Source organism: Gopherus flavomarginatus, chromosome 8 (assembly GCF_025201925.1).
Source record: "Gopherus flavomarginatus isolate rGopFla2 chromosome 8, rGopFla2.mat.asm, whole genome shotgun sequence".
In the NCBI taxonomy this organism is placed as follows: domain Eukaryota; kingdom Metazoa; phylum Chordata; order Testudines; family Testudinidae; genus Gopherus; species Gopherus flavomarginatus.
The window spans coordinates 41680410-41822175 of NC_066624.1; the positions used below are offsets into that span (position 1 = coordinate 41680410).

At 52.1% G+C, this 141766-nt stretch overlaps 1 protein-coding gene across 9 annotated transcripts; it reads left to right on the forward strand.

Moving 5' to 3' along the window:
• Positions 1-5982: 5982 nt before the first annotated feature.
• On the forward strand, positions 5983-105024 carry KLF8 (KLF transcription factor 8). 9 transcript variants are annotated; one of them, XM_050964372.1, is made up of 7 exons: positions 5984-6830; positions 15660-15744; positions 16097-16147; positions 88497-89049; positions 91987-92089; positions 92607-92749; positions 97849-105024. In XM_050964372.1, exons 3-7 carry the CDS (start codon positions 16097-16099, stop codon positions 98028-98030), a joined length of 1032 nt encoding a protein of 343 aa, XP_050820329.1. In that variant the 5' UTR covers positions 5984-6830; positions 15660-15744; the 3' UTR covers positions 98031-105024. The 9 variants fall into 9 exon arrangements, with proteins under 9 accessions (XP_050820327.1, XP_050820329.1, XP_050820330.1 ...); XM_050964370.1 differs by lacking the exon at positions 15660-15744 and having other exon boundaries at positions 5983-6830; XM_050964374.1 differs by lacking the exon at positions 16097-16147 and having other exon boundaries at positions 5987-6830.
• The last annotated feature ends 36742 nt before the right edge of the window (positions 105025-141766 follow it).

Here is a 141766-nt window from a genome sequence, read left to right on the forward strand (position 1 = left end):
TGAGGCAAGGGTGTTCAGTTTTCTGCAAATAGAAAGTTGACAACCCTACTTGGGGGAAGAGGCTCAGTACGGGCAGGGCAGAGCATGAATAGGGCCTTAGGGGGAAGACGCTGATCAGGGGCAGAGTGGGGGCAGGGACTCGGGAGGAAGAGGCTGAACAGGTGCAGGGTGGAGCGCGAGTGGGGCCTTGGGGGAAAGACACTGTGGATGTAGGTTCAGGACAGAGTGCAGGCGGGGCCTCGGGAAGGAGAAGGCTGAGCAGGGCTGCGTCCTCATTGCAGAGGGGGGGCAGGGCCATGGTCCATGCACCAAGGCTTGCAAAAGATTAAGCTGGCCCTGCAGGTGCTGAGCACCCCCTATTTTTTTTCGGTGTGTGCATGAGCCCCAAAGTACCCACAGAGTCGGTGCCTATGCTAGGTGGTACATTCCAATAGGGTGAGGTAAGGACCAATCTTACAACATTCCACAGCAGATCAATGGTCCAATTCGCCAGGTTTCCTGGCTCTGCCACTGAGCAGCACTGGAGGGTTCATGGTCAGGTTTATTGTTTGTATTTCCACAGTGCTGAGCAGCCCTAGTCATGGGGCAACTTTCCCTTGTGTTAGGCGCTGCACAGACATAGAATAAAAAGACAGCCCCCACCCCCAAAGAGCTTGCAAGCTGCGTATAGGATAAGCGACAAGAGATGGATCCAGATAGACCGACTGGAGAGCACAAGACAACCCTGAGACACTCTTGGTCAGCTTGATGGGCAGTGAGCTCAGCATGCCTGCAGCCTCGCTGTTGTCAAGTTTTCTCTAGCTGTCACGGCATAGGCGAGTTCTAAGGAGGGGTTTGAAGGGATGCTGAGGCAGCTTTGCAGAAGTGTATGGGGTGCTCCTCCCACACACAAAGAGGCCTGTTTGGATATTTAACAAGCGGGCAATGGAGGCTGCCATCATGGGCCCACCAGAGGTGAGCGTTGAGTGCACGTAACCCCCTTCCCACTGCACCTGAGTGCAATGCTTTCCCCGGGGTGCCTCCCTCCTGACCCACAGCTGAGATCGCTACCATTGGCACTTGCCCTAGAGCACGAGGAGTGGGTCTCTGAGCTCAGCTGACCATGAATGCAGATGTTGCTCTTGAAAGTGACAGGTCCTTTCTGGAATCAGCCCAAGCTATTGGTAGCAGCAGGAAGTGCCCCAGGTGAATGCTGTGCTCCTGAATGTGTCCCAGGGAGCTGACTCTGCCCACCAGGATGAGTGTGGGTCTTTTCACATTCTCACTGAACAACCCCTCCCCAGTGTCCGCAGCCCCTGTTGTTGGGACATGGAAAAACCTGGAGAGAAGCGCAGGTCCCCTGCAAAGTGGTGCTGAGCACACAGCTGCACAGTTACTGGGGACTTTCACAGGCCATGATGTTGAAGATACGGTGTCCTAGGCTTTGTGAGAACTACACGAATCTGTGACTTGAGTCATGAGCTTTATTAATCATGGCTATCCCCACAGCATGGACCCTCCCTCAAATCCCATCTCATCCTACACCAGGCTCAGTGTAAAACCTGGGATGGCTTCACAAAGGGCCAAGATCTTCTTTGGTTGTTCCCAGTCAGGAATCTGGATGTGACATCTCCAAGTCTGGCTCATCCCACTGCTGCTGCGAGGATACTGCCCTCACAAACACGGCTGGATCAGCAGGCCAAGAACACAAGATAGCTGAGGTCTGAGGGGACAGGCTGGAAGGAAATGGGAGTCTCTCACTCCAGACCCATGTTCGATCAACCTGTAAATATCACACACTCTACTTACTGTTATGGCTGCATGGGGGGATTTGGAAGGTAGCACAGATTACAGAGACCCACCCAAGAGCAGTAGAGGGACTTTCCTCCTTCAAAGCTATTTCAGTCCACTTGTTACTCTGCCCGTTGCAGGTCTCTGTAGGCCCATCCTGAGCTGGCCTGCCTTTGTCAGACATGCATGCTCAAAGAGGGGAGCCATCAGATGAGCAGGCAACAGATGAACACAGGGTACCCCACAATCAGGGAGTGTGCTAAATGGAACCTCCCAACTAAGGCCTTCAACCATGCTTCCTGTGACTGTGATCTCAAGAGACCCCAGGGCACTTTTCATAAACCTGTGGTGTAGCTAATCCCATTGTCTTGCCTGGATTCTCTGTGTGACTATTACTTCTTGTAGCAGGGTGCTGGTGCAAGGCACCTAATTAGCCCCTGCTCAGCCAGCCCCAGTCAAGGGAAATTGATTGAGGCTGGAGAGAAGTGTGGTGCCCGGCCTTTAGAACTGGTTGCACCTGTGGGCCTGAGGCTTCAAGGGCTATGAAGGCTGACTGGCAGCCAGAAGAGAGGGAGATGGCCAGGGGAAGGTCAGTCTCCAGGCTGAGGGTGGACTCTGGGTGGGAGAGGAGATTGTCAGGCCTGCAAGCTCTGAAAAATAGTATCACTGGTGGTGGGAGAAATGTGTAAATAAAGCCATGGGTGGGGCAGAAAGAGAAGCCTCTTTGTGCTTTATTGGGGCAGCAGAGGGCCCCAGGAACAGGTGTGGGCAGGGGACCTTGTTACACTTCTGTTGAGCTGAGATTCTCCCTTCAGTTTGACCTGAAAGAGTTTTTATTTACTTCTCCTCCTGAAAATCATGGCGTGTCATTGCTGTGCTCTCCCCCACCCCCAGAAGTGGCTGGAGTTCAGTTGTTCATGGATCAAATGACTCCCTTTTGCATGCTGAAAGGGAGGTCTTCTGGCCAGTTAGTGCTCTGCCTTATTGTCCTGGCAGACAAAGTCCACATCAGTGGAGATCTGGGTGAAGGAATGGCCTGTTAATTACCCCAGGCAGCAGGATTTGGATGTTAAATGCAACCAAAGTTTCAATGGAGTCCAAGGGCAATAAGCTACATTAAGCGTCCGGTTCCCTTAACAATAGTGCAGTGTTGGTGCCAATGATTCCACCCAGGGTCCATGGCCCATTCACTCCTTGGCCTCGCTATTGTACCAAGAGAACTCCTTAGTGCCAGTAGTTCTGTTATGGAGTCACCTGTCTCAGATAATTTCATATAAACTCCAAGCCGCTGCTAGACAGTCACATTTTTAGGTCTCCACTTTCTACTGCCCAGGGCAGCAGCTGAACCAGTGATCTGGAGGTGAAAGGTTCTGTGTCCTATAGCCAATGACTGACTCCATAGTACACAGCTACTGAATGCAAATCTTTATATGAAAGGCTTGATAGAGCAATGACTGTGTCAAGTTCTCTGGCCTGTGTTATGCAGGAGGTCAGACTAGATGATCAGCATGGTTCCTTCCCATCTGAAATTTTCTGAGGCTATGAAATTACAAGGAAAATTACAACAGTTTGCGGGGTTAAAAACATTTTCTCCTGCTGTGTCATAAACCCAGACAACACAGCCTGTTAGAGCTTGGTCACCATAAAGCGAGATGAACTCCCGGCATGACCTGGGGAGAATTGCTTGCCTGCTCCTCTGAGCCTGTTTTCCCACTGACCACACCAAGAGAAAGGGGGAGCTGAGTTCCCACAGGTCTGTAACATGTTCTGAGTTCACCAGAGGGTGAAACTGGAAGTGAAACTGACCATACAGCCCTGTCTGGCTTCCACATCCCAGCAAAGCAGCTACAAAGAGTAAACTCATGGCAGGAGGGAGGACAGCAAGCTAGAGGAGTCTAAAGTGTGTTAGGCTTAATTACTAACAGTGGCTGGTCCTGACATAGCCTGCTCCTACTTCTGAGTGCTTTGCACACAGCACCATGATTGACAGCAGTGCAGAGCATGGACAGATCTATATGCTGTTCAGCCCGACAGGGCCCCTTTAAGCCCTCACCGCTCTTGCAAACTTCCTTAGAAAAGCGACTGAACAAGCACATCTCCAAAGGCCCAGGGTGTTTGCTCGCCTGGCCGGTTCCCCGAGCTTTCCCGGCTTCTCTTAGTGCGAGTTTCAGATGCTGGAAACACCCTTTGTAATGAAATGTGACTTGAGAAATGTATCCATGGCAACAATGAGCCCCCCCACACCCTACCCAGGGGCTCAAGGGCCCCAGCTGCATCCCCTCCCAGCCATGAGAAAGAACTGTTCCCAGGGGTGAGGCCAGCTTCCCCTCCCAGCCCCAGGAGCCAGATACTGCACTGTCAGCAGCCACATCTGTTGCCCCAGTGGGACAGGGTGAGAACATCTTCCCTCCTCTACTCAGGAACCAGATGCCAGAAGGACAGGGGAAGCAACCCAGCCAAGCCTGCACCTGTTTACCCAGGATCCAGACACCAGTTGAGACAGACAGAGAACACTCCACCTTTCTACCTAGTATCCAGATACCAGTGGGTCAGGGGAGGTGGGCAGAAAGCAGAGGCTGTGGACCAGTTGGACATTCCTGAGCCCTGCAGTTTCATCCCTGGACACCTCCTCAAAAGGACAGAGGTGGTCACAGAGCAATGGGGCAGATGGGTCCCCTCTCCTACCACTTCCTGTGGGCAGCCTCCTCCTCAGAGCTATTGCCAGCTATCTGTCGAAGGAGAGCAGCCTTCAGAGCCCTGGGAACCTGTGACATCAGGAGTGATGGATGGTGGAGGGGTCAGATCCAGCGGGAGGTGTGAAGAGGTCACCGGATAACTTGCAGGGGTGGCCATGCGGAGGAAGGACTATCCCACCCAAGAGGTCTTCTGAGGGAAACTCCCCTGGTCTATTACCCCTTACCAGTTGGTTCCCTAAACCACTGTCCCTCAAGAGGAGACAGTGTGCACTAGTCTCCTGGCCAGAGCCCTAGACTGGGATCCAGGAACCCTGGGTTCTTGTCCTGGCTCTGCCATCATCTCACTATGTGATCTCAGGCCTAAGTCATTCCAGCCCAGATCCTAGAAGTTAGGAGTCACAAGGGTGCTGGCCTTCCTCTTTCTGTGGTTCAGCTCCCATCTGTGAAAGAAGGTTAATCCACCTCCTGGGGGCTTGGGAGGATCAAATCCATTGACTGTTATGAGGATGATGTCAATGTCTGGCTAATGGTGTCGGAGGTGGTGCTGCTGCCACCTTTCTGAGATGTAGAATTGAGGTGTCCTCAGTGGCTAATAATGATATCTGGGCAATTAGCACCGGATCCTCCATTGTGTGCTGGATGGATTCCAGTTTTGGCAGTTACATGCCACTTGAGTCAAGTGTCACCTGCCTGAGAGCACGGTTTTGCATGGAGCTTGCTTTCAAATAGCCACTAGGATGCACCCCAGAGGCAGGTAAAAGAGATACCCCTTCTGAACACCTGCAAAGTGCCCTCTGCTGAAAGGGGCTACCATGGAAATCAAAGAGCTGCATGAGAAGCCTTAGTCTTAGTACAGCTTTAACTAGAAGTCCAGCTTTTAGCCCACCGGGCATTAATTCTCTCTGTCCTTCATATTGGAGATAGATAGAAGTGCTTGGAGCAACTGTCCCTATTATTCCTCTGCAGATCTGGGCAAGTGAATCATGTGCCAGGATGTCTCAGTTTAACTGTCTGCTCCAGCGGAAAGACTAATAAAAGACCATATATGTCTAGCTTGGTCAAGAACAGTAGCATATATAAGGGCACAAGAGCACTCAGGGGAGGCAAAGCAATTTTTGCAGGTGGGGGGGGGTAAAAACCCATCTGATCTAGGCAGTTTAGCTAGCGTGAGGGCACAAGGTTGCATGGGCCATACCGCACCAAGTCACCGGGCTCGGGGGAGCCATGGGGAATCGCTGCCATCCAGCCGCTCTGCAGAGAGCAGCTCCCAAGCTAGCAAGGTGTGAGCGGGCAGCCGGGCTGTTCGAACGCAGGAGAAGCAGATGGAGCTAAAGGGCTGGAAAACAACACCCCCCGCCCCCTCCCCGGAGCTTGGAGACACCACCCCTGAGCTGGGCACAGACCAGCTTCCTGCTCCTCCCACACCCAGCCCTGGCTTCTGCTCCGTCGCACATGCCCCATCCCCCCTTGAGAAGTGCGCTCTGTTAACGACCCCGGGGTGGGGGGGGCTCTCCTTGGACACCCAGTTCCCCAAAGGGCGTGGGAGCAGAGTTCATTGTCCTAATCTAGGATCAGCGGTGGAAAGTCTTTAGGCTCAAAAGTGGGCGTGGGAGGAGCAGGACAGTGTAGCCTTGGGCCCCACCCGCCCCCCAAATTCAGTGGGAGCCACGTTCACCAGCCCGATGAAACTGAAAGGGGCCGAGCAAGGAGAACTAGCTGCTAGGGTGTTGCAGAGCCGCTCAGTCCGACTCGTGTACAGGAGGTAGGTGGAGTCAGGGAGGGAATAGCAGCTCCATCTATGCAGCTCCCCCACCCCAAGGAATCACCCCCTACAGAGGCGATCAGGAGAAGGGGTGGGGGGCTCCTTCCACCCGCCTCGGGAGGGTCCTGCAGCCTATGCGGACAGCGCTGGGTATTGGCCTTGGGGGCGGCCAAATAAGCCCAGGGGGGAGCCCAAGTTGTGCATTGCAGCTTTAAATGGGCTGGTGATTGACAGGGCATGTAGCAGTGGATGGGGTGGAGCCGCTGGGTGGGGTCAGGGACAGGCAGCTGGTGAAAACGAAAAGAGAGAGAGGGGGGAAAAAACAACATTGCCCCCCCACCCCTGCCCCTGTCATCAGCAAACACAAGGCGGGGAAGAGGAGAGGGGGAAGAGGAGGAAGGTTGAGTGGGAGCAGAGCCTTTCCAAGAAGCCCAGAGCCCTCCTCCACCCACCTACTCCACCCTCCCCTCCCTCCAGCACAGCTAAGCACCCAGAGCTCGCCCCGTGCCTGCCCGAGCCCAGGGGGAGGCAGAGGGAGGACCCCCCCGGAGCAAGCCCACGGGGAGCAGGAGGAGATGCACTCCGAGGAGCAGAAAGAGAAAGTAAGTCCTTTTCATTTTGTCTGTGGTTTCCCCCCCCATGTGGTCACAGGGTGGAGGGGGAGGATCCACCTTAGGAAACAGCCTCTTTCTTGCAGATCAGCGGGAGCGGGGGCTGCTTGCAAGCCTCAGTGTCCCCTGGGGAGCTGGGGAGGGCTGTGCACACCCAGCCAGAGCACGGGAGCCTCTGCTGTCCCGCGCTCTCAGCCCTGCGGATCAGGGCGCTGCGAAGGGGGTTTGCTTTGGGGATTTTTTTTTAATGCAGTGGACAAGTCAAGGGCTCCATCTTGCCTGGCCTCTTAAAGGGGCAGTGCACCGTTTGGGAGGGAAGGAGGGAGAAGTAGGTTGCGCTGGTTGGAAAGTCATTCCAGAAGCAGTGGAGAGGGAGTGGAAGCTCCGCTGGTGCGGAGTGAGATCTTTCCTTGCAGTCAGTGACATTGCTGTGCCTGCCCTGCACGGCAGTCTCCCACTGCCCGAGGGGTGATCTGAGGTTCACTGTGAAGTGGGGGGTGCACCCTGCCACGTTCCCTGCCCTCCCACCGTCTGAGCTGCAGATTTAGGAGACAGATTAACCGTGCGTCGCGTGGTTTAACTGCTTCCTGAGTGTGCAGCAGTGACAGCTAGGCACCTATGTGTCTGCCTCTTGTTTGCTTTTGAAGTGCAGTGCAGTAAAGCATGTGTGTGGGTCGCTTATTGATTTGGGCAGTGGCCTGGCCTGGCACCCTGGGGGCATGAGTCAGGCTGGCTAGGGTGTCTGGGCACAGAATTTCAGGAGCACAGGGTGGTTGCCACCTGCCCTCTCGGTGTAGATGGCTATTGCATGAGTTAGGTTTCAGACTGAGTCGTTGCAGAGTGTAGCAGTGATGCTGGCAAAGCCAGGTGCCCTGGTCTTGGAGATGGAGCCAAGCTGAGGTGAGGGAGAGTGGTGCATATGAAACAGGTGCATCTCAATGGTATATATGAAACAGGTGCATCTCAATGGTATATCTTTCAGAGAGCCCGTCCTCTGAATTGAGGCCTGCTCTGGGGATAGCAATTTAAAGGATGTCAGTTGAAAGATGGAGGGGGAAAAAGCTAACGTTCATGTGTGAATAAATGTGGACTTTAGGCATGTCTCTCTTGGCTAAACACTGGTGAGAAAACTACTGACATATTCGTAGAGAACATTTTATGTCTACATGCTGCCAATCAGTGGTTGGTCCATGTTCTGAAGAGCTTAGGTCCAGATTTTCATAAGTGACTAGTGGTTTTTGTGTCACCAACTTGACTCTTGGAAAATGCTGAGCCACCTGCCCTCTGAAAATCAGTCCTCTTTAGCTGGGCTTCCAAAATCACTAGTCACTTTTGGAAGCCTTGGTTTACAGTCTTTGTTCCAAATCCTGGAATGTGTTCAGAAAACTGGAGACTCATACAGCGGTGTGTGCGCCAGGACTTGCAATGTTGTATAGTTCTACAGTTGGAAGTCAACATGAGTTCAGACCTTCTTAATTAGAAGTGTGGTCTAGTGGCTGGACCGAGAGCTAGGAGCAAGTCACACATCCTCTCTGTACCACAATTTCTCTATCCATAAAATAGGGATAATCATTATCTCCTTGCCAGGGGGCTGATTGGGCAACTTAATTTAATTAGAGTATTAGATGATGAAGGTGTTGTGTAAGCACATTATAGACAGTGCTGAAACTTTAGTTTTAGGGTTAACTTCTTGGAATTCTTCCATCACCTGGGTGGAGAGAGGGAGTTTGTACACAGAAGATTTGAATGGGATCCGAGGTGGGAAGCCTTCCTCCTTAGAAGAAGAGCATGGTGCCTGTTCTCGATTCTTGCATCTGAAGATGATCACTGGTGTTCCATCTCAGTTCTAACAGCGTGTTGAAAGAGAAGTCTAAACTCCTGATGCAGCCTTTATGATCTCACGGGCAAGTATCATTATCTCCATTTCACAGAGGAGAAGAGCCCTGCACTGGGATTCAGGAGATCTCAGGTCCATTCCCAGCTCTGCCACAGACTTTCTGTTTGACCTTGAGCAAGTCAGTCTCCATATGCCTCAGGTCCCTGTGGATGGTAACACTTCAGGGGGTGCTGAGGATCACCTTTTGGTACTATTTGGGTCTGAGTGTTTCACCACAACTGTATAAGTAGGCACAGGAACTCCGACTTTGCAGTCCTTTTGATCCACAGTGCTTCAGCTCCCAGTTAGGGACAGGTGGAACTAGTGTAAACAGGAACCAAAGAAATCTATATCCAGAGCAGTCTTAATCGCTGGAGAGCACAAACCCAGAATCCGGACTACTGAGCCTGCTTGCCAGCATGTCGGATACTTGATGATGTCTTTTGTGATCATTATGGATGCGTGTCTTGCTTGCACCAGATGTCCTAGCTCAGTCACACCTGTCATCCCACCCTTTGTAATTCACATATACACCTCTGAAGACATTCCACTGTAGCATCCTGGGATCTGAATGATGGACTTGCTACTAGGGTTTAGAATGGGTGTTACCAGAGTTGGTTTCAGTGACCCAGATTCCCTGGTTTGACTGGACCAGGTACATTTCTGTGCAGAGTTGGCTCTTGGTGTATAGCACTGTATTTGTTGGGTTAATTAAAAGGTGACTTGTAAAAGGTTATGAAAGAAAATATTGGTCTTGTGCCTTCTTTTGTTTGCAGCTTTTTTGATGGAAGAAGGAGGTCAGCAAGCTGTATGTGTTTTAAATCCTGTTCATTTTATTTTTGCCTGTACAGCTTCCCTGGGTTTTCTGGAGGACTTGTTGGGAGATCTCAGAGATGGCTCTATTCCATCTTCATGGAACAGATAGTGGATGTTTTAATCTTTCACAAATACTTTCTTTCTCTAGAACGTTAATTGAGCATAGAAGTTTTTAATGGGAGTCAACAAAAAACAAGATTGTGAAACCTCTGCTGATCCCCTCCCCTCAGTTACTTGCCTTTCACACTCATGTGAGGTTGTCATTGGCCTGGTTCTCTCCAATCCTTGACAAATCTGCTCTAGGCAGTGATAGGTGCTGTCGTGGTAGCAAGGAGGAGGCTGGTCTATACTAGTATTCCACAGTTGCTGCTGTCAGTGGAGCTGTGCTAGGATGATCACAGACGAACTGCTCTCCAGTCATGTTATCTGCCTGGACATTTCCCAGTGGCACAGTCTCCTGTAACCTCCGCTGGTTTTAATCCTCCTTTCCTTGGTCATGCCAATCTGGTCAGGTGTCTTAGCCATTCTTTTTCTACTCTAATCCTTCCATGTTTTAACTTGTCTGTTTCCCCCACCGTGACTGTCAAGCATCCTTTTAGCTGCTATGCTGAGGTGGATGTGTCTCCCCAAGTCTGGTTGGTTGGTACTGGCCTCCTGCATTCTGAATCTCACTCTCTGAATACACATTTGTTAGTCTTCATTGTCAGATGCAGAGACTCAGAGTCTTGCTTTCTGACTTCTAAGCGTTGTGAAGCGTGGTTGCAAGAGGATGTGGCTTGCTTAATGAAATCCCCTCCATAGGAATTTGATTCTAATTCCCGGAATGCCATTGGCAAAAAGGGCAGAACTGAGGCTTTTAAGTTGGTGTTTTGAGAAGCTAAGTTAGCCTTCAAATGAGTGCCCGATTTTATTTACCTGGTCAATGTTTCTCTCTATGAAATGGCTCATTCGGGAGATAGTATGGTCTAGTGGTTGGGACAGTGGACTAGAACTTGACCTGGGTTCTATTCCCAGATCTGCCACTGACCTGCAGTGTGACCTTGGGCAAGTCACCGTCCCTCTCTGTGCTTTTGGGGCAAAACTGTCACTCACTCTGTCTGTTCAGTGGCTGGGGGGCAGTTGGGTGCTGCTCAGATACAAGTAATGGGTCTCATTTAGCAGGGCTGCCCAGTCATTTCCTCCAGTGACAGAGACCCAAGGAAAGCCTCTCAGTTAATAGAAGTAGAGCCAATTCCAGCTCCCTTGGTTTTTCAGAGGCTTTCTTCAAAGATCGATTGGGTGCCCTTTTTTAATCTCTCTGAAGAAGTCCTAAAAGGTACCGTGACAGAGAGCGAAATGTCCTTGAAAAACCTTACTGAATTCAATTAAAGTATCTGTGGAGTCCAGTATATTAAATACAAAGTTGATGTATGAATGTGGGCTGGGATTGTATGTAACCTCTTGAGGGGGCAGATGGGATGTGAGCCCTGGGAATTGTTAGGAATGTCAAGGGACTATACTGAGCTATGGGCCAGACAAGAATGGACTTTTGGACAGTGTCAAGTGGTTTGCCTGGGAATCTCTAGTGGGAGGGGAAGCGAATGTGAATTTTCACCTCTGGTTAGGCAAATGCCCAACCTTTTGAAGCTACTTCCTGAGGAGAGGTCCACTACCTGCTGAGTACCTGGCCCTGGAATCTGAAGATCGAAGGCCAAAGCTGTATGAAGGAAAGATTCATGGGGTGCTAGTTCTGAGCTAAAACCATTCTGATCTTCTGAGCTAAAATCATTCTGATGTAACCACGGGGAAAACTCCTTGGTGGGGTTTGAAGGACCCGTGTTAGAGTTGGGGATGATTAACATGCGTGTAGGTTTTTACTCTTTTTAATACGTTGTCTCTGTAATGCTTTCACCTTAAGAATAAACGTGCTCTGTTAGAAAGAGCTGTGGAGTAGCACATAACCAAGGGCAGTTACACTGTTCATAGCCTCTGCAGAGAAAGCAAAGTGCAGACGCTGGCCTGATTAGGCAGATTGGCTTGCTGGGAATAACACAGTTTAGGCAGGGAACTGTGCAACCTGGAAAAACCCCAGTCAGGAGAGGAGAGACATTCTTCTCTGCCTAAGAGAGGTGATGCCTGAGGGGCCAGGAACCTAGACTGGGTGCCCTCAAGGGACCATGGAGGGGGAGCATAGGTGCAGTCACTCTGAATTGTGACCGGGTGTGTGTGTGTATATATATAATGTGTGTGTGTGTTTTAAATGTTTGGAATATTGAGACTGTCAGATCTAGATTCTTAGTTTTTCTGGAGGACTCGTGGGTTGCTTGGAGATATCTGTTTTGAGTTCAGAGGAGCTGAATCTTTTCTTCCACATGTGCGTTAGGCATTAGAATTAAACAGGTAGTTTAAAAAAAAATAATAATAATCCAGAGATTTAAACATTGCTGTCTCTTCCTCTCTGTTGCTCAACTTTCACTTTGTGGATAGGACAGGTTTTGTACTCTATCACAGAGGCTTTCTGCGTTAGACAAGACCTGACTGTCTAATATCTACCCTTCTCTGTTCTAAAGAAGCAAAACAAGGGCATAAGCCCAATTTTCCCGGGTCTTTTCAAAGCATTGCAAACACTGGAGACTACACGTTCCAACAAGCAATGCTCCATCCTGATCTGTGCTGCCAGGGGCTGCATTGTAAAACTGGCACCTTTGCAACAGATAAACCTTTTGAAATACCCTGTGCTCATAGCACCATACCTATGGATTCATTCCTGGTGAGTGTAAATGCACGTGGAAGTCGTCACTGGCTTGAATGGATTTAAATGAAGGAGATCATCCCAAATGGGACCACTCTCAAGGCTGAGCTACTTGTTTAAGAATTAGATTGCTAGATGCAGTCTTGCCTAGCCTCATGTAGGCAGGAGAGGGAAGCTGGTATGAGAACCTTTGCTGAACTGCTGGCTACTCCTCCCAAGGCAGGTACCTCCTAGCCATCTGGATCTGTGGCTGCATGAACTGGAGCTGATATTTGCTACAACATCTGGGCTATAATTCTTCCTCTGAGGTATGCCTTCTGGGACACGCCCAGCCTCTGTAGGCTTTAGGAACGGAGTTCCTGAGCTTGCATTTTTTTTAACCTCTTCTCTGCATGGCTCCTTTGCAGTCTGTGGATGTTGAGCTATACCTGCTATGTACCATGGCACTAGAAATGTAGCCACTTCCTCCTAAAGCATTTCATGCTCATTATGTCTGAGAATTGCTTTGTACCTCACTGTAGTGCAGCCACTTCTGGGATGGAGTCTGGTGCCCACGCGCCATGGGGTTGGGCACACTGGAAATGTGTAAATATTATGGCAGCGGAAAATGTGTGGCCAAAGGCCTAAGGGCAAATACTCTTACACAGCTGTTGATCTTGGATGTGCTGGCCTCCTGTTCAGGGCTTTCCAAGCGTTTTGAGATCTCACTTGTGTAATGTGCATACAGGTTTCAGAAGGACTAAGAGCTGAACTGACCTTGTGGGGACTAGAACCTGTGGCTCCTGGGAGTCTCTGCATGCCATGCCTTAAGCTTGGGTCACTTAGGACTTGCCTGTGCTATGGATTTTTGCTGCAGGTCAAACCCTTAGTGGAAACACTGCATTGGTGATATATAGGTCTTGCTCTGGTGTGGCTTATGCAGGTTTAAAACAGGTGTGAAACTCCCCAGTGCAGGCCAAATCCAAACTACCTCCTCCTGGAGGGAACAATCTGGCATGGGTCCCAGGCCATGGCCAAAGTGAACAAACAGGAAGCTGTGTCTGACCCATGTGATGCTATGTTCTACGTGACTGTCGTTGGCCAGTGACGGCTGATCTTGGCCAGTGCAGCCTCCATGGGAGAGACAGAGATTTCCAGCTGTTTCTTCTAAGCTTGTTGCTCCTTTCCTCCCCTCCACCCATCGGGCTCCCCGCATGAGCCCCGATTCTCTTTGCAGCATTGCTCTTCGCCGGCTGGAGCAGCCCACCTCGGACCCTGCCCTCCGGCTCCCTGCAGTGTGTCCTCGTTGGAGTGGGCTGGAGTTCACGACCCCGGGATTCCTTGCTGGCATGCAGGGTAACACAGAACATGCCGTCCTGGGAAATCGGATCTCTGCTCTAAGCCTGCTGCCCTGTTTGCTCTGGGTCTTTTTTTTTTTTTTAAAGGGAGCTGAATGGAATTAGCCTCTGCCCCTCAACAAAAGGGCTCTTGTTGAGACATACCAGTGTGTGTCCATAGGGCTCAGTGTGTGCTGACTGGGGCTGGAGTGAAGGGAGCACCTTGGCTTTGCCAGAGGTATCCAGAGGGGAACGGCGCTCTGTGACTGGCTTTTCTCTCTGTGCTGCCTTGTCTCTTCCTTGGGGATTCCCTGCCCCTTTCAGCCATTCCTAGCTGGTTCATGCTCCCATTTTGTTTTAAATGGAGTCAAATGTAGCTGAACTCCACCATCCCTGTGCATCAGTCGTGTCTGCAGGACCTGGGTCCTGGCCATTAGTTTGCTGCAACCCAGCAGTGGTTGCATACGCTTTTTTGCTCTGTCACCCCAAAATGGTGCCTTCTTTTTAAAAATCTTCTGTTTTGGAGACAGACTGGTATATAAATACACAGATCCGGTGTGACCTTGGGTAAATCACTTAATATTGTCGTGCCTCAGGTCCCCATTTTCTGCTTGTGGTTGTATCTCATTCTCTCCTGTTCTGCCTTGTCATCTTAGATTCTGTTCTGTATAGGTTCTTATACTGCATTCATCACTGTAGCATCTGAGCATCTGGACTGTCAGCTCTTTGAGGCAGGGACTGCCTGTCACTAGGTTTGTACAGCACGTAGCACAATGAGGCACTGATGTTGGTTGGGTTTACTAGACTAATATTATTTATTTTGGTTTTCTGTAGTGCCTAGGAGCCCCAGTCATGGACATGGAAGGGACTGTCTTTTGTTCCCCCAAAAAACTAAGTAGTACCAACACTTTAATGCAGAATGCTCAGGTTAGGGAGGTGTAACCATTTGAAGGCAAATCAGATGAAGGAGCTGGCGGGTCCTGCTGGAGATATTCTGTCTCCTTAGATGTGAGAAGAAGCTCTTGGGGTCCTGGAGAGCAGAGTGGCTTTTGGGGATGTTACTGCTGGATTGTCCTCTCTTTCATTCTTAGCAGCATGCGGGGGTTTCCTCTGGGGATGAGGGGAAGAAAGGCCCCAAACTGAAAGGGAAACTTAGACATGTTGTGAACGTTTTGATTAGTTGGAAAATCCCCTGAACGAAATGAAAACCTTCCCGTTTCTTTGTCAATGTTCCGTGGCAAAGCTGGACCCAGCTCTAATCGAGGCACATTGGCGGGTAGCCTGCCTTGCCGCTGCTGCTCTGTCCCTGAGCTGTGTCTGTAGGACATCGCTCTGCAGGACAGTTGGTCTCCGCCCTCATTCCCACTCTCCAGTAGGCTGGCACTCTGGAAAAAAATTAGGTTGAGCTTAAGCTTCAGCAAAGGTTCTGGCTGGTCTCTTAGGGATGTCTTCATTACATAGTTAACCTGGACTCTTACCTGGATTTTAGTTCAAACCCTTTCCCTCCACTACAGTCCACATAGAAAACCTCTGACCTGGGTGTGGCAGTGCTTTAAGCCCCGGTTTGCTGACCCAGCTGGGGGACAGAACCTGGCTTCAGTTTAACTTGGGCTGGACTCTGCCCTCTTTGCAATGAGGACACAGGCAAAAATCACTTGGGTGCTGGTACAGTTCTCCCTGGAGGATGGACAAAGTCTCCCACAATTGCTTGGGAAAGAATCCTGGAGTGTCTCAGCACAGAGCACCATGGGCCATGACTCACGTGTGTGAGTGCAGAAACAGGGAGGACGTGGTAGATGGGTGAGCCTTTGCTGTGGAGGGGCTTGCACCACTCTGGGCTAACCTGGCTGTGGATCAGCTGGATTACATGTGCAGCGAAGACCTGCTTTTAGGTTAGGATTGGGAAGGTGTTAGCCAACATGTGTAGACAAGGCAATGTGCCTTTTAACACACGTGTTGGTCAGATGAACACATATAATGCCTCCCAAACCTTAGTCTCAGCAAGGCCTTGCTGTGCAGGACATGGATAAGCTGTCACATTCAAAGATGACTGGGTAACCTCTGCTCTGTCTGTGTTTGAGGCGTAGGTGGATGTTCCTGGGCAGAACGGTTTCCCCCTGAGTGGCTGGAAGCGGGAATGCTCGTGGGAAGGTGCTTTGCAGAGAAGTGAGTGTTAACCCCAGGCTTGGCCTGACTTATTTTTCCTCCTGCTATCAAATGAAACCCACAGGACTTGGTAACTGTCCAGCACAGGACAGCATGACTGTGTCCGTGCCCTCTGTACTGAGGCACTGGGCAAAGGCCACCTGGCTCCAGAATGGGGAAAGGTGGGGTGGATTGATTGGATTCCAAATATCCCTACCCCTCTGCCCCATCGCTTCACACCCAGACTGAACCCAGTTCAAACCTAGGAGGGGGGATAAATAAACTCCATGAACTTCTCTGTTCATGAACTTTGCCTGCCTTCATTTTGGGATCACAAAGCACGTTCCAAAACATAACTATCCCTGTGTTACAGATGAGGAAGCCGAGGCATAACGAGGGGAAGAAACTTCTCCCAGGCTGCAGAGTGAGTACTTGGCAGAACCAGGCCTGCAAACTTCCAAACCCACTAGGCGAGAGGGTCCCACAGAGTTCGTCTCTGGTGCTGGGCTTGGAAATGCTTCTGCTCCCAAGACAGCAGCTCTTGCAGGCAGGTCAGATGCAGGAAGCAGTGGAAGTAGCATGAAATATTTGCTTTCCTAAGCAAATTTTCCTCCCTGAATCAAGATCTGGTGTGGCCCAGTGGCTGGGGCAATGGTCCTCAAACTTTTGTACTGGTGACCCCTTTCACATAAGAAGCCTCTGAGTGCGACCCCCTCCCCCTATGAATTAAAAGCACTTTTTAATATATTTGACACTATTATAAATGCTGGAGGCAAAGTAGGGTTTGAGGTGGAGGCTGACAGCTCATGACCTCCCCCCCCATGTAATAACCTCACAACCGCCTCAGAGATCCCGTCCCCCAGCTTGAGACCCCCAGGACTAGAGGATATGGTGGAGATTCAGGAGACATGGGTTCTTATCCCAGCTCTGCTTGCTGGGTGACTTTAGGCAAGTAATGTCACCTCTCTGTGCCTCAGTTTCTCCTCCCATGCCCTGTCTGTATGGACTGTAAGCTCTATGGGGTGGGGATGTCTTATGCTGCGAGCAGGTACAGTGTTCTGCACAATGGGGCCATGATCTTAGCTGGGAGCATCTAGGTGTGTCTGCAGCACGAGTAAATAACAGTGATTAATGTCCCAACCCTGTGACGCCTCCCTGAAAGGAGGCCAAACTCTGTCCCCGGTACCAAGTGTACATGATTCCTATGCTGCACACCCATGATTGTCTGTGGACCTGTCTGCAGCGGGCTACTCCAGGGCCTTTGCCAGCCTCTGCCTGAGCTGTTTATAGGCATACGCAGCCTATGTGACATTGAGAACTTGCAGCAGGCCCCCATGGGGCTTGCAGATGTCCTTGGCGAAGGGGAACCCCAGCGGGGAGGCTGCTTCACTGTGTTCTGGCTCTTGCCACCGTGCCCGCCCCTTTACAGCAAAGCACTTCATGCTGCAGGAGCTTTGGCATGGGGTGAAGAGGTGCTTCCTGCTGGCCAGCAGGGGGTGCTAGAACTCCCAGTGCCACTCTGAGGCAGGGCTGGGTGTACCAGTCTACCTGGGTTCGTTGCCTCTGTGGAATATTGGGGCCAGAATCTCGGAAGATCTGACCCTTTGAGGGGAGAGGGGGAGGGGGAGAGAGAGAGAGTGTGTGTGTGTGTGTGTGTGTGTGTGGTCTAGATCCCAGCCTTGTAGTTCGGGTCACCTCCAAAAGCCACCCATGTTGGCGTGAGATCCCAGCCGAACGTACTGGCCTCAGCAGGGTTTCTGGAGTTGTTCGACCTAGGAGCGAAGGACCTAGGGGATGAGAAAAGGGACAGAGGGTCATTCAAGTCTAGGTCATGCCAGCCTGAGCCCACCAAGTTGCTATGGCTGGGGGCGTGGGGATGGATTTGGTGGCCTTTGCCCAGTCTGCTGTGAAGAGGTGTCTGCCTTGTGGTTAACCCCTTGCTGGCTGGCTGTCTTGGCAGAGGGGACAAGGAGCTGGGTCTCGCCTGGGGAAGTGTATCCTGCCAGCCGTGCTGATACATGATGATGTAGGGCAGTGGCTCTCAAACTTTTTTACTGGTGATCCTTTTCACATAGCAAGCCTCTGAGTGTGACCCCCCCTTATAAATTAAAAACACTTTTTTTAATATATTTAACACCATTATAAATGCTGGAGGCAAAGCAGGGTTTGAGGTGGAGGTTGACAGCTCGCGACCCCCATGTAATCACCTTACGATCCCCTGAGGGGTCCCAACCCCCAGTTTGAGAACCCCTGATGTGCGGTCTCCTGGGCTCTTCATTGAGGACCTCTCGCTAAGGCTCCGCCCACTTCAACCTGGCCTCTTCCCAGCCCTTGTGCTTTAGGGCACATGCTGCTGACTCAGAGAGGGATTTGACACATGGTGGGCTGGAGGCTGCCCCTTCCTGTGGTCAGAGGCTGGGGGTGGGGGGCAGTTGCTCTGATCTGGTTTGGCCAAGTGGGCTAAGCCTCCTTCTCCTTACCGCCCCAGAGATGGGTATAAACTGGGGGCTTCCTCTCTCCCTTGTGCCGCTGTTGTTTCCCATTCAACCCCAGGCCCTGCTTCTGCAGCCACTCTAGGTTAGGCCTTGGGGTCTGTCAAGCAGACACAAGTGAGCCGCTGCTTATCCTGCCAGCCCTGGGTCTGTTTCCGCTGTGCCATCCTCCCCACCCCTTCCCCAGCTGTCAGCGCTGAGCCGGGGCTGCTCTCTCCCCTCCAGCTCCTCCCCAGCTGTCCAAAAAAAGGGCAGATTTTCTGTGGCTCTGAAGCCAAAAGAAACCGCCCAGGAGAGCACCTGTCTGGGCCCCGTGTTCCTGCCCTCTCCTCCCAGCTGGGGATTAGCAGGGCTGGGCTGCTGAGGGGCCCTGCCGCTGGGCAGGGGTGTAGTAACCTGCTAACCACACCCAGCTGCTTCTCTCTGCCGCAGCCCAGTGCAGTCCCCCCAGCCAGCATTGCACAATGGTCCCAGGTTCAGGAGGTGGAGCAGCTGACGGGTCAGAGGATTAGGCCAAACAAATACAAAATCCAACCCCCCCCCACACGCACACCCCCCAAACAGCAGCTGCTCACTGCACAGCCCTGCAGCATGTTTGCCTTCCTCTTGCCTGTGGGCCCTGCTCTGGGCACAACAACCGCTCAGCTTCCGCAACTGGCAGCCTGGCTTCCTCCCCTCCCCCTCCTCCCTGCTCCGCCCGAATTCTGGGAATGGGGGAGCAACTCATGGTCTTGTTCTCTCTCCCCCTTCCCCCCTCACCCCCCCAAGCCACAGTCTCAGAAGTCATGCAGGGCTGTGGGGTGGCTGTGCTTTCCTCCTGTGTGTGGCCTTGTGTCAAAGTACCTAATGCTGTTTCATAGCTAAAAGTGTCCCTTCCTGGTTCACCATTTGTGGGCCAGTGCCCCCCAGCCAGCTGACCCAGAGCGTTTTTAGTGTGTAGTTTCCTTCTACAAAGTCACCTGGCAGTGGTGAGACACTGTGTTTACTGACACTGTACAAATCCTGATCAGATCTGCTCTGCTCACACGTAACTCCTGCTGGCCTCTCTGTGCCTCACACTTTGCCAAAGTGCTTGCCAGCTGGATTCTGCTGAAAGCTTGCTGTGTGAGTCACTTCCCCTCCCTGCACCTCAGTTTACCTACCAGTAAAATGGGGATGGTGATGCTGGCCTGGAATTGCAAAGTGCTGGACGAGAGATACCATAGAGTGTGTGACTACCTGAGAATACAACCGACTGGTCTGGTCCCAAATAGGGCGCTAATAGAAAACCAACAGTGGAAGAAGGAAGGGTTGTGTGATGGTTTAACCACTGGACTGGCACATGCAAGTTCTAATTTCAGATTCCTTGAGTGACCCAGGACAAGTCACTTAATATCTGTGCCTCAGTCTACCCATCTGTAAAATGGGGATAATACTTCCTTTGGCTTGTTTATATTGTAAGCTCTCTGGGGTGGGGACTCTCTCATATAATGGGGCCCTGATCTGAACTGGGGACTTCTGTGATGCAATGAATGATTTAATTTGTAACCTAGGCCTTTTTACCAGGGTAATATAAGCAGTGTCTAGACTAGGATTTGCAGGTGTGACATTAACATGTTAAATTAGTCTAGTCAGATTTTAGGCAAAGAAAAGTTCAATATGTTGCTAATTTGTTTTCTGTAAGCAGTTCTTCAGAGCCTGGCATTAGCCATGTTGTGGTGTAGTATAATCACACAATCCATTACACTAAAATCGTCCATACCTCAGTAGCCCATAATCTTAACTCCGATTTTAACTCCAACCAGGAGCGCATTCCCTGGGATCACCTCCCAGCTCTGCCTTTCTTCTGCATGTGGTCTTACCAGGACACGCCTCCATCTCCCCTTATCTCTGCCCCAGATCAGCCCTCATCCCTATATTAATCCGGCCTCTTTAGCACTCCTTTGTCCTTAATGCCTCTCTGCTCAGTTGATCATGTTCTTAATTGCTGATCCTAGGGTGTAACCTCTCCTGAGTGCATAACCTTCCAGTCACAGCAACTATCCCTCGCCTTTGGCCTGTGTGGACCATACACTCTGCGCACATGAGTATTGGGTCCTATCCTGGGAGCTGAATGACTGAGGTCTCCTCCTTCTGCGGAGCCTGTAACCTTCCCTTCTGCTTTGCCACCCTGGGCCATGAGCCAATATTCTGTGACCTCTTCGTCTCCTTGGAACCTGCCTGTCCCCTCCCTCCTTTCAGTGCCGCTACAGCTTCCCTTGGAAAGGAATCCTGGCACCAAACTACAAGTGCTGAGCCCATGGTAGTCTTTGCTGATCCCCCTCCTCCTTCAGTTCCCTTAGCCACCCCCATCATGTCTACTCCTCCTTACTCCAGTGCTCCCACTCTCTCTTCCGCTTTGGCCATATTGTATGTATCTGTCCCCATCACTGGCCCAAACCATCTGTGTGCTGTCTCCCCATCCACACCTGCTGCTCCTTCCAGCTGGCCGCCTCTGCCGCCACCTCTGCCGTCCCTGAGCCCCTGCTGCTGCTCACTATCCCCAGTACAGCCTGCACTTTGGCCTTCATAGCTCTGCCTGCGAGGAAATCTGGTTCTCGTGTCCCTCTTCCTGAGGCTTCTCCTCAGGGTCCTCCCTTGCTGCTTTGCATCTGATACCATCTCTAGCGCTTCCGTTGGGCAGCAGCCGTCTCTGTAAACCACATCCCAAACCTTCCCTGCCTCCTCTCTGCACCTGTCCTTCTGACATCTGCCACCCCTCTTCCAGAGACTGGAGGGTGTCAACTGGAAGTTTGAACCCCAGGCCTCGCTCTTCAGTGACAATGACCGGAGGATAGCTAATGGGATGCCAATTTTTTTAAAAGGCTCCAGAGAGATTCCAAGAATTAGAGGCTGGTAAACCTAACTTCAGTACCAGGCAGATTGGTTGAAACTGAAGTAAAGAACAAAATTATCAGATACATAGATGAACACTATTTCTTGGAGAAGTCAGCATGGCTTTTGTAAAGGGAAATCATGACCCCCTCAAAGAATTCTAGTAGATTGGTGAGGCAACAAGCATGTGGACAAGTGTGATCCAGTGGATAGAGTGAACTTAGACTTTCAAAAAGCTTTTGACAAGGTCCCTCACCAAAGGCTCTTAAGCAAAATAAGCTGTCATGGGATAAGAGGGAAGGTGTTCTCATGGATCAGTAGCTAGTTTAAAGATAGGAATAAATGCTCAGTCTTCAGAATGGAGAGAGGTAAATAGTGGTGTCTTCCAGGGGTCTAGGCCTGTGCTGTTCAATGTAGTCATAAATGATCTGGAAAAAGGAGTAAACAGTGAGGTGGCAAAATTTGCCAATGATACAAAACTACTCAAGATAGTTAAATCCAAAGCAGGCTGTGAAGAGCTACAAAAGGATCTCACAAAACTGCGTGACTGGTCATCAAAGATGGCAGACTAAATTCAGTGTTGATAAATGCAAAGTAATGCACATTGGGAAAACATAATCCCAGCTATGCATACAAAATGATGGGGTCTAAATTAGCTGTTACCACTCGAGAGAGATCTTGGAGTCGTTGCAGGTAGTTCTCTGCAAACATCCACTCAATGTGCAGCTGCAGTCAAAAAAGCGAACAGAATGTTGGGAATCATTAAGAAAGTCATAGATAATAAGACAGAAAATATCATATTGCCTCTATATAAATCCATGGTAGACCCATAATTTGAATGCTGTGTGCAGATGTGGTCACTCCATCTCTAAAAAAGTATATTGGAATTGGAAAAGGTTCGGAAAAGGGCAACCAAAATGATGAGGGGTATGGAACTGCTGCCGTGTGAGGAGAGATGAATAAGACTGGGACTTTTTCACCTTAGAAAAGAGACAACTAAGGGGGGATATGGTAGAGGTCTATAAAATCATGACAGGTGTGGAGAAAGTAAATAAGGAAGTGTTATTAACTTCTCATAACACAAGAACTAGGGGTCACCACATAAAATTAATAGGCAGCAGGTTTAAAACAAACCAAAGGAAGTATTTTTTCACATAACGCACTGTCAACCAGTGGAACTCTTTGCCAGAGGATGTTGTGAAGGCCAAGACTGTAACAGGGTTAAAAAAGAACTAGATAAATTCATGGATGATAGGTCCATCAATGGCTATTAGCCAGGATGGGTAGGGATGGTGTCCCTAACCTCTGTTTGCTGGGGGCTGGGCGTGGGCAACAGGGGATGGATCACCTGATGATTACCTGTTCTGTTCATTCCCTCTGGGGCACCAGGCATTGGCCACTGTTGGAAGACAGGATACTGGGCCAGAGAGACCTCTGGTCTGACCCGGTGTGGCCGTTCTTATGATGTGACCAGACACATCAACTGCAGCAGGTCCCGCCTTGTAGTAACCACACTGGTGCCGGCCCTGCCTGGCACTCCATGCATTTCACCTCTAGTTTCTTCCAGTCTGTAACTTCCCCACCTACAGACACTGCTGTGCCTGGGATTTGATCTTCTCCAGGATCCAGGGCTCAGGCCTCTTCAGTGCCTGGCCCTTGTTTAAACTTCAGCACCACTGCTGCCCTGAATCTGGATCAGGAAAGAGCCATCCCTCACAGCAAACTACTGTTAGGTGAGCCAGGCAGCTTCCCCACTGGCCTCTCCCATTGTCAGAGGAGCAGGAATGCTTGCTCCTCCTTCGCCAGTGGGACAGGTATTCTCCAGCTTCACCTCTGATTCCTGGTGGGGCTGGGGTGTTCCTCATCTCCCAGGTCTCCCACTACGTTGATGCTGAGGGGGTTTGGTTCTCCAGACCCAGCATGCACTGGGCTGAGCCATTCCACGCAGTGGACAGGTCCCTCGTCCTCACTGCTGAGGTCATGCGGAGCAGTTGTCCTAAGGCTGTAGTGATCCAAGCGCCTCTAAGTCTGCCTCCCTCTGGGTCCGGAGGTGGTTTTTGACGCTGCTCCTGGGTGTTCAGGTTTCACTTCCTGCATGGGGTGAGGAAGTCCCCTCAAACGCATCCTCCCTTGAGTATGTGAGGTGGGGGTGGGAGCGCACGGGGTGAGAGACAGCGTCCTGCGGTTGGCAGGCGTGTACGGCTGTGTAACACACATATGCTTGTGGGGGAGAGCGGTCTTGCTTTCTGTTTTGGATAATCAGCTGTTCATGCCTCTCATCTCCAAGATGCCGCCCCCCCTGCCCCACAGGCACCTGCTGGGGTGGCTCTTCAGCCATGCCCACATTTTGGTTAAGGAAACCAGGGCAAATCCTCTCTGCTGTGAAAAGGCTGTCAAGTTGCTAATGCCCTTGCAGTGGTGAGAACTTTGGTTTAAAAGCTCTCACCTCCTCAATCTCATCTCACTCCACCCAGCCCCATGCAAATAGCCTGGATTGTGGGGGACTTCTGTCTGGGGAGGAGCAGAGATGGAGTCTCCCCATCCAAATCTGAACCTGTGGGTCCCGGGAGCTGAGATATTTGGAACCCGATGCACTTGGGGATCATGTATCTCAGGACCTTGCTCGGCACTGGGGGAAAGAACTAGCATCTGTTGAGTGCATCCAGTCAGGCTGTAGGTCTGCAGAGAAGTAACCAAACATTCCTCATGCGTTTTCACAGCCCTGGTCTAGACACAGGTGATCTTTCAAGATAACTAATAGGAAAGGAGATTAAAGAGACACTGGAATTTGAACTTCCCTGCTACAGAAAAGGCTGTGATACATAGTGGTTAGAGCAGGCGTCAGGAGACCTGGGTTCTAATCTAAACCACCTTTGCTGCTGATTCAATGCATGTGATCTTGGGCAAGTCATTTCCCTTCTCTGTGCCTTAGTTTCCCCATCTAGAAAAGGTCATCCCTGTGTTACGAAGTGCTTTGAGATCCTCGAGTGAAAAGCTCTGTGTGAATGCACAGGACTGTTACAATGGACCTTTTATATTTTATAGCATCTCTTGTGCAAATTCTGTCTCAGTCACTGGGTGATATCCCCCTCATAAAACTCCAGCCCACCGGGTTGCCCATCAGAAATCCTTATGGCCTATATCTGGTCCTGTCAGACACCAGTTGCAAGCTAATGATCTGTTCATAGAGGCTTTGGTTTTCCCTGTCTTACAATTGATGATCTGTTGCCATGAGTGAAAGGAGAGGTCATGTGGGTTTCTGACTGGGCTGGCAGTGAGTTTATTTCACACAACTCACCTCGGCCCACCTTTCCTTAGCACAGTCATCGGTGATGGCAGATCCTGTGGACAGGGATCCTCCATCCCATCTTTCTCACCACCAGTACACAGGAGTGAGAAATAACGACTCTCCTGGGGCCCAGAGAGGTGGAATTAAAGGCATGAAAACACCACGCAGCCTGGCTACTGGAATGTAGGAGGAGACTCGCATGGAGCAGCTGCAAGCCATGGCTTGTTACTGATCACTTTGCCCCCTTCGCGGGATGAGCCCTGAGATCACTTGGCCACAGAGTAGAGAACAGAGGTCCTGAGACATTCAGAGGCCTTCAGATTCAAGTCCTAGGGCATCTGATTTTACTCCAGTAGAATCTGCCCCAGTTTTTGCCGTGAATTGCATCCCTTAGTACAGTGCAGCCGCAGACCTTGTTGGTGCCTTTGCATCGCTGGTCGTAGCTACCTAGCTAGGAAACTTTCTCTGCAGTTGTGGGAAGAGCTGTAAATATTAAGAGTGGATCTTGGGAATGACTGTGAAGCAAACAACCTCCTTCTGAGCCTAAACTCTCTTCCTCCCCCCTCCCACAGCCCTAAGCCCTCTCTGCCAGCACAGGTGATTTTACGATAGCGCCTCATGGTTTTTTGGTACAGCAGTGTGGGGGGGCTAATCCAGTGAACGAATCTGTTATGGCGAAATAGCATTGGATCCCAGCTGGAGCTTTGTTTGGGGGAAGGATACATCACAGCAGGGGGACAGCTTTTAGATGGGCTAATGCTTTAGTGCAAACAGGATACATTTCCTCTAGGGAAATTCCAACTTGAGCTAGAGTGTGGGGACTGTGTGTGTAAATCAGAGAGGAGGGTCACGAGACCTGTTCCTAGCTTTTGTCACGGGCTCAGTGTGATCTTGGGCAAGTCATTTAAGCTCTGTGCCTCGGTTTCCCCATTTACAAAGAGGTGATACCCATGCCACTGGGCAGTTGTGAGGATTTGTGGGTGCCTGTTGTCACACTGTCTGGAGTGGCTCACGACCGTGAGTGCCTACCTCGCGGCAGACTGTCAGAAATGGGGCAAACACCCCAAACTGATGGTATGTTCTAGAATTTAGATTTTGCCAAGCCAGTAACAAATGTGAACTCCTGGATCAGTCATACTATGGAATCACAAACAGTCTCCTCAGACTCTCCAGTCTGTCTTGCCACCTAGACAAACTGAACTTTGTGATAATGGTCACTTAAACCAAAAATCACAGCACATCAAGTTGCTCCCAGTTCCAAGAGACCAGTCGTTTACCCCAGATCAGTTGGTACTCTGGATCTTACACCAATGACAGTGCTGGCAGTCAATTCTGTAGTAAACTAACTAAAGATTCATTAGCTAAGAAAAGGAGGTGAGTTATTGAGACATTAAAACAGGTAAAATATATGCACAGGTAAGTCACAGTTTGTAACTCCAAATGGTGGCAGTGATGTAATAAACTGCCAGTTTCCCCAAAATTTTTCAGGGTACCCAGATTGTCTCTGGGGAGCTCCGCTTTGCATCTGGTACCCTTCCCTGTAAGAGTCCAAGCAGTTCAGAGATAAAGGGTCTTTCTTTGAATCCATATTTAGAGTTTCTTCACACACAAAGCAAGCTGACAGTATCTCTGCCCACCTGGGCTTTTCCCTTGACGAGGGTGAGTGAGGAATGCATTTAGTCTTTTGACATCCAACCATCATACATAATGGCCCCTTGCTTTGAAATTAGCATTTTCTATTAAAGTCCTTAAGTCCTTCATTAGCAATTCTCAAGATTTCTGTGATGGGTTATTTAGTTACGGGTGTATACACATGGTCTGAGCTGCAGCAAAGAGTCCTTATAGACTAACGGAAGTATTGGAGCATGAGCTTTCGTGGGTGAATACCCACTTCGTCGGATGCACCCACGAAAGCTCGTGCTCCAATTCGTCTGTTAGGCCATGGCTACACTCACACTTTACAGCGCTGCAACTTTCGCGCTCAGGGGTGTGAAAAAACACCCCCCTGAATGCTGCAAGATACAGCGCTGTAAAGCGTCAGTGTAATCAGGGCGGCAGCACTGGGAGCGCGGCTCCCAGCGCTGCACGCTACACCCGTAAAGGATGTGGTTTACATGCGGCGCTGGGAGAGCTCTCTCCCAGCGCTGCCGCTCCGACTACACTCACACTTCAAAGCGCTGCCGCTGCAGCGCTTTGAAATTCCAAATGTAGCCATACCCTTAGTCTGTAAGGTGCCACAGGACTCTTTGCTGCTTTTACAGATCCAGACTAACACGGCTACCCCTCTGATACTTAACACAATGTAAATGTTTGCTACTATATTATAACAGGAACAGGTGAACGAAAACATTGCAAGTAACATTCCACTAGTTTTCCTGAAGTTTGAACATCTGAATACACTTTTACGTTTACACTCATTTGGATCTATACTAATACACACATGAACTGACCTGCATACTCTCCAGCATTACTTACTGTGCCAGCGTCACACCCGTATCTGCTCTAATGGGAGGGGCTATAGCAGGGCGCAGTGTCCTTACTAGACCTTGCTCCTGTTGGTGTCATGGAAGCCCCTGAAATGACTCTATAGGTATGTCTACACTGCAAAAAAAAAATAAAAAAGCACTATGGCAGCAAATCTGAGTCCGGGTTGACTCACTTTGGTTCATAGGGCTCACACGATGGGGCTAAAAACACAAGTGTAGGTGTTCCCACTCCAGTTGGAGCCCAGGCTCTGAAACCTGGCGATGGGGAGGGTCTCAGGGCCTCAGCTCCAGCCTGAGCCGGAAGATCTACACTGCTATTTTTAGCCTTGTAGCATGAGCCTGAGTCAGTTAACCCGGGCTCGGAGCCTCATTGCTCTGGGTGTTCTTTGCAGTGTATGCATACAGTATGTGGCCTGTCTCCACAAACTTCCTGTGGGTGTCAGCCAAGGCCTGGCCAGCCCTGCTGGGAGGGGGATGTTGGGCATTCCTGCCCCACATTGGATGGATGATGATGTGTGGGGCATGTGCAACACCATGTACACATCTTTAGGGTGTGTGAGGATAAGGAGGTTCCAGGCTATGTGTTCTGCAAACACAGCGCCTCAACTCTGGCAGACCCTTCTCCATTCCTGGCCCTGGGGGACGGCATAGTGGTCTAAGCAGTGGGTTTGGAATTGGCTGGTGTCAAGTGTTCTGAGCCTGGCCAGGCTGCCTCTTCCTTTTCGGACTGATAAACTGGACCCCATGTGGTTGACTCTGAGTCTTTAGTGATTCCTGATAAACAGAAGTCCCTGGGCGGATATTTAAGCTCCCTGGACACACTTCCAAGGGCCATGTCTGCATACATAAGAGAACCAGAAACTGGTTCAAAAACCTTTTTAATTCCCATGCTGCAAACCTTTCTGTGGACACTCTTTGCTTATGTCAATAATCCCCGTCCTAAAGAAGAGCTCTGTGGGAGCTCAAAAGCTTGTCTCTCTCATCAGCCAAAGTTGGTCCAATAAAAGATATTACCTCACCCTCCTTGTCTCTTATGCAATTTAGCTTTCAGATCAATTTAGTTTAGAAGCCAGATTTAAAGCAATATAGGTGTCCATACAAGGATCTGCGCCAGTTTAGAATCAGACCTGTTAGTTAAACTGGTTTGGCGCTGTGAGTCGACTAGACCTAAGAAGGTTTGCCCTGGGGGTCTTTCTCCAAAGCTTCCCTCCCCATCCCCATAGGTGCTGTGTGACCTCTTACTCCAAAGGTGGCTGCATTTCACTAGTGCCATTGTGTATAGCTGGGAAGTGAGCTGAGGCCTTTGGAATTTATAAGTGGAATCATTATTGCCACATGGTGTTTGGGGTTACTGGGACACCGAGACACCCGCTGTTTCACCTCTGGGGTCCTGAGATGCGCACCTTCATTCTCTCCCCTGCCCCAGAAGACATGGGAGGACACAGGTTAAGCGGTCTTGCATCGTGGGAGCAGCAGGGGCCATAGGTACAGTCTGTACATTGACTTTAACCCCAAACTAGTTGCTGTCGACAAATGGAATAGTTGCCCTGAACACTGCCCTTCCTGGTGTACTAATGCAGTATGGAGTGTGATAAAATGGTGCCCCCATTCCTACTAGCAGCTGTTCATTTCTCAGACCCGGTGCAAGGATATAAATTGGGGGTGCTGACCAGGAATCTAGACAGCTAGAGAAAGTGCCATGATGAGCCAGCCTGAAAAGCCCAGGATGCATTAAATCAGGGTAGTGGGAACCTGCTGCTGGGCGATACATGTGGTACATCTGCTGGAGCCTCGGTCCAGATCAATCCAGTTTCATCTGAGCCTTTAAGCTTTATAATGTGTCCAGTGAAGTCTCCCTGCAATGGCTTGCATCTCGTGAGTGCATCACTGCTCCCTAGAGCCTGTGGGACAGCGGGTCTTGTAGTGGTGTGACTGAGACAATGCTCTATGGCCCTGGAGCCGGCCTTTGGGCAGGTGCTGGGCTGTCAGTGCCAAGGACATTCATGGGTTCTCCTGCAGAGGTGGCTGGTGGGACATGGGCTGATGTAGCTGTTGAGGTGCCAGGGGAGCTCACTGGGCAGGAGCGCTGTGATTTTGTGCCTGGGACATCTGCTGGTGTCTGGATTGTGTTATATTAGGTGATGGGGGGAGGGTAGTAAACAGAGCTGCTTTCAGTTTCTAAAGTGTGCACCATGGATCCATAGACCAAGATTAATTCATGGTGATTCACTAACAAAATAACAATTAACCAATTGACCAGTGTCAGTCAATGGCCCTACCCCGAGACTTGAGGAGAACATCTATTTCAGTGATGCTCCTATTCTAGCCATCCATCCTGAGGGGTATTTGAGAGGCACCCATCCCTAAGCTATTAATGACCCTGTTTAGGGAGCCCTAACAGGGATATCTGCTCTAGAAGCTTTTGCCGCTCCCCTCATCATAATCTTTGGTCTCTTTCCTCTGGTACCTTGTCATCGCCAACTCTTGTTTCAGCCTTCCTCTCTCCCCCCCCGCCTCCCCCAGTGCCCAGAAAAAAGAGCCCCCCCCACCCCGATGAACAGCTGCGCAAGAGGGACCTGAGATGGGAAGCTGTGCTGATGCTGTTGCTATTGCGACCACTCAGTGCTGCTTACGGAGAGGATTCCACACTGGGTCTCTCCGCATCAGCCTGGACACCGAAAGGTTGAGATTGGTGTGGCTGGCTGATGATTTTGGGGGCCCAGGCTGAGATACCGGGGGTGGGGGAGTTGATTTTCAGACCGTGCTGAGCACCTACCCTCTGGAAATCTGGCCTCTTTTAGGTGTCTCCTAACACTGAGACCCCCAAAATTACGTCACTTTTGGGAACCATCAGCCAGACATTTGTTCCCCAAGTATTATTTTGGGGCACATGAAGTCTCCCTCCATCTTGCCCATCTCACTCCTATAACGGCAGTGCAGCATGCTCTCGCTGTGCTAGGGCAGCCAACTTTCTAACTGAAGAAAACTCAACACCTTGCTGCACCCCCTGCCTCCCCCTTTCTCCAAGGCCCCCTCCTGCTCACTCCATCCCCCCTCCCTCCATTGCTTGCTCTCCAGCACCCTCGCTCATTTTCACTGGGTTGGGACAAGGGGTTGGAGTATGGGAAGAGTGAGAGCTCTGGCTGGGAGTGCAGGCTCCAGGGTGGGGCCAGAAATGAGGGGTTTGGATGCAACAGGGGGCTGGGGCCAAAGGGTTTGGAGTGTGGGAGGGGGCTCTGGGCTGGGGCAGGGGGGTTGGGGTGCAGGAGGGGGTGAGGTTCCAGCTGGGGGTGTGGGCTCTGGGGTGGGTCTGAGGATGAGGGGTTTGGGATGCAGGAGGGGGCTCAGGGCTGTGGCAAAGGGTTGTGGTGTGGGAGCGGGTGTGGGGTGTAGGCTCTGGGAGGGAGGCAGGGGCAGGGGGTTGGGGCACGGAAACGGGTGTGGGCTTTGGGCGGTGCTGACCTCCAGTGGCCCCAGCATTTCCTGGGGACAGAAGTCCACGTGACTCCCAGGAAGCGGTGGCATGTCGCTCCGCTTCTAGGCGGAGGGGCAGCCAGGCAGGATCTGCAGCTCCCATTGGCTGTGGCCATGGCATTCCCAGCCAAAATTAGGAGCACATCCAGCCTGCTAGCCCCCAGTTGTCAGGAAGACGAAGATTGTTGTGCCCACTTTACAGATGGGGCAAGTGACCAGGATTAAGTGACTTGCCCAAGGCTGCGGGGGTCAGTTGCAAGGCTGGAACTAGTACTCAGGAGTTCTGGCTCCTGTGGCTATGCTTGGACAGTTCCCTCCCACGTGCCCCAGCTGGGGGTTGGACAGAGAGGTGGAGATCTGTCCAATCCTTCTAAGGGGTCATTTCCCTCTTGCATCTGAACTCCGGCATTGAGTTGGCAGCCGAGGGGAGCTGCCACTCAGCCTCCAGAGCCTGGCTGTGTATGTCAGGAATGGAAAGTTGCCCTGTCTCTTGCTCTAGACGCTGCCAGCTGCCTGCTCCTCTGCAGGTGGCGTGTTGGCCGGGGCGTTCCTAGCTCATGGAGGGGGAATCTACTTGCAGCCCTGGCAGTTCCAAGAAACTGTCTACCCACGAATTTTCTCTTTGCCCCGCCCATGCACAAAGCACCTGCTGTCAACTCCGGGAGGGGAGTGTAACGCCAGGGTGGGCTGGTATTTCAGCCACCACTGAACTATGCAAACTCCTATCTCTTCTGTCCCTGAAATTCCTCTTGGGCTGGGTCTGTCCCCCACTGCCCACCTGCTCTGGGCATCTCAGCAGCTCTCTTTCTCCTTCCCTGCCTCCTCTCTGGAGTCCCAAACATGGGCTGGGCTGGTTTCTTCCATAGTAGCTGCTCCTTCACTGCTCTCTAGAGTGTCTAAGTGCCAAATGGTCCCTGCTGGCCCACCTGATCTGCCTTTGCTTTGCCCTCCCCCCTGCCCTGAAGGTGATCAGCCCCCTGGCATAGGGCGTTTCCCTAACGATGACAAGGGAGCGACTCTCCCCATGTGCGTCTCCCTCTGGCCCTCCCAGCTTGTGCTGCGGAAGGATCGGAAGGATCATGTGCCTCGCTGGGCACTGTCCTCTGTGAGATTCCTGCCCGGGGCAGCACAGCCACTGGGTGCTTATTGGGTTGCTAAGCTGCACCGTCCTTGCCCTGGGGCCGTGAGATGTTAACATAGGTCATGGGCAGGCCTCTCCTGGTGAATCCCAGCACCCACCAGCTGCTGGGGCAAAGGGCCATTCTGTGCCAATGGTGAGAAATCCCATTCTTCTCCTTCCCACTCCCCGTGAGCCGTCTGGCCGGTTCCTCTCTGGTATTGAGACTGAGCACCCTGGTCTTTTCCTGCTTGAAAGATCTGTTTGTTTTCAACTGTTTACATCCCCAGCCCAGGGTTAACCCTATGACTGCTGCTCTGGGGAACGTGGCCCCGTCAGCCACTTCTGCCGGGGGCCACCTTGCACCCTGACTCTGCAGAAATTCTTGCTGTCTCTGGAGTCTGGGATGGGCCATGCACCAGCAAGGAGCAGCCAGGCCTGGCACTCTCATCCCAGCCCACGTGGGGCTGATGGGCATGAAGGCTGAGCTGCTTAACCCATCACTCGGCTTCTTTCCATGGCGGTGATCTGACGTGAGGTGCTAGACCCCAAAGGCAGTTGCTGATGTGCCTCAGCCCTTCTCTGGGGGTGCTCGGTCTCCCTGGGGCGTTCACACCCAGGCTGCCATAGGAGGGGACAGTGGGTTATAGATACCTGCCCTCTAAAAACTGGACTGAGATCCCTCCCACACCTCTGTCTGGGTTTCAGGCCCTCAATAAGCCACAGATGGTGACAGTTCTTGGCTTAGGCTGCCTTCAAAGCACGACCTGCTGGTGAAGAGCTCTGAGCCTTCTGATCCCTCCCCCTCATCTGTTCTGGCTTTAACCAAACCCCATTATCCTGCTGCTAGTGAGTTGGACACAGGAACTTGCCCATACTTATTTGTATTGCCATCCTGTGTAGGAGCCCCAGTGCATGGACCAAGACCCCATTGTGCTAGGCGCTGTACAGACACATCATCAGCACAGATAGCACGTTCTTGATTCATTGCAGCACATCACAGCATGCAGGTGCATTACAATCGTGGGGACAGCCTCCTTTTGCTCGGTGACAGCCTCCTGTGCCCCCCAGCCCCCTTTCCACCCGGCCAGCTAACCTGGGTTAAGGAAGTGGGGTCCCTGTGCCTTTAAGAATAGGGTTAGTTTCCCATGGAGCAGGAGGCAGGCTCTTGTGACAGTCTGGGAAGGTCACAGCTGTGAGCTGGGTGGGTGGGGGGGAACTAGGGGGGATCCCGACTGCAGTGTTGCTGTGCTTCTGCCTGATGCCCATCCTGCCCAGTGCAGGGCTGGGAACTCTCCTCCCTGACACATTCTCATGGTGGGCACAAATCCAACTCTTAAAGCACCAGGCATGGCAGGGGGAGGCAGTCTTACAGGGGCCAGGCCTGCGGAGGCGACAGTTGCTGCCGGCCCTTTAAAACCCTCCTCCTGCTGATGAACAGCTCTGTCACTTGGAAGCTCATGCCTTGAGTTTCTATAGAGCCTCTCTCTAAGCAGGGGTGGGGTGGGGTGGAAGGGGAGAGAGGCACTCTCCATAGCGAGACCCATCCAGGACCTGGTGCAGGAGAGTGCAGCAAGTGGGAGCTGCATGTCCTGGTGATGCTGCTTACCGAAAAGATGCTGTCAAGCTCATTTGCCTGAAAATGGACAGGAGATCATGGGCACTTCCCAGGCAGCCTCCAGCCCAGCATCCCCTCCCAAACGCCTTGCTAAAAATAGATTCATACCTATTGGCTGGCCAGCTCATTGTCTCCGCTGTATGGGGAAACTGAGGCACAGAGCCATGCCATGACTTGCCCAAGGCTGCCCAGAGAGTCAGTGCCAGAGCTGGGAATCAAAGCCAGGAATCCTGACCCCACCCCCAGTTCTAATCACCAGATTACCCTCCCCGTTTCCCTGCCCCCCATACCTTTAAAGTCTGGCCTTGAAGAGATGCCCTTTGCTCACACCACAGTGTCATCCCCCTGAGCCTCGGGTTAGAGGTGGAGGCTTTTGGCAAATGCTTGCTTTTGTTTTCCTGGGGACCATTATTCTGTTCTCTATGCCAGCCATCACTTTGCAGATTTAAATCGCAAGTGCAGTGCCCCTCTCTTCCCTTCCAAAGGGCTGTGTGTCCATTGTGAACAGCCGGACACCGTACCTTACTGCTTGCATCTCAACCCAGGGCCATGGGTTTGTTTATGTGAGACATGCAGGAAATGTAGGGAGTTTCCCTCTTGTGTGTAGGGCTGCAGCAGGGGCGGTTGGAATCCCAGGGCCAGTCTTACAGTATAGGGTGGGGGTAGCTGCGGGGGAGGGGAGGTTAATAGGACACCTGAGTTCTGTTCCTTGCTTGGAGCAGGTGTCTGAGCTAGGGCACTTGGGTTCTGTTCCTAGCTCTGCCACTGGATCATTTAGGCCAAAACTTTCAAAAGTGGCTGCTAATTCTGAGCAGACGCTGGCTTGGGGCACCCCACCCTAAGCTCCCAGCAGCCTGATTCTTCTGCAGTGCTGAGCACCTGACGTTGGATGGACGTTCAGGGGCTGAGTACCCCTGAAAATTGATCCCTGGTGCCTTCCCCCAAAGAACGGGGACACTGAATGGGTAGGCACAAAAATGTCGACCTTGACCTCCATGCCTCAGTTCCCCCATCTCAATAACAAAAATTGCTGACACTATGTACAGGGCAGGGAAGGTGTGGTAAGGACTTAATTCATGTGCGTAAAGTGCTTTGGGGGGCTAGAGAATGGGGCACAGCATTAGGTTAATTTGAAGGGCAGATCACCCAGCAGGGTTTGGTTTTTGGTGAATTTCCTACCTCTGCCTTAAAACGGGTAAGACTTCCAGGGTTGCCCGCGATGCCTCTAGACCTATGGGCCAGTGCCAGTCAGCAGCGCTGCATTGGCAGTTGATGGAGCTACACTAGTTTACACCAACTGAGGATCTAGCACATGGTTTATGACCAGCAGAACAGTACCCATCTCTGGATCTGAGCTGAAGTCTCTGCAGTTCTGTTGCTGCCTTGTAGTCGGGGCTTGTTTTAGGGAGGGATGCAGGTTCTGTGCTTGGCGATGGCAGAGCCCCGCCCCCCATCCTCCCTAGAGCCTTTTGCTTTGACCTCTGGGAGCATTCGGGCTCTTCGGGCACGTGGATTGGGGATGGAGAAATCTGTGAGGGGTTTTGGCAGGACGGGCAGTGCCGGCTCCCCTCAGACCTGCGGGAGACTTGGCTCAGCTCTTGCATATTTGATACCTGCAGAATCAGGGCAGTCTGCAGTGATATCAGCCCTTGAACACATAGTGCTGGGTGCAGTCACCTTTAGGCACGGAACTTGGCCTGTGCGCCTCTGATCTGTAGCCCCTCTTCTATCCTAGGCCTGACACCCTGCACAGCACAGTCCTTCAAGAGCCCCACTATTCTACTCCAGCACTGTGGCCTGCAGGAGCTCTGTCCCCCTACAGCTGGTATATAATAGCCAACAGATCACTTTCAGCCATGAATATTTCAGGAGGGCGGGGTGCTGTGTTCACGGCCCTGCCTGTTCCTTGGGGTGGGGGTGGGGGGTAGGGACATGTGTTGCAGTAGGATGAGTGGCTGTTCTAGCTATGTGCGTGAAGTCCTATGTTTCTAAAGCTGATCTGTTCCTGGGCTTGTCCCTGCAGGGAGCAGCAGGAGCTTGGGTACCTGCTGGCCTCCTGCTGCATGCAGCCGGCACTTGCTCCAGGTGTTCTGTGGCCATTTCTGCGTGCACCACTGCTGGCAGATGGAAACCCCATTAAATAGCTGTGTGTCTCTGAGCCCTGTAATTACCCAATTGGTCGTTTGTGGTATAGCTGGGAAGTGCCACGTGCTGATGGAGCTGGGAGTGGAGAGGGACTGACTATGGGGTGAAGTGCAGGGTACTTCTGTGAGGTGGCACTCCCAATGAGCATGGGCTTGTGCAGGCCTGCACAACTCATAAAGCGGCGAGGGCCACATTACTCCAAAGAAAACAGCTGAGGGCCGAAACCCCGCAGCCCCGCGGAAACACCCCCCCCAGGACCTCCCGGCCCACGGAAACACTCCGCCCCAGCACCGCCCAGCTCTGCAGAAACAAACCCTCCTTCCCCAGCACCGCCCCACCAAAACAGTTGTGGGCCAAAAAGGAAGGTTGGAGGTGGGGAGGTGATACTTGATTTTAAATCAATCAGGGGCTCCCAGCTGAAGAGGTGGCTGGGAGCTGTCAGGGGCAAATTAAAGGGCCCGGGGCTCCGGCGGCTGGGGGAAACCAGAGCTTTGCGGGACTGGGGCAGGGATTTAAAAGGCCCAGAGCTCCTGCCGCTGAGGGGAGCCCAAGCCCTTTAAATCCCAGCCCCAGCACATCCACTGGAGCCGCGGCCAGGATTCAAAGGACTCTGGGCTGCCTGCAGCCGCTGGGGAGCCCTGAGCCCTTTAAATCTCAGCCTCGGCCGGGAATCTCTGCGGGCAGCCCAGAGCCCTTTGATTCCCAGCCGTGGCTGGGATTTAAAGAGCTCTGGGCTCGCCGCTGTGGGCATCGCGGAGCCCTTTGATTCCCGGCCGCGGCTGAGATTTAAAGAGCTCTGGGCTCCCCGCCGCTGCGGGCAGCTCAGAGCCTTCTGAATCCCGGTCACGGCTGGGATTGAAAGGGCTCTGGGCTCCCCGCGGCTGCAGGCAGCTTAGAGCCTTTTGAATCCCTGCCGCAGCTGAGATTTAAAGAGCTCTGGGCTCCCCGCACCTGCTGGCAGCCCAGAGCCCTTTCAATCCCAGCCGCCGCCGGGATTCAAAAGGCTCTGAGCTGCCCGCCGCTGCAGGCAGCTCAGAACCTTTTGAATCCCGGCTGTGGCTGAGATTTAAAGGGCTCTGGGCTCCCTGTGGTTGCGGGCAGCCCAGAGCCCTATGAATCCCTGCCGCGGCTGGGATTTAAAGGGCTCTGGGCTCCCTGCCACAGCCGGCAGCCCAGAGCCCTTTGAATCCCAGCCGCGGCTGAGATTTAAAGAGCTCTGGTCTCCCTGCCGCTGCGGGCAGCTCAGAGTCTTTTGAATCCTGGCCACGGCTGGGATGTAAAGGGCTCTGGGCTCCCCCCCACGGGCCGCATGTTGTGCAGGCCTGAGCTAGTGATCCAAGCAGGAGACCAGGGCTCAGGGGACCCCGGTCTGTCCCTGTTGGATCAGCAGATTACAAGTTGGGAGAGCTGGGTTTGTTGCTGCCACTGACTTGCACTGTGACCTTGGGTAGAGTCCCATAGCCTCTCGGTGCCTCAGTTTCCCTGCCGGCACTGTGGTAGTAGGGATGATTTGGTGCCAAGTGCTCCAGCTGGGCCTTGCCTCCCATGCTCTGGGGCAGGGGAAGGTGGGCCTCGTGGGAAAGGCAGGACAGTGCTCTGGGAGCAAGATGTTGGCAAAGCTGGCATCTCCTGAGTTGTGCTCTATGATGAACTGGGACTGTTCTTAATGTGGTCTTTGAATGCTGAGTGGGGAATGTTGGCCCGGGAAGGTTGCAGGGAAGTTTGGCTGGGACGGTCTGCATTGGGGGATGGGAGATTGGCCTTGAGGGAGGATACCTGAGCATGTAACACGAGAACCCAGGAAGGGGGTTGGAGGCCAGGTGACACCTCTGCTTGGGAAACTGGACAAAGGCTGGGGGAGGAGCCGGGGAGAGGCGAGGGGGGGGGAGAGATGCTGGAGGGAGTTAGAGTTTCAGGAGCTGGAGCTGTAATGGAGGGGAGCCCAGACGGGGCTCTGATCCCCCAATGGGGCTGTGGTGCCCCTGGGACCCCAAGATGGACCTAACTGGGGTGGGGTCCTGTTGTCTGTACCTGCAAGACCTGTCTTGGACCGTGTTCCTGTCGTCTAAATAAACCTGCTGCTTTACTGGCTGGCTAAGAGTCATGTCTAACTGCAAAGTGGGGGTGCAGGACCCTGTGGTTTCCCCAGGACCCAGCCTGGGCGGACTCGCTGTGGGAAGCGCATGGAGGGGCAGAGGATACTGAATATTCCAAGGAGAGACACAGGAGGTGAAGCCGTGTGAGCTTCTTGCCCTGGAAACAGTCTGCTCCAAGGAAGAGGAGACTCCCCAAAGTCCTGACTGGGTTGGTGGGGAGCAGTTCCAGAACATCGCCCAGGGACTTCGTGACATGCTCCTCTCCAGCTTGTGCTCTGGGGCCTCGGGAGTCAGGGTGCTGGGAGTGTCACGTGCAGGGCGTCTGCTGTGCTCGGCGTAGTGCTGGAGGGGCATGTTTGGGCAGGCGGAGAGTTGGGCATAGTTGGCAGGCTTGAGAAGTGCCAGGGCTGAAATAGCAGGAGTGGCTGCAGGCTAGGATTGAGGAGCATTGGCAGAGCTGGGGGGAGCTCAAGGCTTGGCTAGCAGGCCCAGCTGCTGTGTGTTGTTGGCAGAGCTGTGTGTCTGGGGAGGAAAGGAGCCCAGGAGTAGAACAGCGGAGGAGATGTGGGTCAGGATTGAGAGGCATCGGTAGCTCTGCGGGGTAGCCCAGGACTGGAGTAGCGGAGGAGGTTTCAGGTCAGGATGGAGGTGCATGGGCAGAATGCCCTACAGAACTCTCACCACACCCAGCAGCAGGGCAGGTTGAGTTTTAATGAGGTCTAATGTTTCCTGACTTGCATTCTGCAGTGACATCTGGTATCAAATATGCAAGGGCTGAGCCAACCAGAGTAGAAAATAAAGTGTCCGTGGACCTGGGGGGAGCTGGAATAGTGAAGGATTGGGGGGTGCTCTAGGTCAGGAGTGAAGGGCATCAGCAGAGCTATGGGTGTTGGGAGAGCCCAGGGCTGGGATTACAGGAGGTTTTCAGGTTGGGATTAAGAGGCATCAGCAGAGCTCAGCGGGGAAGCAGACATGGCACTTAAGAAGGGACCTTCTATGAGCACATGCTGAAACACCGATTTCCCCAAAACTTCCCTCCATCACCGGTCAGGCCCCTTGGCCTTTTGGTCACTGCATTGGAGTGACCGGCTCCCCCCTGTTTTAGCCCCCGTGTCCATTAGCCCTGGATCCCGGCACCCTGGCAGGGCCAAGCGCCTCCTGTTCTGTATAACTGCCCTGAACTGTTTGTTTTCAGCACCCGTCCGCCTGCCATAGGGTCTTTTTGGAGACCCTGCAGCTGTGGGGCCCCGTGTCAAGGGCCATCCTGCTGTAGCACCAGGTTTGCCCTCAGGAGGAACCTTTCTGCCTGAACCCCAGGTACTTGGCTCAGTCCGTTCCCTGTGCAGTGTCCTGGCGCAGTCTTCCAGGGACTGTCACGTGGTCTCTATGGCACCGTCTTCCTGGCATGTCAGCCAGCACGGAGGTGGCTCAGTCCAGCAGTTCTTGTGGTGCTGGGAAAGGAAATCCAGCCAGTCAGGCCTCACTCCCCCCTCTAATCAGGGATGGGGTCTGAGCCAGTGAATCCTGGGGTAGTTCTGGTCACGCTGCCATCGAGTCACATATCCACCCCCCATCCCCAATGCCAGAGGGGCTGCATGGACCTGCCTTGGCTGCTACGGCCCTAGAACAGGTCACCTTTGAGGGTCAGTGTGGGTCACAGGGCGACCCCAGTGCTCCTCAGTCACAGGGGCGAAATGAACGAGAGAAGGAGAAGAGAGATACTGCTGGGCCTGATTCTCTGCTTCCCCATTCCTGTGAATGGGACGGTAACAGTGAGGAGTTACAGTGGCTGTAAGCCACCTTGCCGCTCCCTGTATTGGGGGCTGAATTGCTAACCTACATTGTGGGTCATAAAGTCAGAGCAGCCTCAAGGCTGTTCTAACTCCTGCTCTCTGCTCCCTATGGACCATGGGAAGCAGAGAACAGCTGCAGTGCAGTGTACTCTAGCCACACCAAGGCCTGGGAGCTGGGCCCTTTTGCCAGAACCACACTATTTGGGGAGGCCCCACACACTGGACGGGGAGGGGAATCTCAGCAGGCTGTTTCCACCCCCTTCTTTTGCCAGAGTGACACAGAGGGGCCTGAATGTCACTGGGAATCAGCCCCCCCCACGTGCATGAAGGGAGATGACAACGTTGTTTTGCCACAGAGGCAGGGGAGGGAATATTCCCATACGTGGGGGGAGTTCTTGTGGGATGGCTGGACAGATGGATACCGGAGTCCTGACCCAGAGATGCCGAGGGAGGAGCAGGTGTCCCTGGGTTCGGGTCAGTGGAGTTGTTATTCTGCCCCACCCAGCCTGACGTCTGAAAGCCCCAGGTCTGGGCAGGCCTGCCGCTCCCAGGGGACTCTCCTCTACATGTAATGAGGAGAAGCAGGTGCTGCCTGGAGCCTCAGGCCCTGGCAGATTGAGCTGCTGGGGCTGGGAGCTGCCAGTGGCAGGAGGATGGAGGGAAAGGGTGGCTTGTCCTTTTCTGTCTAGAGCCCACCTGGAAAATTCCATCTGGAGGTCACTTGCCTTTTCCCACCCCCTAGCTGGGGAGCATCCCCCGAGTCACTGAAACTTGGTGGTGGTGCCAGGCCCCAGGGAGAGGTATGGCTTTCTGAACTGCTTTTCATCTCCTCAATCAGATGGGCTGTTAAGGTGCATGCAGCTCCCTAACCCCCTAAATCAGGGGTTCTTGGCTCCCAACACTTGGATCTGAAATACCACAGGTGGCATGTGGGCAAATTCTCAGGGGTGCTTCTCCCATCCCCCATGTTCACACCCCTGCTCCATTGAGTGGAGCCTTCCTGGCTGAGATGTCCCATGGGTGAACTTGGAGATGGTGCTGTTGTGTGGAGTGCTGTGTCCTTAACCCCTCCGTGCAGGGGCTGGGGCCGACGGTGTAGACCCCACTTTAAGCCAGAGAATTGTGTTCCTGGATTCCTTGGAAAGACCCTCAACCTCTCCATAAGCCGATGTGTCGAGCAATCATTCTTGGAGCCTGAGCGTCCCGTTGTTGTGTGTCTGTTCTCTGTACCCCTGCTTGAAGGTGGGCTAAGACCTGCGCTGGAAGAGACAATCAGGCCTTTGCCTGTCTTTGCTGGGGGTTGCAGCAGCACACCTGCCCTGCGGGCTGCAGTGGGAGAACATGGCGCTCTGAGATGGTACTGAACCCTGGTGTAGACACCATGGAGAGCAGAGCTGGGAAGGGTTGTGCCCTACAGCCTGTTCTCCTGGCCAGCGTCAGCAACTCAAGGGAGCCCCTCCTGTGGGAGGCTGTCACGCCCTGTGAGGGATCTCTGTCCTTCCATCCAAACTGACCCTTGTCCTCTCTCCTCCCTGAGCCCTGACAGGCTGATGTGGCGCCTGGAGCTGCTCCATGTTGGAGGCATCCCCTCACTTGTGCTCTGTGGGGAGGACAGGGCTGGCTCTACTGTTTTTGCCTCCCCAAGCAGTGCGCTGAATTGGTACCTTGGACGGCGGGGACAGTCCGTGTGCTGTTAGGGCGGCACATGCATTTTCGCGGTGGCGGCAGTTCAGCGGCAGCTTCTGTCTTCTGCTGGAAGACAGAAGCTGCGCCACCACGGACAGCTGAACATAGAAGCTGCCGCCGAATTGCTGCCACTGCAGAAGTGTGCGTGCCGCCCTGACAGCACATGGACTGCCCCTGCCATCTGCGGTGGCAATTTGGTGCGCTGCTTGGGGGCAAAAACACACTGACGGCTGCCCCTTGCAGATTCCCGCCCCAAGCACCTGCTTGGGATGCTGGTGCCTGGAGCTAGCCCTGGGGGAGGAGCTCTGGGGTGAAGGGTGCTGTAGGAATGTAGATGGGTCACTGGTGCAGGACTGAGCTGGCTTCTACTGTCCAGGGCCCAAACCAGGCCTCCCGTTGGCTATGGTTGTGCCATCCAGAGGGGCTGGCAGATGCCTTGGGGCCAAGAGTCTTCACCATGCCAAGTTGCCAGCTTTGGAGGCCATGCCCCCTGCCCTGGATTGGGCACCATCTGCCCTGCTCAGCCCTGGAGCCACCTGAAGGATGGGGAATCCTTGAACTTCGCTCCAGGCAGTGTTGGCATGGAGGAAGCAGCACTGGGCAAGGTGCGCACACTTCTGCTTCCCACAGTCCCCCCTGTGTCTTCCCTTAACCCTTTGGGCTGGTGCATTAGTGGCTGAGATCAAGCTGGAAGGACACTTGGCATCAGGCATGGGAGCCACAAGGGGCAACTGGTGCAGGAAGTGAAACCAGTTATTATAGGGATAACAGAAATGTGGTGGAATAGTAGTCATGACTGGAGTACAGGTATTGAAGGCTATGTGCTGTTTAGGAAAGATAGAAATAAAGGCAAAGGTGGTGGAGTAGCATTGTACATCAATGAGGAGGTTAACTTTAAAGAAATAAGAAGTGATGGAATGGACAAGACAGAGTTTGTCTGGGCAAAAATCACACTGGGAAAGAAAGCTACTAGAGCCTCCCCTGAGATAGTGCTTTGGGTGTGCTACAGACCGCCGGGATCTGATTTGGATATGGATAGAGACCTCTTTAATGTTTTTAAGGAAGTAAACACTACTGGGAAATGTGTGATCATGGGAGACTTTAACTTCCCAGATATAGACTGGAGGACAAGTGCTAGCAAGAATAGTAGGGATCAGATTTTTCTGGATGTGATAGCTGATGGATTCCTTCACCAAGTAGTTGAAGAACTGACAAGAGGGGATGCCATTTTAGATTTGGTTTTGGTGAGCAGTGAGGACCTCGTAGAAGAAATGGTTATAGGGGACAACCTTGGTTTGAGTGATCATGAGCTAATTCAGTTCAAACTAGATGGAAGGATAAACAAAAATAGATCTGGGACTAGGGTTTTTGATTTCAAAAGGGCTAACTTTAAAGAATTAAGGAAATTAGTTAGGGAAGTGGATTGGACTGAAGAACTTGTGGATCTAAATGCGGAAGAGGCCTGGAATTACTTTAAGTCGCAGCTGCAGAAGCTATCGGAAGCCTGCATCCCAAGAAAGGGGGAAAAAACCATAGGCAGGAGTTGTAGACCAGGCTGGATGAGCAAGCGTCTCAGAGATGTGATTAAGAAAAAGCAGAAAGCCTACAAGGAGTGGAAGAAGGGTGGGATTAGCAAGGAAAGCTATCTTAGTGAGATCAGAACATGTATGGATAAAGTGAGAAAGGCTAAAAGCCAAGTAGAGTTGAACCTTGCAAAGGGAATTAAAACCAATAGTAAAAGGTTCTATAGCCATATAAATAAGAAGAAAACAAAGAAAGAAGAAGTGGGACCGCTAAACACTGAGGATCGAAAGGAGGTTAAGGATAACCTAGGCATGGCCCAATATCTAAATAAGTACTTTGCCTCAGTCTTTAATAAGGCTAATGGGGAGCTTAGGGGTAATGGAAGGATGACAAACGGGAATGAGGATATGGAGGTGGATATTACCACATCTGAGGTAGAAGCCATACTTGAACAGCTTAATGGGACAAAATCGGAGGGCCCAGACAATCTTCATCTGAGAATATTAAAGGAACTGGCGCATGAAATTGCAAGCCCGTTAGCGAAAATTTTTAATTAATCAGTAAACTCAGGGGTTGTACCGTACGATTGGAGAATTGCTAACGTAGTTCCTATCTTTAGAAAGGGAGAGAGTGATCCGAGTAACTATAGGCCTGTTAGTTTGACATCTGTAGTATGTAAGGTCTTGGAAAAAATTTTGAAGGAGAAAGTAGTTAAGGACATTGAGGTCAATGGTAATTGGGACAAAGTACAACATGGCTTTACTAAAGGTAGATCGTGCCAAACCAACCTGATCTCCTTCTTTGGGAAGGTGACAGACTATTTAGACAAAGGAAATGCGGTAGACCTAATTTACCTCGATTTCAGTAAGGCATTTGACACGGTTCCACATGCGGAATTATTAGTCAAATTGGAAAAGATGGGGATCAATATGAGAATTGAAAGGTGGATAAGGAACTGGTTAAAGGGGAGACTACAACGGGTCGTACTGAAGGGTGAACTGTCAGGCTGGAAGGAGGTTACTAGTGGAGTTCCTCAAGGATCGGTTCTGGGACCAATCTTATTTAACCTTTTTATTACCGACCTTGGCACAAAAAGCGGGAATGTGCTAATAAAGTTTGCGGATGACACAAAGCTGGGGGGTATTGCTAACACGGAGAAGGACCGGGATATCATACAGGAAGATCTGGATGACCTTGTAAACTGGAGTAATAGTAATAGGATGAAATTTAATAGTGAAAAGTGCAAGGTCATGCACTTAGGGATTAATAATAAGAACTTTAGATATAGATTGGGGATGCATCAGTTGGAAGCAACAGAGGAGGAGAAGGACCTTGGGGTATTGGTAGATCACAGGATGACTATGAGCCACCAATGTGATATGGCCGTGAAGAAAGCTAATGCGGTTTTAGGATGCATCAGGTGAGGTATTTCCAGCAAAGATAAGGAGGTGTTAGTACCGTTATATAAGGCGCTGGTGAGACCCCACCTGGAATACTGTGTGCAGTTCTGGTCTCCCATGTTTTAAGAAGGATGAATTGAAACTGGAACAGGTTCAGAGACGGGCTACTAGGATGATCCGAGGATTGGAAAACTTGTCATATGAAAGGAGACTCAAAGAGCTTGGCTTGTTTAATCTAGCCAAAAGAAGGCTGAGGGGGGATATGCTTGCTCTTTATAAATATATCAGAGGGATTAATATTAGGGAGGGAGAGGAATTATTTAAGCTTAGTACCAATGTAGATACAAGAACAAATGGGTATAAACTGGACACTAGGAAGTTTAGACTTGAAATTAGACGAAGGTTTCTAACCATTAGAGGAGTGAAGTTCTGGAACAGCCTTCCAAGGGGAATAGTGGGGGCAAAAGACATATCTGGCTTTAAGATTAAGCTTGAGAAGTTTATGGAAGGGATGGTATGATGGGAGAGCCTAATTTTGGCAATTGATCTTTGATTATCGCCAGATAAGTATGCCCAGTGGTTGGTGATGGGATGTTGGATGGGATGGGATCTGAGTTACTGCAGAGAATTCTTTTCTGAGTGCTGGCTGGTGAGTCTTGCCCACATGCTCAGGGTTTAGCTGATCGCCATATTTAGGGTCGGGAGGGAATTTTCCTCCAGGGCATATTGGCAGAGGCCCTGGAGGTTTTTCGCCTTCCCCTGCAGCGTGGGGCATGGGTCACTTGCTGGTGGATACTCTGCAGCTTGAGGTCTGCAAACCACAATTTGAAAACTTCAGTAACTCAGGCATAGGTTAGGGGTTTGTTATAGAAGTGGATGGGTAGGGTTCTGTGGCCTGCTTTGTGCAGGGGGTCGGACTAGATGATCACATTGGTCCCTTCCGACCCTAGAATCTGTGAATCTATGATTGCCCCGTGGGGAGCAGATGATCTCTTGGCTCCTCCCCTTTTGAGTTCTGGGGTCACGTGCATCCCTGGGGCCCCCATTCATTGCTGTTACGCCTCAGCTGGCACCTTGGTCAAGGGCAGCTGGGATTTCCCTCTGGGGCCAGGATTCAAGGGCCTGCTGTTGAGTAGTCCGAGTTGCTCCCCCTGCCCTGAGTGCAGCCCCAGGGATGCAGAGGTCTCTAGGCCTCACCTTCACATCCTCCCCTTCATCAGCCTCTCAGAGCCCAGGACCAGTCCATTGAGCACTTCTCCAGAAACAGGCTGCCATGTGGTTACAATCAAGCAAGGCTGAGCTTTTCCTCTACCCCTGCCCCCTCGCTGAGCATTCCAGAGAACCCCAGCTGGCCCAGGGAGCCAGCCCCAGGTCTGGCCTGGGTAGATTCTCCTGCCACCTTGTGCATGGCCGCACTGCATGGTTCTAGCCTTGGGCAGTCTGGGCATCTGGGGGTTAAGGCGGCAGCCCAGCACAGATGTCCGGCTGCAGGGAAGGAAGGGATGTTGGAGTAATCAGGGCCTCCCAGAAATAAAACGAGGGGGAAGGGGCCATCTGCCATGAGTGCTCCTGGAAGCTGGAGCCCCAGGGCTTGGAGTTGGCCCTGGCTACAGGGAGGAGGAGGAGGGGGAGAGAGGGGGCCTCAGAAGTCTGTGCAGGGCTGTAGAAATGTATGGTTGAAATCCATCACAGGACATATCCTCTCATCCTCCTGTCGACTGCACTGCCTGTGCCCTGGTCTCCGGGGACCTTAGGGGGCGGGGTGGTATGGGGGGGGCGGGGCTTTGGAGACTGAGTTTAAATTCAGATCAGATTGCAGATGGTGCAAGTTTTGTTGGCTGCATTTTTGTTTCTTTTAGCAGATTGCATCACAAAATAACCCTGGGGTACCTCTGGGTGGGATGCAGGGGGGCTGCGGGTTGGGGGTGAAGGGCAGTGCAAGGGGGAAGCTAGCCCTGCTGCTGGCCTCTGCTCAGCCCCTCGGCTCCATGTCCATCCAGCTCCCGCAGTTTTCAAATCAGAGAGGCAGCTGCAGTCACTTGAGCTGTCCTGGCTCCTGCCCAGATCCCACTGTGGGTGTGGGTCCCAGGGGTCCTGGCCTCTGGGAGCTGAGCTTTTACCCAGGAGCCTGTGTGGTGGGAGGGGGGAGGCTGCCTCCAGGGAGCCAGTCCTGGGGGAGGTGAGTGAGGCACCAGAGCAGCCTCCCCCATGGAGAGCTGGAGGTGGAGCCCAGGCTGCAGGTGGCTGCTGGATCAAGGGGTGCAGGGGCACGGTGGGTCCTGAGGATCTCAGCCCTGGTACTAGTCTGTCCCCAGGGGCAGCTGGAATGTGGGAGTCCTGCACCGCTAGTGTGGCCGTCGGGAAACCCCTGCCTCAGCCACAGCCCCTTCCCCTCCTTCCCGCCCTCTCCAAGGCACCTTGGGCACTTTGTCTCCAGCCTGCACCTCTTGCTGACCCCAAAGTGATAAGGCCTGAGCCATGTGACTCTGGCTTTCCTTCCACTCCTGTTGTCCTGGTGACGTCCCCCTCCCCCATGTCACACACTTCCCCCCCCCATCTGTGCCCATAGTCATGCACACAGGGGACCCCATCTCTTCCCTTCCGGAAAGACAGACGTGCTTCCCTCACACTGTCCACCCTCTTCCCCCGGGCTGTTATGTTGAGTCCAGTTGTAGTCATCCAAATTTTTTTTTAAAAGGGGGGGAGGGGAGCTGTAAAATGAATGGCAGGTAGCCCTCCTGCCCCCTTTTCCCAGGATATTTCAGAGTGAGAGCCCAGTGGAAGGAGTAGGGTCTCATGGGGAGATCCTGTGCATTAGTTCTGGGGGGAGAATGTTAGCTAGCAGCGTAGAACAAGGATTCAGAGCCCTAGGTTCTGTAATTGGCTCTGGGAGGGAATATCAGCTAATGGTAGAACCAGGAGACCTGGCATCGATTCGCTTTCCTGGGAGGGAGCGTGTGTGTTAGCTGGAGGAGAGGACTAGGAGTTGGGACCCCTGCATTCTATTCCCAGCTCTGCTGCTGACTTGCTAGGTGACTTTAGGCAAAACACTGCCCCGATCCGTGCCTCAGTTGCTCCATCTGTATCCCAGGGATATAATTTGATCTGGGTTACCAGCTGTTTGTTTGCAAGGGACCAGGAGGGTGGGATAAAAGGAGCCCCATGCCAGCTGCTCTGTGTGGCTGGGAGCTTGCACTGCCGCTCGGCTCAGCCACGCCTGGGCTGTGAGGGAGCCAGGGTGCAGCTGGCAACCTGAAACAGGCACGTCCGCTGGCTGATCCCTCGATCCCCACCCCCTGCTCAGGCACTTACAGCTGCCTATTGTGCGACCACCGCCCCAATGCCATGGTGACAAATGCCACTGTGTTGTGGTGAAGCCCCAAAGAGGTGCCCCTCGTCCTGCTACCTGGCGACATCCCATCACCGCCTTGTGCTGCCACCCATGGATAATGCACCAGCTGATCATTAGAGGTTGCCCACAAAGGAGAACCTGTGTAGGGTGCTGCTCCATCTGAGCGCCCTCAGCTTCTTAAGCCCAGGAACACGGGTGCCTCGCACCTCTGGATCAGGCCATGGGGCTGGTAATGGAATGAGATGCAGCACAACTAGGACCTCTAGGGAAGAATGGACCGTAGTGCAGGAAAAAGACAGTTGGTATCTGTCTTTGGCAGGTACAAGCGCCCCCCACCCCCTTCCTGAGAGGGGGTTATGCTGAGTTTAGGCTTGAGCCCATGCCTCTCTGGCATTCCTGACCTACTGGCAGGTGGCTCTAGACTGATGCCACGTCTGTCTCAGGATGGCTTGCTGCGCTTTGCTGAGCTGTCTCTGGCTGATCCCTGGTAGTTTCAGGGAATTGCTGTCTCGTATTGGGGACGCTGGAACAGAAAGTGTTTGTGGCTAGCACTTTTGTCGATAAAACTTTTGTCAGTTAGGGATGTGAAAAAACACCCCCCTGATGCTCTCCCGCTGACATATCTACTGTTGAGGGTTTGGGAGAGACAAAGAAGCAGCCGTGCTGTGGGAGATCTAGAGAGTGCATGGGGGTCTGTTTGCAAAGGCTGCAGCACCAGAAACACTAGAGGTGGCATGTCATGTGGCAGGGGTAGCTGTAACCCCTCTCCCTGGGCTGTAGGATATTTACACTAAGCCAGCTCTGGTGCCCCTCCTTACTTGGCTGGAGAGGATCACTTGACCCGCCCAGGGTACCCCCGTCCCCTCAATGGCAGAGCATGGTAAGACGTGGGCTTGCTTTGATGAGCCCATTGTTTTGTGGGGAGTAAAGCATGCAGCATCCACTCTTTGTGCTTCTTAATATCACTTGTTTTGTGCCTGAGCGGCTTTATCTTGAACAGATCTATTGTGGCAGGGGCTGTGATCTCCCCCGGTTGTCCAGTGTCCGTGTGCAGGCCACATAATAGTGGATCATTGGATGGGGGAGGGAAGAGAGAAACTTAAAGGGAACCTGCAAAGCATTTTGTGGGGCAGGGAGCACAAGCCCAGTTCTTCCTTTTCCTTATAGTGTTGAAAGAAGGCCTCACAATTTGGGATGTCAATTTTTTTTCTTTCTTGCTCCCCCCCCTTCAGAACAATTCAGAATATCAGTTATAGTCTTGGGTAATGTGTTGAAGTGGCCTCAGGGATGTTTATTGTTAGATCGCTTCCTTCCACCTTTCCCTTTGAAGGGGCAGAGACGTTAGATCTTTAACAAAGACTTCCTTTCTCCACTGAGTTTATTAGGCATTGGAATTAAATAGAAGCCAACGCATGGCTTTAGAAAAAGTCCGGCCAACAATCCCATCTTCTCTATTGGTGATGGCTCTTGTGATGTCATCGCTTCACTAGATCTCCAGACTCCACAGAGTCTCAGGGTAGGCGGAACCAGAATTTCAAATAGGAGCTTTTTTAATGCCCTTCCCCCAGCGCCCATCAAAAAGGAGTAGAAAAGGGCAGGTCCTCTTTAAGATGACTGATCCAGAGACTGGAATGCCTCTGATAGTTCAGAGATCTCTTTCCTCCCTGCTTCCCCAGGCCCCCCATCTCTGTTCCCATTTCCCTTGCCTTTTCCCCTATTGATTGCAAGCATCAGCTGGAAGGCTCTGCCCCCGTAGGCAACCATGCGCAGGCACGACTCCTTTGCAAGGCCTGGCATGCAGAGGCAGCCCTGGGTAGTGCTTGCAGCCTGAAGCGGCTGGGTTGGGTTGGGAAGCAGCAACTCGGTTTGTTTTTCCACTACTGGCAGCGTTGTGTCCAGGGTTATGGAGAGGTTGTGAGGCGGGTGTGTCTGTAAGGCGGGGTGGCTCCACACCCTACACTTACCTCTTGCCCGATTTAGCTTAATCTGCCTCTGCTTGCATTCCTGACCACCCCGCCGCCCCCGGAGCAAGTGCACCCCACTGGGCCAGTGACGGGGCAGCTGCTGGATGGGTGGTCTGAATGTCTGAGGGCAGGGTTGGGAGTCTATGTGTCTGGGTTCAATTTCTGGCTCCGGTGTGTGACCGTCCCCTCTCTGTGCCTCAGTTTCTCCCTCAGGGGAACTGGAACAGTGGTGCTTGCCTATAGTGCAGGGGTTTGTGCAGCACCTTGAAGTGCTTGGATGGGAGTGGCTGAGGGAAAGGCAGGGTGTTACTGCAGCCAGACCCAGGGGAATGGGAAACTGCCCTGGCGAGGTGCTCCAGAGCTGGTGAGTGTCCTGATGTTCGGGTTTCCATGTGCTGACACAGCATCGTGATGCTGACTGGGCCCTGGAGGGCAGTGTTTAAACAGACACTCGTGCTAATTTGGGGGGGTGGGGTTGGCCAGTCTTGTACCTTCTAGGGGAGGGTAATCTGAAATCCCAACACTTCCTCTGCTATCCAGCTGGTTCTGGCAGGCTGACAGCCCCCCACTTTGTTAGCAGGGGCGAATTCTGAGGGAGGTACCTCATGAACCCCCCTCCCACTTTGGATTACTAGGGGAGAGAAGATTTAGGGGTGGGCTGAGCAGCCCTGAGAGAGGAAGCCTTGCAGCTGTGTCTGGGGAGCAGGCTAGAGCCACATGCTGGTATCTTCATGTTGCTTTGACAAAGCCAAGCCAAGCAGGGGGCAGTGTGGACTCCACGCCTGGCATGGGCTGTGTTGGAGAGCAGGCTTGGGGGAAACGGGGCATAGACTGTCTCTGGTGGCTGGGTCCCATTCTCTGACTCTCCTCTCCCAACATGCTCTTGGGGACCTTGCTGTGTGAATCATTACCTTGCCCTTGAAATCTCTTGTGCCCCAGGGATTGGCGGGGCTCTTGTGACAGTAGCTGAGCTACCCAGCTGGGCTAGGATTGTGGCTGCTGTTTGCCTCCCACAGCGTGGGCGGGTGGTGATGGGTTCTCAGCCCTGCCTCAAGAACCCTGCCCACTTTAATTCACACTGCTCCCCCCACCTTTATTCCCCTCCCGCGGGCCCTCTCAGCCCACCTAACATGCATTGCCTGGTGGAGGGATCTTCAAGGCCAGGGATTCTTTATCTCCTTGAGGGTAGCTGTCCTAGGAGTGGAGATAGCTCCTCTCAGGGCTTGGGGATTGACCCCTGAGCTGCCTACTGTGTAGGCCCCAGGCTCATCCAGAAAGGAGTGTGGGTGTGGGTGAGATGCCGGCACTTATCAAGCCTTAAACTGTAGGGGAAAATGACAGGAGTTTCAAGCCAAATTACCCATCCCTTCTCTAATCTAATGGGAAAGGCAGGCGTGGCTGGTGGGGGTGGGTGGTGGCTGGGTGGAGTGGCCTGTTTGTAGATGGGTTAAGCTCTGCTGCCATGACACCAACACCCTTCCCTGCCCTCCCCCCCCCCCACTGCCTGCGGAAAAAGCTATAAAAAGAATGTATTTAAAGTGACACCATTGGGATAAAAATTGGAGAGAGGGATTTTAGAACCTCCATGCTGTTTCCCTCCATCGGCAGGAGCACAGGGCAGGCTGGTCCGCTTGTGTGCGGGTCCCCAACTTGCTCTTTGCTGAGGTGGGACTCAGAAGCCAGGCTGGTCAGTTTCACTCTCTGCTCCCTGGTCTGTAGGTGATTTGGTTGTATATAGGTTGCCAGCATTGTAGGGGTTTCTCCCCCATTCCCCCAAAGGACGTAGATCTTCCCCCACCCCCTTCCAATTTGAATTCTCATGGCTGCAAGGCTGTCTCGGTGTCCCAGAAAGCCAGGGAGTCTGGGGATAGTCACTGTGGGACTAGTGGGAGCACTGTCCTACCGCATACAGGTCCCCTTCCCCTGTTTGGGATTTCCGTCCTCCCAGGGCTAGGCTGTGCTTGGCCCCAGTCTCTCTCTCTGGAACACCCCATGCTGCTGTCCCTGGGACTAGAGGGGGGCAGGGCAACATGATCCATGGCAGCTTCCAACCACAGGGAGGTAAAACACCTCCCTCATTCCCTGCCTGCCCCTGAGGCCTGGCCCGGATCCAGCTCCCAACCTGGGCACAGAAGGTGCTTGCTCTAGAGTTGCCATCTCAGCTGAGGGGGTTATGAAACTCCCCCGATGGAGAAGTGAGGCATGGATGGGGTGGGCATGGGCCCCCTGAAGATGGGGGTTCCTAATAGCGGGGTCAGCCAGGTGGCTGGGTAATGTGGTGTCTCATAGCGGGATGTTGGGGGGTGAATAGCAGCATGGTATGGTGCCGGGGCAGGTGGAGGGAGGAGAGGCTGGGAAGGGTTTGATGAGGCACAGCCCCTGCCCGCTCACTGCAGCCCTCTGTCCCTCTCCGGTGGTAGCTGGGCCACATACAGAGGGTGATGAGCTAACTACAGTGTGGGTGGCAGAGCGGGGTCTCTTTCCTCAGGCAGTTGAGGTGCTGTAAGATGCAGAGGTGTCAGGTCTGGTCTTGGCTGCCAACAACCCATCTAGTGGTACTGTACTGCACTGGCATGCGGGGCAGGCAGCACGCTCTTTCTCACTCTGGTTTGCCATCCGGGTATTGAGCTCCCCCTTTTATTCAGGCACATTCTTTGTCAACATTTCCTGGCTCCCCGCAGCTTCCGTTAACCCTTGTGTACTGAGGATCAGACTTTCCCAGCACCCTGTAGGATTTTGTCTGACCACCAGATTCACTTGGTCAGCAGTCCAAAAGGACAAAGCATGCCTGTTCAGATTGGCTGCAGCCCTCCTTCCCAGCTGGATCCAAAGTAGCTAAGGCCAGAGTTCAGCTGGAATTGACTGACTTAATGCTGCTCTGATGTCAGCCTTGAGAAGGGAAACCTTGGGGCCAGATTGAGACTCTATAGACCTGGGAATGGGTCTATCAGACAGTCCGGTCAGAATCCTGGCTTTCTTTTTTTTTTAATTGTTTTCTAGCTCTCCTATTTGCAAAGTGGATCTTTAAAACCTGACTCTGGTGTAACTGACATAGTGCTGTCTGCCTGAATCTGAGGAGAGCCTGGCACAATAACTCTTGAGGCGGGAGAGGGAAGAGTGTAACTGACGCAGTGATCTCTGCCTGAGCCTGCAGACAGTCTCCAACAGAGGGTGGAGCAGCAGTCACTAGAACCAGGGAAGGCATCTGGCCCCCTGAGAAGGCTGGGCCTCTGCCATCAGAGGCACTGTCCTTCTAAGTTTCCGGGGTGCTTGACCCCCGCACCACTGCAGCCCCTCCCCCTGCTCCATCTCTTCCCCCAACTCCCCACCCCAGCCCTGCCCCATTCCTGCCCTCCCCCAAGCATGCCCAACCCTTGCTCCTCCCCCTTTCCCCCCAGTGCCTCCTGCGTGCTGTGGAACAGCTGATCACGGTGGGTGGGAGGCACTGGAGGAGGACCTGGTTGGGGGGCTGCCAGTGGGTGCCTGCCATTGTCTGAGATTTGGCCTTACATTCTCAGATAACTGAGTGCACAGCACAGACACACAGTTCATGGCATGTATAGGCTAGGGAAAACCATTGTGTTTTCAAATTGGTTAAAACACATTAGATAATCTATGTGATTTTACATGGGACTTGGTTCAGACAGGACAAGTCACAGGAAATAAAAGTGGTAGCTGGTTGTGGCCAACTCTGGGGAGTGGTGGGAACGGGGAGAAGAGTATTACTAAATCTCACTAATTAACATGCTTCATGATTATTATTTGTATTCTAGTAGGGCCTAGAGGCCCCACTGTGCTGGGCACTGCACATCCATCCAGTGTCCTAGCTGCTGGCCCACACTCCTTTCCCCTTCATATATCTACTGGTTTCAGAGTGGCGTTGGCATTCTGCCCATGGATGTCCCTTCTCCAGCAGCCCCCGAAGTGGGTTTGCTCTCTGCCGCCATGATTAAGTCTATGTAAGTGACAATGCAAATTAGGTACCTCCCAGAGGCTCCTGGCAAGCTCCCAGTGTGGCCCTTGTTTGTGCACCACTGGACCAAAGAAATGAGTGGCCCAAAGTGATGCTTGGATTCTCTGTCCAGCACAGCTATGGGCCCTATGCTTTGCTTGTGCTCTGAGTTACTCCATAGCCATGAATGATAAACTCTGTGTGATGACTAGTGGGTGGGGGTGCATACACATAATCTCAGAGAGGTCAGCTGTGTTCCACTGGTTGAACTATGTTCTGCTTGGTCCTTTTCAATCAACTTTGCAGGATCACTGTTCACTTCCTGTTCTAACCTGTTGTGCAGTTTCTATGGCTATTAAACAGCTGCTATATTCCTCCACCCTAGAGGTGGCTGCATTTTCTCCCTCCCCCGGCTTCCTGTCCCCTGACTGCCCCTATCCACACACCCGTCCCGACAGGCCCCTCGGGACTCCCACGCTTATCCAACCCCCCCCCCCTTCCCCATCCCCTGACTGCCCCTCCTGTCCCGAGAACCTCTGCCCCATCCAACCTCCCTGTCCCCTGACTGCTTCTCGGGACAGAGCAGCATGTCTGGCAGCCATGCCACAGGAGCGCGCAGCCCCGCTGCCCAGAGCACTGCCCGCGCAGTGGCTTGGCTGGGAGGGAAGGGGGGACAGCGAGGGAGAGTCTGGGGGCTAGCCTCCCTGTCCCGGAGCTCAAGGGCCAGGCAGGACAGGCCCACAGGCTGTAGTTTGCCCACTTCTGGGTTAACTGATTTCTTTATAGCAGGGGTGACCACCTGTCTTGCTTGATGTATTTATGTGGCCCACATGACACATTCAGCTTCTTGAAATCTAAGCCCTCTTTTTTTTTTTTTTTTTAAAAAGTAGGTTTCTAGACATTGAGGGTACAAACAGAATCTTCTAAACGTGAAACCAAGTGTAAACTGATGGCAGTGATGTCTGCCTGAATCTGCAGACAGCCTGAAGCAGTGACCCAGAGGGGAGAATTCCCCTGCCTCCAGTAATTGTAGTTGGAATGTTGACTCTGGAACCTAATTATGTCAGTTTGACACAAGCATTAATTGCTGATCATTTTAGCAGTGGACAGGAGTGGGCGTGAAGCCTGGAATGGAATAGGGGTGGAGATGAAACTGGGAGTTGCTTCACGGAGGGAAATGAAGAGGGAAAAACCAAGGTGATCAAAAGATGGGGAAGAGGGAGAGAAACAGAGAAAGGAGTATGGGGATGGGGGAAGAAAAGGAACTCAGGGTTTGGTTACTACTCTTGATCTTTGAGCAAACCTCTCCCAGACATCAGTGATTTCTAAGGGTTTATCTATGGGTGGAATTTGACCAGAATACCTCTTCTACAATAGCTCCACATAGGGACAGTCTGTTCTGGAATAAATGACTGTATCCAGAATAATTACTCTGCTTTGGAAGTGTACTAACTATATTCTGGAATAAAGTGACTCCCTTGAGAACTATTCCACAATAACTCTTAAGGTCAATTCCCCCACGTACACAAGCCCTCAGGTATCTGGGGCAGGATTTGGATGGGCGGTTAGCCAGCACATGTTAACAGCCCAAATGTAACCCCAAAGTTAGGTCTTGTAAAAACAAGTTGTTTCAATACTGACCATCACTAAAAATGTCTCTGTGACTTAGTTTCTCAACATTCAAATGGCCACTTATTGAAAACAATAAAAATGGGGGTCTTGCAGCAGTCTAGTGTGTAACAACGTGAAACTGCCAAGCTTATTTTCATTGCCTGGGCTGCCTGAACTGCAAGATGTAAACAAACTGTCTAAATATTGGCAGGACCAGCGCCAGGGTTTTTGGCGCCCTAGGCAGAATTTGGGGGGTGGCATTTTGTGTGCAGGAGCTTCCGGTTCCACTCCCATTGTGCCACCAAAGAAGGACCCTCCGCCTAAATGCCGCAGGCGACAGCGGCAGTCATTGAGCTGCTCAATTGCCTGCCACTGTTTTCCGCAGCACATCGGCAGAAGGTTCTTCTTCGGCGGCACGACGTGAGCAGAACCAGAAGCTCCCATGCGCCCCGTGGGGAGCACGCAAAATGCCACCCCCCCGAATCCTGGCGTCCTAGGCGACCGCCTATGGTCGCCTAATGGAAGCGCCGGCCCTGAATATTGGAGCCACAAGGTGGGGAAGGCAATATCTTTGAATGGACCAATTTCTGTTGGTGAGAGAGACAGACGTTGGTCCAGTCAAAGATAGGATATTATCTCTCCTCCCTTGTCTTGCTAATATCCTGGGACCAACATGGCTACACCAATGCTGCAGAGTAGACTCCTTAGTTTGCTGAAATCTAAAGTGGCATTGATTCCACACATAAAGAGATGTCTTCATAAAATATGTCACCAAATTCTGCCCTCTTACTTTTTAGCGGCCTGGTTCTGGCAGGATCGAGGACAGTCTCTCTTTGTTTTGTTGGATGATGATGTTATTTTTGTTATTGTGACCCAGCTGCTCAGCTGCTATAAATTGGTGCTGGCTGACTTCAAGGGAACAATGCTCCTTTACCCCAGCTGAGGATCTGACCCAACGGAGGCTGCGTTGGGGTGTGCTGGGGGGTGGTAGCTGTGCCAAGGTTGCCTCTTGCACCCATCTTCTGCCCTCCCTGGCACTAACTAAAATTGAAGATGTAAAGGGCATCGCTTGCTGGTGTGCGAAAGGGGTTTTGCTTGGGGAGGAGGGAGGGAGAGGCTGAGCTGGGAGGAAATTCCTGCAGAAGGCGTGGACGTTTAAGAGGCAGGGTGTGTCTCCTTTCTGCAGAGCACAGCCTGGCTCTCATGAAATCCATGAGGGCTGCCCAGATATCTGCAGCTCCCAGCTGTGCCCGGGAATAGAGGCGAGGCCCCAGTGGAGCCAGGAGGGGAGTCAGATGGCTGCTTTCCCACGCCTCAGTCCCCTGTGCCGGAATGGCGTGAGGCTGGCGCCCTCCCCTCCACACAGGGAGCCTTTGAGTCTTTAGGGGGAGAGGGAGGGGCCCTCGCCGCAGGCATTGCAGTAGCTTCGTTGCCCGATTTTTCCCCCTCCCCCCAGGGAGGGGATGGGCGGGGGTGGGCAAGGAGGAAGCCAGGGAGTGGCTCTGCAGCGCAGGCGGGGCGGTTACAGCCCAACAATCCGATTACTAGACTGTATCCAATTAATTCCTAGCCATTTACAGACATTTTTACCCAGCGCCCCCCTCTAATCCAGTTAGATTTCGCCAATTACTGGAGGTGTTTGGTCTGGAGGAAATCAAGAGCCTCCCTCTAATGTAAAGGCTAATGGAGGGGTGCTGGGGCTGAGCCTCAGGGGCCCAGGTCATCAGCCCGGGCATCTTACTGAGAAGTTCGGTGCCTAAATACCTGAGGATCTGGGCCTGGCTCCCAAGGGCTGCAGTTAGATGGGGGTCCTGTTACAGTTGCTCATGTTCCAGGTGCCCCTTTGACTGGCCCTGCCCTGTGACCCGACTGCACTGGGTCCCAGTTGCCGCTGGCATCTCTTGTCCCTGTTCCATTTTTCCCTGCATCTCTAGCCCTTGTTCCATGTCCCTGTGACTCAGCTACTCATTCCCCCCGGCTCCCCCTTTGCTGGGAGGCCTGACCCCACTCCATTCCCATGCAATGTCTCCTCTCTGTTTCTGAAGGCCAGGGGCTTCTTGTTCTTCAGGGAGTGAATTTCCTACCTTCTCAACTTTATCTCATTTCATTTAAGTCACGCCAGTTTCTGGCCTCCACAGGGTGAGGGGGGCCTGCCCCAGGCAGGGAGCCAGGGGAGAACAGCCACATTCTGCTGCGTTCCTAGGTTGCAGGGGCCCTGCAGCAGGGTGTGCATTGGGGTGGGAGGCACAGGGAAATAGGCTGGATCCAGTTTGCGAGCAGCACGACCTACCCATGCCCAGGGCCGTGCGGATGGTGTTGTGGGGGGCGACCCAGGGGCCTCGCCAAAGAAGTATTTGGTTTGGGGATGCAGAGCTGAAACTACAGCCAGAATGAAGGAAAAGCATCCATTTGCTGTACTAAAGACAGCCAGTAATGGAGAGTGGGTGGGCATCTTCCGATTGGGTGGCTCCCTTTTACCTCTAATAAATACAGTGCCCTAATGCTCCAGGCTCAATCCTGATCCCCTCCAGCCCTGCAGCAAGGGACAGGAACCTCCCTGGCAATGGAGGTAAGCAGTGGCATAGCCAGGTTCTAAGTGTAGGGGGAGCAAACATAAAAAAGGCATCTCCCCTTGGCTCCTCCTCCGGCCACGCCTCTAGCTCCTCCCATCCCCCTCCCCCCAGTTAACCTCAGGCCTGGCTCAGGACTCCTGCGGGTTTCCTGGGGGTGCGGATACCCCCATCTCCCCGCGGTCCCAAGAGAGTCTCTCCTGCCCAGAGTGCTCTGCACGTGTCCTCTGCAGGGCTGCGCCACCCAGCCCCACCCACGGGGTCCCGTCCCCCCTAACCCGGGCTCCAGGCTCCTGTGCCATGCTAGGGCCCCCCATCCAGACAGCATGGCCTGCACCCCTGTCCTGCGGGCCCAGCCCCGGAGGGCCCCTCACCCGGACCCCCAGTGCAAGGCACCAGACCCCCACCGCTCACCTTCCATTCTGTGCCGCCGCCTGTCCCCGGCCTGCTCTTGTCACTCGGTGCGCTCCACGCAGGGCTCGCCAGCCAGGCGGCCTTAAAGGCGCAGGGGCCCTTTCGCCTCCCCCCACCCGCCGCATTAGCAAGGGGCGGGGAGCACTTGGCTGCCGAGCCCTGAGCCGCCGCAGGAGGTGGCTGTAGCGATGCTGGGGTCGCGCTGAGCATGGGGCGCGATGGCCGAGGAGCCCTCCCCCTCCAAAAATGGCTCCTCTGGCTGTGTTGCCAGCAGCGCCAGCCCGGCAGGTGTCGCTTTTTGAAAATGTACTGAGGGGAAGTGGCTGCTTCCGCTGCACCCCGCTAGCTACGCTAGTGGAGGTAAGGCAGCGTGTGACTAGACCTGGGTCCTAGGTCTCACCACCTGTCTGGAGTGGTTACTCTTTCTGAGGAGAAGCTGCGTTTGTCTTCTCTGATGGAGCCCCACCAGGCTGCGCTACAAGGGAGGTGGCTGCTGGCTACGGCTGTGGAAACATCAGTTCCTGCCAGGGTTCTAGGAGCACCAGCATGGGCAAGTCCAGTCTGTGCTCGGAGGCCACTGTAGAATAGAGTCTGGCAGCTCAGACGCGGCTCTCCCAGCCTGTGCTGGAGATCACATTCGAAGCCTTCTGGTGTGAAGGAGGCTCCTTCCTGCGCCAATCTCGGTCCTTTCCTCCTAGGCTTTCACTATGGTTTAGCGAGGCAGGTTAGTGTTGTTTTTTTGTCGTGATGTTCTAGATTTGTGGGGTGAGGATGGGGGAGACGCTGGGACTAAGGGTGGAAGTGACTTGCCTGAGGTCACACTGAGAGTTGTTTGCAGAGCAGGAAGTAGGACCCAGGTGTCCTGGATCCCAGTGCCTGGCTATAATGAGTTTGTTTTGGCTGTAAGGTGGTCGTGGTCTGGGGAGTCCTGGCAGAGGATGGTTTACCTGAAATCTACCTATGCTGAAGTGGTCCTTGATGATGAAAAGTGGCCTTTTGGCTTCCTTGAACAGACTCTTTGTACTCGTGGGGCTTGCAAACGCTATGGGAGACCGTGGCAGACTGGCATCAGCAAGGCGGGCAGAGCCTAGTGCTTGGCTTAGTTACCATGAAGTGTGATTATTTCCTGCCCACACCTCTGTGTCCGGATTACTCCTTCCAACCAGGGACACTGTCACCAGCAGTGCAGAGCGATAAGAGCTGGAGGTGGGGGTGGGGAAGATTTCACTGATCCTCTGATGAAAATGGGGATGTTGGAAAGCAAGACTTTTTCATTGCAAAGACCTGTCCAGGCCTCCTTCATCGTCAAGCAGCAAAAGATGAAGGGGGTTGCTCTCCAGTGTTGCCCTGTGTCTTTTGGATGCCATTGGTGGGTTTGCAGTACCACCTGGATCCATAAAAAAAAAAAAATGTCCATGCCCTTTTTGAGAAGCTTGATGGAAAGAACCATCTTTGCCCCACTGCCACCTGGGTAGCTAACAGCTGAGCAGCCCTAGCCAAGCTGAGCGTGGGGGAGCTGGCTACATTAGCCACGGGATAAAGGATCTGGATGCACACTAGGTTAGCCAGTGACTGCTCAGCTATATTCTCTCCCTCCAGCCCACTCTCCTCCTGGACCTGCCAGTGGAAACTGCCAGGGGTCCAGCCTCCACAGACCTTTCAGGTAGCAGTATGTCAGGCTGGGCCTGAGCTGGCTCAGCCGGGCATAATGGGGTGGGGGTGGGCATTTGGCTGCAGGAGAGGTTCCCCGCTGAAGGGGTGGGTGGTGGCAGTGGGGGGTTGCTGATGGAAACCGAGCCTTTTGAGAGGCAGCGCAGATGCCCAGCAAAGACGGGGAGGAAGGGGTTGGTTTCGACTGCCACTGAACCTGGAGAAAATGAGTCTTTGTTTACTGTTGCTGTAACCGCTGAGCACTCACCCGATCCCCACTCTGCTGGAGTCACAAGAGCAACTCCGCAGCCTTAGAGCAGGAGTCAGAGGAAGTTCAACCGGATTTCATCCCGGAGCGGAAACGCAGCCGGCGAGGCGCCCAGAGCCCTGTGTGGTGGCCCTAGTGCCATGGTGTTTGTAAGGTCTGCGCTTCAGGGGCAGGGATGTGGGGCAGCAAGGACTGGCACCGCACCTCAGTGGCTGGAGGCCCTCCAGAGTAATGCTGTCTTGGGAGGTGCAGGGAGCTCAGCTTGGCTCGTCAGTGTAAGAAGTTACAGAGCAGCATCTCTGTGATGCAGGCTGAACAAATAAAGGGGGTCTAATGCCTGCCCTCTGGCTCCATGGGGGAAACCCACCTGGGGCCTCTGTCTGGATCAGCTGGGGAGAGGATCAGTGGGAGCTGCCCATTCTCCCTCCGGTCAGGGAGAGGGCAGCCGTGAAGGTAGCTGTTCCCCGACCCTTGCCTGCTGCCATGCCTCAGCCTCCATCTCTCCAGCGAGCTAGGCAGAAGGAACAGAGCAGCCTTCTTTCCATACAGTGGGAGGGTCTGGCTCTCCTCCCTGGGCCCCCGTGTAAATCAAGAGTGACTCCACTGTTTGCCAGTGCAGTTCTACAGGTGTAACCCCCCCAGGAGATCAATATCAGGCAGAGGCTGTGCTGCACATTAACCCTAGTCTTCTCTCCCTCCCTGCTCCCAACTGCTGGTCCCTGCCCCCTACACCCATCCTGCCTCCTGCTGTTTAACCCTTTCTCTTCTCTCAGGACAATAGCCCCAGCCCCGCCCCTCCTCGCAATTGTAGGTTCTCTCCCACTGCCCCTAGCCAGACCATCCCCCACAGCCATTCAGTTCCCTCGCTGCCAGACTCCCCTTACAGCCCCCTGGGTAAAAGCCTGAGCAACCCCTCCCCCAGGCCTGACAGAGATGTTGCCAGGTGGGGCCCAGCTGGAAATCCAGCAGCAGGGGGAGGGATCCTAGATCAGAGATAAAGCACCTCAACGGGTGGCTGTCAAAGAGGACAAGGCTGGATTGGGCATGGGGGGAAGGAGGCTGTGCTGAGACCCTCCCCTTCTGGAGGAAGAGCCCACAGGTGCTGAAAGGGGGAGGGGTAGGGAGTCTGAGATTATGGGAAAAGACTGTGCTGTGGAGGAGATGAAGAATTGTCTGGCCTGGCTTCCTGGGAATAAGCAAAGGGGGGGATGAGAGGGGCTGCCACTTAAGTGATGCCTTGGTGGGGCACTGCTGCTCCCATGGCAGTGTGCTCCCCCTGGCTTTTGGTTTTATAGTTCACATGTTAAGGCACCTTATGGTGTCTTGGAGTCAGGCTCTAAAGCCTCTTCCTGCAAGGCCAGTTTAAGGTGACAGGAGCATTTCACTCTTGCCTCTGAAGTTTGCCCTGGAAACAGGAGCGGAAGGTAGGCTGTACTTTAGGGCTTATCATAGTGGTGTAAGGTAAGGTGTGAATTTCAACTCCTGTAGTCACACCGGTCTAACCCCCAGGTGGACACTCTCATTATCAGGGTTTTCTTTTCTGGTTTCATAGAATCATAGGGTTGGAAGGGACCTCAGGAGGTCATCTGGTCCAACCCTCTGCTCAAAGCAGGACCAATCCCCAGATTTTTGCCTCAGATCCCTGGAGTGGCCCCCTCAAGGATTGAGCTCACAACCCTGGGTTTAGCAGGCCAATGCTCAAACCACTGAGTTATCCCTTCCCCCCAAAAACCCTTCCAAAGCAACAGTGGCTAACCTGGAAAAAGGCCCCTCTGATACCACTCGGTATCCACAAGGGGGTGGGTGGTGTCATGCTGGTGTAAATTACTACAGTGTAGTTAGACTGGTGTAACTCCTCTGCAGACAAACCCTTATACTAGCAAGTTATATAACTTTAACTATCCTGGAGTACATTGCACTCAAGGAGCTGAGAACTCTCTTGGGGTGGGGCAGTAGATGTTGAGGAGTAGTCCTACACACAACCTTAAGGCCTGGCCTATGCTTAAAACCCCCTATCAATGGAAGAATGCTACCGTTATTCAGGGAGGTGGTGTTCCTACAGCAGTGGAAACACACTCTCTGGTGTTGAAAGCGTCTACGCACTATGGGGTTATGCTGGTGTAGGTATGCCAACATAGCTATGCTGGTATAATCTCCGTAGTGTAGACATATCCTGAAATATAGGGCAGAACCAAGTTTCAGGCATCTCCCAGTGCTCTGGAGTTATGAGTGAGGTCTAAGGTCACTGTAATGACCAGATCCATGACTCAGTGCTCAGTAATAGCACCCACATGGTACTGGTCTTCAGCACTGAGGGATGATAACCCCATCCCATTCTGAAGGGCCTTTTCTGTTGGACAGCAGCCACCTGGGCAGACAGAAAACCCCTTGGATTAACATCTAGGTAGGTAGGTTATGTGTCACACCCTTAACATTCTAAGTGTTCTGATTTGCTGAGGCAGGATCACATGACTGCAAGTTGTTTTGCCTTGTTCCTTCCTTTAATTGATCCATAATCTTTGAGCTATTGATTAGGTGGCAATTGAGGAAAACAATGGAGGTTTGACAGTTGAGGAAAACAATGGCCAAGAAATCCACTCTGCTAGGGGTGGAGGGGGTCGGGGTCTGTGTCCGGCAGCATGTAGGGCTGGCCCATGCTGAGTTAAAGCAGGTGTCACCCCTGTAATGCTACAGCCAACATAGTCCTGAGGACAGATACAACCTCTGTGGGCCTGTGCCCTTGTGTAAGGTTATCCCAGAGGGTGGGGTTGGCAGTGTTTTTCCTGTGGGCTGTTTTTTTCTGTTGGGTACAGGATGCTGCTCTGAGGCAGTGGGGAGTGGCTGGCAGAAGGGTGGACAGTGATGTCCCTGGCTTGTTGGCTGAAAATTGCTCAGGAGGCTGAGCAGTGCTGTGGGTGGTGATGGTGGAAAACAGAGGCAACAAAAGGAAACAAAGGTAGGCCACCCAAAGGAGGGGCATGGATGCTGGAGGTGCAGGGCAGTGTCCCGGGGGGGGGGGGGGCAGGATGTGGTTGAGTGTGTCCGGCTGGTTTGCACACTGCCAGGGATGCTTCCTGTGGCACTGCCAGTCTTACGCTGCCTGTGCAGCAGCAGGCTCCTCTCTAACTAGCCTTATTGGGCCTAGTTGGCTGGAAAGCACTAATGGCCCAGAGCAAAAGAGCATGTGAAAGGGGACGTTTTCACCAGTGCAGCCCTGCATGGGGTGGGGGGTGATGGGATGGATTAGGACCGTGTGCACTGGCCTAAAACAAGAGTTGGGGAGCTAGCTGTGTTTTAAATATGGCACCACCAGCTAAGGATGCGGCACGCATCGTGAAGTAAGGGGCTAACCTGGATCTAAAACTGGGGTCATCAATAAGCAGACTGCCAGTCAAATCCCAACTGTCAGACGTCTTTGAACGTACACTGAAATCCTTTTATTTTTTTCCTTATTATTTTTTAAATTATTATTATTTTCTCTGGAGTCTGGACCTTGACAAAATATAATTGACTACCCCTGATCTAAAACCACTTCTGTAGCTTAGCCCTTTGTGTGGGTTTGATGCCATTTGGGCTCCTGGGCTAGCGGCAGGTGAGCCGGGGGTCTGTGTGAGTAGAGGACCCCTGATGCCGCTGTAGATGGGGAGTGCACGCAGGCGTGACTGCCTTGGAAAGCTGTTTGTAAAACTAATGAACACAGCCTCAGGGATGATTCCCCACAAAGGCCCTTTGCCTGGCCAGTGGGATGTATGGATGCTATAGGCTCCCCTCATTAAGTGGACAAGCCCCCTCCCTATAGTCCCCATAGATGGGCATACATAGTAAGCCCAGCATGAAGCTAATGAACCTCCCCCAAAAGAGGAATGTGCTTTCATCCCTTTCAGTGCTCTCCCCACCTCCGACCGGGACAGGAGACTAGGAGGGATGAGGTTTGGCAAGGACTGGATTGGCTGGGGCTGGGGGGTGCAGGAAGTGGGTGTGCCCACGGCTCAGCGGGAGCAGGATGGGAATTGGCCACTGACCTCAAGCAAAGGTGAGGGTGTGGTAGGGTGACCAGATGTCCTGATTTTATAGGGACAGTCCCAATTTTTGGATCTTTTTTCTTATATAGGCTCCTATTACCCTCCACCCCCTGTCCTGATTTTCCACATTTGCTGTCTGGTCATCCTCGGTGGGGAGCTTGTGCTGCCAGGGCCTCTCCCCTGCTGTCTGGAGGGACAAGAGAGCAACTGGAATGTGCCCGGCTCTGAGTGAGAGATGCTGCTGCAGAAGGGGTGGGAGGATCTCTGGGCAGAGCAGATATTTGAATGTTCACACAAGCCTACTGCATGCCAGAGTCCTTGGAGAGCACTTGGCCCAGCACAGACGGGGCCCAGGCATCTTTACCCTTAGATCCACTGCCAAAAACAGAGGTGGCATGGTGGTAAAAGCACTGATGCCCTGTCTCTGCTAGAGCTTCCTGCTGGGCGAGCTGCAGTCCTGGGAGGCTTCACTACAGCCTGAGCACACGTGTTGGAGGGGAAGTTACTCTGATGATGTGCTCCGAGGGTCCTAGCCATGTGAGGGTCTCAAAGCATGTTGCCACGGAAGGGTCACAGTGTCACTGTTCCATTTTAGAGATGGAGGAAACAGAGCCGTGGTGAGGGGGAGTGCCTGGGATTAGAACCCCAGTGATTTCTGCTTCTTTACTAAGAGGGATATGGAGCCCATCAAGAAGATGTCTTAATGGGCCAGCTGTTATAGATCAGACTCCCTGGGGGTGTTTCCTATTGATTAATGTGATTTTAGTCTCTGCACAGGAGTATTTACTTATTCTGGTTTATTTAAAATGTGCCGCTCCGTGGCTCTTGTTGCATGTCCAAGCATATTCCCCAGCCCGAGCGGGATGTGTTGCAGCTTGTGATTCGAGCAGTAGCTCCCCAGAGCTGGGATAGCAGGGAGGGTGCAGGTCGGGATAGAGGGCTGGGGCAGAGCTGTGTAAGGGCTCAGTGCTGGATAGCAGGGGCTACAGGATGCCAGTTACTCTGCTGATGGCCCCACGTCAGCAGTGGGTTAGGGCTTACAGGGCCGGCTTTAGGAAGTGCGGGGCCCAATTCGAACATTTTCGGCGGGGCCCTGCCAGGGATGACTTAAAAAAAAAAGTGGAAAAAAAAGCCTTTCATTTCTTTCATGTATTATTTACTTTCCATAACTATATGAATAATAAAATTATATATTATATACATTGCATCATATATGCTGTTGATCGGCTATTAATGACCGCTGTTTCACATGTGTGGGTCCCCGCCACTCCCTGGGGGTGTGCACATGTGTTGGTCCCAGCTGCTCCCTGCCCCCTCATTGAAGCAGGTGTGCAGGGTTACTGCCCTGGAAACTGCAGGGCAGCGGTGGACATGGGGCTGGCTGGAGGCAGGGCAGGGGCTGACTGGAGGTAGGGTCTGGCTGCAGGCAGGGCAAGGGGTGTGGGGTGGGCTGGCTTCAGGCAGGGCCACAGGGGGGTGCAGCAGGGGTTTGCAGGGCTGGAGACAGGAGTGTGGGACTGGCTGGCTTCAGGCAGTGGAGTGCAGCAGGGGTTGACTAGAAACAGGGCAGGATGTGCGGGCTGGGCAGGGTGTGCAGGGCTGGTGCGGGCAGCAGTATGTGTGGGGCTGGCTGGCTTTGGGCAGGGCTGCAGGGGTGTGTGGCAGGGGTTGGCTGGAGACAGGACAGGGTTTGGCAGGGGCTGGCTGTGGGCACTGGGTGCAGAGCTGGCTGCAGGCAGGGGGGGCCGGACTGGTGTGGGCAGGTCAGGGGGTGCAGCAGAGGCAGCTAGAACCCCAGCCCTTTAAGTAGCCCCCAAACCCCCTTCTACCCTGCCCCAGACCTTTTAAATAGCTGCGGGAGCGCTGGGGAATGCATGGGGGAGGCGGGGCTCCGGCGGCTATTTAAAGGACTGGGGTGGCAGAGGCAGTTGGAGCCCCGGGCCCTTTAAATAGCCCCCGTAGCCCCTCACTGCCCCAGGGCTCTGGGGGCTATTTAAAGGGCCCAGAGCTCCAGCCGGGGTCGCGGGGCTTGCCGCGCTCTGGCCGGAGCTCCAGATGGGAGAGCGGGACTTGCCGCGCTCGCTGCACTCCGGCTGGAGCGCGGCAAAGCCCCGCGGTCTCGCTCTCCCGGCTGGAGCACGGCAAACCCCCACTGCCCTGCTCTCCCGGCTGGAGCCCTGGCTGGAACGCGGCAAAGCCCCACTGCCCTGCTCTCCCGGCTGGAGCCCTGGCTGGAACGCGGCAAAGCCCCACTGCCCTGCTCTCCCGGCTGGAGCCCTGGCTGGAACGCGGCAAAGCCCCACCACCCTGCTCTCCTGGCTGGAGCCCCGGCCGGAGCATGGCAAAGCCCCGCCGCCCTGCTCTCCCGGCTGGAGCCCCGGCTGGAGCGCAGCAAAACCCCTCCGCCCTGGCTGGAGCTCTAGCTGGGAGAGTGGGGCCGCGCCGCGCTCCCGCCAGCACTTCGCTCAAAGGAGCGGGACCATGGAAAACCCCGGAGCAGACCGCAGCCAGGGACTGGGGTAAGGAAAATAAATAAATAAATAAATAAAATAAAAAGGTGCCTAAGGCGCGGGGCCCGATTCCCCGGAATCGGCCTAAAGCCGGCCCTGAGGGCTTAGATGGTGGGAGGGTTTGCTGGGGATCCCTCTCTGTAGCCTTAGGCCCCTCTTGGATGGCTTTGGGGCTCCAGCAGCAGACGTAGATGAAGCAGCCTTGACCTGGCAGGGAAGCCCGGCTGCACACATCTCAGCACTTCATGGGTCAAGACTATAATGCAGGACAGGGATTTGGCCCCAAGCCCTTCCCTGGGTGTGGGCTGTTTAAGGTCCACAGCAGCTGGTGTCAGTACCTCTTCATCTCAGCATAGTCTTTTCTTGCACCCCTTGCTTGTGGTTGGGGGTGGGGAGGGAGGGTGTGTAGGAATATAAGACTATAAGAACGGCCGTACCGTGTCAGACCAAAGGTCCATCTAGCCTAGTATCTGTCTACCGACAGTGGCCAATGCCAGGTGCCCCAGAGGAAATGACCCTAACAGGCAATGATCAAGTGATCTCTCTCCTGCCATCCATCTGCATCCTCTGACCAACAGAGGATAGGGACACCATTCTTTACCCATCCTGGTTAATAGCCATTTATGGACTTAACCACCATGAATTTATCCAGTTCTCTTTTAAACACTGTTATAGTCCTAGCCTTCACAACCAACTCAGGTAAGGAGTTCCACAAGTTGACTGTGCGCTGCGTGAAGAAGAACTTCCTTTTATTTGTTTTAAACCTGCTGCCTATTAATTTCATTTGGTGACCCCTAGTTCTTGTATTATGGGAATAAGTAAAAAACTTTTCCTTATCCACTTTCTCCATATCACTCATGATTTTATATACCTCTATCATATCCCCCCTTAGTCTCCTCTTTTCCAAGATGAAGAGTCCTAGCCTCTTTAATCTTTCCCCATATGGGACCCTCTCCAAACCCGTAATCATTTTAGTTGCCTTTTTCTGAACCTTTTCTAGTGCTAGAATATCTTTTTTGAGGTGAAGAGACCACATCTGTACACAGTATTTGAGATGTGGGCGTACCATGGATTTATATAAGGGCAATAATATATTTTCAGTCTTATTCTCAATCCCCTTTTTAATGATTCCTAATATCTTGTTTGCTTTTTTGACCGCCTCTGCGCACTGGGTGGACATCTTCAGAGAACTATCCACGATGACTCCAAGATCTTTTGCCTGACTCATGGTAGCTAAATTAGCCCCCATCATATCGTATGTATAGTTGGGGTTATTTTTTCCAATGTGCATTACTTTACATTTATCCACATTAAATTTCATTTGCCATTTTGTTTCCCAATCACTTAGTTTTGTGAGATCTTTTTGAAGTTCTTCACAATCTGCTTTGGTTTGAACTATCTTGAGCCCCACTTGGGGTTGTGTGCGAGATGTGCCCATATCCATTCCTGGGAGGGTGTGGCAGGGCAGGGCAGGGAGGGGAATATGCCCAGTCATGGGTATGGATGAGGACATGCCTAGAGCTTTCAATGTGCCCACACCCATTTACAGGTGGGGTGGGGTCAGAGAGTGCCCATTCTAGTGGGGATAGGAGCTCTGCGGAGCAGAGAAGCTGACCATACCCATTTTCTGGGGAAGAGGGTGGGGCCATGGGCATGCTATGAGTTCCCTCGTGATTAGTCTGGAGACACTCATAAGGACTCCATTTGGGTACGAGTGAATTCTCTCCCCCATGTCTCTCCAGGGACTCTGATGGGCTCTCACAGGAATGAAGTGGGCCCAATCATGGGAAAGTGCTGGGGCATAGATGGCTCATGGTAGTTGTCCTTGACCTAAACTCAGCCAAGCCAAGGCCTTTTCTCTTTAGGAAACTGAATAACTTTAAATCTAGGATCAATCCACTTACCTGGCTGGGGGGAAGGAGGCATCCATGATAGCCTGATCCTACATAAACCAGAGCAAATCTGCTTTCTTTGCATATTGAGGTAGCTTCCAGCCTTTGGGTTGGGTTCATAATGCCCCCCCAAATCAAGGAGATGATCATGTGTCTAAAGCCTGAAGTGGCCAAGTTCTCCTCGCCCTTTTCAGAGCTCCCCCGTGGCAGTCCGATGACCGCCCTGGTCCATGATGACCACTGATCTGCTCAGCTGCCATGGCCATCAGGGCTGGTGGACAGGGGCACCCACTGAGTCTCGAGTGCAGGGTGCCAGAAGTAGAATTTGGAGTGGGGATTTTCATACACCCAGTGGAAGCTTTGGGATTTCCCCTTAGCACAGCCTCAGCATGGTACAGGAGGTGGGGTTGCTGCCCAAACCAATTTCTCCCTGCTAGCTAGGCTGGTGAGACATTGAAATAGATCCGAAATCCCTCTGAGGATAGAATGTAGTCATTGTGCTGGCCTCGATGGCAATTGGTGCTCTTGGCGTTGGTGGGATGATGTCGTTGGTTGCCTAATAACCTGGGGTGGCACTGTCTGCATGGCGGCGCTGTCTTTGCCTGTTCAGGTTGTCTGCTCTAGAAAGTTTCACCTCCAGGGCGGAGCTATTGCTAAGCGTCGTCTCCAGGAGCATATGGCAGTGGGCTGGGGACGTGGAGGGGTCGTTGGTTTGGGAATGGGCATTGCCACACGGGCCAGGCATTTTCTAGTTAAAGGGATCACAAGGGAACAGAGTGACCTGTCAGTGGGAGGTAATGCCCACTGCATCTTTGGATCTGATTTTATCCCTCGCAGCTCAATGCCTCCTGAGACCACCAGCTTCTACTCCCCAGATGGCTGGCCCTGGCTGTCTGCCAAGAGGAGCAGACAGAAGTGTGGTGTGTGGCCTCTCTATTGGAGACCTACTTGCCCAGCTGGCAGAATAAGAAAGGAATGGAGCTCCAGCCCCCCGTCCCCCACTCTTCCCCACCCACCTCGACCTCTCATGTCAGCAGCTATGGGATTTATTTCTCCTTCTCACTAGAGATGGGCCCCCAACCAAGTCCGCTGCTTCTAAAGACCCCAGGCTTCTCAGCTGGCCCTTCGCCTCCAGCAGCCTGGCCCTGGATTGGGGAAGCCAGGACGTAGGGCTGGTTTGGGTGCAGCTCCAGCCATTGCCACTCGCACAGCTCCGACCCTGTGCTGTGCCCTTTGAGGGCCTGGCCCAACCCAGCGGTGCCTAGTTCCGCGGGAGGCGGCTGCCGGAGCTGTGCTGGCATTCCAGGCCGGAGCCACTGCGCCAGCCCTGGTGACGTGGGTGAATAGCGGTGCTGGGGGAACACAGGCTCCTCTCTATTCTGCCTTCCCCCACCCCACCCCTCCTGCCCAGCTGGAGCTCCAGAGGGTTTTGTTTGTTCAGCTTGGGAGCTGGGAGGGTGGAGTCAGGGAGGCCTTTCGTTTCCCTGCCTCGCCCACCCCAGAGCCAGGGCAGGGCTCCGCTGGAGCCAGCCTGGGCTGGAGAAATAGCCCTGTCAGCAGCAGCAGCCAGGGCCCCCCAGCGCAGTGTCTGGCTCCACACCTCTCAGCTGCTCTGCGTTAGGCCACGCTTGGTTTAACCCTTGCCTACCACCCTCATCTGCATTTTTCAGCCCATCAGGAGGGGCAGATGCTGCTTTTGGAACCAAGTCGCTGAGCCAGCCTCAGGCTAGGATGGCATGGTGGGAGGTTAAGACTAGGTAGCTGCAGGGGCACTGGAGCCTGGGAGAGTGGGGAGAGTGTGGGTGTAATGGGGAGGGGTTATAAGGGTGTGTGCTTTGGGGAGAGGCCAGTGTATGCAGGTGCAGTGAGATTGTGTGGAATAGAGGTGCAGTGAGGTGCTAGGGGAACATCGGTGTGAGGGTAGGTGGTGGTGGTGGGTGTCAGTGCAATGTGGGGAGGTGTAGGGAGGTTCAGTGGGGTATGGGGGGGTTCAACATGGTTCTGTTGTAGGGCATGTGTCTGCAGCGGGGGTGTTGTAGGGAGGTGCAGTGGGGTGTTGGGGGTTTCAGTGGGGTGCTGTTGTAGTGTGTGTCAGTGCAGTGGGGGGATGTAGGGAGGTGCTGTGGGGTATCAGGGGTTCAGCATGGTGCTGTTGTTGGGGGTGTGTCAGTGCAAAGAGGGCATTGCAAGTAGGTGGAATGGGATGTTGAGGGTTCAGTGTGGTGTTGTAGGGGGTGTGTCAGTGCAGTGTGTGTGTGGGGTTGTAGTTAGGTGCAGTGGGGTGTCTCAGGAGCATTCAGCCTAGGAAGGTGTGGGGATGTGTGTGTATGGGGGAAGGCATTGTCTTCCCCACAGCTTCCGAGCCTGTATCTGTTTGGAGTGTGATCACCTTCAGATGTAGCTTGTGTCCACACACGTATTTGCTGTTACAGTTTCCACCCCATGTCGCCCTTGCCAGCTGCCTCAGCTTGGTGCATCCTTGGCTTCCAGCTTGGCCCACTGTTCATTTGTGCTGGGAACAGACCCCCTAACGGTACCTGTTCCACCAGCTCGGCTCTTCCTCCCTCCCTGCTGTGTGAACTAGGCAGCCCAGGGACGCTTTGCGGGCACCGCGGGAGAGCTGCCCAGACTTTCCCAGCATGCCCTGCTGCCAGCACGGCTCAGCCATGGGTGCCAGGCAGAAGCAACTCTCTCAAGTTGTGCGTGTCGCGGTCGGGTCGAAGGAGCATTGCCAGCTGGCTGCTGAAACGCTGTTGTGCTTGTAGCACAGACAGGCCCAAATATCCGGCTGATTTGGGTAGGCTGGGCGGTAACCTTTGGTAGCCGACTCTCGGCTAGGAGGCGGGCTGCATGCCCAACGGGTTGGCATCGGCTGTCTGCTCCCCTGAAGCAGGCAGCCCCAGCTGTTTGATTTTAAGACACTGCAGTCCTGCCTCTTAAGAACCTGCCTTGGTGTAAGTCAATTAGAGATGGTGATGGCTCAATGCTGTCTGCTCCTGGGCCCTCTCCCCTGCCCCAGGCTTCAGGGAAGGGTGGACTAGGGGGAGTTTGCTCATCACCCCATCCCACAGGGAGCCCTGAAGGGTCCTATCTTTTAAGGCCTTAACCCAGGGCGCGGTTAAAGGGGAGGGTTTGCATGTGTGAATCTCTCTGTTGCCCCGCTCCCACCTGGTGTGCGTGGCCCACACATGGCTTGAAGGGAAGGTTGGGGGTGTCACAGGGCCATCTCCCCTTAGCACAAGCCCTGAGGGGAATCTGCTAGCCAGACGTGCATTGGACTGCCTTTCTGCTGAGAGGGCAGGCTGCAGACTACAGGTTCCCTTCCTTCCCTGGAGGACAGCGTGCAGCAGATCTCTCTCTTTTAAGGGGAGCCTTTCATTACTCCCCCTGTCAATCCCCTCCCATCTGTCCCCTTGCGGGGAGCACACCATGACCTCCCCGTCCTTGCTGGATCTCGCGCACTCGCCGTTGCCATGGCGAGCATTGTGTCTAAATATTGCAACCAGTTGTCAGGCTGCCTTTCCCTGCCTGCCCCTTCCTGGCTTCCGAAGCGCCTGGTGCTCGCTGGCGGAACGACCCACTTTGCTGCAGCTCCTGCCTGGGTGCCAAGGGATGGAGGCTGGGGGAAGAAGCCAAACGCTGCCCCACGAGGCCTCCTCACCTGGGGACGGGCGGACTGGCATGCTTTGGCGGCAGGGGAGGAGCCGGCAGCCGCAGGCTTGGCTTGGCACTCAGCCCCTCCTTTCCCTCCCCTGTCTGCAGCCCGTCCCTTTTAAGGAGCTCCACCCAGGGTCAGGCCAGGGTGGAGCTGTCAGACTATTCACACCTCACAGCTCAGGACTGGCAGGCTAGACACGCCAGCAGCAGGCAGCTCTTTATTCAGAGAGAGACTCCTCTGTGGAGGAGCAGAGCTCTGCTTCCCGGTTGTGCATCTCTGTGGAAGGCTGAAGGCGTGGGCCTGTGCAGACCCTGACGTGAACGTGTATCGATAATAAGGAGCCGCTGTTGGGCCACGTCTCTCCCTTTAAAAAAAAAAAAAAAATTCCCCTTCCTCATTCTTCCATTCACCGGAGAGGTGTGTGGGGCAGAGACTTGGCCGAGGATCTAGGGACCTCTACAGCGTGCCAAGTTGCCAGGCATACAGGCCGGAGGAGGTGAGGGAGAACAGGGGACCCACCCTGACCACCAGTCGGCAGAGCCCTGGGTTTTGCAGGAGGACCCCGACTGCACCCACACGGGTTGGTATCCCACCTCCTTTGCCTGCTCCCAGCTGCCAGGAACAGGAGCGTTGTGCGGACCTCGCGCGTGGTGAGGGGCAGCCGTCTGGAGCCTGGCTCAGGAGCATGATCCTCCCCGCAGACAGCATGAGCGCCGTGCAGTACCGGAGGAGCCCACCGCGTGCCGGCTGGGCGGTAAGTGGCTGGCTGGTTCTCTGGCAGGGGGCCGGGATGCTCCCCTCGGGGCAGGCAGCAATGCTGGGGTGGCATTTTCCACTCTTGTGCTCCAGGGCTGCATGGTGTAGGCAAGCTACTTCCTGGGGGGTCAGGATATCTCCCCAAGCCCCCCATTTCATCCAGGCCCTCGCCGGGTACATCCCCAGGCCAACCCTTCTCCTTTTTAACAGCCTTTATCTCCCCACCATTCACACATGCACCAGTCCTGGGCATGGCCCCAGTTATCCCTCCCCCAACTCTGCCATAGCAACCCTAGAGAGGAGGAGGGGCACCCACTGGGCCTTAAAGCCATGGGGTGGGGGTGGGGCAGCTTTGCCTTGCTCAGCCCTGGAGGGCTCTGATTCTCAGTCTCCTTTGGACTCTGAAGGCGGGCGGGTGTGTGCAAGAGAGGGGGATGGGTGTGTGCCTCTCTCCTCCCCAAAAGCCAGTGCATGGGAAGCCAAAGCAGAAAGACCTCCAGGGGGCTGTATGGCCAGAGGCAGCAGGGTGCACTGCCCCTTTAAGAGAGGGCTGGGACATGGGGGACCTTTAAGGAACAGACGGGAGAACAATTTGTGGCTTATGCTCTGCTCCTTTAAGGAGGGGAGGAGGAGGAAGGTGTGCCGCTCCCACTCGCCTCCCCTGCTCTTTAAGAGTCTGATGCCCTCAGCCGACACTGGGTGGCAGCAGCAGGAGGGAGGCCTGGCAGGGAGAAGGGGTGTTTGGGCTGGATTCCAGGTTTTTTTATGGTCCAGAATATGTACACATCTCCCTCCACAGGGGTCCCCCAGTGTGGATGGAAGGTTTGCACAGAGACCAAGGGGGACTCGCGGCTAACGTGGTGGTTATTGCATTGTGCATCACATAGTGGGGGATCTGCTCCCCATCAGAGCCCTGCCACTGCCCCTTTGTCTCTTTTCCTTTACCTCACCCTCTTCTCTATTTTCCACCTCTGCATTTCCTCCCCTGCAGCAGCTCCCAGTTCCCACCTCTGGAGGGCACAACTCCCCCCCGCCCCCATTTCCCATTCCATCCAGCCCTGGAATAGCGAATATTGCCGTAAAAGTGTTTTCATTGGGCTTTAAAGCTGACACCCCAGTGAGATTAGTAGGGGGCAGGGCTGTTCACCCCTTGGAGTTATTGTTTAAGGCTGTCTGCAGACTCAGGCAGACCTTGTGCCTTCTCTGTGCACTCTGGCCCATTTTATTTCTGAAGCCAGGAGGGCTAGAAACATACTTTAAATGAACCCCACAATTCTGCACAGCCTGAACATGCGTCATGTGGGCCACACCAATACTGCACGAGGCTGGATCTGGCCTGCAGGCTCCATGTTGGATGCCCCTGGTATAGAAAGAGTCAGGGACCTCCCTGCTGCTGAAGCCCTTGGGAAGGAGAGATAAAAGAATGTTTCTTTCTCCTGAGTGATGCCCCCAACTGCTCCCAAGAAGCCCTTCTCCGTGCTGCCCCCCAGCCAGACAGGCCAGTCTGGGGAGCTCTGGGAAGGGCCCTCCTGGAGGATACACACAAGCAGTGCTGAGCTGTTATGTCCCTTGTCTATTCACACTTGTGAGATCGTTGAGGATGAGGACGGGGCTAGTGGGAGGATCTGCGGTGCCCCTGTGGGACTGGCCATGTGTGAAGTCTCCCAACTTCAGATCTCCCCTCTCCACCAGAGCCCTTCTGAGCTCCACACTGAGGCCCCAGCTCCACCAGAAGCCATTCCCAGCTGCTTTGAGTCCCAAAGAAAGTGTGTCCTTGGCTATGGTTTGGTCAGGGATGGGATTGGGGCCTCTCTCCCCATGGTCACTAGAGTTTGTCCTGTCCTGGTTAGGAGGGACAGAGATCCATCAGCAGCTGGTGGATCTCTGCTGAGCCCAGTGGCAAATGTGGCCAGGTGGTCCCAGCTGGCAGCAGTGGTGGACCCCAGGTGGGTGCAGGTGGAACTCTGCCCGCCCCTGGGGCAATGCTCTCTCTGTCTAGGTCAGAACTTCAGCCGGGACTGGTATATGGGAAGCCTGAGCTGTCCCTGTGCCTTGGAGACACGGAGGACTTGAGGCTCCAGCGTTGTCACTGAAAGCCTGCCAGGCCTTTCCCATGCCCTCTCCCCCGTGGTATGGCCTGGCGATCACCAGGTATGCTGAGCCTGCTGTGGAGCCGAATGCTGGGTCTATGCAAAGCTGTTTCCCAAGGCACAATCCTGAGCCCTTTGTTTTATGAGCTACTCCTAATGCTGAATGTCATCCCATTGTGGCCTCCACGGCTTCTCCACCAGAACTCGACCAGCACCTGATTACATGGAAAGGTAATGTCAGGACAGTGCTTAGAGGACGGGATGAAAATAAACTCCCCTTAAAGCAGTGGGTGCAGCTGTTTGGATACATTTCTCCCCCCACCCCACCCCTTGTGTTTATCTCTTCTCTGGGGACCAGGAGCTTTGCATTCATGAGTAACCAAATCTCCACATGTTGCCTGCAACCCCTGCTGCTCCAGTCTCTTCAGGTTCCCATATGCACTTCCCCCTCCACTTTGGTGTCCTCTGCAAATCTGGTTACTGCTGAGTCAAGGAAAACCAGACAAAGAAATCCATAGGGACCTCGGGGCCCCAAGTTCTGCTGTTTCAGGATCCCCCCAAGTGTCTTTGGCTGGACTACTAACAACTAGCAGGAAGCTTCCTCTAGCTAACAATGCTGCCCTTTAAATGATCATTCCTGGGCCAACAGAGTTCCAACACCATTGAGGGGAATGAGGCAGTTCACAGCTCTCAGAGCTATTGTCTCAGGCTCTCTGCAGACATAGGGCATGTCCACGCTTAAACCACTGCGCGTCTGTAGACACTCCCATCAGGAGAGATGGCAGTAGCCTAGTGTTGTCTACACTGGGGTAACTATGGTGTGGATTTTACACATTCCTGATCGATGTAGTTATGCCAACCCAATTTTCTAGTGTAGACCAGACCTGTGCTAACTTGACTCAAACCAGGTGTAAACTGATTGAAGTGTGCGCACATTAGGCGGATGCAGTGGTTAGGCTACAATTGATTAATCAGTGCAGCCTTTGCTGTCTACACATGGCCTTACTTACTTTAGTGCAAACTGAAATTCTGGAGCATCAGATGAAAACTTGGCAGAGATACTGGGATTGTCAGTCCAACCCCAGAGTTACAAATCCCATCATACTAACTCTAACTCAGGGGTTTATTCCAGTTTTGCTAACCACAGCTATATAGTATCTCCCTACATTTCCCCAGCAGTTTCAGCTGGATACGGGATTGTTGGGCAATTGCTAGGATCATCTGGGTAGATCTTACTTAACTACCTGCCATTGCAGGGGTCTTGGCATTGGTGCACATTGGTCCATCCTGTTTTCTGCCCATGGGCTGCAGTACTTCGGTTGAATTCTGGGGTTTGTGCTTGATGTGATATACAGCGAGTCAGACTGGATGCTCTGACACTTTCTGTTCCGGCACTTCCTGTCCTGAACTCTTGCGGAATGTTGCTGTTGAACAGTGGCCACATTTCACTCCAGAGGTGGCTGCATTGTGCGTGTGGAATGGCCCTTGGGGATGAGCACTATAGAAATGTAAGTTTCTGTGGCTTTGAGTGTGATGCCTGAATCTCTGCTGGATGCCAGTGAGAGGAAACATGGGGAATGAGGCTGCTGTTGCAAGTGGTGCTAATCCTGTGTCTGATAGGGAGTTCTGGGGTGCAGTATGTTAATACAGCTCCAATGTTTGTTTTTTTCCCCCTTGGTGCTGTTTGTGTGTGGGGGTGGGGGAAGAAGAAGGGGGCCGCTGAAGCAGACTGGAGAGGCAATTCCATTCCATGGGCCTCATCTCTTGCTTTAGGAAGGAGCTAGGGCTTTGAAGTGCATGGGTGTGGGACAGTAGGTTTGGCTCTGTGTCAGGTCTGGTGTGCTCTTCTCTGCTGTGCATGGATCTGCCTCCTGCGTCCCCAAGGAAATAGCTAGAGTGAGCTAGGAAACTCTCATCTCAGCTGAGCTTGGATACCCCAGCAATGAGCATGTTATAAATACACTGCTAGGATTCTGCAGACTGGATTTCAAGCCCCGCATTGATGCTTAGGACCTGTGGTGTGTTTGTGCCGGGCCTGTGGAATGCTGTGGTCGAAATTGCTGGCCTCCCAGTGCTGTTAGCCTCCAGTATAAAGGGCTTTGCTGCATCTTGGCTTGTAGTTTCCTGGCATCTCTATATCTGCTGATCGCTGGGATCTGAGATGTTCGTGATGTTTCCTGCTTTGGAGCCACTTCTGAATGCAACCCTTCCCTTGGTTCCCATGACCTTTGACCCTTGGTGCTGGGAGCCTGAGATCTCCCTGCTGTGAGGCCTCCTTGCCCTTCTTGGAACCTGGGGTGACCATTAGCCCCATGGTAAGGTCACTGAAGCTGGTGCTGGTTGGAAGGCTGGACTGGGCTGCTAGTTTGCTACCAGCTGTTGTAGGACATCTTGTGGGGGTCCTTCTAGATGGGTTTTCTGTGGGGTCTCTGTATCTTGCCCGTGGGATCAATGTGCTCTGTTGGCTTTGTCCACACTAAGCATCTGTGCTCCAAATTCCCCACAGTTGCTAACACCTGGGTCAGATCCCCCAGATGTAGCGATGATAGGAGCCCTAGTATAGCTTAGGCACTAGCATCTTCCTGGCTGCTTGTCCAGACAGAGCCCTTGAGTTGTTTGCTGGCATAGTGCATAGTGCATTGTGGCTCACTGCCGAAGGGGACAGCTGGATCTCAGTCACCCTGGTCCCGTGGAGTCACAGGACCACATGGCAATGCAGTGAGGCAGCACAACAGCAGGATAATGTGGTGTTGACCGCACAGTGATTTCCAGACCGTCTTCATGCCAGGTGAGCTGCTGCTTGCTGGATAGAAGCCTGGCTGGCAGCCCTTTGCGTTGCCCCCCTCCATGCCTCCCGGCCTCTGCATCAGGAGTTGGGTCTGGGGTCTGTTGCTGTTCATTTGCAACTGATTAAATGTTAAAAGCAGCTCCCCATCTCGCTCGTTTAAGGGGCATTGGGCTCCCCATTCACACTTTCCCAGGGAGATTGAGGCAGGTTTGTAGGTGCTCCTGGAGGTCACCTCCTTCAAAGGAGCCTGCTGGGTTCCTGACCTGGGGCTTGAGGACCCCAGTCCTCTATTTCTGGGGCTGTGGGAACACAGCTTGCTCAGTGGCAGGTTGAGGACTCATAGACTCTAGGACTGGAAGGGACCTCAAGAGGTCATCGAGTCCAGTCCCCTGCCCTCATGGCAGGACCAAATGCTGTCTAGACCATCCCTAATAGACATTTATCTAACCTACTCTTAAATATCTCCAGAGATGGAGATTCCACAACTTCCCTAGGCAATCTATTCCAGTGTTTAACTACCCTGACAGTTAGGAACTTTTTCCTAATGTCCAACCTAAATCTCCCTTGCTGCAGTTTAAGCCTGTTGTTATAAGCCTGTGTTGTCTTGGAATTCATAGTCCCGTTCCACAGCTCCCAGGGCCACATGCTGTGACTAATTGGTAGCGACTGTGATACTCCAACAACATAGACCACTACCAGGTGAGCTCAAGGAGAATCTCCTTTTGCTGATTAATGTCTAGGGACTATGACAGAACTTGGACAGTTCTGACTACATCCGGTAGTGGTGCTCAAACACAGACTGGCCATTTGGGTCAATAACCAGAGAATGGTACCCCTGAATCAGAGGCCCCCAGGGGAGAGCTACAGGATTCCTATGCTGCTTTGGAGTCCCCTAGTGGTTAACGACTGATGGTCTCTGGCACATACATCCCACTTGCTGGTTGAAAGCTACAGCTCCTTGTGTAGCCCATGGCAACTTCCTGTCTAACCCCTCTCCTGCTGTGCTGAGCCACAGGTGGGGTGGGAGATGGTGCTCTCGGCTGATGATTTCAGAGCTAGCTGACCTAGGCTGCTCTTCCCCAGCATGCACAACCATTCTGTCCGGATTTCCAGGTGATTGCAAGGAAATGTCAAACCAGCATATCTTGGTTCTTGCACATCACCTAATCCGCACTGGGATCTGTGCACCACGAGGCAGCGAACAACTCTGCCTTATCTGGAGAGCTCATGCTCTTTTGGGGGCTCAATTCAGCTTCCTTTGACATCCGTGCCCAATATCCCATTGACTCCAGTGATAGCCAGTTGGGGCCATCACTCCTTTTTTTTTTCTTAAGGGACGTGGTTTAAAAAAAAATCTTCCTTCAATAATCTGCAGAGTGGGGTCTAAACCCTCCTGCTTCAGCGCATAGCCGTGGGGGCTCGGAGGAAATATCATGTAGGGGCATGTTCTCCCATAACTGTCTCTTGCGAGGTATCTTGCGCATCTCCCTGAAGAGACAGGATACCAGGCTGGGTGGACTTATTGGTCTGGTCTACTCTGGCATTTCCTATGCTCCTGGTGTTCCTGCTAACAGGTTAGATGGTTTGCAACAAAATAGCTTTAACCATGGATTTCCTTTTAATGGCTGAGGCAGCTGGCATCAAATTCAACCCATCAGGCACTTTGGAACAGGGCTGGTCAGTTTCACGTTCCGTCTCCAGTCTGTTTTTCTCTGACCGTAGCCCAAAGCTTCAGTATTTGGAATCCCAGCCAGGGAATATTTAAATTCACTCACTGCTCAAGGGGAAAGAAATATCCTTAGAACTTTAACTCACAAAATCCTATCCACATATGTTTGTGTTAAGTAAGCTTCCTAAGCGTTAACAGCTCGTACCACTGGGTCTTGAAAGGCTCTGCTCCTGCCAACTTCCCTTTGCGTAGGTAGGTCTGCTCTGTGTTTGGATTCTGCCTAGGTCGAACAGAACCAGCCTGACTGCCCCTTCGCCCCAGACTCAATCCGTAACTCCTCATACACACACCCCTTGTCACCACTGCTCTTTGTATATTTCATGCTGCTTCCTCCCAGCTCCTGAATATGCAGAAATACCCCAAGAGAGGCTGCGCTTGTGAGACTTCCAGCCTGGCTCTGCAGGCCCAAAAGACACTGTGAGTTCAGACTGGTATATCACTAGGGGCATCTCTGGATCCTTTCAATGGTGGCCCCTTGCTGTTCCAATGAGAGTTGGCCTGCATTGGCCGTGTGCTGTCCCTGGTGGCCCAGAGCGGTAATGCCTGATTGACTACAACAGCTTGCTTCCACTCTTGGACCCAGCCTCTGTTCTCTCAAGCTTGGAGGCTGGTGGGGGTGATGCACTGAGCCCCTGGCAGTAGAGGGGGCGGAGAGCAGCATGGGGCAGCTTGCTCAGTGATGTGCAGAGTGGCGTGTGCAGGAAGGCATTAACAGGGAGGGGGCGGGGGGTGCTCTGTGGAATCCCATCCTGGTGTCTGGTTTTGGAGAAGGATGTGAAGCGAAAGGCCTGACAGCAACTGTTGTGGATGGTTTTGTCAGAGACACCTGCACAGCACAGAGCGGGACTGACAGGAAAGGCAGGGCTGGCTGGGAGATAAAAGGCTTGGGGGGAGCTGGGGGGCCTGGATCAAAGGGAAATCTGTGCTCCGCCTGGCTGGAGGAGCCTGGGTGTGGAAAGCAGATGGGAAGGGAAACAGAGGGATAGCTGAATGAGGCCATAAATCTCCAGGGGTGTTGGATGGGCTGTGGCGGGGAAGGACTCTGTGGGGTGGATCAGCCAGTCTGTAGACTAGGGGGTGGGTGGCTTGAACCAGGGGGCTTCTAACCCCCCTGGGATTCAAGCCCAGCTCTGTCTGTAACTGCTGGGGGGAGGCACAGCCTGCAGAGTGCAGCTAATCCCTAGCCTGGCTGACGCCCTGAGTGGAGCCTGGGGCTGCACATAGCCGATGGGGCTAACCTGGCTGCCAGAGGGAGGGGGAAGGGAGAGGCAAGCAGCCAGGCAGGCTCTCAACAGGATCTCTGTGTGGGTGGCTCCGCTCAGGGAGTGACAGCCGTGGGTTGGGCCCGCCTCAGCTTGCCTGCCAAAGGAAGGATTTGTTTTGTCATCAGGCCCTGCAAGGGCTTGGGTCGCGGCCAGGCAGCGCATCAGAACTGGCCAGGACACTGCACCTATCCAGAGCAGTGGCCTGTATGGCCAGGGTCCTGGGTGCGTGGAGGTGACAGTGACAGGGACTAGGGGAGGGTGGTTCAGGGCTGGGCTAGGGTGTGAGTCTGACCATCTCATCCTAGCCTTCCCCCTTCCTCCCTCCCCCCCATTTGGGATCTGAAGAGAGGGCTGCATCTGAGCCTCTGGCTCCCCTGGCCATGCCTCCCCTCCCAGCCACGCCTACAGCCCTTGCAAATATTTGGGCGGCTGGCATGCATCCTGCTCCTCCCCCCACCTGGGCATTAGCTGCCAGTGCTCCTGGGCTCTATGATAGGTGGTGACAACTTCTGCCGCCACTGAGTCCCTGCTGCTTCCTGGTTCTCAGCCAAGCCGGGGGTAAAACCAGCTCCACTCCAGGCTCCCAGTCCAGCCTCCTGGCCGCAGACCCCTTCTTCCCTGGGACGGTGACCTCCCCTCACAACCCAGCCACCTTCTGGTGCAACTCACCCCTGTGCCTGAAGGGTTAATGTTGTGCCTGAGGTTAATCCCCCTACAGATCCCTGACATCCTGTGGGCAGTCCCCATCCTGCTGACCAGGGCCTGGGTGTGGCTCTCTTGTGTTCCTCAGCAGACTGGTAAGCGATCAGGGATGCGCCACCAGGGCGATGTTCAGCACAGCTTTGCCTAGATCGGGGGTCGGCAACCTTTCAGAAGTGATGTGCTGAGTCTTCATTTATTCACTCTAATTTAAGGTTTCACGTGCCAGTAATACATTTTAATGTTTTTAGAAGGTCTCTTCCTGTAAGTCTAAAATATATAACTAAACTATTGTTGTATGTAAAGTAAATAAGGTTTTTAAAATGTTTAAGAAGCTTCATTTAAAATTAAATTAAAATGCAGAGCCCCCCAGACCAATGGCCAGGATCTGGGTAGTGCGAGTGCCACTGAAAATCAGCTCATGTGCCGACTTCAGCACGTGTGCCATAGGTTGCCTACCCCTGGCCTAGTTAGTGAACTCCCACCTCTCCCCACTCCCGTCTTGCCTGCCAGACCCGCCCACTGTGGAGGGCCTCTCTGTGTCATGTAGTAGGGCTGTGGGGCTCCCTGGCAGCTCCAGAGGCTCACAGCGCTGACTGCCCCACTGAATCTTGTGGGGGAGACGTATATGCACCCCCAGTGAGCAGGGAGGGGATATCACTGCTCACCCCCTGCTCTTGTATCTCCTGTGGGAGGGGCAGCTGGGTGCCCCACTCCTAGGAGTCAAATTGGTCTTGGTGGGAGCCCTTGTCCTCTCTCATCGCTGCACCCCCTCACAGCCAGTGACCGGCAAACGTCCCACAAACTCCATGAGAGTCGTCTCCTTGCGGGCCAACCCCGCTGGCCCATCTCTTGGGCCTGCAGGACGATAAACTGACTCAGCGCTCTCCCCATCTGCCTCTCTGTGGCTTGGTCCACGCGCAGGCTGCAGGCCTCAGATGGTTCGTCTTGTCCTCAAAACCAGTGTGCCCAGCCTTGGGATGCTGTGGCTGCCTCGCTGACTATCAGAAGAGGGTGGCAACCCTGGTCAGTTGGGGGCCCCCCACGCCGCATGGCTGAGGTTACTTTGGAAGCAGCCAAGTAAATGTTTATGGGAGCCTCAGAACAGAGCCCAGGGTTCTGAGTCCAGCCCCACCTTGGTCCACCCAGGGACCCCCTGATTGCTGCCAGGGGGCAGCTGAGCACCCCACTAGCTCACCCTTGCTGCTCTGGGCTTTGATTGGCCATGTCCTTTAACCCTTCGGGCTGGGGACGGGATCCCCCTGCAGTCCTAAGGTGGCTTGGCGGGGCTGGGAGGGAGGGGTTGGATCTGTCCCAGTGACCTCTGGCCATTCTGCAGGGGGTGGAGTGTGGACATGTGAGCTGCTCCCTGGGCTCAGCCGTTATCTAGTTCTCATGGCAACCTGCAGGCCTATTCCATGCCTTGGGGGTGTGTTAGGGGGGCTTTTTGTTCCTTCTCTCCCTCCCACTCCCCCCCCATCCCCCAGTGGAGGCTCAGCATGCATGAGCTCCATCTGCCGCCTCTCCCCAGCCCAGGCCCTGCAATGGTGCACAATGCCCAGGGTGGGCTGGCATCCAGAGCCAGTGGGGCAGGAATCTGGCTGCATAGGAGTGGGGCTGGTGTTTGTATGATGCAGATCCCCCCACCCCCCATTGCTCTGAAGGTGCACACACAGCCATCTGCCCCTTGCTTGGGGCCTGCACTACAGTCTGAGGCGGTGGGTCAGTTCCCTGGCTTTCTGCCTTCAGAGACCAAGGCTCACATCCTAGCTGAGGTCCTGCATGAAATCCACCGTGGCAGCCTTGTCACAGTCCCTGCAAAGCCACTCTGCAGGCTGGCCCAGTTCCCCAGTTCTGATCCAGAGGCTCGAGTGTGGAATGGCAGGAGGGTCTCATCTGGAGTGAGCTGCGTAGGGGTCAGAATTGGACCTGCACTCACAACCAGCTAGTCTAGATCAAGTGGTGGTAAAGAGTGAGGTGTGGGGAGCCCAGGACCCCTAGGAGGGGGGCTGTGGGTTGGTTGATGGGCAGCAGAGAGCTATGTGTGGGGAGCCCAGGACCACCAGGGCTAGGGTGAGATGGGAGTGGGGGCTGTGGGTTGGGATTGAGGGGCAGCGGACAGCAGTGTGAGGCAAAGAAGCACAGGACTGGAATAGTAAGGGGTGATGCGGGTTAGGACTGAGGTTCATTAGGAGATATTTCACATTCCTAAAGCCCAGCAATGCAGGTACCAGCCTGCCATGAGATGAACCACACAAGCTGCAATCATGGCACAGAATCTGGGGCCCTGTTAGCATCATGCCATGTTAGCCATGGAGATCTACTAGCAGGCCCTGGACTTCAGTAGCCTGGCCCTGCCTCAAGTGGGGGGCAGCTGGGTTCTGTGGGTTGGAGCCAGGGCACCTAGCTCTTCTGGCATGCTCTCAGCACTTGGACTCCTGGATCAGGCAGAGAATACATTCCCCTGGCTACTGTCAGGGCTGTTTCCAGACTGCACTTGGCTGAGGGGCATTGCTGGGCAAAGGGAGGGGGAGGGGCTGTTCTTTCAAAAGCGAATGCAGCAGTGCTGGTGAAAAGGCCCTTGGGTGCCAGTGCTGGAGGCCTCTGTATCCCCAGAATGGGGACAGGCTGGGCAATGCTGGCTCCTCCCTGCCCACCCTGATCTAGAAGGGAGCTCCATCTCCAGGGTATCAGCATGTCTCTGCTGAGGCTGCCAATAGCTTGTGGTGTTCAGGGGGAGGCAGGTTCGTGCCCGTTATTTATGTTCCCTCTGGCATAAAATCCCAGCGCCTCCTCCTTGAGTCACCTCCTCCAAGCCCCCAGGACTCCCTTCTCCCTTGTGTCAAGCCATTCTGTGCCACCTCCCAGCTGAGCAGGGGTTGTCTCCATCTCCCTCCCTCTCCCAGCGTTACCCTTTCCCACTTCCCTCTGGTTCTTCCTCTGCAGTTCAGCCTCTGCCAAAGGGCTGGGAGTGAGTTGCTGCTGCTGGAAAAGCCAGCAAGCAGGATGGAGGAGCCTCGATCTGTGCCCCGCATTACTCCTGCTGTCCCGAATCTGTCCATGCTTTAGGAGGGAGTGCGTCCGTCCATACAGAGGATTTACTGAGCATAATCCCTCTGCCAAGCTTCCCCTCCGCCGACCCACTCTCGCTGAACAGGACCAGATGGCACATCAGAAATCAAGAGGCAAGTGTCCTGAGGACTGTGCTTCTGGGATGTCTGCTGTTTTGGGCGTGGCAAGGCATGACTGTGGTTAGGGCCCAGACTGGGAGCGGGAAGGCTGTATTCCCAGATCTGCCCTAGAGTTGCTGTGTGACCTTGGCTTGTCAGTCACTTCTCTGTGCCTTGGTTACCATGTGTGTAAAAGGTGGATGGGGCGTGTCATTGTATGCCAGGGGTGTGGAGAGGGGCGGGTCAATGAATGTTTATGAAGAGGGCTCTCCTCCAATAGAAGTGCCAGGTATTTCTGTGTCACTGCAGAGGGAATCATGGGATTAGATTGCTCTATGGAAACAGACATACCTGCATTTCCAGCGAGGGCCTCAAAGCATTTCCCAAATGTTAATTAAACCTCACACCACCTCCTGATAGGCAGCTGAGTGTCACCTGACCCATTTTACAGGTGGGGAAACTGAGGCACAGAGTGGTTCACACAGTGACTGACTGAGGCAAGGATAGAACCCAGGAGTCCTGACTCCAAACCCATCTGCACCAACCAGAAAGTAACACCACCTCCCTCTCCCCTGCTGGCTTGAACTGGGAGTGGTGTGACCCCATGGATGTGGTGGCTGGGCCTGGGAGCCCTCGTCCATGGTGTTACAGCTCGTTCCTGGATGCTCTCAGTATGTTCCTGCATTCTTTACAGACTCCCTGGAGCCTTAGGGCTCTGTGGCCTGGTCCTGAACAGCTGCCATTCAAGTCAGTGTGAGATGAATGTGCTTAGCCCTTGAGAGACCAGTAATGAGATGCCTACGATTTTGCACCCTGTTTTCTATCTTGGGCAGAAGCAGGCAGACCTGGGCACCATGCCAGTGGGGCTCAGGAGAGCCCTATAGCACAAGATCCTCCACCCCCACCAATGAAGAGGGTATCTGGAGTCCAGTTCCCAGGCTACCCTCACCCATGGGCAGCCAGCACTGTGATGACCAGGTGCGATGCTTAGCCCACACGTGGCATGTTGATGTTGCACATTGGTCCCATGCTAGTGTCAATGAATACTCCAGTCAGAAGCGACATGTTGTCACTCATTGTCTCTGCTCCACGGGTCTCTCTGTCGCTCCCTGGCCTCCCAAGGGGTTCCCCATCAGCTTGGCGTGGCAGGAGATGACATTTCTAACCACCAGGCCTGGGACCAGAAAATCCACTCAGCTTCTCTGCTGTACGGTGAGCCAGGAGCTGCAGTCGGCTGCAATGGTGTTGATGATACATGAGGTTGACTAGAATGCAGGCCGCTGTCTTGGCTTTGCCGAGCGAACAGGAATAGCAACTTGTTTGTGTCAGAAGCAGATCTGACTGAAGGAGCGAATGACTCTCTGACGCTAGCTGCCCTTTAAACAAAATCCACACTCATGCTAGCCTTACTCCTGCAGCGTTATATAACCCACAGGCTGATGGCTGAAGGTCATGGAGAGTGGAAGGTGTCCAACAGCACTCGGCAATCACACCTAGAGCATTCCAGAGAGAAGCTTGTGGGGAAACTTGAAAAATCACCCTTTTCTTGTCCTACTCATCAAATAGCTAAGCACTAGGCTAGGCAGCCTCTTCTGGATGCTTACGGCATATGATGCCGCTATGTAGAGGTGTGCAGTGCAGCACCCATCCCGAATATAGCTCGTCGGTATCAGTCACTTCAGGGGCTAAATCAGCACTGAAGGGATGACTTACTGATTGAAGCATCAAGTGTGAACTGCTTTGTTTCCCTTCAGTGGTTGGTTCAGATCCTGGCAGAGTCAAGTCAGCCAAACTAAACTTCCCAGGTGCCTCAGTGGCGTTCCACCATGTTTTGCTGGGTTGGGTGGAATTTTTTCAGATGAGACCTTCATCACCTGGGTCCTTTCTGCTCTGCATGATATTCAGAATTACCTGGCCCCCTGTGGTTGCCCCTATATCCTTGGTAACACGCTTCTGTTCTCTCTTCCCATCTCTTTGTGCTGCATTTTCATTGGCCACTACTCTGAACCCCAGAAGTAGCTGCATTTGCTGCCTGTGTATAGTGGGGCCCTTTGGGATGAGAGGCTGTGACACACATGGCAGTTTCCTGTGGTATCCTTGGAAAAACCTTATTGGATTAAGTTCAAGTACCGTTGGAGTCTCTTCTAGTAGTTGCAAAGGTTAAGTATTATTATGGGCCTGAGTGGTCCAAGGACTATACTGAACAATGTGGCAGACACGAACGAAGTGGTTTTGCTGGGAAATTTCTATGGGGAGATGAATGCAAATTCCGTACTCCCAGTTATGCACAACCCATCTTTTGCAGTGGGTGGACCTCTGTCTGCTGATCACCTGTTACATGAGGCTAAGATCAAAGGACAGACTGAACTGTTCAGGTTCTGATTGAGGACTATTGTACCCTTTGTAACCACAGGAAAAACCTTGTGGTGAGGTTTAAAGGGCTAATTCCTACCAGAGTCCTTCTTGGAGTTGGGGGTGAGCTCTGGTAAGCGTGTATATAGGTTCTTGTACTGTTTTTAAGACATGGTCTCTGTGATGCTTTCACCTTAAGAATAAATGTGCTTGCTTAGAGCTGCCTGGTAGCTTGTGATTGCTGGCAATTCCAGCTCTTTGGAGAGCAAGCAGAGAGCAGATGCTGGCCTTCTTCAGGCAGTCTGGCTTGCTCAGAATATCCCAGTGCAGGCAGGGAGCTGTGCAGCCTGGAAAACCTTGGCCAGGAGGGAGCGAGATGCGGGTCTGCACCCAACGGGGGGGGAGGGGCCTGGCTACAGGTGCAGTTGCCCTGGATTGTGACAGAGGCATTGTGTAAGATGAACTGGTTGCATATTGCAGCATGTGGCAGTCTCCCTGCTGGAGATAGTTGTGAAGCCATCGCCATACCCTGCAGCAGGCCTAGCCGGGGAACCAGGCTGCACTGGCAGGTGGGCAGGGAGTCTCGTTTTCTGATTGACTTTGGTCAGCGTGTCCAGCACATTGATCTCAAAGGCCAGGGCTTTGGAGCTGCCTGGTGCTGTGCATCCTCCCCCTGCCCCCTCATCTGCTCTAGAATGGCAGGGGAGGGAGGGTCTGGCTGCAGACTGAAGTCATCCCTCTCCCCTCACCCCTTTTCTCCCCACACCAGGAAGCTCGGTAAAGTAGCACCTGGGGCAGCATCCATGGAGTGTTTGTCCAGTGTTTTAGCAAGTGCCCCACTTTGAAGCAGTGAGAGCAAAAGAGAATCATTGACTCACACCGGGAGCCTAAAGCCTATTGGCCCTCCGCCAGCTCTGTGTGGCTGCTCCACCCGGCTGGCTCCGGGTCCCAATGCTCAAGTTCCAAATGGCTCATCCCATGACCCAGATTCACTCCTTGTCCCCCCTCCCCCTCAATCTGGGATCCCTTCCCTGCATGCACACGGGCACACATGCAGTGAATGACTCTTGCGAGGTTGCGTCCCATCCCCTGGCTGAAGGGACACCAGACTGGCTGGGTGCATTGGAAGGATCGTTCCACTGGAACTGGCGGGGCGGGGGTTCTTTCCTTTTAAAAATGAAATGCAGAAAAAGCCAGAATAGGAATTTCTCAAGTTTACCCTTTGAACGCTGCTGTTTCCCATGCCACGTTCCTGAGGGAGGTCGAGTATGTTCTTGGGCGTGGGGGTAACGCTAGCCTTCCGGAAGCGCAAGGGTTAATGTAAGGGTTCTTCTGCCCGCGCCAAGGCATGTCTTGGGCTGCGTCGTAACACGGCAGGGTGAATGTCTCCGGCATCTGCTCCCCCTTCTAATCCAGCGTGGCACATGGCAGTGTGATGCCCATGCCCACAGTGTGGTCTGAGCACAGGACTGGGAGCCAGGACTTCCCTCCCAGCTTTGCCAGTGATTCATTGTGACCAACAGGAGACCTTCACTGCCTCTTTGTGCCTCAATTTCCCTATCTCTAAGAAGGGGGTGATGGCCTCTGCCTCCCCAGGTGCTCTGATGCTGCAGAGAGGACCATGGCAGTACCTGGACAGATGGGTGTTGAGATGTTGAGCTCTGCTGTGTGTCTGATGGCTGCAGTCCAGCTTCCTCCTGTCCCCTGTGCAGTGAGTCAGCACCAAGGGGAGACGCTAGCTATCTACCAGCAAAATGACCTGGAAGAAGTAGTTGGCTGCAGCTACCTCACCATCCCCTCCCCCGCGCAGAGCCAGCGCCCTGGGTGTCTCTGTCCATGACTATCTATAGTGCTGGGATGCATTTCCCGAGAGCCCCTTGGCCCTGCTGGGTGGAGCTTATGTCATGCTGGGCAGGGCGGCCAAGTGGGTGGGGAACTAGCTTGGGAATCTGGAGACTTCGGGTTCAGTTTCCCCCTTCACGGTTGCTGCAGAGCCTCCCAGTGGAGGGCTTGGGAAGTGCCATGTGCTGGCCTCACTCAGTCCACGCCCCAGTGCCCTCATTGTTGTTGATCTCTTGTCTTTCCCAGGCTGCAGGCTCAGTCCAGAGTAAGGTGCTGCCCAAGATGAACTCCTCGTCACTGCTGGAGGACAACTCCATAGAGCCCCCGGTGCTGCTGACTGACATCAAGACAGAGCCCCCCGAAGAGCTGCTGGCCAGTGACTGCAACCAGCCCCAGGCCGAGCCAGTGGACCTGTCACTCAACAAGCCCAAGGTGTCGCTGCAGTCCTCCACCCTGCTGCCCTCTTCCATCAGGTCCTCACCCATGCTTGTGGCGCCGCCCATCCAGGCCCCCGTGGTCTCCATGTCACCCACGGGGCTGGGCTCTTCGTCCGCCATCCCCGCTGTGCTGTCCCCTGGCTCCATCCTGGCCTCTACGCAGGGCAGCGGGGGCCAGCAGATTCTGCACGTCATCCACACAATCCCCTCGGTCAACCTGCCCAGCAAGATGGGCAACTTGCAGACCATCCCAGTGGTGGTGCAGTCCCTGCCCGTGGTCTACACCACGATGCCCACAGATGGGGTCACCGCCGCCATCACAGTGCCCCTCATCGGCGGCGATGGCAAGAATGCTGGATCTGGTAAGGGCTCGCTTCCCTCCTTGGGGCTGTGGGTTGGGATTGAGGAGTGTTGGCAGAGCTGTGTGTGCAGGGCTGTGGGTCAGGATTTGAGGAGCATCAGCAGAGATCGGTGAGTAGGGGAGCCCAAAGCAGGAACCACCAGGAGATGGGGGAGAGGAGGGTTGGGTCAGGCTTGGGGAGCCCAGGACTGGACTATCAGGGTGAAGCAACAGTTTGGGATTTGAGGGGTATTAGCAGAGCTGTGGAGGGATCCCAGAACTGGCCCAACCATGAACAGATTGGACCATGGAGACTGGACCCCTGGAGGTGGGATCTTTCTTGGGCAGGGATGAAGCACGTCAGCTGGAGGCACCATAGCGGAAGATTGCCCTGCCGCTGACCCAGTTCCATGGCAGAGCTGTCCATCTGGTACCTTTCACAAGGGCTAGCGTAATAAGGCAGCAGCCAAGCCAGGGCTTCATAAGGTCCTGTTGGCTCCGCTCCCAGAGCGTGATGAAGCCCATCTGGCTGGGTGTGGGAGGAAGCCTGGCGTGCCGGCACTGCTGCAATGGGCAGGCATCATGTGGTGCCCAGTGGGCAAACGCCTTGCCTCCTTGCTTCGCCTGTAGGTGCATGATGCTGCATGATGCTCCCCTGACCCCAAGTGGCCAGTTGTGGTAGTGGCAGGTGGGCTGTCCCTTCTCCACGGGCTCTGAGTTCAAACCAGGCAAGAGGAAGCCACTCCCTGGGAGCAGGGCTGGGTGTCTAACTCCATGTTCCAGCCGGGCTTGTGCTTATGTCAGCCGTGCTGAGTGCTCAGTCACTTCCCAGTAAATGCAGCATGTGCTTGGGAAGGTGCAGCCCAGCCTGGCGATCAGAGAAGCTGTTGGGTGTCCCGGCTGCACTAGTGTAGTCGGGATCTGCGCCGTTGGCCCCTCTCTGGCCAGAGCCCTGGGTGTCTGTGTGAGTCCCATCTCTGGCCTCCCCTGCCAGCTGATGGGGGTGGGGGGAAGTGTGCAGGGGAGGTTCTCCCTAAAAGCCTGGCTCAGCTGGCTTCTTCCCTGTTCTTTGAGAGCCCTGGCTGCCCTGGAGCTGCCCTCTGGGGATATCGGGTGGCACTCAGCTCCTGGCGGGAGCACTTCAGCATGCCCGAGAGTGGTCGGGAGGGGCAGGGGGTGCTCCCCAGTTGCAGGAGAGGTGGGTTTGCAGCCACATTTTCACAGGTGGTCCCTGAATCTGGTTGCCTCAGTGCTTGGGAGCCTGGCTTGAGGCCCCTTAGCATGTCCAACAGGGCCCTGTGAAACCGGATACCCAGAATTCAGGACCACCTGGGGAGGATGGAGGGGAGATGCTGAATGGGCTGTTTCCTGGCTAAGTGTGTTGGGGGTAGGGCAGTGTTCCTGTTTGGGGGAGGGAGGGGAGTTTTCCCAGTAAGGGAGTTTCCCTGTTCCACACACACACACACACACACACACACGCAGGATCCCAGCTCTGTGTTTGGGGGATGGGTGTGATTCCTGTCAGAGGCGGGGGAGGGGGTGGGATTGGGATGGATCCCAGCTCTGTGTGTGTTGGGGTGGGTTTGATTCCCAGCTGGCTGATCAGCTCTGGTAGGCGTTGGGTGGTTCCCAGCTTGGGGGAGAGTATCAGCCACCCTTCACAACTGCCTGTCAGACCCCACTCCCCCCCATCTGTTGCAGTTCTCATGCTGCACCCATCACCTTGGGCTCAGCGCCTGTCTCTTTCCCACACTGCCCGGAGCTGCATGGCAGAGCTGGGATTTCTGCCCGGGGGGACTGTGTGGGGGCAGGCCCCCCAGTGCCAGGGAGCCGCCTGGCTCAGCGGTCGAGTGGCCATGAGTCAGTCAGCCGTGGGAGGAGGCTGCCTGTCTGCCCTCCATCCTGAGGAGTGGGGGAAGGGGGCGGTTTGGCAGGCTGTCTTCTCCCTCGCCGCAGGGTGGGGTCTTGACCTCCCCTCCCAGGCCCCCCCTGCGGTGGGCTCCAAGGCTGCTCTGGTTCCAGTTAGATTGGCTCCCCCCACTCCTAGCACTTCCTGCCTCCCATCCGGCAAGCAAAGAACTCCCAGGCTCTTCCTGTCGGAGGCCCTGGCTGGTTCCCCTCTGGCCAGGGACACGTGTTGAAGTTGAGGGGCGGGAGTAGCTGAAATGAACCAGGAGAAGGGGGAGGGGGAGCTCTTTATGATGGCTGCACCTACGCTCCAGTGCTTTGCCCAGGGGAGTGGGGCTGGGCCTGGGTCATGGGGTTTGATCTGGATCTCTGGGATGGTGGGGGAACTGTTGGGCCCCATCCCTACCCAGGCTGCCAACCCCCAACCCCATCAGCTGTGCCAGGTATCCTGCTCTCGGGTGCGAGCCGGTTCCTGTCCAGCTCTGTGATCTCCTCCTGTGCTGGGCATGTCAAAGGCCCCACTGTCCCTTCAGAGCAAGAGTAGGCCTGTCTCAGCCCACTATGAGTGTCTGGTGGGGGCTGAGGTGCTGCCAACCCACTGCTGGCTTGGGGTGCTGCCTCCCACTGGACCGATCAGGGTTTTCTCCAGAGCTGAGGTGAGCTGGGCTCAGGCTAGGAACCTTCCCCGCTGCCTCAATTGCCCTGTCTGTCCAGTCCCCCGCACCCATCCAGTGCCATCCCCCTGCCATGCCAGGCAGCTCCCTTGTGCTGCTGGCTCATGTCCCTGTGACTGGGCAAGGGGCAGGAGATGTGGGTTCAGAGGGGGCTCAGGGCTCTGGTGCTGCGGGGGCCAATGTCACTGACAGCTCTTGGCAGGGGTGAGGTGACCAATCCCTGCAGCCCAGGGGAAGGACCCTGTGCGTTCTGGGTCAGGGAAGGGAGCGTTATCCTATGGTGCAGTGGCTTTGGTCCCTGGGTAGAGCTGGGGACAGAGCAAAGGGACGTAGGTCTGGTTCTGTCTCTGGTTTCAGTGGGTCTCTTTCCTCCCCAGTGAAAATTGACCCCAGCTCCATGTACCCCCTGGAGATGAACAGCGACAGCGAGGACAGCGTCACAGAGAGCAGCTCAGCCCCCTTCCAGGACCTGCAGAGAGAGTGAGTTGCAGCCACACACTGCCCTGGACTATAGCTAGGGTGCTTCTTGGTGCTAGCGCTGGGATTGGCACCTGTGTAGCACAGGGCTGGGGGGCGGAGGAAGCAGAGCTTGCCTATTGGATCTGTCCTTCCTCTGCCAGGACCCTGCAGCAGCAATGATGGGGGTGCCCTGGCAGCATCACTGCCCTTGGGTCTCAGCATTCCAACGCCACATCGCCTGTGATGACGCTGGGCACCTCCCAGCAGAGGAAGGAATATCAGCTTCCCCTCCCCCATGTTGATGAGGCTGCACAAAACTGCTTCATAAATGACTGCGCAGGGAACTGGCATGGTGATACGCATTGTGAGGGTTGAATCTGGCTATGGTAGGTAAGGCCAGCCCTGGGGTGGGGGGATGGTTCCCTGGTTTCCGCGAGTCAAGCCTAGTCTGCTGCCAGGGGCTGTGCCAGCCCAGAGGGAGAGGGTGGGGACCCCAGGAACCCAGTGCTGAGTGACACTGCTGTCTCCCCCTGGCCAGGTCGCGGTCGCCTGTGGCCCGGATGCAGCGGGCCGAGTCCCCCGACTTGAAGAAGAGGCGGATTCACCAGTGTGACTTTGAGGGCTGCAACAAGGTGTACACGAAAAGCTCCCACCTCAAAGCACACAGAAGGATACATACAGGTAGGGCTGGGCGAGTCAGCCTGTGGCACACTCCAGAGCCATCCCACCGCCCAGCCGGGGGACCTCGGTGCTGCGGGGGGGACTCCTACACGGGCGCATTGCTCCCCAGGCCTTTCTTCTCACCATAGCAGAGACCAAGGTGTGGCTGGGCCTCCTGAGGTCCCCTTAGTGCTAGAGACAGGAAAAGGGCAGCAGGAAAGAACGTTGCCCTGCCAGGGCCTGTGCTGACCCTGCTCTGTGGAGGGGCTGCTGCAGCGCTGAATTGGCTCCAGTACAGTCCTTGAGTGGCAGTGTCTGATGGATTAAGATTCCCTGCCACACCAGGGCAGGGGTAGTTGGGTACCAGCACAAAGGTAGCTGCACTGGGAGCCTTCCTACACAGTGCACTTGGGCTGGGATCCCCAGAGGAGGCAGAGGGCGGGCAGTGCTGTGGGGTAACAGAGAACTCACAACCCAGTTTGTCTTATTTTTGTTCACCTTGGCTTAACTTCAATGGTTAGTGCGCTCTTTGGAGAAAGGACTTCTCTTAAAAGGCCAGCAGCCCTGCTCCTTCTGTGAGCTCTCCAGCCTCAGAGACAGCACGGGTGAGACCCCCACCAAGTCCTCCTATGAAACCAGATATGCTAGTTCAGCACTCGTGAAACTCCTTTGTGATCATGCCCTTCATCTCCATCTTGGCTTCATGCCTCTCTGTGTGCCCAGCCCAGTGGGTGCAGGGCCATGCCCTGTAGCCGGGAGAGCCCGAATGCCCAGTGACTCCAGTCCAGAGTTTTCAGTTTGGGAAGTTGTTAGCCATGTGCAACCTTCTCCAGGCTTCATTGGGAAGGGGGAGAGCTTTTTAATTAGAGGGAAATTCCACTGCCAGCCCTCACAGTTAATTGCTAAGGGAGCCATGCTGCTCCGGGCTCACAACCCACCCACAATCTGTGTATGGTTCTGTCCTTGCTCTGCTTGCATGGGTGTGTAGTTCTCCGATGACCACCAGGGGGCAGACGTCTCTCTTCTGGACACAGCTTCCAGATGCTGGGTCGTCTGTGAAAGCCTTTAAGGGCTTGTCTACATCACAAAGTTGCAGCGCTGGTGAGGGGGTTACAGCGCTGCAACTTAGGAGGTGTTACACATCTGCAGGGCATCACCAGCGCTGCAACTCCCTGTTTGCAGCGCTGGCCGTACTCCCGTTTTGTCTCGGGTGTAGAGGATCCAGCGCTGGTGATCCAGCGCTGGTAATCAAGTGTAGACACTTACCAGCGTTTTTCTTGACCTCCGTGGAATAAGCAGGTATCCCAGCATACCTGAGGAAGCCTCTCTGGTAATCAAGCAGGTCTCCTTCCCCGCGGTTTGCTCCGGTGTTCTCCGAATCCCCCCCCAAGCGGGTCTCCTTCCCTGCGGTTTGCAGGGGGGTTCGGGGAACGCGAGAGCAAACCGCGGGGAAGGAGACCTGCTTGCACGGGGGTTCGGGGAACGCGAGAGCAAACCGCGGGGAAGGAGACCTGCTTGCTCGGGGGTTCGGGGAACGCGAGAGCACACCGCGGGGAAGGAGACCTGCTTGCACAGAGGGGGTTCGGGGAACACGAGAGCACACCGCGGGGAAGGAGACCTGCTTGCACAGAGGGGGTTCGGGGAACGCGAGAGCAAACCGCGGGGAAGGAGACCTGCTTGCACGGAGGGGGTTCGGGGAACGCGAGAGCACACCGCGGGGAAGGAGATCTGCTTGCAGGGGGGTTCGGGGAACACTGGAGCAAACCGGGGAAGGAGACCTGCTTCCCCGCGGTTTGCTCTCGCGTTCCCCGAACCCCCCTTGAAGCCGCCCAACAGCGCTGCAATGTGGCCACATCTAACACCACTTGCAGCGCTGGTTGCTGTAAGTGTGGCCACTCTGCAGCGCTGGCCCTATACAGCTGTACTAATACAGCTGTAACAATCAGCGCTGCAAAATTGTAGAAGTAGACATACCCTAAGATTCGATTTGAATGCATGGCCTTGAAAGCTGAGGGATGAGGGGGAGGAGATTCATGTGCCCTGGGGGCTAGAGGAGCTTTGTGACTGGGTGCCATGGGCTTCCAGATGAGCTGCTGGAGCAGGCTAACTGGGACATATGGCAGCTCATACTGAAGGGGATATTGTCCTGGATCCTCTAGGCAGTTAGGCACCTAACTCCTATCGGAATCAATGTCTTTGAGGATCATGGCCGTTAGCCCTTTGGCACTCAGAAGAGGATTTATTTTTGCTGATCATGGTCCCCCTAGGATGATCCCTGCTCTGCTTCATGGGGGAGGGCTTTTGTCCTCCTCTAACACACACACACACCCCTAGTGGCGGTTCCACCAAGTGCATACCTGGGGCATGAAGCCACGGGGGACTCTGCTGGTTGCCGTGAGGGTGGCAGTCAGGCTGCCTTCGGCGGTGCGCCTGCAGGAGGTCTGCCAGTCCCGCAGTTTTGGCAGCAATTCAGCGGCGGGTACGCCAAAGCAGCGGAACGGGCGGACCTCCTGCAAGCGCACCGCCGAATCGACGGGACCGGCGGACCTCCTGCAGGCGTATCGCCGAAGGCAGCCTGCCTGCCATGCTTGGGGCAGCAAAAAAAGCTAGCGCTGCCCCTTTGTGCACACACACGCACGCGCACACACATACGCACACACACGTATGACTGAGAATGCAGTGCTGTCCCTCCCGGCTGCTGCGTCTGGTCCTGTCTGGCGAGGCTGTAATGTATAGGGCTGCATACAGTGCAGCAAGAGGAGTCACACCCTCTCCATCCCCTCCCCTTGGTGGATCAGCTCGGGATGGAGGGTGTTAAGTACACTTCTCCCTGGGCTGCAGAAATCAGGGGGATGTTCAGCCATCCATCCTTCTCCTCGCCTTGCCCCGATCTCAGGGCAGCACCCCCCACAGTCCAGCAGTTGATCGCTGTATACTGGAAAGCCTGTGTACTCTCTGAAGGGGGATGGATTCCCCCAACTCCAAATTAGTCGTTCAGTAGGATCAAGGGATCCCCCAGACTCTGAATGGAGTTTTATGGGTGTAACTGAAGGCAGGGTTGGGACCACTATCCTGTAATCCCTGAGGCGCACGGATGAAAGATCCATTCCTTTAGAGAGCCATCAGGAACACTGTATTATAATAATCCATCTGACCACAAGATGGCGCCATTACTCCACGCAAATGCAGCTGAAGCTGACAAGGCCGTTTGTGCCAAGACTTAGAAAGCCTGCCTGCTCCCAGTCAGACTGAGACAGGGATTGCACTGCTTGATCCTTTCTGTCTTAGGTATTTCTCTGGTCCACAGCACTGCAGCACCTGACCAGATCAGTCTTTACAGCACCCGAGTGCTGTAGGGCAGTGCTGTTATCCCCATTGTACAGAGGGGGAAATTGAGGCACAGAGTGGCTAAGTGACTTGCCCACAGTCATATAGGAAATCAGTGGCAGAGCAGGGAATTGAAGTGGGCTGGGCCACAGCCCAGGCTAGTGCCAGCCTTCCTCTCCAACTTCTAATGAGACTCTCTGCAAGCATCTAGAACTAGCTGCTCTTCGACTGAACCCACTTGAGCGAAGGCAGGCAGAATGTGAGTAGCTCTTAAAAGCAACAGGGAGAACTGTGGGATAGAGGGAAGGGACGGAGTCTAACCTGAATAGACAGTGCCATGGGGGGCGTGGAGTAGAGAGCCTTCCTGCACTGGCCAAGGGATGGCTAATCAACAGGCCTCTTCTGTCCTGGCCCTAACGAGCAAAACCTGCCATCCCAGTCGCTCTGCTCCATGCATTATGTTCCTAGTGAACTAAGGCCAGTTCTAGGTCTCTGTCCATACAGCCATAGCCCCTTGGATGCAATTACATCTATTGATCAAGCCATGTGTTTTAGCACACAGTGTATTTTGAACTTCATGGGGAATTCTGAAAGTGTTCCTTAGCATTGTTTCTTTCATATCCCCCTGCCTGAAAGCTGCTTTGTCTAAGTATCATGAGCCCAGCTGGAGAGAGAGAAAACAAATACAGTTCTAAACCTCCTAAATAATGGAAAATACGCATTTCTATACAAAAGGATGTCGCTCTGCTCTCTAGCCCATCCCTGTTTCATACCATGGGAGAGGGGCTGTGAACAGCACTCGGATACTCTGAAATGCCTGCGTGGTATGTGCATAACCCCTGCAGCTGAGGGGCATTTAACTCCCTTGTCCTATTGCTCCCACTTCTGCCCTGGTAGTCTAACAACACTCATAACAGCATCCTAGCAACTCATCCTCTTACCCACCCACATAGGTATCCTAGCAACCCAGGCCGGTATCCTAGCAGCCCCTCCAGTATCCTAACAACTCCTCCAGCCCCCTGTCTCACGGAAGTTCATCCTCCTCTCTCTTACGCCAGCAGTAATAACAACGGTCTGCAGGGGTTCATGGCTCCTTCAAGCCAAGCCTAGGTCTTGACAGAGCCTCCTGGTGTCTCAGATTCCTCTTTAGGTTTAGACTGCAGATGGCAAACCTACAGCATGAGATGACAGAAATGCCAGCCCAGAGGTGTTCCAAGATAGTTATAGCAGTTTTTGTTGTGGATTGATTTTTATTGTTGTTATTACACCTGATTAATGTCAATGACTAAATAACATTTTGGAGAAGGAAGTTTCTGTTAAAGGTTCAAAAACCTCCACCCTTCCACCAAGCCACAGTGTGCTCTGTTTGCTGGTACCTCTCTGAGGCCTTCCAACAGAGCCAGAAGAGAGCAGACATTTCTGGTGCTTCTCCAGAGAAAAAGAGGCAGGGTCTGTGTCCTTACCATATGACTGTGCAGCAAGGATGAGGCCCTGATCTAGGTAAATGCCTATGGCTGCTACTGTAATGCACCTAATAAATAACTGAGATCAGGAATTATTACTAATTAAGAGCCTACGGGCCTTAATATCTGATCTTGGTTAAGGCTTGTATGTGCTGCTGTGATGCCCCTAGTAAGTAATAATGCCTCATCTCTGCTGAGGGCCATAGGTGATACCATAATGCACCTAATAGATACTGCCTGATTTGGACTAAGGCTGGTGGGTGCTGCCATAATAGGTAGAAGTTTGATGTGTGCCCAAGCACTGAGCTGTCCCCTCTGCTCCCTGTGCAGGAGAGAAGCCGTACAAATGCACCTGGGAAGGCTGCACCTGGAAGTTTGCCCGTTCTGACGAGCTCACCCGGCATTTCCGCAAGCACACGGGCATCAAGCCGTTCCGCTGCTCGGACTGTGACCGCAGCTTCTCACGCTCGGACCACCTGGCCCTACACCGCCGGCGGCACATCATGATGTGAGGGGGGGGCTCCGGCTCCTCCATCACCCCGCTCACCCCCGCTTCACCGGCCACGGCGAAGAGACTGCGAGACGGGAGGCACCGTCCCCAGCTTGATTCAGCCTGGCAGCAGGCTGGATGCCAGCTTGGCACCTGTGGCTGCCCACACCTGAGAAAGCAGACCTCCTACCATGCACACGAGGGCTAGAACGAGGCTCTGGAGAGAAGCCTGCTCCCTCTCTTCTGTTCTCCTCCCCTTCCTTCAGTGGCTGGAAAGCCCCGGGATTCCTTGAAATGGCACCCAGCTCCTCATCTGGCTTTGATTTTTTTGCACATTGCCTCCTCCTCCTGGGTCAGGAAACACAGTGGACGTCCGGCTCGTGTGAGCACAGCGCCAGCTTGTCCCAGCGCGACCCTGGCCTTGGCGAGCGAATCAGACTGGCCAGACGGCGTCGCTGCTGGCAGAAGGCTGCTGCTGGGGGTTGGATTGGGGGTTTGGCTCACGGCTAGGGGCTGGCTGTCTCCTACCAATGGGCTGATGCAATAGGACTCCATTCCGGTGAAGCTGGCACTGCTGCCTCTCCTGTTCGTTTGGCACGTCAAACATGGCTTGTCCTAGCTGGTCCGTTGGACTCCCCGAGCTCCCGAGGCACTGCTGGCATTGGAGAACCTGCCTGGCCTTGGCTTGATCTCTCTCTTTTATCAACACTTGGGTAACTGACCGTTAACGAAGAGGCCTCATTATGTGAGGACAAGGGGTTCGTGGTGTTACCTGAGGAGGGAGGGCCCGAGGAACAAAGAAAAGGGAAAACTTTGCGGAACACGGAACTGTGATGATTTTATCTGATTTTAGGGGTGGGTGGGTTGGGGACCCTGAATTCTGCCCACGCTGCAGGACCAAGGAATAGGACAGTAGATGCGTTTCTAACTTAAACCTAGCAGCCTGGACACGGACTGTTGCATTTTTCTATTGCTCTTCTGGCCTGCAGAGGCTGAGCCGGCGCTGCCCTGTGCTCTTGGTGGACTCCTGGGGCGCTGTACTGGATTGTTTTTGGACTTGATCTTGGGGGGCTGACGGGGTGGCTGTGGGGCTGGCAATACGTCCATGCACAGTTGATTTTTTTTTTTTTTTTTTTTTTTAAAGAATTGCTTTTCCCCTTCCCTTCTGCAGGGGCGGAGCTAAGAACCTGATGCCTTTCCAGATGCTCCTTTTTGTGTCTGCATCTTTCTCTCTGATGGATTTGAGTTTGGCAAATACAGGGATGGAGTGAGCCTGCCAGACAGCATCTGTGCTGCCCTCGGGAGAGGGGGCAAGTGCGGTGGCTAGAATTGGTGAGGGGAGGGAGCCGGGAAGGAGAAGATCGTCAAGATGAGGCAAACTGGATCCTCGTTCTGCTACCAGCCTGGGCTAGGGCTGTGGTGTTCCAGCTAAAGCCAAGAGGCTGCCAGCAATCCTGGTATTGACACGATGTGTATGCTGAAGGAGAGAGACTGGGGAGTCCCGTTAAATGTTTGCTGTCCCTGGCTCTGCTTATCACATTGTTTCCCCATTGCTTCCCAGTCCAGCTCAGCACTGAGTTCACGTAGCCCACCCCCCACAACTGCATTTCACTGAGCAGATTCTCTTTCTTTCTTGCATCCCTTTATTTAAGAAGGCTCTTGATCCATAGATGCTGACTCTGTGGGTGCTCCAGGGCTCAAGCACCCACTGAAAAAAATAGGGGGTGCCCACTAGCTGCAGGTCCTGATTAATCTTTTGTGGGCCCTGGTGCCTGGACCATGGCCCCGCCTGTGCTCCACCCCTGCTCAACCCTGAGGCCCCGCCCTCGCTTGGCCTCTCACCCACCCACAAAAACAAAAGTCAGTGCTTGTGTTTTGATCGACTCGCCACCCACTGCAGCTCCTTCACGCCTCAGTGGAACCTGGAGCCAGTCCATAGCAGGTGAGGAAGAGGCTTGTGGCCACTATCTGCCTGTGGGTTGTGCAGCGAGATCCCAAGCCCTGCCTCTGATGCAGGCCAGCCCCCTATGAAATGATCTCCCTAGGCATTGCCCCTTCCTCCAAGGGCGTGAACAAGTCCTCCTGCATGAGGGCAAATCCCACAGGGCCTGCTGCCCTTTCTGCAGCTTGAAGCTGCAGGACGATTGTTTTGGGTGAGGTTCCAGATGGGCTGGTATTTGAAATTCCATTTGGGTCACTTTGCAGCTTGCAGCTCCATGAGGAAGTAAATTTATTTCATCCAAACTTCAATCAGCCTACCAGGAACACAAATCTGCCTGGACTTTTCCCATCCCCCACACTCCTGTTACCTGGGTGGCCTCAGTGTTGCCAACTCTGGCTGTTTTTGTTGTTTTTCTTAAAGCTGCAGGTCCTGGACTCAAGTGACAATCTCAGCTTTCATTGAAAAGCAAAGTTTTTCCTACCTTCACGGTTGTGGAGCAAACTTTGAATACGTGACCTCTAAAGGCTCAGAGAGAAAAAAGCCCTGCCCCTTCCCCACCTCCCCCAAAAAAACCTGTTTTATAAAAATCTCATGATTTTTAAATCAATCTCATGAATTTTATGGGGGAAGGGGATTTGACTCATGATTTTTGAACGCTCAGGGTTGACAATACTGAGATGAGATCTGGGAAGCTGACAGGTCATGTGTTTTGATTTAATTTCTTCAATCTGCTGTTTCCCGAGTGTCAGTGCAAAGCACACACATGCACACGCAACAGAGCACAACAAGAAAGCGAGGAGGGCAAGAGATGTCAAACGGAATGTTAGCTCCCCTCTGCTGAGCAGGGCAGGCTTTGCTTTGGGATTTTTACCATGAAATTTTAAAATCTTGAGCTGTGAGATATTTGTACAAAACTGTTTGGCGTTTTTCTACATGGGAATAATATGGAAAGTAGATGCGTTTTATTGGTGTGTGTCTTGCTTTTAAAAAGGGGTTTTTTATCTTTTGGTTGGTGGGAGGGAAAAGGCTGTAGTTTCAATCCTACATAAAAACAAATCTCCCTTTCTTGGTTTTTGGCATGATCTCTATGCTTGGGGGGCAGGGATAGCTTAGTGGTTTGAGCATTGGCCTGCTAAACCCAGGGTTGTGAGTTCAATCCTTGAGGGGGCCATTTAGGGATTTAATTGGGAACTGGCCCTGCTTTGAGGAGGGGGTTGGACTAGATCTTCTGAGCTCCCTTCCAAACCTAATAATCTATGATTCTGTGAAAGGGAAGAAGTTGTCAACCACAATTTTGGGTTCCAAAATTTAGATTTCACCCCCCCCACCCCCAAATAAATGAATGAAAAAGGGCTTTTACAAAACATAAGAGCAATAGACCTATTTCTATGGAGTTTTAACAATATAATTCTAAAGAAAATAGCATTTACATTTGGAATTTGGAAGTAGCCATTTGAAAATTTCTTTAAACAAATAAGACCCTCCCTTGAAGTGTTTGCAGCCCAAACACTGCAGGGCTGGGAACCCAGAAGTGAAACAGGCTGCAAGCAGAAGTGAAATGGACTTCCTGGGTTGGCAGTGTTGAGACAGAGAACTGTAGACTGCCTACAGACTCAAACAATATAAGAAAGAATGGGATGCTTCAAATTGCCTTTGGATACCATAATCTGAGATGGTGTTAGTGGCCAAGGCTATATTATTAATAGAGCTGGTTTTGTGAAGAAGTTTTGAAATTGTTTTCTCTTTTGCAAGGCTCAAAATGAACCCATTTATTTTTACTATTCCTCTCCCCTACCCCTTAATTTGCCTTTTTTCAACAAATTCATTTCTTTCCATTCCTATTGAAAATGGCAGGGGGTGAGGAAAAGGGGCACAGAAGAAAAGGAGAAAAATAAAATTAGAAAAACAATACATTTCAAAGAAAACATTCATGAAAACTTTCCAGAACAATTTTTGGACATGCACAAATTTTTGAGATGCAAAAAACTTGCAACCAGCTCTAATACACAAACATTGAAAGATGGTGTTATTGATCTTAGCCTTGCTCAGTTGCTCTGTTTCACCCTCCTCTCCTTACACTACTAACTAGCTGCCTGCTGGATTCAGTAGCTAGGAGCATGCAAGGACAAACTGCTGGAGACTTCACTGCCTCATCTACACTATGAAAAATAAAATAACCAGAAGCCTGATTTTTCAAAGTAGTCCCCAAGCCCTCCCACCGCTCGCATGGATTTCAGCTGAGTTGTGAGTGCTCAGTATCTCAGACAATTGAGCCCTACGGGCCGGGGCCCAGATCCTCCAAAGTCTTTAGGTGCTTTACTCTTATTGAAATCCATGGGCATTAGGCCCCTAAATACCTTGGACAGTCTGGGCCCAGATCCTCAGCTGGTGTCAATGATCGTAGTTCCATGGAAGTCAATGGACCGCTGACGGTTTTACACCAGCAGAGGATTTGGCCCTTTGGGTATGTCTACACTGTGATTAAAAATCTGCGGCATCGAGTCTCAGAGCCCACCCCCCTCGTGGGGTCTCAGAGCCCAGGCTCCATCCCTAATGTCTACACCGTAATTGTATAGCTCTGCAGCCCGACCTCCATGAGCCGAGTCAGCTGACCCAGGCCATCTGCAGCTGTGCCATGGGCCTTTTACTGCAGTGTAGGCAGTGTAGACAGACGGGCTGTGTTTAAACTGTTGAGAAATATAGTTTGTTTCAGTGCGGATTGGTTTTTTGCCTCTGAGGTGAGAGAGGAAAAGTTAAGGCCCCAGGTTCTTGTCTATAGATATTTACCACGGTTAGAACTGAGATCCTTGCCCTGATTATAATGAGGGTTTTTTTCTGTGCCATGTGGGGACAAAAATACCCGAGTCAAGATTTTCAAAAGTCACTTTGGGTGCCTCAATTGTTAGGTGACCAGCTTCAGACTCCTTTTAAAGGGGCCTGGTTTCTGGAGGGCAGGTTTTGAACACTTCCAAACCCCTTTAAGCTGTCTCACGTTGGAGCCCCACCCAAATCACCCTGTTTCCAACACACACTGGCCCAAACCAGGCTTCCCAGCAGTGTTTTGAAACTTGGTTATGTTTGTAGACAGGATATATTCAGGAGCCCGTCTGCTCCAAAGCAGTGTAGATGGGTGCAATTTAGGGCACTGTCTGTTGGCACGCCTGAACAATCAGACCATGCTTCCTCTCAATCTGAAGCCCAACTGGGGTACTTAACTTCTGCTTCTGCTTGCACACGGCTCAGAAGGGAAAATGCTACGTAGAGGAATGAAGCAAACCTGGCGCTTGCTCAGTGGCTGAGTGAGCTAGGGTTGAGCAGGTCTCCTGCATCTTCTGATCCAGTATTGTCACTGACTCATTGGATACACAACCAGGAAAGTAGAGCTCGCCGAGGTGTGAACTGTCTCGCCCATCCATGGGCTGTTAACTCTGAAGTGATGACTCATTCAGTGTCAGCATCTGTGAACAATGTCAGTGCTGGTTACCTGAGCTGCAGGAACATCCAGCCACAGTGGGCTTGTGAGTGCAGGCTGAGCAAAGCCCTCACTACTCCCATCCTACCGCGTCCCACCACAAAAATTGGGTGAGGGCTGGAGCTTTGGGGGATCACACTCTTCATATGTCATGGTCCAAATGTGAATTGCATGTGATGGGACAATGGCTTGAACAGAGGCAGATCTCCTTGGGCCCACATCCTCCCAGACATTTAGGATCAATGGGAGGTGCCTAAACACCTATGAGGATCTGGGCCTTTCTCCATCTTTCACTTGATAAGACAGTGCTTTCTAGTGGTTAGAGCAGAAATGCAGGGCTCAGGTCTCCTGGGTTCTATTCCCAGCTCTGCCACAGATGTGCGGTGTGACCTTGGGCAAGTCATTTTTCTCTGCCTCAGTTTCCCCCATCTGTCAAATGGGGATAATAATACTTAACCTACCTCACAGGGGTGTTGTGAGGCTTCCTTCGATGTTTGAAAAGTGCTTTGAAATCCTCGGATGAAAGGTGCTATGAAGTGCAAAGTATTATTATTATTTTATTTTAAAATATTAAATAACTTATAATGAAGTGCGCGCGTGCCGTGGGCTTGTGTGGGCTGCAGGCGATGTGAAAGCTGCAATGACAGGCACTTAGTGCAAGTGGTGTGTGATGCCATTTGAAACCCTCTCCTTTCCAGCTGTGCATCATACCGGCTTCCTGGGTCTGGTGCTTCCCAGACAGCTGAGACGCGGTGATGGGACTGCCGCCCTCAGCAGCTCAGACCTGCTTCCCCAGCCCTGCCCCACTAGCTGCTTCTGGCATCATCTGCCCTGAGAGAAGCACCTCAGTGAGCTTGCCGTCAGCTGGGGGGTACTTACTGTAAATCTGGCCCCTCGCTGTTCTCTGTCCAGGACCCTTTTGCCCTAGTTGTTGGCATATGGGGAGGGGGGGTATGTAAATCAGCTCCCCAAATTCTCGGGTTTTGCTCTTATTTTTGGATCAAACCGAAACTGCTCTTCCCCTACCTCTAACTGGGCTGTGTTCCCAGCCCTGCCTGGGAGATCCTCTTGGCCCTACTGGTGTAGTGTTACTAACTGACAGTCAGAGAGTTAATGGCACCAGTGGAACGTGCTGGGAATGGAGATTTGGCTGGCTCTGTGTTGTCGCGACTCCGGTTGAGTTTTCTGTTCATGGCTAGTTCTTTCCCTGCTCACTGTGGATTTGTTTTAGCTGATCTGTATCTCTGCATCCTTTCTGCTGCTGCTCCTTATCTTTCCCTGGGTCCATTATTTTAGTGATGCGTCATACGGACGCAACCCCACCCTGCAAACGGTAAGTTCAGTAGTGGCTCCAAGCCAGATCCTAGCCCTACAGAAAGACTGATTGGAAAAGCAAAAGCCTGCAGTAGGTTCGCATGACTGAGCAATTGCTCTTTCTCCTGCCCCCAACCCTCTTTTGGGGCCTTGCACTCCTACAGCCCAGAGAAGATGAAGTGGTTTGGATGGGATGGTTGTTGTGACCCTGTGTATTGAGTGATCTTACCCAGTTTGATTGTTGTACTGTTTTTTTTTTTTTATTAATAAAATGGTATTTTAAACTTGGGAACGTCCTTTTATTTTTCCTTCCAATGGGATCTTAGCTCTCATATCCCCAGCTGCTGGGATCTACTTCTATAGAAGTACTGGGACTCCAAAGTTAGGGGCACATCGATCACACCTGTGCTGCCTGAGTATCCTCCCAGCATGGACTAAGCTCCTAAAGTCCTGTCCGAGCATGCCCTGGGCACAGCACAAACCCTGGGAAAGAGGCCCTGGGACTGGCTGCCCCTTTGATAGTTTCAAAGGATGTGGGAATATCCCCACCCCAGTCAGGTTACTGATGGCTTCATTTTCCACAGAGGGCAGCAATTTCATTTCCAAATGCCTTTCTGGCTTCAGGCCTTGATCCTGAGACGTACTGAACATGTTAGTTATTGTACAGTAGTTTTCTAGAGGCTCCCCTCAGGAGTGTCGTGGTAGGTGCTAAACATACACGTGGTGAGCAAGTCCCTGCTCTAAAGGGCTTACAGGCTAACTAGGCAAGACGTGGAGGCTAGGAAGGGAAACTGAGGCACAAAGCATGGAAGGTCACACAGTAGGTCAGCGGCAGAGCTCTCCTGAGTCCCAGGCCAAGACTGTACCAAGTGGCTCATGCTGCTTGTCCCAGTAATGTCAGTGAAAGCTGAGGGCACTCCATGCTTGGGCTCGCTGTTGCCGACGCTAGGATATCAGCTCATTCAGAGGAGCCTCCAGGACTGAGCACCTGCAGCTCCCCTGGATGTCCATGAGAGTGCAGCCTGAGCAGAGACGCAGGGATTTGGCTGCATCCCCTTTGGGGACAATCTAGGCCAAGCCCAACCTCCAACCCTTTACAGAGACCTACCAGCTGTCTGATCCCCACCTCACATCCCACATGACTGCCTATAATTCCACCCCCCCCTTCCTGCTGGGGCATTTTAGTGGTACTGGGGTGGAGACTGGGCCTCCCTGTCCTGTAGTATCAGGAGCCCCATGCGCTCCCGCTGCCTTTCCCTGTCTCCTCCGGCCTTGTAAGGCAGGTTGCGCCATGGCAGGGCAATCCAGCCTAACACAGGGCTTGCTACTCTTCACGGCTGTTCCATAGACAGGCTGGGCACCAACTCTGGCAGCGTCTTCATTCCTGCAGGAAGTCAAGACAAAGTAGCATTTACAGCACTTTCTGGCTCTTTGCAGCTGTTGGGGACTCCAGGACACCACTAGCCTCTGCTTTGAGGGTCTGTCGGCACCACAGTTACAGCCAGGGCTGGAGACCGGCTCACAGCACGGTTGTCTGCTGTCCCCATCCCAACACTGCCCCATCATCCAGCAAGGGTGGAGTGTACAGGCTGGGCCTACACCAAGATTTTGAAAAACGGTCCCCCTGCTGCTACTGCCGAGGCAGCTTCACCAGCGCTCCTGCCAGTGAGAGTGGCATAGGGGGCTTGGGGCTGTTTGCACACCAGGCTGTCTGATCCTATGCAGAGCAGGCTTCGATGTTACGGTGGTACCTGGGAGGCGCAGGGACTTTTCACCCTTCCAGCTATGGCTAGTGCTGAGCTGCCAGGAGCCACACTGGTAAACTTGGAGGGTGGGGGGGAATCTACGAGTAGGCAATGCTAAAGTGTCTTTGAACTTCAGACAGGCCATCATGTGGGGACATGAATAATATCCCCTCTATGCTATGAAAAGGGGCAGGGGATATCACCGATTGTAACAGAAATGGAGCCAGTTGTTTTCCAATTTCCTCTCCCATTAACCAAGCCAGATGGAGAGAAATATGCAGCCTAAAAATGATCAATACGTCTAGTCCCACTCTCTGCAGATCCATTTCTCTCTCCCTTCCTTACGGCCGAGCCCTGAGTCCAGGGCACCTGTTTTCACTAGGCATGTCCCATCCCATATGCTCTGGGGATGAAACCCAGTTTGGCAGAATTAGCTTAAAAGCTGAGATAGGCCTGAACCCTCAAAGCCTGGATCTGAATGTGATGAACTTTGAATTCAAGAGCCCCCCCTGTATTTAGATGTGGGTTAGGCCAAGCCCCATCAAACCAGGCTTTGGCCTGTGCCTGTCGAGCACAGGCTAAACAAAGTATCAGAGGCGTGAAGGTCCAGAACAGCATTCCAAGGAGCGGGGCGCGGGGGGAGGGGTTGAACTAACTGGCTTCAGGACTGAGTGTGGTAAGTTTATGGAGGGGATGGTAGGACTAGACTACTTACAATGGCATGTAGCCCATCTGTGACTGCTAGCAGCAAAGATCTCCAACAGCTGGGAATGGGACATTTTATGGGGAAGGCTCTGAGTTACTACAGAGAATTCTTTCTCAGGTGGCTGCCTGGTGGGCCTTGCCCACGTGCTCAGGGTCAAACTGATCACCATATTTGGAATTGTCCCTCAGGTCAGCTTGGCAGCTACCTGGAATGGGGGGAGGGGTTTGCTTTCCTCTGCAGCATGGGACAGGGGTCACTTGCGGGTTTAAACTAGAGTGAATGGTGGATTCTCTGTAACTTGAAGTCTTTAAACCCTGATTTGAGGACTTCGGTAACTCAGCCAGAGGTTAGGGATCTATTTCAGGAGTGGGAGGTTCTGTGGCCTGCAATGTGCAAGAGGTCAGATTAGATGATCATGATGATCCCTTCTGACAGTCTGAGATTCTAAACAATTCAGTCCCATGTGCTCTGGCTATGGGAGGGGAAACACAACCCCAGTCCTGCTCCCACAGCTCTGTCTCAGCACAGAAGGGACCAAACAGTCTGAATGTTGCAGAAGTTTTTGCCATAAATATCCTATGAATTGGGCAGCTTCTTTTAAATGCTTTTGATCCCTGTGCCCAACACTAGGCTAATTAATGATCATTCTTTGCCCCTCTCTAAGGGCTTTTCATCAGTGGATCTCAAAGCACTTCACAGATTAAACAATAACTTGCAACATTCAGTAGTCCACTATGGGGGACTATGACAGATCTTTAACCTCACATGCAGCACTGGCTACCTGGGATGCATTGTTATCTCTAGCCCACTAGACAACATTTCTGTGCATCACTTTGCCACTCAAGCGTTGAGTTGGCTTCAGCATCCCCCTCCCAGCCCCCCTCAGTGCCACGTAACAACCCCAGAGGTGGGTTGGGGGGCGATTTCCCCAGGAATCTGCTAGCTGAGTGCTTATGAAGCTGAAGCTGCTGGTGGCTGATGCTAGGGTGACTTGAAAGACCCCATCCCTGCAAGGGCGGAGCCAGCTGCCTTGGGCACAGGTGGGTGGGAGGGGCCAGGTGAGAGTACTGAAGGCAGAGTTCTTACCACTAGGCAAACTGTCCAGCCTGAGACCCAACTGAAATGAGGCTAGTGGGGGCAGGCCAGGCCTAGCTCCAGCTGCAAAAGGTTTACACACAAAGTTTCAATCATGCCCAGTGATTTGTGGGTGCATCAATTCTGGGGGGGGAGGGGGGCGTGTGACTTGCAGAAGTACTATGCAACCCCCGTGCTCAGTGACCACAACTGGATCCAGGGTTTCTCCATGCTTTTTAAAATCCGGCTCAAGGTGTCTTGTAGCATTGCTCCCAAACCTCTGGCCACAGGTAACTGTGCTGGCTCTTGAGGTGTGACTGATGGTGGTAGCAGCAGGGGAGAGTATGCGACCAGTGAGAAGTGATTCTGGGAAAAGTTCCTCCACCCCAGAGGATCGGGGGTGTTTGTGCTGTGCTGCTCGGTTAGGAATGTTTGTACTTGTTTATACAGAAGAGGTATTTTGTGTGTGTTCATAGCAAGGGGTCCAGTGCCCTCTGGGGACACTGCCATGGGCCCTCCTTGAAACCGCTTCAGCCTGGCGAGGAGAGGGGCTCAGAAAGAAACCAAATATTCAGGATTCCAAAGAAGTCCTTGAAAGCCCTTACAGATAAGAGAAAAGGGTGGTTCCAGCGGCCAGCCAAGTGCAGCACAGACACACATGGCTATTGCTGTGGCTGCAGTCAGAAGGGACCTAACACAGCTTGGCAGGGGGATGCAAAGTGGCAGGAGAGGCTTTGCTGGCTGGCTGGCTGTGTCAGATCTGTGCTCCAGCTGCCAGTGTCTGTAAAAGGCTGATACAGCAACCCAGGACCAGCCAGGCCCTTCTGCCGTGTTCATTGGCCAAAGCGGACCATCTCTATGCAAAAGAATAAATAGACACAAATCTGACATCAGGAATCATAACATTCAAAAACCAGTAGAACACTTCCACCTCCCTGGTCACTCAATAATAGACCTAAAAATGGCAGTTCTTCAACAAAAACCTTCAAAAACAGACTCCAACGTGAAACTGAAGAACTGGAATTAAGTTGCATACTGGACACAATCAGATTAGGCCTGAATAAAGACTGGGAGTGGTTGGGTCATTACAAACCTTAAACCTAATTTCCCCAATAGTAATTTCCCCCTACTGTTACTCACACCTTCTTGTCAACTGTTTGAAATGGGCCATTCTCATTACCAGTACAGAAGTTATTTTTCCTCCCTTGGTATCCTGCTGTTAATTGAATTATCTAATTAGACTGACCTCGCACTTGGTAAGGCAACTCCCATCCTTTCATGTATTTATACCTGCTCCTGTATTTTCCACTCTATGCATCTGATGAAGTGGGTTCTAGCCCACAAAAGCTTATACCCAAATAAATTTGTTAGTCTCTAAGGTGCCACTAGGACTCGTTGTTGTTGTTTTTTTTAAACGAGCTGTTTCCACAGGCTCTCTAGCCAGGAACCACATTTGCTTGAGGCATGGTGTTGAGGCCCCTCCCATGGACTGGGTCTGGCTGGCTTAAGGTCTTGATCTAGCCCCAAGACGCATCCAGCTTCTGCAGAATGCACACTTTCGCTTAACCCCCCCCCCAGCTACATTTCAATGCAAACGGAAGCCAAGTGTAACCGATACAGTGATGTGGGCCGACAGCCTGAAGCAAGAGCTCAGAGAAATACACACTTTCCTCTTTCAGCTTGATTAGGGTGCTAATTCTTAAGCTTAACAGTGACACTTTGTGCACCAGGTTTTCAAACACTTCAGGTGAGCATCAGTGCATCCAAAATGCACAATTACCACAAGAGTGTGCGCAAAATGGGTAGTTGCAAAGGGTAAATGATCAAACCAAACAGGGATAATGATTGTCCTAAAAATGTCCTACATCATTTTTCACTCTGCAGGAAGCTGCCTGCAACAGTAACTTTGCTAACTGCAAGGTCAGTTTCTCTATGGTCTATACAGCTCTGTCTGCGGACTGCATGCTGGGGTAAGGTGCAAATATCTCATCTAAATTATTATTTCCAAAGAAGACTCTGAACTCATCACCCTTCCCTTGAGTAACAATCAATTTGTTTCACTTTGGTGACCCCTGGTTTGTTCTAAGGCCATAATGTAACTTCTCCAGCCTCCTTCTTCAGCTCAGCTGCTCTGGCCCCAGAACTAGAGGGGTGTGTGTGCGTGTGTGTCCGTGCATGCTGGCAGGACAATCACTCCAGCGTGATGTCAGGCAGTGGAATGCAGTTTGGGGTAGTCGATGGCGACCCTTTCCTCAGACATATTGGCAGGGGACCCAATTGGGTTGATCCAGTAGATAGGCTGTGTCGACTTCTCTCCCAGTGGGTAGAGTTCATGACCTCCTTTTTAGGTCATTTCCTCTGGAAACAGGTTCTTGATGTCCAGCATTGCTCCCTGTTGACGTTAAGGAACAGAATCGCTGTACGTACCTGGGACACAAGAACTGCTCTCACCCCAGGAAGTCAGGACCGCTGCAGGAGTCACTGTTAACAGCCCAGGCCTAACAAATGCTGAATCTCCTGACATATCCCTGGCCATGACTAGTTCCTTCGTGTGTCTCCTGGACCAGCTTTCCCATCACGTATCTCAAAGCACTTTACCATCTGTTCAGTGCAGTGCGATCAGGACACCATTTGCAGTGCTCCAAAACTGAGAGAACTTTATTGGGCCAACAAATTTATGAATAATGTTGAACACTCTGCACCAGCAGATGGCGCTCTTTACATTAACTAAGCCTAGGTGGCCAACCGGAGCCTGAGAAGGAGCCAGAATTTACTAATGTACATTGCCAAAGAGCCACAGTGATACGTCAGCAGCCCCCCCAGCAGCTTCCCCCAACCCCACTCCCAGAGCCTCCCACTCACTGGCAGCCCCTTCGATCAGTGCCTCATCTCCCGATCAGCTGTGGCATGCAGGGGGCTCTGGGGGGGGGGGGAGAGGGGGAGGAGCGAGGGCACAGCAGACTCAGGGGAGGGGGTGGGAAGGGGTGGAATGGGGGCAGGGCCTGGGGCAGAGCAGGAGGTGAGCAGCGAGTACCTCCTGGCACATTGGAAAGTTGGGGCTTGTAGCTCCAGCCCCAGTCGGTGCCTATACAAGGAGCCACATATTAACCTCTGAAAAGTTGCATGCGGCTCGGGATCCACAGGCTGGCCACCCCTGAACTGAGCTCTTTGGGTTAAGGATCTTCCTTTTGTTCTGGCTGTGCCGTACTGAACACAATGCTGACTCATGGGGCAATGTGATAAAGCTATTAAATCAGAACACACTCCCAATCACAGCTCAGTCTGGGCTACAGCTGGTTAGGAAAAGGGGAAATATATTTTGTGAAAAAAATTACAATTTTTTTTCTGTTTCATTTGAAATTTTCTTTTTTGTGTTTGAGGTGAAAAGTTTGAAATGAATGGTCCCCAACTTTCTCGTGCCTCTTAGCTTTTCCCCCCCTGCACTGGGATAAAGAGGCATGTTTATTAAAATTTTTCAAGAGGTGATGCTGTTTTTTCCCTTCCACCAAAACAAAACAATTTTTTCCCTGAAAATTCTTCCTTTAGAAAGTCCATATATATATATATTATTTTTACCAAAATGAAGGAAATTTTTTATGAAAATATTTTGGTCCAAAAAGCATTTGCTGTCAAAAAAAAAAAAAAGTTCAGAGGGAACATTTCTTTTATACATAACTGCCATCCCATTATATACTTCATGTATCACCGTGGCATCTCAGTTCGGCCACCGGTGGAGGTGCCATACCAAAAAGCACAGGAGTCTGGTCACAGCTCTGTGTGAAGCAAAACCTTCTGCAACGTCCGCCTAGCCAGAGGAGGCAGAACTAAGCAGTATAAGGAGCTCAGCTGAGGGGACAGACTTATCCGAGAGGAGTTTGGAGGAGTTTCCTCTTCCTGGGAAGGGCCTGAAGAAAGGTTCAGGAATTGGGATTGACGGTGGAAGGGTTAGCTCCTGAGGGGGCAGGGGGGAGGGTCCTATAGTGGAGAGGAGCCCCAAGCTGGTGTGTGTAGAAGACCCATTCATCTAAGGTAAGCATAAAACGCAGCTGATCTTCTTTACAGAACCACAGAGCTGAAACAATAGGAGCATCACCAAGCACAGGTAGATCGCAAGGCTTGAGTAGAAACTAAACTAAGTAGCCCAAGGGGTTTTCCTGGGGACTGACATGGAGGTTGGGGCATCATGTGGAAAGCAGAAGAAAGCCAAGGACACAGCCACAGAAACACTGGTAGCACTATCTCAGGGTCCCACTAAAGAGAACTTTTGGGCAGAGTGTTGGCTGGAAATAGGCTTGGAGCTGTGGGTCATGTGTCAATTCGTTCTGTTTCCTTGAACACCGCCCTTTATATGTTATTTGTAAATAAACAGGATGGTGTCAAAGAAATACCTGGTTCTGTCACGAGCTTCTCCTCCCAACCACAGGACTCTGAAAATCAGCTATCTGCTTGGGTCGAACAAGGTAACGCTGGGAGCTTTGTGTGCAGGAAGCTGGTCAGATGGCAGCAGCTCAGGACATGTCAGAACTGCCCCTAGAGGAGGCATCTCCTGGCCTGCAAGAGAACTGGCTTCAGCAGTGGGGAGGCCCCCAGGGCAATTTTCTCCCCAAGGTCATAGGGTTTTTGCTTCCAGAGCAGCATTGCCTTTGTCAGCTGTACTAGCCCCTCCCCTGTTCCCACCCTTCAATAGCATTTCCAGTCTCTTTAGCTTTCTCACTCTGATGAAACTTAACACTATGTACATGGTTGTCAGGACAACTGGTAAACAGCTTGCTGGATGGACTAGGAGGAGAGGGGGCTCTGACTAGACGCTTGTGTTCTCCATGGAACCAATATTGGATAATGGGCTTTTCAGTCTAGCAGACAAAGGTATAATAAGATCCAATGGTTGGAAGTTGAAGCAAGACACATTGAGATTGGAATAAGGTGTACACTTTTAACAGTAAGGAGAAATGATCATAGGAAAATGTACAAAGGGTTGTGGTGGATTCTCCAGCGCTGAAAATTTAAAAGTCCAGAACTGATCTTCAGACAGGAGTTTACTCCTGAGGGGATTCTGCACCAAAAATTAAAAATTCTGTGCACAATATTTTAAAATTCTGCACGTTTTATTTGTCAGATAAATGTGGAGGCTCTAGCATGGCATTGGGGAGCACAGGCCAATGGCAGAACAGAGGTGGGAGATCACTGTGCAGCTCCCCCCTCCGGGACACAGACTCAGCGGTGAGGCTGCACCCAACCCTGACACAGCGTAAGGACTAGGCCTGCCCCAGAAACACCCCAGGGCTCTGCCCCTCCATGCCAGGTGCACCAGGTCTTGGCTGGCAGGCTCAGCAAGGCAGGATCTGAGTGTGGAGGGGATTAGTGTGGGGGGATCCAGGGGTGGGTTGAGAGGGTTCTGTGTGAGGCACTCTGGGTGTGGGCAGCTCAGGGGGGATCTGGGTGCGGGTGGGATCTGGATGCTCAGGGGCTTGTTGGGGTGTTATGGGGCAATGGTAATGGGGTGCCATGGTAATGGGGCTCAGCCAGGGGTGGTCTGGAGGTGGGGGGATAGAGCTTGGCAGAGGGGTTCAGGTGGGGGGTCTAGATGTTGGGGGAGTAGGGTTCAGAGGGGTGGGGATCAAAGTGGAGCTGATTGGGGCTCGGTGGGGATCTGGGTGTGGGTGGCTCATTGGAGTGGTCTAGGCACACAGGGAGTGGGGTTCATCGGCATGGTCCAGGTGCAAGGTGGTGAGGATCGGTGGGTGGGTCTGGGTATGAGGGGTTCTGGATGCATGGGGGTTGGGTTGATGAGGATCCTGTACAAGGATCCCTCCCCCTGCAGCTGAGGAGCGATGGGTGCAGGAAGCGCAAGTGGAGTTGGGGGGAGTTTGCAGAGCTTCCTGCAGCTGGGGGAGAAATTGGGGCAGGGGGTGGGTCTGACCCAGCCCCTGATGCTGGGCAAGGGAAGAGGAAGTCCCGTCCTGCCCAGCCAGGACTAGCAGCTGAGTCCGGTGCAGGGTAGGGAGTCGGGTCTTCCCCAGTCCCACCCCCTGCCCTACAGTGATTTACTTCTCTGCCAGCTGCCCCTCTGGGCACCCGGAACATACTGCTGGGGAGAGTCGCATGACTGCTCTTGTCTTGTGGCATCCCTTTGCTGCCCCGCCAAAAAGCCACGACAAGAGAATGCACTGAAAAAAACTATTTAACTACTTCTCTACAGTGCAAATATTTCTATTAAAAAATAATAAAGCGAGCACTGTACACTGTGTATTCTGTGTTGTAACTGAAATCAAAATATTTGAAAATGTAGAAAAACATTCAAAACTATTTACTAAATTTCAATTGGTTTTCTATTGTTCAACAGTGCAATTAAAGCTGCCATCAATCTCCATAAATTTTTTTGAGTTAATCACAGCAATTAACTGTGATTAATTGACACGCTATGATAAACTGAGGAATAGTGAAGATCAGAAGGCTAAGGGTGACGTGATCATCCTGGAGGATTTAGAACAGGGATTTCTGCTGGGAAGGTGAGATACATGACCCTTTCCAGACCCCACTAAGCTCCTTCCAGCTGGCTGCTGAGAGCTCTCCATCCGCTTTCCTTGGTATGCTGGCTCAGCCAGCACTTCAGCCTCTCAGTTCACCGATGTATTCCAGACCTGCTTCGCACCTGGGACTGTGGCAGCTGTTCTGAAAAGAGAAAACATAACCTGTTGTGTAACATAGGCAGCCACCCCACGCTCTGCTTTGTCATTCACAAACAGGCCGCCTCCCGAGCCCAGAGCTGGAGTGAAGTAGCTACTCTCTTGGTCAGTGCACATTGCGTGTTCCCCTCAGTACCTGCTCCATAGAGGATACGGGCCTGTGACAACTCTCAGGGTGAGAGGAAGGAAGGGCCAATGGTTAGGGCAGTAGTGTAGCAGTTGGGAGACCTGGGTTTAAGTCCTTGCTCTGCACAGACTTCCTGTGTGACCGTGGGCAAGTCACTGAGCTTCTCTGTGCCTCAGTTGGGAATAGCACTGCCCTACTTCGCAGGGGGTGGTGAGGCTAAATGCAGTAAAGACTGTTAGGGGATTGGATGTTACGGGTGTGTGTGTGTGTGTGTAAATACCTAAGATACTGAGTCTTTTTAGCTCAAGCAATGGAGGCTCATGGTCTCAACTTTGGAAGTTCCTGCTTCAGTCCCTGCTGTGTCAGCCAAGATGGTGCCTCTCACACAGTCCCTAGCAGCAGAGTGGTTTCAGGCAGTGAGCACTAGAGGTGAAGGGAGCAGGGTTGTCCACTTACTCATTAGCACTGGAGTCCTGTAGGGAGGGACGGTCCCTGGCCATTGAAGGCCTGAGGGATGATGACATTTCTTTGGCTGCTGATGTTCTAATGCTCCTGGAGAGAAGAGACAGGACTTGTCTGCAATCAAGAGGGGTGATGGTTCTTAATTCTGGTAACTTGAGATAGAAACCCCTGTCTCCCCAGCTCCATGACTGCTCCTTCTCATAACAGCTATATTCCACCAGAGCAAATAAACCCTGGACTTGTAGGGGATGCTCATGAATGTAGGAGACAGAAGTTTCATGGGAGCTGGATCTAGACTATGGAACTCACTAGCACAAGGATGAAGAATGATCATGGACCTCTTCCTGTTAAGAACTAAATACAGACCACATGTCTCTGACTTAGCTTTCCCTCAATTTCTTCTCACACATGCTCCCAGACATAAACACACCCATTCACATGCACAAACACACAGAGATATGCAGTGCACCCACCCACTCACACCCAGGTAAGTAACATAACCACCCCAGTCACATACACATATGCAATCCATACATGCTAGCAAAAAAGAATCCTATCAAGCGATTTCTCCCACAAGGTGGGAAGGAAGAAAGACACAGAGAAAGATGATTATGCTTGGGAAGTGCTCAAGATACTACAATGCTGGGAATAGGTCAGATTTGATAGGGGAATATTCAGAGAAGATTCAATGCAGACTGCATCCAGCTGTAACAGGGATATGTCACCCTAAGAACTGGCTGCCCCAACGCAACAATAAACAAAGATTTCTCTCTTAATGGGCAGCTGGCTGGATGGCAAAGGATGACATCAGATTTGTTCATAACATTTGCCTTTTCTTTTTTAAGCTCTGGTGCATATTTCCCTGTGGTTCCACCCTAATCACTTGGACACTGGGGCAGTACATCCTTACGTGAGACTTAGTTGGTTTGCATAATTCAGTGCTAACGTCACATCTTCCCATGGGGCAAAGGCAGGAATATTTTATTATAATTAATCATCTTTATTACGATTGTACTTCAGGGCCAACCAACAATGGGGGCCCTATTGAGCTTGGTGCTGTACAAACGGCTTACAATGTAAATGGACCAGTGTGATGGAGAGTCCATCCTACACAGGCCTGGAAGGGGAGGTGCCCATGTAGACCTATTAATAGCTCAGGTTGCACCTGAAGGAGAAGCCAAGGAGGGCTGTAACTTAAGTGCTTAGGAGGAACAGGTGGGGCCTATCTAAGCCAGGAAGCTGGCACCAGAGAGGGGGCAGCAGTAACCCCGGGAAGGGCTTGGAGCTGGTATTCCCAGAGCCAAGAGGGGAACCAGGAGTTGTTGGAAGCTGTTCTGGGAAGGAGCATTCAGGGCTGGGTGAGGAAAACCCAGAATGGCTAAGTTGAGAGGCCCTGGACTGGAACCTGGTGTCATGGGCAGGCTCGGATTCCCCTACTGGCCACTGGGGAAGTGGCACCATCAGGGCAGTGCTGGAGAAGACGGCCTGAGCTGGTTTGTGCAGAAGGATTTTGGGTAACTCCCAGAAGGGGAAATCATGTAATGACCTGGCCGGAGGGGCCGAGTCATGAAGAGGAGGATGCGCTTCTTGGAGCGAGAGGGCAAGATGACAATGGGAGGGACGCTGCCAGCAGAGGCCACACCAGGCCAGAGCTAATTCCCAGGATAGTAAGATGGAGGCGCCACAGGGTAGGGGAAAGGGGTAGAACACAGCAGTAAAGTCACCAATGTTATGACTGCAAATGGTATATTAGTGCCCTGATGAGTGGTTTGTTTTTTGTTTGTTTGTTTGTTTGTTTGCTGGGGAGGTTAGTTAGAAGGGGATCCGTTACCTGAGAAAGAAAGGGGGCAAAGGAGCAGGAGGTAAGGTGGCAAGAGGAAGAGCTGTGGAGTGAAGCTGAGATGGAGATTATGAGGGAGAGGGATAGGGAGGGTTTCTCTCTTGATTTGAAATGGAGTGGGTGGGGCGACAGCAAGGATTTTAGTCTCGGCCAAGGGCAACAAAGGGTTAATTTATTCCTGTTGCACTAAGAGCAGGCTGGAGATGGCTGACATGACTAAGTGGGGTGTGCATCAGACGGTGTGCGGCGCAGGGCGCTCGTCAGTCTGGTGGCACCTGTGCCCTTGTGCTGCCCTCCCCGGACTGTCTTTGGCACCGCTTGCTCAGCCAGTTAGCGGCGCTGGATGGGAAGGAATGCTAATGCAATTAGCTAGGCAATAGCCAAACCCTGCCAGAGCTCCCCACTTGCCTGCCACCCTCTGCTCTGTGCACAGCTGGCTGCAGCTCGGCACGGTAGAGAAGTGCATGTGCATACAAGGCCAGGGATGAGGCAATGCAGGGAGGTGGCCAAGCACGCTCCACGAGAAGGCAAGTTCAGCGTGTCTCACACACACACAAATGGGAACAAGAACAGCTGCAGGGCTCGTCTGTGTCATGTCAATTTTTGTTCCATTAAAACCTGGCACTCCCTTGTATTTGAACACCTGTCACCGAGCTGGCCCACCACAGAAGAATCTACTTACCTTCCTTGTATTTTGTGACCCACCATGACCTGTAAATCCTGCCTCACCCACAGACTTGGGGGGGTGAAGGACTGCTAATCCTTCCCCGTTCCCCATGGGACATGGTGTCCCCTCCATCCCAGCCTACAGAAATCTAGGGCCAGGTATTCAGCATGGCTTCTGACCCCACTCTGTGATGTGGGGACATGCCCTTCTGCCCTGCCAGCATGCCAAAGGGTGACTGAGCCCCTTTAAGAAAGAGGGGCCCAGTTTGCCTGTGACTGAATAGGCCTGTTGCGGGACTGGGTAGCACCTGGTGGGGTCAGGAGATTCTCAGGCAGGGGAACTAGGAAGGGGGGAAACGAGAGACTTAGCCTAAACTGAAACACGGGGAGTATGAGGCAGGTTGCCATGGAGGGGCTTAAAAAGAAGAGCCTGGCTCAGGTGGAGGGGGACCTGTGGGGAGTTGTGCAGAGAGGAATTTTCTGGAGGGAGCTCCCTGGGAGGGCTGAGGATAGGAGACCAGCCTGGGGAAGGAGTCCTCATCTGTTGACCTTCCTGAGCAGGATCAGCTGGTGAGCCAGGGCTGGATGGCTGGCAAGGACTGAGGGGAGGAGACCAGCACAGGGGTAACTTGCTGTCTCGTTGGCCTGTGTTAGGAATGGTTATGAACTATGTGCACTATGCCACTATGGGATAATAGATGGTGGACTTTGAAGGGCTGTCTTGCACTGTGAGGCGCAATAAACTGGCCCCAATTGGGGGGATATTGGACATAAGAACTTTTGGTGGCTCCCAGGCAGCTGGTTATTTTGAGACCTCAGCTCCCATGTAAAAATAGGTTGTCATTCTGCACAGGGAAAACCAAGTGTAACTGGTGCAGAGACCATCCTGCAACGACCACTCTTAGAGGAGGGAACTGTCCTGTGCCTCTCATGGGCCACTTCAAAGGCGGGGACCTCATGTTGTGGTCTGCCTATGGTCCTGGATTGCCTTGATCGCACAGCATGAAATTCACCTCTGGGCAGAGAGACAGCACAAAGCTTTCATCTGTGGCTGCAATATGGGGGGTGGAACTGGGGAAAGAGGGGCAGCTTTCCAGAGAGACCTATGGTGCGTGGCACCAAAGACTCAAGAGTGGAAGTGGGCTCTGCTGCTACTGGTCAAACAGAGCCTAGGTATTTACTCCTGGCCTCTCACCTTGCTCAGTCAAAATCTATTGCCTTCAACTCTGTCTGCCTCCCACGTTCATTATTGCCAGAGGAACAAGCCTCAGCTTGGCCCACCACCCAGAGAGAATTTCACCCAATTAAATTATCGCTTGATCTTTCCTAGGAGGGCTCATTTTAACAAGCAGGCTGTGCCCTAAACACAATAAAGGCCCCCAAAATAGACGAGATGGGCTATTGCAGGTTTAAGAACCAGTGCCAAGAAACCACTGCAGCTATCTACACCAAATCTGATTAAGAAAACATATTTTGAAGAGATCATATTTTCCCCAATCTGGTTATGAGCTGAATCTGTCTTGTTCTTTGGTTTATAAATTCTAATAGGCCTTATTTATGACCTGAAACATATCTGGCAAAGGGCAAGATATAAAGAGAGGATTAATATTGTATTGAGCCACATGTGGTGATTAGAAGCAATAAAGGACTGAAAACAAGGTGGGCCAATTCTTCAGCTACTGTAGTTACTTGTGCCCAATAGCACATTTGATTGGGACCATGACAAAATACTTAAGGATGCAGATGCAAAATACTTAAGGATGCAGATTTTATGGGCATATTTTTGTATTGCCAGTACTCAAAACAAAACTGGAAGTGCCTTGACTCAGTATGGAATGAAAGTTCCTATAACGCGCTGAGAGTTTGTTGGGCTGTGTCCTCTGTAATAGAACTATTTTAATTAAAAGAAAAAAAACACTGTTCTTGTTCTGTGATCAGTGTTTCATGTCGGTCCTACACAAAAATATTGCTGTCTCCACTTGGTCTTTATTTTGCAGTAAAAGATGGTCCCTAGGGCTGCGCTGACATGAGTGATTATGCTGATCCAGAACAAGGAAGTAGTAAGTGAAAAAGGGAGGCTGTGTTAAGCTGAGGGACTGTTTCAAACAGATGGAATGTGTGTTCTTGCAGCCCCAAGAAACCCTTTGTGAGATCCCTGTTATTCTAGGTGCTGTACAAACACCCAGGAAGAGAAAAAGAGCTTAAAGTCTCAGTAGACAAGACAGCCACAGGGCGGGAGGGAAAACAACAGCAGGAAGTGACTTGCCATCACTGGTCAGAGAACACAGCAGCTTAGTGCCAGAGCCGGGAGCAAAACCACAGCCACTGACCCTCACTGCATCTCCAATAGGAGCTGTTGTTAGGACAGGACAGGGCTTTGCTTTCTGTTAAAGCAATCTGCTGGATTGTTACCTCTTGTTCATTTTACTGTATGTCGTTTGGTCTGCTAAAAGTCCTAAACAAAGAGGCTTCCATCACTGCCTCTAGTGCAAAACCAATGGGCAGTTGGGGAATGAAACTCTGCTTTGCTGGTGGCAGTCAGTGGGTTACCTTCCATTTAACTAACCAGGATTAGCAATAGGGGAATGAGATCAAAGGTTGGCAAGTGGAAAAGGACCAAGTAATTGCAGGAATAAAGATATGGAGGTTGTAGGAGGCTGTTACCAATCTGTGGGTATAATATAGAAGTGGTAAGGACTCCACCTACTCTAGATACGCCCTAGCTCAACTAGGCATTATGGAGTTAAAGCAGTCGGTGACATTCTATGGCCCATGGAATGCAGGAGGTAAGACTAGATGATGATAATGGTCCTTTCTGGCCTTAAAAGCTATGGATGATTGTGATGAACATAAGAGTGACCATACTGGGTCAGACCAAAGGTCTAGCAAGCCCAGTGTCCTATCTTCCGACAGTGGCCAATGCCAGGTGCCCCAGAGGGAATGAACAGAGAGGTTATCATAACGTGATCCATCCCCTGTCACCCACTCCCAGCTTCTGGCAAACAGAGGCCAGGGACACCATTCCTGTCCATCCTGGCTGCATCTCCCCGCTCTGTCTGAGCCCATCTGGGTTGGTTCGCTGAAGCAGGATCTCGAAGGGTTTGTCTGCACTGCAGTCATGGGGTTGGTTGCAGCTTGTGCAGACAGATCTGAGCTAGCTTTAATCTCTGTTGCTGAATTGGGTCCAGGGAGGTGTGTGGGGGAATGGGTAGGTACAAGCCCATCTGGAACTCTGGGTAATTACCAGCATCACCAGCCTGCTCTGAAGCCCATGCTACTGCAGCTTCGCTGCTCCGGTACCTGAGCGAGCTGGATTAAAGCTAGCTCAGGTCTGTCTGTATGAGCTGTAATCACACCTGCTGACTGTAGTATAGCCGTGTCCCCAGCAAAACCTCCAGGAGATACAGCCAACATGCATTGGCGGGAACCAGGAGAAACAAAGCCACATCAGGCTGGAGAGTGCTCAATGTCTGCAAGTCTGATCAGGTCCGACACCATCCAAACCTGTTTCTTCTGCTCCGAGGAGGCATTTTTGTTGCTTTAAAAAAAGAAGAAAATACAAAGCCAGGTATTTAATTGCCCATTAATCAACGCTGCTGACGTGAGAAGGCCTGGCAGCCAGCAGATGCTGGCAAAGGGACCCAGAGGGTGTTTGAGTTGAGCCTGTTTTTTTATTTCTCTAAGCATTTGGATGCATGTCCTATACAAACAGGTGTCAGGGTGGGATGGGGTTAACAGCGCAGGGAGGGTAAGCTGGTGCTGCCGAGATGCAAGAGCGAGTCTCCTCTGCTCCAGACATCTGTGGTTGAGGGCTCTGATGGAGCAGATGGATTTGAAGGACAGCAGAGAGTTTGAGACGACAGTGTGCTGCTTGCGTGGTCCAACAGAAATAAAATAATCGCAACAGACAGCATGGCAGCTGGGTCTCCTGCTTTGAACATAAACCCTAATTACACTCTACCCATGCAGAGCTCTGTTGATTTCAGTGGTGCTCTTCACAGGTGCAGCAGAATTTGCAGGAGTGGGGCCTTTTTGTGTTTTATTAGCCAGGAGCCTTAATTAGGGTTGCTAGGCATCTGTCTTTGACTGGAACACCTGATCAAAAAGGGACCCTAGCAGCTTCGGTCAGCACCCCTTACCAGGCCATTAAAAGGCTGGTCAGCGTGGCCAAGGCAGGTGCCCTGCCTGCCCTGGTTCCACGTGGCTCCCGGGAGTGGCCAGCATGGCCCTGTGACCCATATGCACAGGGGCGGCCAAGGAAGCTTCTCATACTGCCCCCTGCCTCGAGTGCCAGCTCTGCAGCTCCTATTGGCCGAGAACTGCCTAGGTGCTGGACATGCTGGCCGCTTCCATGAGCAGCGTGGAGCCAGGGCAGGCAGGGAGCCACTTGAGGTAAGCACTGCTGGCTGGAGCCTGCACTGTGACCCTCCTGCCCCAGGTTGGAACCCCCTCCCACACCCTGAGTCCCTCCCAGACCCCGCACTCCAACCCACACCCCGACCCTCCTGCCCCAGTTTGAAACCCCCTCCCACACCCTAACTCCCTCCCAGACCCCGCACCCCCTCCAGCATCCCAACTCCTCTAGCCCAGTGAAAGTGAATGAGGGTGGGGGAGAGTGAGCAATGGAGGGAAGGGGGCAGGAGTGAGTTGTGGGCGTGGCCTCAGAAAAGGGGTGGGATGGGGCAGGGCCTTGGAAAGGGGCAGGGCAGGGGGCGGGGCTAGGGTGTTTAGTTTTGTGCAATTAGAAAATTGGAAACTCAGCCTAAATAGCTCTGAGGATTTGGGCCTAGGTATTTAGTATAGGCACAAGCAGATTCTGCTAGTATCTAATCTATAGCTAAAGTATAATAGTTCCTTACAAATGCATGTTTTATTTCTATATCTGAAAATCTTTGATACAGTTCCTGTATAAGCTATATTTAAATTGCAAGGGGCAATTTAAATGGATTCAAGTGCCTAAAAAACCCATACTGAGTTACCACAAACCTAATCAGAAAGGCAGCGTTAAACCTTGCAAGCAGAAAAGTTGCTGTAGACCTATCAGAAGACTGGTTGGAAAATGGGGGGGGGAGGTTCTGCAGAAAACTTTGACTTTTTGGTAAAAGATTAAAAGCCTCAAAATTCTTTTAAAAAACAAACACACACTTTTTGGAAAATCTATTTGTTTATTGGGGGAGAAGGGAGATATAATTCTATTGTCCAAAATCCAAAAAATTTCCAGCCAAAACTCCAGAAATATTTGGTTTTTTCAGATGAACATTTTGGGTTTTTTTTTTAATTCTATTTTTTTTGAAGAAAGTAGACAGTAAACCAATTTTCCATAAAAAACGTTTGGAGGGAAAATTTTCACTAGTCAAACCTTCCAGCATTTTAAAGAGAGACATTTGGAGAGAAAACTAGGGTCATGCTTATAAAGATAGAAATTAAAGATGGGTGTGAACCAGAACCCAAGATTCAAAATCCTTCCTGATACCAGCTAGTGAACAGTTTATACCCTGAAGCATGAGGATTGAAAAAAGTCTTTCTAATTGTTATTCCCGCTGGCTATAACTGCAGCTGCTATATTTATTTCTGAGTGCCTAACGTCAGTTTTAAAAAAATTGTACTATTTGTCTCAACCATATCCTCCAGCAGTGGGTTCCATAAAATACTTATACATTACATACAGAAATATTTATTTACAATTACTGAATTGTAAAACCCTTGTTGGACTTTCCTGTGACATTCATTGTTTTATATACCTTGAGAAAGATCCTCAACTGGTGTAAATTGTCATTAGTTCACACAGGAGTGATGGCAATTTACTGTAGCTGAAGATCTGACCCCTCTAGTATATTTCCTCTTGAACTTTTCCTGTCCATATTAAAGCATTCTAGCTTCTAAAATCCCTCAACATACAACATTCCCTTCCAGCAGATGTCTGTGTATGGATCTGCCTTAGGAGCATGTTTGCAGTGTTGTTGTAGCCATGTCAGCCACAGGATATGAGAGAGACAAGTTGGGTGAGGTAATCTCTTTTATTGGACCAACATCTGTTGGGGAAAAAGACCAGCTTTCAAACCACACACAGCTCTTCTTTAGGGGTTGGAAAGATACACAGGGTGTCACAGCTAAATACAAGGTGAAACATATTGTTTAGCATAAGTAGTTGACACACATTTCAAGGTGTAGTGGCCCATTAACACACCACTAGTCATAGGGGGGAAAGGGAAATGCCAAGGCCTGCAATAATTATCATTAACTTTCTTCCTTGGTCATTTCTTTTTTTTCCCCTCTTTATTTTTTAAGATGAGGTGACCAAACTGAGGTGGGATTTAAGTTACAGAAGAAGCTGTGAGGTTTGGAAAGGGAAAAAAAAAATTACTCCAGTATCATGCAAATTATTTTGTATTTGAAATATATATGTACTATGTGACTTATATAAAATATTTTTGCAATATTATTCTATTCTAATTACCCGGTCTGTCTATCATCTATAATCAAGGCTCTGCCTCCTAGAGCTGATTGAAAATGGAGGGGAAAACAAATTTTCTGCAAACATTTTTTTTCCCTGTGACTTTTGTTATTGTCAGAATGAAATTCTGATTTACAATTTTGCAAACTTTGAAACATGTCCAACAGTGTTTCAGAACCCCTGAAGCGATTACTGGATGAAGTGGATTTGAGTGGATCAAAATACTGAATTCTTGGCTTCAATGAAAAAATCAGTTTAGAACTGAAACTAACTAATTTTGGGGTTTTCTCACCAAAAAAAAAAATCTGGAAAAAAAATTAATTTACGTCAAGCAAAACACTTTGAATGTCAGTTCAAATTGACATTTTCAAAACAAAATGTCTAAAGTGTTTGTTTAGAAAATGTCAAAACAAAATGTTTAGAAACATCTGCATTGTTTGTTCATCTCTTTTTTTTCTAAGCAAAGCTATTTCCCAAACTCGACCAGAATTTGAAAATATGCTAGTAGTTCTGGTGCCCTGAAAAATGCAGGGGGGGAAATAATCGCCCAGCTCCAGTATGGACATGATTATTGAAACGTGATTCAGCCATCACACATATGAAGGTGCTTGTGAGCACACTTCTGACATCATATTCAGTGTTTAAGCATAAAAAGAGAGCAAGCCAAGACAGTGCAACATTCAGGGGCTTTCTTGTTTCCTCTACATATATAGTCCTCTGGCAGTAAGCACGGCCTGTGAAAGTCTAGTTCTGAGTTCCTAGACATGATCTTTATACATGGTCATGCCAGAATGCCCTCGGTTGGGAAGCTACAAGCAGCTCCAGTTGCTTTCTGAACGTTTTAACTTTGTGGTGTAGAAGGTCTGCAGAGACCCTGGATCAAACTACAGTCTGGAGAAGTCCATTACACTACAGCACAGATTTTGCAACAGCTATATTTGCAGCAGGTAAATACAAGAATGCTGGTTTGTTTTTAAGGTGGAGCTGGGCGGCGGAGATACTCTGAGAAAGGCAGACTAACTCCATCACAGTGGCAACAGTGTGTTTGTATTAATTTAGGTGGAATAAAGGGCCCAAAAATCAGTGTTAACATGACCCTCTCACTGTCAACATTAAACACTGTTAAACAAGACTTGGGGTTTGGTATACAGAAACCTCAGCCTGGTTATTACCATGGCAAACACACCTTAAGCACCCTTTTAACTTTTTGTTAAGGATACTGAAAAACAAGTGAAGCAAATGCAATATGGAGTGTTAAGGCCTTAATTTTAACAACATTCCTTGTTCCCTTTCCCATTTAGTTGGAGAGAGCTTTTTAGAAGGAAAAACCTCCTGGGTTGACAGTTTTTTAGATGGTATTAAAGGGGGTAAAAACTGTCCTTTTTGGGGAAAAGAGAAAAAGTTAGTGGAGATGAGGTAGAGCTGGCCTGGTTGAAGTCCAACCTTGTTCCCTCTAGGATGAAAAGGGGAACAGAAAGTGCAGCTTCTGTCTCTGACATTGCCTCTCACTTTCCAGCTCACTACTGGAAAAACACAGGCCCAGCCCACACTCTGATCAGCCGATCTGAGACCTGGCAAACTTGTACTCAGGGCCAGCACTACCATTTAGGCAGCCTAGGCAATTGCCTAGGGCGCCAGAATAATTGGTGGGCGCCGTTTTGCCAGAGGGGGCGGCAGGTGGCTCCGGTGGAGCTGCCGCAGTCGTGCCTGCGGACGGTCAGCTGCTCGCGCGGCTCTGGTGGACCTCCCGCAGGCACCACTGCGGCAGCTCCACCGGAGCCGCGGGTCCAGCGCGCAGGGCAGCAAAATTGCTGTCCGCCTAGGGCGCTCAAACCCCTAGTGCCGGTCCTGCTTGTACCAGCATCAGGCTGTTTAGCTTATAGCACTGAGCTGCCTCTTTCTGGTCACAGGCTTACAGCAGTGTTACAAAATATATAGACTCGACCAGCTGAGCCAGACTCTTATTCAACAGAAAGCAAAAGGTGAGGGATAGGAAAGAGACAAAATGAAGTGTGGAAGGAAAAGGACACATTGGAGTGGAAGGCGGTCTCATACGCCTGCTGCTGGTCAGGATTTACCAAAGGGTGACGTCGCTTGGATCCCTTTCTTTGGCCTGGCCTGGTCAGGACATTTTTCAGGAGTAGGATGAAGATGGTCTGGGCTCCCAGGAGATGGTGGGGGTAGCAGCCATCATGGGGTGGCAGCCAGGATGGTGAAGCTCATTTCTTCTCCTTTTCTTGTCTTTCAGTGAGCCAGCATCACAGGAGGCAGCCCCCCCGCCCAATACAGTCTCTTTGTGAGGACCCCAAATTAGGCCTCATTTCCAACATACTGATTTTGGTTCGTTGATTTCCAATCCCACACTTTTCTTGATTCCCGGGCACGATCTTTGCTCAGGAGACCTCTTTGTTTGGACTAATCCAGTCTTTCGGTCTTATTTTTGCACTTTTTCCCATCGCCATCCCTCGCTGTAGGTTATTCAGACTTTATAAACTTTCACTCACTTTTACAGGTGAGTGCACAACGAGGGAAAAGAGAGAGGCCCAGTTAGTCCACCGCCTCCCATGTGGGACTGAGAAAGGAATCTGAAGAAAGGGGTAGTAAAGGGGTTAAGGATACTTGATATGCCTCTCAAGGCTACTGTTAGTGGTTGCAAAGTCCTCTGAGATCTGTGAGGTCTGGAGAAGGGCCAAGTAACATTAAGTAACTAATTTATCTATTCATTAATTAGAAATAAAAATATTTTTTCTTCCAATTGAGGGCTGGTGCCTGTTGCCAGCTGGACAGCCCAGAGTGCTGAAATCCTTGCTGTTCCCACAGCTCAGAGGCTAATGGCCTATCACCAAGCAAGCTTGCTCAACATGCCTGTGCCATCCCACACTCCCAGGGATGCACAACTCATGGATTTACACAAAGCTGGGAGGAGTGTGGGGAAGTAGGTCAGGAGTGAATTAGCCTACAGTAGTGGAGCAGTGCAGGATGGGAAGATGCCTACCCAGAAAGCTTTCAGGAATCTATGTTGATAAACCAAGTTGTTCCTCTGCATGAAAGTGCCATCCCTTTGCCCTAGTGAGGTGCACAGCTCCCACTGATTGAGCTGTGGGAAAGCACAATTCCTGAATAAAAAGTGATGCAAACTGTTTGCAAAGATTAAACCTGGTGGTAAATAAATGGGTGTTGAGAAAATGACTTGGTGTGTGCAGAGTCATGCAGCCACAAAAGCACTCACATACTTACAAATTCCTTCAAACATCTACACACATACACACACACAAATGCACTCACACCCACAAATGCACTTGTGTATACACACACACGCGCGCACGCACCAGTGCAGACATCTCACAAATTCCTCCAGATGCATGCATGCACATTCGCCCACACACATACTCCCAACTGCACTTGTCCACATCAACACAAATGCACACACACACTCACAGGCATGTGCACACACAAAGGCACACACATGCATGTACGCACATATACATGCAAATGCGCACAGTCATTCACACACGTCCGCGTCTGTATCACTTCAATATCTCAGTTCAAAAATAGACCTGGAGCACAGCCAAGGAGCTATAGAGAACAAGGAAATAATGATGTTTTGCAACCCTTGGCTGCCACTCTGATCGGGTTTGCATGCATGGCATGTCCTCTGCAGTGCAGAGTGAAAATCAGCCTGACACAAGAACTCAGGTCAGGACTTACGAAAAACAAAGAGAAGAAGCAATGAGGAAACCAGGGATGGGCCTGAACAACAGCGTTTGGATCTGAATCAAGATCCAAAAGTTCAGGGGGGTTGGCTTCAAGGTTCTCAGTCCACTCTCTGAGCCAAAGCCCTTTGGCGGCTCCTGCTGGGATGGCGAATCTCTGCCTCCTCTACTGTTGGGTGGTGGCTTTATAGCCCTCATCTAGTTCTTCATGGGGAACTGAACTACAGAATGGTGGTTATAATGTGCAATGCCATCAGCCCATACAGATGACGTGCACCACCCTGCACTCAACCTGACTGAGCAGCGATGGAGCTCTGAGGCCGTGCCGCCACCAGGGCCGGCTGGGGGGGGATGCTGCTTGCTTCATACTCTGAATTCGCAATCACATGACTCGGGGGAACAGCATGTACAACAGGCGCTCGTGAGTTTCTGAGAACCCAGACTGCTGTTGTCGACTGCTGTGCTTCACTCTAGCAATGGTATTCTCAGATTGCTATGGCAGAGAGGTGAAATCTAAATGTACACACTAACTCTACCAGGAAAACTACACTGGGAGCCAAGCTCATCCTTGGTGTAACTCCATTCCATGGGCCTGATCTAGGGCCTCATCCTGGACTGGTGTGAATCAGCATAGAGACATTGCTACGCTGGTTACACCTGCTGAGTCGTCAGAGAGTTTAAGGCCTGACTTGCTCTATTTCACAGATCCCAGCTCTCGCACACTAAGCTCCGCAGCTGAAATTATACCAAAGTGTTCCAGCCCACAGGGAGACTTGACTACTACCTTCCACTGGCTGAGACTAGGAGGGACCGAGGGACAGTGGTGCCCCAGGCCTCTGCAAGGCAGGGAAACCATGAAATGAGATATATCAGATAATCCTGGCACATGGCCCGCATGCCCCACTGCAGGGAAAGGTGAAAACTCTTGAGAGTCGTTGCCAATCTTCCCTGGTGGGGGAAGGGAGGGAGATTTGCTTCCCGATCCCACATGTGGCTATCACTTAGATCATAAGAATGTGAGCAAGGAGATGCTTCTATCGATCTCCATTGTCCACCAGAGAAGAAAAGTTCCCACTGCTCAAGGAGATCAAGCAATGATTAAGCAAAAAATAAACAAGCTTCAAATATCAGCTCTGTCTGTTGTGTACACCAGGGTGGCCCAGGCTGATGTGGCGTGTAACTGGCAATCTGATGGCCTGATCCTTAAAGCATGCAAGCGCTCTGTGGTGATGAAGTAGCAGTGAGAACTCTGGGTGCTAAGCTCCCATGTTCCATGAGTGAGGTTGCAGCTATATGGTTTCTACTCAAATGCTAAGCTAGTGTGTGCAGCTGCTGGGTTTGGTTAATAACTGAAAGGCTCTTAAAGGAAAATTCAGAGCAACCGCTTTAAAGGTGCCATGCTAAGACAAATAAACAGGAGGAGGGCGGTGGATGTTGCTTCCTTATGCTGTGTAAAGAAGGCCTGACAATATTTTGTTTTCTGTATGTATTTTTAGCTGCTTAGCAAGCTAGGGAACATCCAGTTTCCTCTTCCCTCTGGCGTGGGAGTTTTTCTAACCCTCTGTTGAAGGGGTGGGTCGGTGTGCGTGTGTTTGAATCTTTCACAGAGAAATATTTTCTCCCACGTGTTTGTCAGGCATTGGTGTTAACAAAGAAAGAGAATTTTAAACTGATGCCAGAAATCACTTCCTGGCTCAGCTTTCAATGCCTTGGTACTGTGGTGACCTAACCCGATCATACAAAGGCCTCCAACTCAAATGGCATGGGCAAGACCCAGCATTTCTCTACTGCATGAACAAAAGGAAAATTACGCTCCTCCTTTCTCCGTCATAGAGAAACAAAGAATACAGAGGGCATAAACCCATATTTTCCCCTCTTTGAAGGTCATTGGAAGGGCGGGCTGTTGGGTATGTTAGGCCCAGAGCCTGAAAGGTATTTAGGAGCCTACAGGAGTTAAGACAACTAAATACCTTTGAGGATCTGGGTGCACGAATTCCCAAATCATCTCTGCTTCTTGACCAGCAGGGAAGCTAAACAGGTTGATGCAGGCACTCTCACGCCCAAGCCTCCGGCACCTGCACCTTGTTCCTGAAGGTGTTTATGTTTGATAACATCATCGCTTCAGTGACACAGTGACAGTGCTGGCTAAGAATAACAGCTGCAGTTATCTAACAAGGGCAAGACTTAAATGGGTTATTTATAGAGTGGGTCAGGAAAGACCTCCTCCCTCCTCCCCCCAGAAACTTTTAGAGGAAAATGAAAATGGTTTGTTTCTGTCCATTTTTTTTTATCTTTGAAAATGTTCAGTTTTTGGCAGTTATAACCTAAAATTTCCTGGGTTTTGTTTAAAAAACAAAAGTAAAATGAAGTTAAAAAAATAACAGATTTTTTTTTCCCCTCACAAAAATTTCCATTTTGTCAAAAAAAAAAAAAAAGTGGAAGAATTTCAGCCAGGTCTAGTGCCTTATTTTTTTCTCCAGAATTAAATAACAGTAAAAGATGCACATATCAAAACCTGTAGGAGCCCTAGCAATTAATAATTTGCAAACAAAACAATGACCACCCTGAAGAAAAACACAGTCATGCGAAGTACTGAATGAACTCTGTCAGCCAATAAACAAGCTCCCTCAGGCACTTCCCTCAAAACCCTCTCAAACGCAGGACTTATCAATGACACAACTGAATACACATTAGTAGTTTTATGTTTTTGATGACTCCCTTGATGCTGGGCAACATCTGAGAGAGGATGCCAGCTCTCTCTCTCTACTGATCACCCCCATAGCTGACATCTGTAATAGTACCATTGCTCTGTGGTTAGTTAATTCTTCTCTCTCTCTCTGTGAATTTGGGAGTTTCCATTGGCAGAGGAGGGTATGAAGATGCCTCTTCATTGAATTGCTCTGGTACCCATCATGTCATTGTGGTGTCTCACCTGGAAGCAAGAGCGTGACTATCCATTCCACCAGGAGGAGGATGCTGGATGGGGTGACCCTCTGCGACTGTAGGGCCTATCTCTGCTCCTCCCTTGGTTCACGCATCTGGGCAGAATTCCTCTGGGCCAGAGGCTCCCTAGACGCCTTTGAGATGCAGTGGGCACTGCCTGAGGTTCCCTGGCTCCTCTGCCTCCCTGGTGTTGAACCTGTGACCATCACTCCTGTCCCTGTCTTCTGATTAGTCGTCCCGCATAATTGCTAAAGCCCTGGATTCAGTAGCTCCTTCCCTTAGGCTGGGGGAGGGGCCTTAAGGTGTGGGTAGACTTGTGACTGCCCACCTCCCAGAACTCAATAGGTGCTTAAACCTAGGCATATGCTTAAGCACCCTGCTGAATCAGGGCCTATCAACTCCACCTGTGAGGTTGCAGCTACCATGTAAACTGTAAAGCTGACCCCTTCCCTCAGGCCCCCAGACTCATTTGCTCTGTGGCCATGGTCTGACCCTTCAGGCTTTATTTATCCATATGAGGAAATGGTCTAATGGTTAGAGCAGCAAACAGGGAATCAAGAGTGAGCTCCTCCCCTTGCTCTGGTTCCTTTATTCTGGGTAAAAGGGCTTGAGTGGTGCAAAGGGGCCTTACCCAGCTGGGGGAGGATAGAGCCCAGATGGAGGGGGTGTGCTGACCAGAGTGAGGTTGGTCCTAGAAGAGGGAGGAAACATTCTGGGAAGTCCTGCAGCCAATCAGGCAACCTAAGGGGTCTGGTAACTAAGACAGCCCTCCAGGTCTGTAAATTACACCAGCGATCAGAGCAGCTCAGGCTTGGGAAAGCACAAAGCCTGGCTTAAAGTCACCATATTCTATGCTTGCCCTTGAGCTGTGATTTCTGTGCTGTATCACTAAGGGGTACCACCTCCTGGGTTCTGTTCCTAGGTTTGCCAATTGTTTGCTGGTGTGTTCTTGGGGAAGGTCACTTGATAGTTGAAGCCTCAGTTTTCTCCTGTGTAAACTGGGTGTAACTAATATTTATGTTCTTCACTGGGATCTGGTGAGGTTTAATTAGGTAATGTCTTTAGAGCTCTTTGCTGTATTTGAATGGCATGTGCTGGCAGATTCACCAGGAATAACCAGATAATAGAATTATCTATGAAAAGCAGGAAAAGGGTGTTTGTTATTCCTTGGCATAACATCTCACCCAAGCCACATCATTACTGCATCCATTTGCCATTCATTCGGTAGCAGTGTCCACTCATTGCACAGTCCAATGCTGACCAGAAGCCTCTCAGATAACTGGCTAATTGTTCTTGCACCCTTTATTTTAATCACAATAACACTAGCAACCACAAACTTGTTTGCTAATCATGTTGGAGGGGCAGGAGCCCATTTGAAGTCTCGGAGCAGAATGGCAGCTGGAGTGGAGCACAGAGGGTTCCAGGTAGCTGTGGAAAAGTGTTGTCTGGGGAGACGGTAGAGACATTGATTCCTTGTACTCTCCCAGCTGTCTGTATCCATCCATTGTGTGGATGCGTCTCTTGTCTTATATTTTAAGCGTAAACTCTTGGGGCGGGGACTGTCTCTTTGTTCTGTGATTATACAGCGCCTAGCACCAGGGGTTCCCAGGCGATAAGAAGGGCTCTTAGACTTTACTGCACTTCAAATACAACCCAGCAGATTTCACCTTGGTGCAGAGTCCACATTAGAGGGTTGAACTGGCAGAATGAGTGACTTTCACTTTAGTGTAATTGGTGCAGAAGCTGGGGCACTGTTGGTTCACAAACAGCTGCTCCCCTGCCAATGGGATTCTCTCCTGGCATAGGCTGCACTGAGCACAGAATTCTTTGCAAGGGCAGCATGTCTAGCCTAGCAGGCTCACCGCCTCCATCATAACCCACTGTGGAAATTCCTTGCAGCCGTGAATCCCGAGGTCCTTTCCAAAACTGAGGTCCGCTGGCGGGGACAGAGAACCATTTCTATGCAAGATCCCTTTAACCCTGGTCACATATCTCTTATGAATCTAATGGCAACAATACCTTTTCACCCCTTTGCTTCAAATGCCTGATACGCCAAGTGTCCTGCATAGCCATCAGCCCTTCAGCTCAGCATGTCAAGGGAGGACCCGGAGATCTGGGTGAAATACTTATTAAAGGCACAGTGTTTATTCATTTATTTATTTATTAAAGAAGAACATTTTATTTATTTGTAAATTATATAAGGATGATCATAGTGATTGATCATGTCAATTGCCTGCCAGGGCACTGGGTAATATAAGCAGTTAATACACAGTAAAAATATCAGTAGCAATAAGTAAATAATAATGCATCTGTCAATGAACTAAGACATTGGAGGGGTTGGGTAGATGGGAGGAGTGGAGAAGGGCAAGGTTGTATGGAGGAGGGCTGGGAGTGAACATATGAAAGAACTGCCTTGCCAGTGTGATGGTGGCAGGTGTTTTTGAGATGTAGAACTGGATGGGCTGAGGGGAATCAGCTGTTGGTGGGACTAAATCTTCGCCCACCCAAAGGAAAGGTTTGATGGCCTGCAGATTGGGGCCAAGCTGATGGATGGTGTCAGGAATCAGGGCCTTCAGCAGACCCGGTCTGGGTGACCCAAGGCGCTCAGCTGGCTTGCAGTACGCTGCCTGATTGTCGTGAAAGGTCCGCAGATCAACTCTTAAGTCCAGGAGAAGCATCAGTTTGGTAGCCTCTCAAACTACTTGCCCATGGCTATGATTGCTCCTGCCCTATACCCAGCCTCGCTTTGCTCCGCTCCAGGTAACCTAGTTCTGACCCTCAGCTCCAATTCCTGACTTGGGCTCTGGCACCTGCTCCTGACCCTGGGCTCCTATTTCTGTCTATTGTCTCTTGCTTCCAGATGCTAGGCAACACCTGCATCCTGGTCACTGAGATGGGATCCCAACTGGGTGTCATGGATCCCTGTTTTGACTTGAGCTAGGGAGTGTGCTAGGAAGGGGCTGGATTCTCAGCATAGCTCCATGGATTTCAACAGTGATCTACAGCAGCCGAGGAGCTGATCTTTAAATCCATGGAGCTCAGATGACACTTGACTCCCTGGCAAAGGAGCATGGTGCTGTCTCTGGTGATGCAGGAGTTAAACCAGGTTGCTTTGAACTGGCCAGTTCCCTGTCAGCTGCTGATTTACTCCCTACGAGCTTTGTGTGGTGTGAAGTAAAGCAATTACAAAGTCCCATGGATCTAACTTTCTGTGTCCAGGGCAACCCCAGTTCTGCAGACACTGATGTAATGGAACTTCCCTTCTGTCTGTAATGCTGACCTGCCTCAGTCTTATTATGTTTTCCCCGATAGGCCACAACCCTGATTTTAGGACAAATTTAGCTGGCTCCCTGGGCTTTCATAAAATCAAGATTTCCCTGGATTTTCAGTTGCTGCAAAGACATGGGAGCCTTTCCTATAAGTCCAATGCAATATTATGGTATATTTGGGCAGTTAAGTGCAAAGGTGTGTATGTTTATACAGCAGGATGGATAGGACTTAAATTTCATAGCAATCCAGGTATTTGTTACTTAGAGGCTGGGTTATCTGTCTTCTAAGTCCCTTGATTTCACTAACACGTGTGGAACCAACCCCGAGAAAATGCTCCCAGGATCAGCTGTATGCTGCCTCTGGTGTGGGACTTGTGCCAGGGTGGTGGGGACCAGGGGCAGGAAGGGTGAGTGCGTAGCTGAAGCACTCTTCTTTCTGATTGTACACTGTGTCCCCTGGCTCCCAGCAGGGGTATCCCACAGCCCCGGGGTTTTTCCAGGTGATACCAAATTCTGATTTACTGGCTTTTGTTGCCATGTTGCAATAGTAAAACCCACTTCTTGTGCCATAACCACCAACTGTGCCCTGCTGCTGTAGAAATCAATGGCACCCCTCCCCCCCCCGCAACTTCAGCAGGAGCGGGCTGGAGTTCTTAAGGTTCAATCCTGCTGTGTACTGAGCACCCAGTCTTCCTCCTGAATGTGGCAGGAGTTGAGGGTGTTCAGCACCTCTCAGGATCAGGCCTTTCATGCTGTCCAGTGGAGAGGTTTGACAGCTTCGCAGGCAAGTCATGTGGTGCCACCGGTATGGGCACAGGTAGCAGGCTGTGAATTGGAAACTCCATTCGCACACCAGGGCTAGAGGAGCACAGGAGTGGCAGTCCCTTCTGCTCAGTGCATCACAGCTGCCAGCTCCCTGGGGCTGTGCTAGCAATGGCTTACGTTCATAAAGCTCATGCATCAGGGCTTCAGTCCGCCAACTGCAGGGGTCAGGAAGGGATTTCCCTCCCCTGCTCCAAAGAATTCTGGGAAGGCTTTTTAATGCCTTTCCTCTGAAGTGAGGGGTGGTCATGGCTGGAGATGAGACAGTGGGTGGGGAGGTCCAGAGCTCTGAGTGGGCACTGAGCATGCTCTCCCTCAGGGGCTTGGTTGGCTGGTTCTTGCTCATATGCTCAGGGTCTGGCTGATCACCATAGCTGGGGTTGGGAAGGAATTTATTCCCAGGTCAGATTGGCAGTGACCTTTGGGGTCTTTCGCAGTGTGTGGGTGCGGGTCACTTGCTGGGATTATCTGGTATATTGCCCTTCATCATTTCCCTGCCATTGCGGGGACCTCGGGCATGGATCCTCTCGGTCCCTCCTTTGCTCTGCCTGTGGCATGTAACAGGCTAGTTTCCTTGGGGATGGAACACTTTGGTCTCATTTCAGCTGTCGGGTTTAGTGTGTGGGTGCTGGGTGGTTGGGATCTGTGATAAATGGGAGATCAGGCTAGAGGATCTGGTGATTCCTTGTGGCCTTAAACTTGGACTCAAGGGGTTAAATAAATGATCTTTAATACCCACTTTGTTGTTAGTCTATAGCAGGGGTTCTCAAACTTCATGGCACCGCAACCTCCTTCTGACAACAAAAATTACATTATGACCCCAGGATGGGGGACTGAAGCCTGAGCCCACCCATGCCCCACTTCCCTGAGTTGGGGGAACAAAGCCCAAGCCCCACTGCTCTGGGCAGGGGGGCCAAAGCAGAAGCTCAAGGGCTTCAGCACCAGGCAGGGGCCTGCAACCTGAGCCCTGCCACCCAGGGCTAAAGCCCTCGGGCTTTGGCTTTGGCCCTGGGCAGTGAGTCTCAGGCTTCAGCCCCAGGCCCCATCAAGTCTAAGCCAGCCCTGGTGACTCCATTCAAAAGGGGTCGTGACCCACTTTGGGGTCCCTACCCACAATTTGAGAACTGCTGGTCTATAGTATGAAAAATGATGTAATTAGCTGGCTAATGCAGCATCCCACCCTCCTCTGTACCTAGCCTAGGGATTCTTTGTAAAGTGAAGTGTTATGGGCACTCAAGGCTCCAGATTCACAACCCTGGAGTCTGAAGGTCACTGCTTCTCTACAGAAGTGGGGCAGCAGCACGTTCCCTGCCAATGTCGCCCCCATTCTTAGGTCAGAGTAATTCAGTCCTTGCACTTGAGGTCTCTACCAAGGGCTGGTCTATACACTGCCAGGAACCAAAAGATCTATCACTTGCAGGTCACACTATTAGCTATTCTGGTGCAGGTCTCTGTGTGGACACACTTATTTTGGGCTAAAAGTGTACTGTTTTGGTAAACAACTTAAGTTACATGATAAAAAGGCACTCTTAGTCCCAAATAAGTGTCCGTCTACTGTAGATATTTGCTGCTAGCAACTGCATATCAGCCACACACCATTGTAGGCAGTCTAGTCATACCAGCCCCTCCATAAACTTATCAAGCTCAGTCTTGAAGCCAGTTAGAGGTTTTTTCCCCACTGCTCCCCATGGAAGGCGGTTCCAGAACTTCACTCCTCTGATGGTTAGAAACCTTCATCTAATTTCAAGCCTAATCTTGTTGATGGCCAGTTAATATCCATTTGTTTTTGTGTCCACATTGGCGCTTAACTTAAATACTCCTCTCCCTCCCTGGTATTTATGCCTCTGATATATTTATAGAGAGAGCAATCATATTTCCTCCCAGCCTTCACTTGGATAGGCTAAACAAGCCACGCTCTTTGAGACTCCTTTCAAAAAGTTGGTTTTCTATTCCTCAGATCATCCCAGTAACCCTTCTCTGCACCTGTTCCAGTTTGAATTCATTTTTCTTAAACATGGGAGACCAGAATTTCACAGTGTTCTTGTGTAACAGTACTAACGCATTCCTATCTCTACTGGAAGTACCTCACCTGATGCATCCTACGACTTCCTTAGCTTTTTTCACGGCCACATCACACTGGTGGCTCAAAGTCATCCTATGATCAGCCAATACACTGAGGTCTTTCTCCTCCTCTGTCACTTCCAACTGATATGACCCCAGCTTATAGCAAAAATTCTTGTTATTAGTCCCTAAGTGCATGACCTTGTACTATTAAATTTCATCCCATTTCTCTTACCCCAGTTTACAAAGTCATCCAGATCTTCTGGTATGATATTCCAGTCCTCTTCCATATTGACACCACCTCCAACTTTGTGTCATCCACAAATTGTATTAACACACTCCCTATTTTTGTGCCAAGGTTATTAATAAAAATGTGAAATAAGATTGGTCCCAAGACCAAGCCCTTAGGAACTCCAGTAGTAACCTCCCTCCAGCCTGGCAGTTCACTTGTCAGTATGACCCATTGTAGTCTCCCCACTTACCAGTTCCTTATTCACCTTTCAATCCCCAGCTTCTCCATTTTAACTAAGAATTTCCCATGTGGAACTGTATCAATTGCTTTACTGACATCCAGGTAGATTAAATCTACTGCATTTCCTTTGCCTAAAAAGTTAGTTATCTTCTCAAAGAAGGAGATCAGGTTGGTTTGGCACAATCTATGTTAACAGAGAGCTCTGTAATGCCAAGAGCAGCGTCTCTTTAGACAGTCTGTGGCAGTAAAGCAAATGAAACAAACTAAGGAGCCAGGGCTACGATATGGAAATACATGGCTGGCTCGGCTGTTGTGGATTTGAAAGGGAGGCTTCTTATCCTAAAGGCAATGAGATGCTAGGTCCAGCTTAGTTCCGAGCTGATGAGTGTCTACATCACAAAAACCACCATTGCTAGAGAACAGAGCACTCCTGATAGATGCTGGTGAGATCAGTTAAGGCATGGCTGGAAGGTGCTCAGGTACTGGAGTGATGACAGCAGGTTAAGGACCCATAGAGTAGAATAGCTGTCTCAGCAGAGAGCGCAGTTGTTGAATGGGCCATGGAAACTGCAGGGCTGAGGCACACAAGCGGAAGGCACCAGAGAGGACAGCTGGCCTGTGGGTAAATGGAGGGTTTTCACTGCAGGGATATCAAGGCAGCTTAGGAATAGAAAGTGTTCCTGTCAGCTCTGTGTTCTTGGGGAACCAGGGCACAGTACCCAGCCTGTCTGACTCACTAAAGACCTTCTCCCCCCATAGCCTCTGCTTGAGCCAAAACCGATCAGAAGAAAGACTTACAAAAAGCAATGAAAAGGTAGTGTGAGACACACCTAAACTCCTGGGACAAGGGTGACAGTATTAAGGCAACTCCCCTCATTTGCATCGAAGATGGGACAAGGAGACATCTCTGTTAGCATGCAGAATGGAGAACAGAGATTCCAAGGCAAGAACCGCATGGAACTCTGGGACCAGAAAAGCAGGGAAGCACTGCATGATGGGGGATCTCTACTCCAGATGTTGATGAACCCAGGCCTGCACACACCCAGCTCAGTAGTTATCGGATCAATTCCAGTAATAAATCCTTTATTGGTATCCAGAATACTGTAGCTCCCTAATTGCATTGTGAGCTCCCTCCAAGGAACACTGCCCATAACAAGGAATGATCAGTTCCTATTGTCTAGCCTGAACAAAACAACTTTGGTATACAACCTTGAGTCATCAGTTTACACATAAACAAATCTAGTGTTCTCCCTTGAACTAGTGTTGTTTCCCTACCAAACCCCCTACCCACGCTCAGGTAAGGGTTCTGATGTCTGGATCCAAAATCTGCATAATTTCCATTGGGACTTCATCTTCTCCTGACTGATAGCGGTGGGAGCTCTGCCTATCTCCAGCACTCCGGACCCTCAGCTACCACCACCTCCCGGGACCCCCAGTCGATTCAAGCTTCACAGAGTGGTGAGAATTCATCTCTCTCTCTCTCTCTCGTTATAGACTTCTGACCCTGACTTGTGTGATCAGTTATAGTCTTCTAGACCTGACTTTTATAATCAAATTTAAGTTAGATTTAATATTATAACTGTTTTATTTGTTTGGCTTCCCTTGTATGGTTATTACCTGGCAATAAATAACTTTCATGGTTAAACTGGTTGCTTCCCTCTTTCTCTTCCACCCCACCCCCATGAGTGTTTTTTGGCTTCCCCATTCACTCTGCAACAACGCTCCTCATACCTAAGCTAAGGATCCCAGCAGCGCCCAAAAATCCTGTGGGGTTTGCTCATCAAGTGGGTTACTGCCAGAACAATTGTAAAATGAAAGTCGGGATAGGGACGTGCTGAATCTGGGACATATGAGGGTGGCCGCTTGGAAGTGCTGTTTGGCCCAGTCTGCTGAGTCCAGGGGCGTATAAGGGTGGTAGATTGAAAGTGCTGCTTGACCCAGCCTGCTCAGGCTTACTCTGTTCTGGTGCGGTGCCCATGGCATATGAGGGTGACAGCTTGGAAGTGCTGTTTGACCCAGTCTGCTGATTTCAGGGGCATATAAGGGTGGTAGATTGAAAGTGCTGCTTGACCCAGCCTGCTCAGGCTTACTCTGTTCTGGTGCGGTGCCCACGGCATATGAGGGTGACAGCTTGGAGGTGCTGTTCAACCCAGCTTGATGAATCCAAGGGCTTATTAGGATGACAGCTTGGAAATGCTGCTTGTCCCAGTCTACTGAGTCCAGGGACATATAAGGGGTCAGCTTGGGAGTGCTGATTAACCGGGTCCTCTCAGACGCCCTCTATTAATGTGTGTGTGTATTTGTCTGATTCGGGGCTGGAAGAACCCAGCCCTGGGGAACCTAGATCGTGCAGGATAGCTCCATTGGGAGGGGACTTGCAGCAGGGAGAAGTATAGCTCTGTATGGTAATGCAAGTGACACAAGCAGTACATTGATAGAATGTCAGAAGAATAACCCTAATAAATAAGCGTACCTCAAAGTAACGGGGAAAGCTGGTAACAAAAGGCAGTATCCATACCAGGTGGCATTCATACCAGGAAAGCATGCGGGGTAATTGGTGAAGGCTGTGTGAGATGGAGAGAGTGCTACACACACAGGGCAGGCCTGCGTCACTCATTCCTGGAGGTGAAATGTTTCTTTCAATCTTACTGTTGGGGAGGCAAATCTATTCTTCTGTTTGTGTGTGTTTCATAATCTGGGCTGTGCAGTTATGCAAAATGCACATCCAAGAAGTGTATGCAAAACAAGGCAGGCTGTCTCTTTGCCCCGGAGGATAACACACCCCGAACAGCTTTTGCAGTGCCCTCAGTTTAGCCTGTCTCGCTCAGAATGCCATGTTTCAAATTGGCATTTGAGCATGTAGCCCCAAGTGGGCTGCTGTGATTGGCTGGTGATGATCTCATGCCCATATCTGTCATAATCAGTAAATACATGAACCTGGCAAGTTTCCTTCATTGTATTGTTCTGTAATAGCTGCAGAGCCTTTAGCCTCATGCCTTTTAGCTATTCCTGGCTAGGGGTGGGGCTGGGATAGCCCATAGGGCCCTGCCTCGTGGAGGAAGGCAAGGTCATTCCCTTTGCGCTGTTTTAAACCTGAACAGGAGAAAAGTTTTTGCACGAGCTAACGAGCTTTGCATGGGTCTGATCCTGCAGTCCTCGTTCAGGCATGTCTCCCAATGGGCTTCTTGGGGTTCAACCCAATTGAAAGTATGGTCCTAAAACAGTTCAAGCCAGCACGCTTTGGTTCAGCCCACTAGTCACAGCAGGTTAGAGGACTGTGTGCCAGCCCAGGGATCCCAAAGACCTGGACCAGGTTACTGATGTGAACTACTAGGAACTTTGTGGGCTTTGGGATCTGGATCTAGCTGTGATCTCTGCAGCACATGACCCTGTCCCTGAGCGGGAACGCTGGATCCAAACCCCCAGAACATGAAGGCTGTTCGCAGGGCCATCCTTAGGCATAGGCAACATAGGCAGCTGTGTAGGGCACCTGAAAATTTGGGGCACCACTGGGTCTTAGTGTCCACCCTCTTGTTTTCTTATCCCTGTTCTGACCCTTCCTGCAGGCTCCCACAGATGGCTGCTCTAGCCTGGTGAGTCTTCCTTGGGAGGGAATCTAGTAGTTAAAAGTGAAAAAACCTCCAGCCTGCCAGACCTATTAGCACAACATTGAAACTGTTAAAGAGACATTCAAGGGGTAAGAAAGCCATTTAACAGGCATTTGCCAACCCCAAGGTATATATTGACAGGTTTCAGAGTGGTAGTCCTGTTAGTCTGTATCAGCAAAAACAAGGACGAGTCCTTGTGTCACCTCAAAGACTAAAAAATTATTTGGGCATAAGCTTTTGTGGACTAGAACCCATTTCATCAGATGTCCACGAAAGCTTATGCCCAAATAAATTTTTATACTGTCAGTTTCTGACTTTACTGACAAAAACAGTTGTGCATTAATGTAATATTTACACAGAACATGTCAGTCTACAGGACCTT

Coding starts and splice junctions, on each gene's coding strand:
- KLF8 (XM_050964369.1), top strand. CDS start 75,824: ATGTTGCTGTTGAACAGTGGCCACATTTCACTCCAGAGGTGGCTGCAT. Junction 92,090..92,606: donor TTCCAGGACCTGCAGAGAGA/GTGAGTTGCAGC, acceptor CCCCCTGGCCAG/GTCGCGGTCGCCTGTGGCCC. Junction 92,750..97,848: donor ACACAGAAGGATACATACAG/GTAGGGCTGGGC, acceptor CTCCCTGTGCAG/GAGAGAAGCCGTACAAATGC.